The sequence below is a fragment of the Streptopelia decaocto genome (assembly GCF_964273445.1).
Source record: "Streptopelia decaocto genome assembly, chromosome: 12".
In the NCBI taxonomy this organism is placed as follows: Eukaryota; Metazoa; Chordata; class Aves; order Columbiformes; family Columbidae; genus Streptopelia; species Streptopelia decaocto.
Genome location: NC_138667.1, coordinates 11,839,528 through 11,983,706, shown reverse-complemented (window position 1 = coordinate 11,983,706; position 144,179 = coordinate 11,839,528). Strand labels below are relative to the sequence as shown.

General features: G+C 40.3%; 1 protein-coding gene and 1 long non-coding RNA gene across 2 annotated transcripts; one reads left to right on the top strand and one right to left on the bottom strand.

Moving 5' to 3' along the window:
* Nucleotides 1–36,874: 36,874 nt before the first annotated feature.
* ATP10B (ATPase phospholipid transporting 10B (putative)) lies at nucleotides 36,875–87,585 on the top strand (the record flags this gene model as incomplete). Its single annotated transcript, XM_082063925.1, has 20 exons — nucleotides 36,875–37,149; nucleotides 38,263–38,457; nucleotides 50,410–50,614; nucleotides 53,432–53,517; nucleotides 56,275–56,381; nucleotides 59,912–60,043; nucleotides 62,754–62,881; nucleotides 63,921–64,173; nucleotides 65,062–65,297; nucleotides 70,518–71,103; nucleotides 71,632–71,738; nucleotides 72,481–72,607; nucleotides 74,100–74,284; nucleotides 77,569–77,881; nucleotides 79,010–79,086; nucleotides 79,661–79,786; nucleotides 81,198–81,398; nucleotides 83,168–83,248; nucleotides 83,928–84,115; nucleotides 87,087–87,585. The coding sequence occupies 20 exons, from the start codon at nucleotides 36,875–36,877 to the stop codon at nucleotides 87,583–87,585; spliced, it is 4,107 nt and encodes a 1,368-aa protein (XP_081920051.1).
* Nucleotides 87,586–114,522: 26,937 nt separating this feature from the next.
* On the bottom strand, nucleotides 114,523–137,189 carry LOC309445010. Its single transcript, XR_014185203.1, has 3 exons — nucleotides 136,357–137,189; nucleotides 117,134–117,255; nucleotides 114,523–115,721 (listed from the first exon to the last, which is right to left on the bottom strand). It is a non-coding gene; the product is annotated as an uncharacterized lncRNA (long non-coding RNA).
* Between the last annotated feature and the right edge of the window lie 6,990 nt (nucleotides 137,190–144,179).

Below are 144,179 nucleotides of genomic sequence, written 5' to 3'. Positions count from 1 at the left end.
CTGGAGAAGGAATTCTTAAAGTTGTAAAAATGCACTCAAAATTATTTATTTTTTAAGGACAAGCCAAGTTAATTCTCTCACTTAGTGTTTGGCAGTGGGATTCAGCAGTGGAAAATCAGCTATGGATTTTGTTGTCTCTGGACTGATGACTATTGTGACTTCTTACAAAATATAGTTTGCATTTGGCATGTGTTTTCAGTAAATATAAACAGATATTTTAGATACCTCTGTTACTCTATGCTTGATTTTCACTTACCAGAACTTTGTTAATTTAAAAAAAAAATGTTACAAAAGAAACATTTCTGGATCAATGATCTAATCTTTTAAGTAAAAAAAAAAAAAAGATTGTTTCCAACAGGCTGCTTCTTATAGAGCTGAAATGTTGTGGGGTTTTTTCAGATTGACTTATTTGCTTGTCTTTTGTTGATAAAAAACCTGCACTTATTTTATCCAAATAATAAAACATTGATTGCAAGGGGGAAGAATACTTTGCAACAAAAGATACCAGCGATGCTCTTTTAGTTACTGATACCTTATGACAAAGACCAAGAAGTGGGAGAGAACCTGTACATCCCTTTAGATTATTCATTACTCTCCATAAAAAAAACCTTCATATTTGATGGCTTCTTTCAGCTGCAGCTGTGAGACTCTGCAGGTTTTAATCACTGTTTCATTCAAATTTAATTACTGATCATTCAAAACAAGACAGAGAGGCTTTTCTTTTGGAACTACAGTGTATGGTCACATGTCAAACGTGTGCATACATGCTTTCATTTTCCTGTTTCAAGACCTAGAAGAGAAAAATGATTGAAGCACAACTAATTAGTGTGAGAGATTGTATGTGTGTGTACCAACATGTATCAACACACTTACTGCTTTTTCCTTGTGGAACATCTGAGAAGCACCTGCATTTTAAGGGAGTTCAGTTTTGATTTGCAACATGCATTATTGTTATTATTTATTTATTTATAATGAGTATTTTCTGGCAAGAGTAAGCTACCTGTTGGTTAGCCACAGACTTCCATTTGTTGTTCCTTAATTTGGGGAAAGTTTTCAAATCCATCCATGGCAGGATGGAGTTAGCAGTTTCCCCATCATCTCCCATCACACACTGAGACTGATCACCCCTTTGGCATTACTTCAAGGCTAATGTTATAATCCTAATGATATTTATTCAAGGTCTGATGGTTACATTGAATATGGGATATCAGTCAACATAATGGGGCAACTGGACAAATTTTAAATGTTCCTCTTCTATTCCTATCCTGACATTTGGATGATCCTTCATCCAGCAGACCTGTTGTAGTCCTTTTATAATGCTCTCTACTATTTTTCCACATTTGCCATCTTGACCTGAGCATTTCCAGTTTTGCAGCTGGTTTCCCATTCCTAATTTCAAAATGTTCTGGAGTCTTTATGAATGTATAATGTATCTGTCAGTTCACAGTATCCGCTCTGCCAGGCTGCTTTATAACTTGGTACTTCGTAAATCACTTTAGAACACCTTGTCCATAAAACCACTATTCTGTTGTCTTTTCCAACTGTAAGCTGATGAAGGACAAAGAGAATAGGCAATTCTGTAAATTGTTGGGAAGCCCTGAGGCATACTAAACAATCTGTAGTTAACTTAGTCCCTCAAAAACCATTTCATAGTGCTCTTGTTATTCATTTTAATAAATAATTCTATTTACAGAAAGTAATGATGGATACAGGATTTTAGAAAAATTCAAAGTGTGTTTTAACCATCATTTGACAGTAAAGAGATGTTTAGCACAGCATGGAACAGAAGATCTCAAGTCTTCGTGAGAGGCACCCAGGGCATGTCCCTTGGGTATCAGGACAGGAATGAGGTTGTCATGTCAAGGTAAGGAAAGGAATTAAAAGGAAAAGAAACTATTGAAAAGCTGCAAGAAAAGCTTGACTTAACAAAAAGTTACACAGAAAAGGAAGTTCAAGACTGTTGTAGGCAGTATAAATGGTAGAACATGTCCTAAAACAGAAAAAAGTCAACGTTGCAAAGAGGTTCAGATAAGGCTACAGACTCTTTCTTACCATCATGCTATGTTTCCTGGAATGTTTTGCAGTTCTTCAGTCACGTACACAGTACTTCAGTAATGCTATGAACTAACGAGGACAGGCTAAAACAGGTGTAAAGTTCTCTGCACAGAGAAGGTGGAGCTTCTTTTTCAAGTAACGTCGAAGACAATATTACCTCAAACGTCATAGGTGGATTACATGACTGCAGAGCAATACAGAACAAAATCACTGCTAGTCAGCAAGGTTTTTCTTCCATTTTCCAAACTAAAATTAGGAAAATATGTAATCTAGTTTGTCCTTCATGGCTCATTGCCTTGGTTGACTAGTTGGGTAGCATTATGTTTAGCACAGAATGCTTAATGACCCATAGTTCTAATTTATAAGCAAGAAATCAGTTTGGTTTTTTTTAAAAAAAAAAAGGCTCTCTGCAGAACACTCTTTAGATTTGCCTGCCTAGACCTTCTGCCAGCCAGATCATGGTAGCATATTCTGATACCATTTGTCACTGTTTATTTGTTTATGCAGTAGAAATACAATGTCTAGGATAATGTCCCTTATAAACAGGAGTGCAGAAATGTTTGGTTTCATTTTTGGCTGATTTGAAATCTGTCCTTTAGTTGTATACGTGCATGTCTGTTTTCCAAGAGGAAAAAAGAAAACTTCTCAAATGCTCATTGACCCAACACTTGATTTGTAAATAGAGGATGGAAAGTTCCACTCCAGTGGAAAAAAAAAATAAATCTGTGCTATTATTATTTTGCTGAACTCCATTCTTGCTCATGGTGGCAAGTAGCCAGAATCTGTTCCATGCCACCATACTGCCTTTTGATTAATTACATTTAGTCTTACTATTGTAAAGAGTATTAATGCCTCTTGATACCACAAGTGTGTTTACAGCACAATGGAGCAGCTGCTATGCAAAACTTAACACCATAGCTGCATTTTGTACTCAATCTGTCATTGGTTTTTTGGTTTGGTTTGGTTTTTTGTTGCTGTTGTTTTGTGGGTTTTCTTGTTTTGGTTTTGTTTTTTTGCTTTGTTTTCATTTTTTGTTGGTGGTTGTTGTTGGTTTGTTTTCTCTTTCTCCTCTGGAGTCAAATTTTGAACAGACTCCTTGTAACAAAAATGAGTGGGTTTGGTACTTGTCATTTCCTTCACCTAAAGAACACATTTTGCACTTTTGTAATGATGATAATGATCTGCCATTGGTTGTGGGACTTGTTTGTTTATTTTTTGTTTGTTTTCCTGTAACTGGGTGGATTTGGGGAAAGTTCTCAAATTCTCAGTTCCTGTGCTTACACTTGAAGGCAAACTTCTAAGATGGTAACAATGTTTCTCATTGCCAGATAGAGCATACCAAACATTAAAAAAAAATATGTTGGTACAGATACAAAAGACACATTTATGCAAGCCATATCCTCCCCACTTTTAACACAAATGCACGAGTCTCAGACTATAATAGAAGTAAGCTCTGAAATAAAGGCAGTTAAATTGTTCTCACCATAAAATAATTGAAAAATTTCTCAGTCTTTGCTTTGCCTACTTGTTTTAACTAATCTCTATAGCTATTTAAAAATGAAAGAAGAAATAGAAATTCCTGATTTGAGACTTGCAAAAGAAGGCAGAAGAGTAGAATATCCAGCCTTGCCAGGCCCTATTGTTTTATGAAGCAGGTCCTCTTCAGCACCCGGGGTGCTTGAGGTAAATTCAGTAAGTCATGCGTGTGTCTTTGTCAGTTATTTATGTGGTAAAGACAGGATGTTAGATTTAGTGTTGTCTTTAATATGCACATTGACACTTGAGACTGTATTCCTCCCCAATATCTAGATGTAACTTTCATTAGCATGTACATATTATGAAAAAGAGTTTCGTTCTATAGAAGAGAACTTTTATTTTTCTAAGCTTTTTTATCAAGAAGAAATTGTGACTGAAATTTAGAATGTTGCCTGAGGGGGGAATATGACTAGATTTCCTGTATTAAGGGTGGAGAGGAGAACTCTTCTCCTGGGCTGCTATGTTCCTTGGGTTTGCCAGACTGCTTGTTCTTTACTTGTCTAGCAACAGCGATTGCCCTGTTCTGAGCTACCTGATGCCGTATTCAAGTAGCCTACTCTCCTCTCCACCCCAACATTTAATTTGGGGGTGTCACTATTTTAAACACTGGGATTTTCATAAATCTCCATTGGTAGGCAATTCTGTACGACCAGACCGTCATAAGTAGAAGATCCAGACGGACACATCTTCCTCTTGTCCCACTGTCCATGATAGTGGTCATCCTTTGAATTGTGTGCATGAACTAGGTAATAATTGGTCTTGCATTTTTCATAATGAAGGTGGATAGACAAAGAAACAACTTTTAGCACCTTTTGGTACTTGATAAAGTAGTGGCCATCTTTGGATCTAATGTAATGTTTTCATTATACTTCTGCATAGAATTTGGTTTATTAGTAATTGAATTGTGTATTTCACCAGTTTCTGTCAACATGTCTTTTTGTTCTGTACTGATAGTGAAGAGCAGCAATGTGCTGTACAGAAAATCACAGATCACAGACATCATCAAGAGCATACCCTTTAAAAATGTATTTTAATTAGACATTGACATCTGGTGTGGACTACCAATGCTTATTTGCACACCTGCAGGCTATTTGATATGAAGAAACTCAAAGCCTCTGGAGAATTTGTCTGCAGATGGAGTTTTGTGATTTAATTTAATATAGCAATTGTGCAGAATGTATCAAATTTATAAGTATTGTAAAGTTCGTATGCCACATAGGTTCTACATACTTAAAAGCTGTTCATTACATAAATAACACTTTCCCCTTCTGTTGATTTTCATAATTGATTGCAAGGTGAAGGGATAATCTTGACAATATTAAGATCTTTCAGAGTGAAAAGGATTTTGCTGAAACCCACCTTGATTTATAGTGCCATTTAAGACTTACAAAGGACTGAAATGGTTATCCATGAGAAAAAACATTGTACAGCAAGCTCATTCTGGCTAAGGTGTACGTGAGGAATCTCACATCAAACAGTCAGAGGAGAGCAAAGTTCACTCAACATTCATAATTACTATAATGACCTTGTTCATCCTGGAGTTTAGCTTTATTTACAGTATTTAAATTAAGAAGTGTTCCCATGCCTTTGTAAAATAACTGTTTTGTCCCACCTGTAAGTACTGAATGAGATGATTGCAGAATCTTAAAGTTAAGGATCACATTAACAATTTTCTGTAGCAACACTGAAATTTCACGTTTCATGGTCATTCTGTACCACTCTCCCTTATCAGAAAGGCTCTCGCTTGGGAAATGAGGACTGTGAGCAAGACCTGTGCTTTGTGTTAGTGGTTTCTCCTGTCTTAAGTAACTATGTGTTCTCATTGTCCTCATTGCTTTGTTGCTTTCAGGTGGAGGAAAGGGCTGAAACAAAAAATGTGAGAGAGAATTTTATTATGTATGGGGAAGAAGAATAAGAAATTATTTTATTCCCAGAAATGCTACGTGCTCTGCTTCTTAAGCTATATATCCCTTTTGAGGTACTGATTGTCCTTGCAAAGCACAGGTTCCTTTTTGCATGCACTAATCTCAAGGATGGAGCATGAAGTCACTAGTGCCTCTCCTTCAGCTGCTCCAGCAACATGTGAGGAAAGGATTCGTCTGTGTAAGCTGTGGCAAATGCTGGAGCTGTGTCACTTAAACTGCAAGACTCTCTTCTGCTATGAAAAATCTGACACATGGTTGCTGGGAGTGAGGGAGCTTGAAGCGCTTCTGCTTTAGAGTCTTATTTAGGTCTTGATATCTGGTCTTGACTGCAAATGTTTGCTTGTTCACCTGTAGGCTTCTGATAGAAGGACTTGCAGGGAACCAAAGCATGTGTCAGAAGATGAGATATTTAGCCTGTTTTATAGTTTTGTAACATCTGGAAGAAATTTTACCTCGTGATTTATACCTGGTTTCCAGTTCTCTTGATTTCAATGTCTTTATCAGGAAAAATCTGTTCCACTCAGAGACTGTTTGCTTGTACAAAACCCCATAAAGCACACACTACAGTAGCACGTGTTTTTGTCACTCCTGAAATGATTTGGCTAGTGAATCAAAAAATGAAGTTACCATCAACATATACAAATTTCTATGGGTTAGAGAAATAAAAGAGTGGGATTGGAATACAAGAAAGCGCTTTACCTGGACAATATCACTTCCGTGCAAACGACAGAGGGAAGGTTTGGAGGGACCAAAACACATCCCTTGCTGAAGAATTACCACCCCACCAGCTATGATCTGCTTTTACAGCTGGTCAAAAGCAATGACTCTAAACCCTGCTCCTTAATTGCTAATTTGGCAACACTATCGCTGTTAGATATTGTACAACCTTTCACTATAATAACAGTTAATCACACATAAATGCTACATCATTAGTGCCTGGTAATAAGGAAATCCTGTCATACTGTTTGACCATGAAACATGATTGAGTGACGTTGCACTCAGTTTGCTAATTTTTTTTGGCTACAGAAAAATCTAATGGCAGAAAAGCAGGGTTATACCTGTGGGGTTTTTTTGTTTTGGTTTGGTTTTTTGTTGGTTGTTTTTTTTTAGGTGGTGGGTTTGTCTGTCACCTGTGCAATCTCTGCCATTCTTTTCAATTTCTGAGTAGTAAATATTCCTTTTCAGTCAAGAGGGTGAGACACTGAAATTACTCTGAAAGCGTTAATTAATGGTCATTAACAGGCTTTTTCCCATGGTCTGGAGATCCTGAAGACCACAGAAGTGTTTGCAGTAACAGAGTAGATAGGCTTGCTTGGTTGATGCAATGAGAGATGCTTTGCTTTAATATGTTCTGTTAGTCCATTGTGTTCTGCTGCCTCTGTAGAGCTCCTGTCAAAGGAAATCAGCATAACCGAATGTGTTTCATCCTCTTGATCCAAAATGCATTGCTATTATTTCTGTATTTTCACTATTTTTTCCTCTGCTATCTTGAGGGGAGACCTGTATGTCCGCAAGGATAATAATGGGAAATAAAAGGTAAATTTATTTTTTTTCCTAGTAACGTAGAAGTTGCTACCATTTGGCAAATAAGCCCTGTAAGGATTTTGTTGAGATATTCAATATTTTGTTAGTGAAAAATATGAAAAAATAATTGATGAGCTCTGGTTTTGGTTTTGTTATTTTGTTTCCCAGTTAGTGTAGTTTATAATAGGATTAGAAGGTAGTGTTGGCCTTTCTTTGAGGGTGGGTACAAACTGGCTCATCCATAGGAAAATAATACATTCTACACTATAAGTCTTTTGACCTACCTTGTTACGTTTGTTAAATTTCCGAGAAGTAGGAGTAACAGGATTAGAAACCCAAGTCTGGTCTTCTCCTAAGCAGGGTGATCCTCCCCACTGCCAGTGGAGTCCCTGACAGCTCCCTCCCTGCAATATTGCTCTTTTTCACTTTTTTTGATACGCTGTCATTCATTCAGCTAATTGGGCAGTTCTAACTAGGTCAGTCAACTCGTTCTCCAGATTTGTCTGCCAAAAACAGAGGTAGATGTAACAGTGCAAACTGAAATATGTCTGATTCTGTTGGCTTTAGCCTTTGATTCATTGTCTGTTCATGCAGAATTGGGCTTTAGTTTCTGTCAAACCAAGTGCTGCAACCCAGAGCCACACACACACAAGAAGAGTAGTGTTTCAGAACCGATTGTGTAATTTTTGTCCCTCTTTCACTTGTAACTTCTTCTTGGCATATCACATACTTATTGATTAATGAAGCAAAACAGCTGTTCTTGGATCTAGAAGTACAGTATACTGTTTCCAAAGTAAGTGTTACTAAGAAAAAGGGAAGCACTCTGTGATCTCTGGATATTACAAAGTAATACTGTCTACAATGGCAGGTTAGTAATTAAAGATAAATGATAGTGGGATGCTGGACAGAAACTGTTTAGTGGAAAAATTGTCTTTTCATGTTCCAGTTAGCATTGAATTAGATTAGATTATTAGCATTAGATTCAGAGTGATTTGCTATTCCATGAATGAAAAAGCAAACCTGCATCTTGGACATTTGAGAAGGGCAGAAGCAAAAAGTTTTATCCCAGCAAAGCAAACACAGCTAGATTTTAATCTTGTTTATGGAGCTGCTTCTTGAACAAAGCAAGAAGGATCTTTGGTAATAAAAGACATAGTAACACATTTCTTTGCCTTGTCTTCGAGCTTCTAAGGATCTCAAGTTGATAATTTAACAGCTTAATGATGCAAGTACGTGTTAAACTAGCTTAAAAGTATCAGTTAGGGGGTTGATCTGGTTCATGGCATAAAGATTTTTCCAAAATATTTACTTAATTCAGCATGATATATTAGTGTAGGTGAGGTCTTCCAATGTACAGAACAGACAAATGTAAAGCATGACTAAACCAGGTTCAGAATCATCTTGAAAAACAACTCATGTAACTTCAGAACAACATGCTAGATAAATGTTCAACACAGTAGTGAATGAGAACTGTAATCCAGAAACAAATGTTTGTTTTAATAGGAGAGCTGTTATAAACAAAAAATCTCATACTCAATGGAAAGGGAAAGAAGAGCAAAAAAAAGGGTAATCTTGTCGTGATAAACTTAGAGCAGATGTAAGGGATTGTAATAAATATATTTATTAGTCTCTGGTGGCAGAAACTTTTTACAAGGGCATGTAGTGATAGGAAATGGGGTGATGGCTTTAAAGTGAAAGATGGTAGATTGCATATAGGGAAGAAATTCTTCACTGTGAGAGTTTTGAAGCACTGTGAGAGGCTTCCCAGAGAAGCTGTGGATGCCCCATCCTGAGAAGTGTTCAATGCCACGTTAGGCAGGGCTTTGAGCAACCTGGTCTGATGGAAGGTGTCCCTGTCTGTGGCAGGGCAGATTGGAACTGGATGATTTTTAAGGTCCCTTCCAACCTAAACCATTCTAGGATTCTATGATATATTCATCTCCAGATCTTACATACTTACTCCTCTTTACATATTATGTTAATACAAATCTTCTAATTAGAAATGCATTGTTTTTCCCTCTCATTGAACTGGAACTATTTCAGGAAAAGAAATGAGCTGGCAATGGGAACCCAGAGTTAAAAAATGAAATTAAAGTCAATGGCTGTGTGAAGAATAAGCAAGTCAGTTCTTGCTAATATTTCATTTCTTGATCTTCCAGATCCATCTGTTTTGTTGGTTTTGTTTTGTGGGGGTTTTGGGGTTTTTTTTGGTGGTTTCTTTTTTAAGCTTCCTATTCTCAACCATCAGTTCTGCTCAGCAACTTTATTAACATGTTTAGCATTTCATTTCAAAGACTGGACTTGTACCTTCTGTGTCACTCTGCCTTCCCTGGGGGAGTCTGCCTTTCCCAGACTAAATGCAGACTTGTAGCTCATGTCAGCTTCAGCATCACTAGCAGCTTTGATGGTCTCTGGTTTCCTTCAGCTCCTGTGAGGCTGCACTTCTTTCACCCTCAGGGTTAGTGGCAGCTCTGAAGGGTCATGGTTGCTGTAAAACAACTGACCAGCCAGCTGAGCACCTGGGGGCAGTGATTTCTCTGGCTACCAATAATGACAAGTTCATTTATATAATTGACCAGCATAACATATGTTGTGCAGCTGTAAACCTGGCTTGGACATGGAATTCGTGGTCATTCTGATATCAAAATTCAACTTGTCTAACTTATTTATGTGCTACATTTGCATATTGGTAAGGGTTTAGCTGCGTCAGTATCTGCAAGTTCATGCTTTGGAGATAAGACACTTAAGAATTAAAATGTTTAACTCTTTCTCCTCTGAAGGCTTGTTTTAAAATACTGGTTAGATGGCAAATGAAAACCACGTCAACTGACACCAGAATATTGCCATCTCATCTCGCGTGTCCCTCACCAAGCAGTTCAAGGTCTCCATCTGCTTGGACAGAGTTTGGCAGGTGTATGACCTGCACAATGAGTGCTTTTATAGGTCCTGTGCAAAGCTGGGTACAGCAGTGGGAGGCAGCAGAACCTCCCGTGTTGTTACTTGCAATGCTGTCTATCTCATGAGTAAATCTACTCCAGCTTTCTGTCTGGTTCACACTTTGCATCAGTTATTGCTCTGTGTCACTGAGTGATATTTCAGGAACCAAGTCAAACACGTTAAAAATATCTATCTTCTGTCATTTCTTTTTATGAATTTGTATTATTTTGGGCAGCAATTACTGTCTGACTCAGTCACTGGCAATGAAAAAGTGTCATTTTAAGTAACTCAGGTCAAGATTTGAACAAGAATGAGACTATTTGATACGATGTCAACAAGTGAAGGTGGTAGCCTTGTCAGTGATGACATTACAAGTTTTATCGTGTCCTGTGCAAACTGTCATAACCTTTAAAGAGGGGCTGCAATAAGACAAATTGCTTGTGTCAAATAGGGCGATGGGTCAGAGCTAGACTGGAATAAATGGCAAGTTCAGTAGGCTCTTATTTTCTGAAGTGCTAAATGGATTCAAGGATTTAGTAAATAAATAAAAGCTTTGCCCCCGTGCACCAGTTCTTGAATTAGAGCAAGTATCTTTACACTCTAAAATTTTCTGCTGTTGAAATTATTTCTCAGATGACTCCACCAATAATTTTTTTAAAGTTACGTTTTACATTTGAGTGAAATTCTACATTACTTTTAAAATTTAAAATAATATTCATTGTGTTTAAAGATCTTTTTTCTTCTTCTGAATGGGCAGAAATGCCTGCAGTACATGCAGAAGTCAAATGCACAAATAAATGCTTTGATTTGCATGTCTGATCTAAAAACAGAAAAACAGTAGACCAGATGGTGAAAGCCTTCTGCTTTGCAGAAAAGCAGCTGCAATTCACCCTTCATGTTCCTGCGGATACTAAGTTGAACAGCTAAAGCTATCTCAAAAGAGAGTGAAATTGGCCTTAGCGAAGGTGCAGCCAGGACACCAAAAGGTATATGAATCAGCTTCTCCTAGAAGTCGTCTTCCCTGAATCCTCTCTGAGTCATATTCACCCAGAGGTGTTCTGTGCAGGTACAGTCCATGGGATTAACATCAACTGAAAAAGCATTGAGAGGCTGATGGAAAAGAGGTGACAAACAAGAAAGTATGCAGTTTTTAGGCAGTGCACAGTGGTGAATACAGACATTGCTTTGTAACTGTTCATATCCACATAGATGATCACAGCTACTTATTATTTGTCTTTGTTAACAGCTGAGGGGCTTTCACCTTTTTCCAGCAGAGTGAACCATTCTGTTCTATCTCTACGTGTGTGGTTTCTACTTTATAATAGTTTATAATAGTTTCTACTTCAGCTGGACACTAGAATGACATCTGATATGTTTTCTAAAGCAATCTCTCTGCAAGATTTTCAAACCTATTTTTATATTTGTTCTTTCATGTAAGAGACTTTTTTTTCCACCTAGCTCATAATACATGAAAGGCAAAGAAAATATAGGTACAATAATAATTGCCAACTGAGAACATTTGACAGGAAATGACAGGTTCTTTCCACTGAAAGAATGTGAAGGTTTTCATATGGATTTATACTAATCTCTTCAAACAAATTGATCTTTAATGAAAGATTTTACAGCTAATACATGTGTTATATCAGAAAACACTGTCAGACACTTTGAAAGATCTTCATCAAGTTATCTTCAGTTTATGAAAAATAATAAAAAATAACTTTTTTTTCTTCTAAAGGTATTTCATAAAAATGTCCACCTTGATAAATCTCCTATAGAGAAAGTGTCTATAATCAAGATAATAGTAACCAACTTCTGTAACAGCCACTCCAGATGACAGGCAAAAAGTGAAGACACAGTTGGCAGTGCCCTGACTAACAGTTCCCATAACTATTATTCACTTTTGCTCTCTGATGTGACTATTCTTGTTTTTCTGCTTTATATGCATCGACTTATAGCCATTATTTCTCTTTAGCTGTCTTTTTTTTTTCTCCAAATAATAAAAATCCACATTTGTCCTTATTTTTGGGCCATCAAAAAATAGCATTGATGGCTCTTGATGTTGCTGTCTTTCAAACCTCATCTAAAGAACGACTTCATGTTTATCGATCTCATTGTGCCTTAACTGAAATGGTCTATCACCATCAAATTTAAAAAAAATCTCCTGTAATTATTCATATCCATTCTTTTCATAATGGTCTCCTTAAAGTTGTAGAAGTAGTCTTGAAAACAGCAGTTCATCACTGCCAGAACATGGTGCAATTGTGGAGGTTTTTTGTTTGTCTTTTCATTTGCTGAGATTTTCATGTGAGATTATGCAGCCAGTGCAGTAGCCTGGAAGTCCATATTTGCTTTTTCAGAATACTGTATTTTTACTAAAATTTGTCTGCAGCAGTTGAGTAGCATAAATAACATAGCTTTGTTTGTTTTTTTTTTTTTTTCCAACCCTGTCATTAGCAGAGAGAAAAAAAGGCTAAAACCAAGTTTTCTTGTTAAGTAGTCCTGGAATTCAAAAGGGAATTTAAAACAGCTGGTCATGGGGACCAAGTGCCTCCTATAGCCCATGGAAAGAGAGACAGGACCATCTTGCTTCTGAACAGTGTCCACTCTGGTGCCTGGTTAATCTCATCCAATTTAGGTGCTTGCCCTGAATCTTTTTCACAACTATACTGCAAATCCTTATGATTTTACCTCCGTTATCCTCTAGTGTTCAAAGGGATTATTTTTCAAATGTTACAAGCTTCAGTGCAACTGTTACACTTATTCATGTCCAAAGAATGATTTTTGCCTTGAGATTTTGGTCTGTTCCTGACTGATCCCAGGAGGTCCATTGCTCTCTCATCTACATATTGCAAAAAGTGAGAGAAAACCTCTTCTAACTGGTCTCCTTCTGAAGCATCTAAGCAGATCCTTGGAGGCTGAGGGAAAAAGTAGCAATGTTTGTAGTGCAGTTGAGGTGGGCGGGTGGGGATGTTGAAGGTGGGGCCTGAGCCCAGACCCCAAAGGTCCTGAGGGGAACCCGTGAGATGTCAGCGTGGTTCATTCCAGTGCTGTTTTGGCCCAGTTCAGATGATGCATAGTGGATCCTTCAGTATGACCCAGGGTGCTGTACTTGTCTTATCCAAAACAACTTTATAGAATAAAGGCAGTCTGTTTTTTTTGTCTGAAATTAGCAATGCTTTATCTTCCAGTAAATACGCTAATTGGTTAACAACTATTGAGAAACACTGTCTACTGGGTATTATACATAAGAGAAAACACTTATCAACTGTACTGTGCTGAAAAACTCTCACATCAACATGATGCTGTCTCTCCTGAGATCTGATTCCCACTCTTCTGTATTCTTTGCTTCCTTTAAAATGTTCTTTTAGATCTCCACCAACTCCATAGAGTGCTTGTAAAAGCAGCAGTGTGTTCTCCTGATTCTCCTTTGAAGTCTTTAAAGACATGATGTATTTTCACAGCTCTGGAGGGCTCCTTCCTTTCTCAGATCCTCAGTGAGGGAGGGACGGGGTGTGCTGTGTGACAGCCTCTCCAGGTGGCTGAGTGCTGTCCTGGGGCTGCAGAGCTGTACAAGTGATTCCCGACTTGCTGCGGGAGCATTAGGAAGCCGTGTTAAACATTCAGCCTTATTCTCCTTCACCTCAAGTTCCAGTCCTACTGGCAGGTGGCACAGCAGGAGCTGAGCTGTTTTAAACTCAGCCTGAGATCCTGGGTTTGGGATCCTGCATCGAAGGACAAGTTGTAGGGGAAAGCAAAGAGGGGAGGTTTCTGAGAGCAGCAAAACACATTTTCAGCTTCGTTGCCAGAGTCTGAAGGCCTAAGAAAGCCATGCTGACTGCTGCTGGGGTTGGGGGCAGGAGGTGAAGGTTCCTGGCCTGTACTTTGGGTCAGGGCACCTCTCAGCTGCAGCTGAAATTCATTCTCTCTTAGCAGAACCACTCCCTGCACAGCAGCACCAAGATGGGGAGGTCTTCCTAAAAGACAGACTATGGAACTTACTCTACCTTAAATGTCTCAGGGTCCAGAACAGCAAATATGTTTTCTGTCTGGAAACACATACTTTAGATACTTTTTTTTTTTCCCCGATACAGTTACCTGTGTGCCATACCTTTACATCCACTGACTGTCCCATTTTATGTTTGCAGACTCCTCCTCCTCAAAATACAGTTGTTGGATCACTTAACTAGTTGTTTAAGCTCTGAAGACATTTGATTCCACCTGTGGATGTGTTTACCCCTTCCCCATTGCAATACTGAAAATTTTCTGAGCCTTTGCTGAAGATTTACAGCAGTGTGTTTGCAGAAATGGAGCTCAAAGAGCCCCTTCCATAGTAACTCTCCCTGCCTACCTGCCCTCCCTGCCTAGTGCATGCTCCCAGCTATCTTGCTCTTTGTAAAAAGCCTCAGGCGAGTGAAATCCCAGAAGATCAGGCTGCCCAGGTCGAGGTAATACTGACTGCCTAGTTTGCCAAATTAGTCTGTAATAATTACATTCTTAAACTGGTCTATTTTCATGGTTAATTTGGCTGGCAGAAAATGAAGAAGCTATTTTTGCAGCATATACACACCATATGAATATAATTACTTGGAAGCACTGCAGACTTCAGGATCAAATGTTTTTAAAAAAAAAAAAAAAATCTAATGAGCATGAGCAGGCTGTGCTGTTGCAGTTGCCTTGGTAACTGAGATCAGACCTTTACCTGGCTCATTCTATTACAAGTGGAGGAATATACACTAATTCCGATATTCGGGCTCTACCCTGAAGTATTTTATGGAGATAAAAAAGGTCAAAAAACATCTTTAAGTCTGCCCCTACTGCATGCACCAGAGAAAATGATCAAGCAATTGGTCCCTTACACAGAAGAGATGTGTATGACTGGAATAGAAAAGAGCTGGTTCCCTTTGCTTCTGCATCTAATTGCAAATTCTGTCCTGTGATGACAGGCATGAGTACAGCATCGTGTGTGTCTACGCTGAGTCTGATTGGACTTTCTGAAGCAGCTCTGAACATCAAGTATGGGGATTGCAAAGTTTTTTCCATCTGCACAGTCGAGAGGTCTGCAGGACCCCGCTGCGGGAACCCGGGCGTTCGTGGCCCCCAGCCTGTGTTGTTGAACGGGGCTGACTCTGCAGAGCACTCAGAAATTTCTGTTAATGCAGACAACGTCTATCTGCTTTCACAATGTTGCTTCCTGCAGGGAACATATCTTCTCTGTGCAATTCAATGAGCTGCTTGAAATTTCTAAATTACTTGTGTCCCAGTAACCTTGGAGACTACATTCCTCCTACTGCTACAACAAAATTGTTGGAACCAAAGTTTAGTGGCCTTTGGAGCATGCTGCAAGGGTGATTTATCTGGGTGTTTGGAAAAGGGAGGAGATTTGAAGGTGAAAATGGCACAGTACTTTGGTACCTCCTAGGCATGGTAGATAGAAAAGGCAATCCAATCCCCAATGTAGACATGTATTATACTGCGTATGGCTTGCACAGCTACAAAAGATGTACTAGAGGTAGATCATGCAGAGGAAGGATTATTAAAAAAAAAACAAATCCCACTTTTACCAGGAGATAGAGAAGATGAAGAACCATTTTAAGATATATTAATTTAAATTTTACTTGTTCCTAACTTGTCAATTTTGACTGAAATAAGGGTTTTCTATCATTTTCTATAGTTGTGCTGGTTTTTCCTGTGGAATAGTCAAAGAAAATAATTATGCAGTAATTATGCCAGAACAGGTTATGGTGCTAGAGCTCTAATGGTGAATCTCTCTGTGTTCACGAGTTCACTGGCTGCCAAATAGACACAGAGACCCTGAAGTTATTGCTGCCTCTTTCTGCTGCAGAACATCTCACAGGGGGTTTTCATAGATGACGATTGATAATATTAAGTGGATTTTTAAATACTTAATTTTAAATGGTGGGAGGGTGAACAGAGCACGAGATTTTTTTCCGCAAGACTACTACTTAAGAATAAAATCCCTTTTCTCCAAACAAATCAAGAGAACTCCAACTCTGAAACATCCTTATCTGCAGCCTCTCCAAACTGCTTGATCTGTCATTTAATCTGGCATTTTTGTTAAGTGCCATTTTCCAGCTGTATCTGTAAAACTGTGATTGTGTTTTTCAAGTTATTTCAGTCAGAGAGCTTGAGGACAGCCATGCTGGATAATGTTAAAAAAAAGGGAATTTTTTTTCCCCCAGAAGAATGAACAAAGTGTCCATATATGACATAAATCCGCTGAGACACAAATCTTCATGTCAGAAAACCAAATGGGTATCATTGCTGTCATCTTCCTTTTTATCCAGGCGTGTGCAATGGAATTTTTGCTTAACGGGCCCCTTACTGAGCCTTGTGTTAACACGTTTCAAAGCAAAGAAAGTTCTGAGCAGCAGAGTAGCTACACTGGCAGATGCCCAGGAAAATGAAGTGGTGGCAGCTCAGAAGATGAGCCTGCTCGCAGGTTTGCTTTCATTGCCCAGAAGCACCTTCTCCCTCTGGTCTTCTGCATCTGGAGAGCTCCAGAACTAAAAGGGACTATTAGGGAGCACAGGTTTCATAGAGGAAACAGGAAAAGGTCAGGAAAGCCGCTCTTGCCATTCTTTATCTTAGTTTCTCATATCTATTCAGTTTTCTGAACTCTTTTCAGAAAAGAGAAAGGATTCTACTCTGAACAGGTTATCCAGTTTTCCGCAATGTGTTACCTAGAAACATTGCTGAAAACTCAACCTCTTTCCTTTAACTTTCTTCTAACCCTATTTGGGCTGCTGCCAGGTGAATGATGGTGAGTGACTAAGGTACGACAGGTTGCTTCAGAAAATCTTTTTCCTTGAGAAGGTGACAGATTGTCATGAACTTGCTTGAGACTCTGTCTGGGCCCTGTTGCAAATCTGCCACAGAGTTTCACAGCCAGAGCCTCACCCTGCCAAGAGCACTTGAAAATATGGCCTCAGTTAGTTTCCTGATCTCCTGAAATGCCTGGCAGTAAGCTCGGCTGAAACCTGGTTCACTATAACCTGTGCAGCAGCCAGAGGCAGGTTCACAGCTGCCCTGTCACACCTGGGGCTCATCCCCAGCACAGTCTGGCCAACCACGCCAAATGCTGCCATAGTTTTGTGTCAGAAACTCCTATTTCCTGGGTACCTAAACAAAAGCTCCTGTCTAGTCACGTTCCCTGAGTGACCTAGGCAGGGTTTGACCTCCAGGGCTCTAGATGGCAAGTGCTAATGTAGTGCTTTGTCTGGGAGATTTCTCTTGCAATGCCACTAGCAATCTGTTGTTCAAATGTGTTGCTTGGCTACAAGTCCTCCTTTCCACTTGAAAGCCCACATAAAAATCTGAAATGTTTAAACTGACTTCTCTGGCAGTGTTCATTGGTGAAAGAATATATTGCTTTGCAATCAGAAGCCTAAAAATGAAAATATCTGATAATGCTTTGCTTCCTTGCCACTTAGTCTGTTCAAACATTTGTGCCATCCTTTAAATAAAATCTAATAATAAATCGCAGCTGGAATAACTGATGTAGAAAATCACTCGACATAGCATTCTGTATTTATTGTTTGTCTTTAGTAACATGGACACTTATTTTTAGGTGACTTGATAACAGTTCTTCCAAGTAAATGATGTAAAATAACTGCATTGTGACTTCTTGCTCTCCTTAACCTAACTCTGCCATCACAGGTTTTAAACTTGTGTTCTCTTAAAAAAATGTCTCCTTTCCACCAGTGATCTGGTGGGTAGTGAGGAGGCAAAGTACAGAATACACTGAGGTGGCCGTATCTGGTTTCTGCTTGACTAGCTGGGTTTGTTCAAGGAGCAGGTGAAAAGATCTCTGCTGGGAGATGACAAGAGTTGTACTGCTGTAGTTTGAATAATTTATCCAGTATGCCTGAGTGTAGCTGCAGTTCTTGTTTGGCAGTGAAATAACAGCTTTAAAACCCTCAAACTATTTATTTGGCATGTATTGGGGTGTGGGAGGATTAGCTTCGCTTCTAATCCTTATTCTTACTACCAATCAGGCAGGAACAGCTCACCCCCCATAATGCAGCTTAGAAACCTTATGCTTTAAGTTCTCTTGGAACTTGCGCATCTCTATTGCGACACGTACTCTGCTCACTGCCAAAGGTGGACAGACTTGGTCTGACTGGATCTCTTGCAGTCTTCTGTCCTCAGGCCTAGGGGCACCAGTCCTTACTGCAGCACCACCGAAATGTGTTACAATAGAAGGTGATCCAACCTCAAAGCTTTCATACAGAGCTTTCATGTATCTGCTATGGTTTTAATGAAAAATGCATAGTCTTTATTTTGCTGACCATTTTTTGTCAGTTTGTCAGACCTGAAGTATACTCTGAGCTGATTCAGGTCATATCACGATGAGGGTATACAATTTCAGATTGGTTGTGTCCATTAACTGAGCTTTCAATTAAACTCATTGTTAAAAATTTAGCAATTTGCTTTATAAAATGCTGGGTTTATTTAAACATAATAAGAATGTTATTGTCAAAGGAGATGCATTAAACACATTGTTTCAGCTCATTTTTGAATGAGAACAGCTATCCTGTTTTCCTGAAGGTTAAATTTTGAGTAAATTCTTGAATCTAACAAAACTACACTGAATCATTTTACTATACCTTAACTACTTTGTGTCGGAAATAACATGCGTATCCCATTTCTGATGTGGGTAGTTAATTAAAGACATTCTGTCAAGGTTAACAGCCCTAAAACATGTATTGCACTGACAATTAAAAATAAGGACGCCCTACCCATAATAAAATAGAGTCATATCGCAACCTGGCTGCAGAAAACTTTGCCCTTTAATCTGTAGCTCTCTGGAGCATAAATGGATTCTACAATACAGAGAGAAGAGTAGCTGATTTCTTTTCCTATCCTTTTTCTACTACCTTGTCCAATTTCAAGTGGCTCTAAAGTTAAATTACTTGAGTAAAAGACCGTTGCTTTTAGGTCATACCCCACTCTCCCAAATCACCTGTATTTTGCAGTTTATATTGTATATGGCTGGCTTGGTTGTTTGAAGCGCCATATGAAATTGGGGAGATTACTAAATATGTTCATCAGTGTCATCTCTGGACAATCATAGCACTACAGTAATAGTGGATGGTGCTGGTTTTCCTAGGTTTTCCTGATGTTTAGGAAATCGATATTTATCCATTGCTGGATATTCACACCTCCTAAATGTAGATACTTAATTTAAAACATTGAGCTGGTAGGCTTATTTCCCTAGACAGTTTATATGATTAGAAGAGATGGGCTCCTTGTATTATCTCAGATTCTCTCAAATTAGCCTTTGCAGGACTCTCACCTTTCCTTTGAGCTAAAGGAAGATTAGAATCTAAATACAGGCATTTTTACTGTGAGTATCTCCCTGGAGCTATTACAGTCAAGGACAGGAATTGCTATCCTTGTCAGACCCCTGGTCTACCTGTCTCTGAATTTCTTCAAGAAGTGTCTGTGGTACTTCTGTCCTTGGAGATATACAGAACTTGAGTGGATGAGGCCCTGAGCAACCTGACGTTACTCCAAAATTGGCCCTGTTTTTGCATGGGGGGTTGGATCTTTAGGGGTCCTGTCTAATCTAAATTATTCTGTGATTCTAAGCTCAACAGCCCAGGGCACAACCTCAAATAATTTCTTTTTAATCTCTCACTTTGGGACAGATTCATCCCCTGAAGCACAAAAATGAAGGAGAATCCATAAATCTTAAATGTTTATGAATGATACAGCTATTATTCTAATCTTGACAGCAAGAATTGTTCTCCTGGTGTCTTTTTTACTACTACTCTTTGAGTTCAAACCATTCCATGAAAGATGAGGTGCTGAGAAACCAGCAACAATCACATTCTGTCTAGTAAGACAGTAGGGAAAAGAGTTCAGGAGCTAGGGAGGGTTTTACTTGTTCTACTGTCTACTATGTTGATCTCTTCGAAACGATGCTTGAACAAGCTGGATGAAAAGAGCATCACAGACTACAGCACTAACTAGCTGATGTGATCTGGATGGACTCTGAGGGTTTCTTTCCAGCTAACATGGCTAATACTCTTGTCTCCTCAAATGAATAGCACAGTGTGGAGAATCCGGTAGTAGCAGGAAAACAGAATGAGAGCGTGCACCCAGAGGAATGGAGATGGCCTGTTATGTGCGGAGAAATAGCCTCAAGTTTGTCTTCTTGAAAAGATCCGATTCAGTTGGCACTTGTTTCCAGCTTCAACAGCTTGTCTGGATACAGAAAGCCACTGTGAGCCAAAGCACAGATACAGGCAGGTAGGGACAGAGAGGGGAAAGTACCCGTTTGCTGGAGCTGTCAGAAATGTGTGAGGTTCCTCAGGGGCTACATAAATAAAGAAGCTGTCTGGGTGGGAGACTTGAAAGAAAGCCAGATGGCTGCAGTTGCTTGCAAGAAGATTGATATGCCAAATAACTTTTTACATCTCTAATGTGTGAAAAAGGCTCTGCCCTTGACTTCAAAGTAGCAGAGAGTGTGTCACGCTGCCTGATACCTTACTGACTTTCTTCTTCCCAGACAGCAGGGTTTGCTGTAACCATCCTGCAAATAGCTCATGAGGTACCTAGTGCTCAGTCTGTGATCTGCCTAGCAATCCTGCTGCTGCAAATTGTGAGGATGTGGTGTTATTTAGATTGGCAGCAAATGCAGAGTTTAGAGAGTTGTATCTGGCTGAATTCCAAATGGATAATTACATTCTGCCTACCTAAAATTCCCCTTATAGCTTTTTTAAATCCCTTGCTCAAAGCTGTTATTAAAATGTCGCTATCTACTCTAAATTGGTAACTACCTTCCACTCTACAGGCGATTGCATTTCAGTGACAGGTGAGGTGACCTGCTGTATATATTGTGGCGTCCCCATCAGAAATTGCAAATCCATGTAAAATATGTACGTTTCCATGCACCCCTCATCCCATCTGTTCTGTCCCCATTGATATATTTCTACAAAGAGTACTTGTAGTCACCTCTAGTTTACCTAGAAATATCATTTTTTCAGAGTTCTTCTATCATACAGTTACTTCCTGCTCTTTTGGGAATAAGTCTTTGTTACCTTTTTCTTGGTTTTTATCATCTTTTTTCACTATGTGCAAGGCATCACAGGCCTGTATCCCCCGTGGTTAAAGTGACCTGAAACTCAACAATGAGAAGACATTATTCCAGAGCTGGAGACCCCCTGCAGAAGCTTTCTTGCTTCCGGAATCTGTCCAAAATGTTGGGTCATAACATTGAATTAGACATATGGAAGTAGTACAGAAGTAGGTAGATCAGTATCAGCACCTTCAGTACTGTACGGGATTTTGTCGACCCAGTGGCTGGGCCACCCACATGATGTGTGAATCCCATTTCCAGAGCCATTTGAAAGCTGATGCTCAGAGTACTTATCACACAAAGCTCTGAAGTGGGTCGTGCCAGGTGCGAGTATTGAAGGCTGAAATTATACATGTTCTCCTATATTTAACTGTAATTAAGCAGACACTTGAGTATCCATTCATCTGTTTTGTGGTTTTTTTAGGCTTGCTACCAATCAATAAACAAATAATTTAAACTTTATTCCTCACATAAGGTATATGCATGGAAATGATGAAAAATGTTAAGCTGTGTAAGGTAGACTTCACATTATTCTTGTGGAAAATGTGTTTTGATGCCATGTCTATCCTGCCTTCTGCAGCCTTCTCTAAAAAAGAAAGAAGGAAAGAAAAAAACTCAATTGGTTTAGGAGAATATGTTGCTCACAGGCAAAGAAAAGAAATCAGAACAAAGCCTGTAGAGCACATTGGAGAGTTGCAAACTTGTTCTTAGCTTTTGAAAACAACACCATAATGAGCCTCCCACTTTAAGATCTGTAGTAAAAAATGAATCTGTAATATTCCTGCTAATGAGACCACGTTTCAGTAACCTGGATAATACCCTCATAGTGTTCATGCTCTGCAAGCTTTGTGAAAACAAACAAGGATTTGCTTGAGCAGTGCAACTTTTGAAGTCTAGTTTAGGGGAGGACCAAGTCTCATGGCTGTATCAGCCACTGCAGAATGTTATGACGGCACTTGCACCGCAGCCCTTTGATCGGGGGAGGCTACCTCTGGCATCTCTCCATAGTCTGGCTGCTTGTTTTCAGAAAAGTTGTGGAGTGCTAATGTCTTTGAATTTGAACTTAGTTGATTCAAGATTTCTTGTTGAAGAAGGACAGACTGGTACCATAACTGCACATGATTCCCTTTGCATCCAGGCTGAAAAGATACACGTTGCCTACAGCATGATCTTGCAAAGCTGAGCAGTAAGGGTGATTTTGTTCACTTCTATGCTTGTTATGGGGAGTCCCTCTGCCTCTGATGCCTTTACAATTCACTTTTGTTCAAAGGCACAACTGACTTTGCTTTAACTGTGACAAATACTGTAAGTCCAGGAAAATGCAGTGTCAGAAGAGATGTGAAATCACTGTGTCATCTACACTTATTTTTGAAAAGCTGCCTTCTTATATTTAATGTATTCTGAACTATTTTATAGGTGCTTAAGTCATGCTCGTGGCTCATTAATTGGTTCAGCTTTGGTTTGAATGTGGTATATTCTTCTTTTTTCTTTATACAAACTGCAATGGCAGTGCTCTCCCTGGCCCCTGACACAGCAGTTGGTGTCAGTCATTTTATACCTGCAAAATACATACTAATAACCACACAATATGCCACAGTGCCATAGGCCTGAGGCATAGCTCTTTCAGCTCTGTAGTTAGGACTGTGGTACGCTGCAAAGGGACTTATTAACATTTATATGTGGAGCGTTCACTCATTTCCCCTAGTGATGAAACTGTTGTGCTGAAGCCAATTCAGCTACAAGCAAGTAGACAGCAGTTTGGTTTTGCTGTGCTTCTTATAATACTTAGAGCAGCCAGTTGTTTTTCTGTTGCTAGCCTCAAAGCACATTTCTGGGGTTGTAAATATTGACACCATGCTACAGATAGGGAAAATTATCTGTCAAGAAAAGAACAGTGTACCTTATTCTGACCATTAAGTTAATGTGTATTATTGAAGTCTCTACCCTGGTCCAGTACTTCAACACTCTTGTCATTATTGTCACTCTGCTTTAGGTTTCATTCAGGTATTCAGGTTTCATATTCAGATTGGCTTTTGTTTGGGTTTTTGTTTGTTTTGTTGTGGTGGGATTATTCGTTTGTGTTTGTTTTGTTTGGTTTTACCACTTATTTAATCTACTGCCTTCCTCAGGGCCATTGGAGTTGTACTTGAGCATGGGGAGAAGTGTTGGTGCCCAACCTCCCAAGCTGCTTGTTCTCCAAGAGCATATTTCTGCCAGCAGGCAGTCCTGTGAACTAGATTACATGATTTAATATTTTTCAGGACCTGTAATAACGAGGCTAGTAAAATTGGCCAAAATGGTGCATCTTCCATTTTGACCAGTAGGTGAAGCTAGGAAGATTTATTAGATAGAAATAGTGCCTTCCTGCCATTAATAAAACTAAAGGGTTTGGGTAGTGGTGCATGGTTATTTCTCCATGTGAATTTATTATGGCATTCAGGGAGAGTCATTTTTCTTCACCTGATTCCCTTTTCCTCGGAATGAATGATGGTTGTGCTGCTGCTGGCTGCAAGGTGAGCAGAGAGCAAACAGTTCATAACTGTAACTGCCTCCAGGAGAGCTCCTCATGTGTGCAGCAAAGTGCTCTAATAGAGGAAGCAGGCAGGCAGGGCGGGCAGGTTGTAAAATAAATATATTGCTACTTAAAGAGTTGTCTTCGCTCTGTTTATACCTCACTGGCTGCCTGATACAGGCTGAGTGGAGATACTTTCAGTAGACATATCTGTGAGCTTTTCCTTAGGCAGTTCTGCTCATCTTCAGTGTGCCATGTCAGTCATTTACTGCCTTTGCATCTATTCTGTTAACCTCTGCAATACTGCATAATGAAAGAAAAAAAAATTAAATCTGGGCTGTGAGCAACTAGTAAACTTATAAAACACAGGTATCTAACTCTGCTTGCACTCTTACACAGTTTATGAAAGGAAAGATTCTTACCGGTTTTCCTTTGTTTCTTAACACCGTATAGTTCAGACAGGTAAGTAGTTTAGTTTCTTTAGTTCAGGAAGGGCACCTTCTAGTTCTGTTAAGAAAACAGGAAAGATTTTCATAAAATTGCATTCAAAACCTAAGTGAGCAGAGAAGTGTGTTTTTTCTACAAAAATCTGTAGGATTTTTTCCTAGGTGCAACAAGATGAATGGAAAAATCCACATTAAAACATTTTTTTCTTTCTAATAAATGGCACTGGTCTACTTGACTGCTGTTACAGGTGTAAGTGGGATCAAATAATACGTTAAACTTTCTTTAAAAATGGGAGTGGCCTGCAAAGCTAAAGCATGTAAACAATGAAAAATATATATATAAGAAATGGAGCCTTGAATCCACATTTTCTGTCTTCTGTTTGCCTTCCAAGTGTTGTGCCTGTCAGAGACACAACTGTGAATTTGCCAGCCTCTGTGCCTTATAAGCTAACCGACTGACATGGGTTAACACAGCGTATTGTGCACAATTCTCCACTTATACAAGCAGTTGCTTGGTATCTCTGTTTGTAGGGTGAAATCCTGTTGGTACAGAGTGCAAGCCTGAGACAGCTGTTCCTGACTTTTTGTGTTTGCTGTGACACTACCAGCGATTTTCCTGTTTGCAAAATGGGTGGTTTATTTACATAATCAAATCTTTACAATGGCTTCCTAGTCAATGTTTGCAAAACAGAGGGTTTTAAAAGGAGTGGTAAACTATTTCTTGTCCTGTTGATCAGAGCCAGAATCCATTGGATAGAGCATCATTTGATATTTGAACACTGCCTGTTTATTGGAGCTGTCACTAGTTACCAGTTCAATTGTGGACTTCTAGCTCTAGTCCAGGCTCCAGTAATGGGTTCTCAAGAAGCTTTATTTGAACAGCGACAGCCAAAAACACTTCCAAACTGTTAGGTCTGAGTGCAGAGCAGACTTGGCTGTACAGTGTGGTTTCTGTTAGAAGGAAAGCTAGTCAATGAAGCAGGGATGGACCCAAGATGTACTTAGCTATGTCCAAGGTCTGGGCAACCAAGGAACCTCATCTGCAAAACCCTCTCCCAGGTGTGATGAAGATCCTGTCTGATTAGCTAGGGTTGTACAACCCCCCGTCATGCCTCTTCGCTGAAAAAGGACTAAACACATTTCTTTTTGTAATCTTAGCATCTGTGCTGCTGTTCTTCAGGTAACCATCTCTATACAGCATAGTGTGGGACACTTCTTGAGGAAAACTGCCTCATGTTGCACCACTAATCCCAAATACCATCACCACCAGCTGGCAATGCGTGTCACTTCTAATCAGCAAAAGAGGGAATTTCATACAGGATAATCTTCACATTGGTTTTATTCCTTTCAAATTATTGTAGGATATTACTCTAAATTTGCCTATATATGTTTTATACCTATATTTTATGAAATTAAGGTAAATATGTTTTAGGAGAGATCCATACTTTATATATTGGTGTCATCAATTTTGAGTTCCATTAAGCACAGGCTTATACTTAATAAAGGAACAATTTGATAACACTATTGGCCAGTGTTAATAGGACATTATGCCATGAAGTCTCATGCTACAAAACTAGGAATCTTGACAGTTCTGTTTTAAAAACAGATCACTTTTATCTTACCAATGGAAATACAGTTCCTTGGTAAGACTGCACCGTTAGCTCTCATGAATAAGGCTGCAAGGATGTATATATTATCTTTCATAATAGTGTTCCCTGAAAAAAAGTGCTCAGATATTACAGATTTGTTAGACTTCTGTGTAATGGCAAGGTTATCCAACATGACCTATGTGCTGATGTAATGAGAAGGGACAGCAGGATCAACACCCAGGATACTCAAATTGGAGAAAATATTTAAGAAATAGAAAAAGAAGGAACACAATTTGAAGGTTTGAATCTGTCTGTGAATTTAGAGGAAAAGAAATTCCATTGTTTTCAGCATGTTGGCAGGGCTTACATAAAATAACTAATAAATGAGCAAAAATTCCAGGAAGCTGGACTGACTACTTCACTGGCTCATAGTGTTGCCTGTTCAAAGCAAAGCCGTTAAACAATTACCGTTTCCATCATCCACTTCAGGGTTATAGCTAAACCTAGCTCAGTTAGTGACTGGAGAAGATGAATACCGTGTGTAACAGCAGGTTGTAATCAACTTCAGTATGAAGACACAGATTACAATCAGGTGCTTTTAAAAGCAAAAAAAGTCATCTTGAAATCACTGCAGTAACACACAAGTAGACTGACCTGACAAAAACACAATCTTTGCATGTGGTTGTAGAGAAGATCTTTCACGTGTTCTTTGTGACCAGCTGTAACACTTCAGGTTTTGTTAGGAAAAGCTGGCTGCAGGTCTCTGTTGTGCCAACAGTATGACCAAGAAGAGGATGATAAGAACTTTTTGTCCTTTGACTCAAAACCAGATTCATTATCTAATGCAATTTCAGTGGAAACTATTATATGTAAAAAGTCAGCCTAGAACTGAAGTAATTTATACATTAGACTATGCTTACTAATGCTTTTTGTTGTGTTTGACTTTGAATGTTGGCTGCTTTGGGTCATAATGAAATGAATAGAGTACTTTGTATTACCAGTCTTTCAATTTGCATGAGAAATCAGCCACCGTCATAAAGGCAAGGAAAAAAATATTTACCATTTCTGTTGAAACAAGCCTTCGCTACAAATCATCGGAGTGACTGTGTACTCCATGTTCTGCTTTTTAACTACATAGTTTCATGAACCTAATTTTGTGCCAGTGTTTATGATAGTATAAAGCTGTCACGTACCACAACCAACCAAATATCACTCAGGATGGGTGACCAAAAACGATTTTCATGTGTTAGAATGTGGGTTCTAAAATAATTTCTTGGATATTTTAGAAATTAAAACAACAATAGCAGAGATTTATATTTTTTTTGTCACCTGTTTGCATTTTATCCTGAGGTTTCATATGAGGTTTCAGACCAATAATAAGAATTTGCCAAAGCTTACTGTTCATTCTGTTACAACAGATTTTGTGTTAAGCCTTGCTAGAAACATAGAGCTTGAAAATCAATTGGGAGAGAAACTCTGTGTCTGTGCTCCTGAGAGATTCTGTCAAGGATGTGTCTGTACCCCAGCATGACGAGACACTCAGTTAGGACAAGGGTCTCTGTTAGGCCCAAAATAGTCACGGCGTGGAACATTACAGCTTTATGCTTCCCATCAGCCCATTTTTCTTGGCAAGTCTTTGCCTAATTTTATAAAAGAACTGCACTACTGAATAACAAAGAGGTGCTTCATCAGGTCTGCCCCAGTTCTGCTTAATAGTGCTGATATTTAAATATAATCGCTGTTTTCTCTACATGGAGCCTGTGTAACTGGAGTAAAATTAGGTTTTTGAAATTTTTCTAGACCTCACTTTTTTAATGTACTTTTTGAGTGTCTGTTTGTGCTACCTTGCTGCAGTACATCTGATAATCTGTAAAAACAGTTTCTGAAGTGTTTGTTTCTCTTGTTTTGGGTATGTATTTTTCTGTGGGAGTAAGAAGTGAAGTTTTCCAAGATCTCTTAATAACCACTGTTCCCTTGCAAAAGATCTGGCTCGAGTCACTGTGCAGTACAAATGCAGTCTCCTTTTGTGTCTGTGGAACATTGCCTGTAGGCCACTGCTCCTTGATTTCTTGCTTTAGAAAGAGCCCGAATAGTTTAACTAGTTTTAGGCACCTGTAATAATTTGCAGTGTGAATGCAGCAGCATTTACCCCTGTTGTCTCACACCTTCCCCCATGACTGCTGCCCAGGCTGGCTGCCTGTCAAGTGATTCATTTTCTTTGGGACAGGTGACATTTCCTAAGTTTAATGTTATATTGATGTGACCTGACAGCAGTAGGAAAGAGAAAGATTGTGGAGGAAATGCGATATAGATAGAACAAGGTGATTAGATACCTTTTTAGGAAAATTAGCCTTGATTGTCATGTTGAAAATTTTGGTCTTTAAGATTTTGTTAGCAAGAAGCTGGGGGGAAATACCTTGTCAATAAGTGAAGTATTTTACTATACTTTTTTTGTGGTCTTATAAAACTGTTTCTATTTTATCTATCTAGTTTAATTAAATGCAAAAATGTGTGCCCTAGTTACCTTAGTTTGGGGGGATGATGAAAGAGTTTAGGAGTAAAAAAGAGGAGGGACTGAAGGGAATCTTACTGCTGTTTTTAAAAAGGAATTAACACTTCCCAGGGGCACTTCAGAAATGTGGTGTTATCATGCATTTTGAGCTGAGATTCTTATATGGAAATTTTTGGCCTTCTTTGAGGCCGTAAAACTTGTGGCTGAGCAGGGAGGGAAGATCAGTTTCCTGCATCTCAACCTGGGTCCATCCTCCAGTACCTGATGTGGTCCTCTTGTTTCTCCTGAAGCTCTCAGTGTTGATGCACTGCTGTCAGCAGCAGCTGTCTGGACTGAAAGCATTTTCATGTCATTCTTTCCGAAAGGCCTGTAAAGCATTGCTCTTAACAAACCAGAGGGCTTTATCCTGTGTACACACCTGGTTCACCAGCCCAGGTGTTCCTGGACATTCCTTCAACAATACTGGGTGATTAGATCCTGATTAAGCTTTCCCTTAATCTTTGATTGACATGGAGCTGTGCCCTACTGAATTGGCAGTTGTTTTAGCCTCTCTGTGTTTTCTTTCCGTTTCATACAAATAAGTAACTATTCTCTTTGAGGCACTCTAGCTTAATATTCAGATTTGGAGAACTGAAATTAGAGTCAGCACATTCTGACAAAAACATAGTTGCATAAAAGGTTTTTACATATAAAGGATCTTCTGGTCAGTTTCCAATATATTTTCAATTTTTCTGCTTCCTTTTGGACTTATTCAGTATTGCTGAGTTCCCACATGAACATCTGCAACATAATTTTGATCATAAGTGCTTATAATCATACACACTATAAATATTAGATTGTCTTCTAAAGACCACTTCACTTTGATTTTGAATATTAAGTGGAACAAACAAAAAAAATATTTTTTCAGACAATTGCTCTAATTTTTGTGTCCTCATTTCTGGACTAAAATGTAACTAAATTCTACCATTACCGGAGTTCGAAATAAGTGGTCTTCTAATTCTACTTCTAATAAGTGTGCAGGACAACTCAAAGAGCTAGAGATAGAGGCATACTATGGATTGAAACAGATATTAGTCTCTTTTGCAATAGCAAACTCAAAAGATTTCTGAATAGCCAGATGAGAGCACAGGGGAAAATTTCCCCAACCTGCAGCAATGAGAAAGCTTCTCATGTGATATATTTGGAAAAACAAGAGACAGCTGTGCAAAAATCTCCCCTCCCATCCCCTGACATAGATACTGGGCTGGATTTATATATTCGCATTTTACCAAGTAAACCTTTTGTGATTAAATGAGCTTCCAGTATAGCAGGTCTACATTTTGCCTTGGTTTGCCTTGTCCTAAGCTTGACTTGCCTGCCTGACCTGGCATACCTGTGTCTCTGTGCTTGTTTTTTCTCCAGGATCTGGGGGAGATGTCTTAGCAAACAGCTGTGCAGATTGTCCCCTGGGTTGTGGGTGCTCAGGCAGAGTTTCTCTAGTCATGCTTAATTTATGTGTTTGAGAGCTTATTGCAGTCCATTACTACACTCCTAGTTTTAGGCTGACTGCTTTGGGCCCAGGAAGAAAATGAATGCTGACCCCAAAATTCTTCGATACTTTAAAAATCTTTAAAGATGGGTTTTTCCCCACCAAGGAGAGGCGTCAGAATAGTAGAACCCTGGTGATACAGGTTGCTGCTGCTTTCTCTGATTGCTGATGTCCTAAGTGTTTTCATAGGTAAACAAGGCTGAGTCCTCAGATGCAGAACTCGCTGTCTGCCAAGAAGTAGGAGTTGGAGAAATATGAAATGTCAAATGAATGAGTGAAAGGCGGTGTAGCATATGCATCTTTTCATTTTCTACCTGAGTTTTCTTCTCTGATAACCAGGTTATGGAAAGAATGGAGATGTTGTTTTCTAGAGCCTAGGAAGAGGTGGAACATTTTAAATTTTAAATTTTGTTTTTTATCAACTTTATGAATTACCTTTTCTATGAACAAAGGGAGAATCAAATGTTTGCCTGTATTTAGGAACTCACATGGAGGCCATTTAAAAAGCCCAGGGGTATAGGTATATACCTTTGTATTGTGTATAGTTTTGTTTAGACCAATGTATTTTCATGTGGCATAGAAAAAAATTTAATATTAAACTGAACTGTGTGAATAAGAGAGTTCCTATATTATGTCTCTTTTCTTTCCTGGATAAGAGGAATACAAGCCTGATTTCAGAAAACATGTATTTAGGACAGTACCTTCAAATGCATCCTCAAAACTACATACATTCCGAGATGTGTAGTTCTATTTCTTGTAATGACCACTCTCATTTCTGCACTGGCCTGAAGCCTGCAGTCCTGTGTCTGGGACTATGTTTACTTATTTGAAAATATATATATATGCACGTAAAACATTTTTAGGATACATAGTGGAATTCACTGCTCGTGTCTGCGTACTAACTTGCAAGAGAAACCTCAAGAATATCTCTCTAAGTCATGAAAACCACAGACCTGTCTGCCCTTTCAATCTGATGTCTCCAAGCAACACCTTGCCGCTAGGGACTCTGTAAAAACTCTGTGCAAGTGTATGTTCCCAGTGTCTCCTCAGCTGAAGGTGGGAGCGTGGCAACTGTAATTACTGTGTTGAAGGTGATATGGATGCAGAAGCTACCTCTGCCTCCACTCGTGAAAAATGCAGTAGGCCCAATTGTAATAAGAACAGATCACTGTAGGACTGGGTATGCTGGCAGCACTGATACTCATTGTGGCTAGCCAGAGAGTTTTAGTCTCTCTAAATGAGCATGGAATATGGGAGACTGGGACAAACTCCTTTTTCACAAAATGGAGCTAACCACAGCATCCAGCATTACTGTTTGCAAGTTGGCAACTTCCTTCTTGAATAATATGTGATAATCATCCTTGTCTGTATGACCTGTATGTCAGCATATGCTGAGAGCACATCTATTTTGAAACCAGTCCTAATAACACAGCTGCAGCCCTGAAGAAGATTGTGCTGCCTGAACATGCCTCCGCACAGCTCGAGCTAAAGGAAAGTTCTGCATCAGCCAGTGAAATCTACTCTGTCCTTGGGAAAGAGCCTTATAATTAACCAATTATTGCAAGATTTTGGATTTATTCCCTAAGGAAAGAGAAGCTAGTTGAGACATGAAAACCTGTGTCAATCTAATATAATATTGGAATAGTGAAGCTCTGTGTTTTAATGATACATTAGATTTATGAAAAGCTCTTTTTTGTTTATCCCGCACAAACACAAACTTGCACTCAAGAACATGATATAATTGTTAATCTAAAATACTTTTGTTTTGCCAGTTGTATGAAAAGTCTGCAATTATGAGCGCTTTTCGAATGAGGGAGTTGTTTGGAGCTCCTTTTTAATTTCTAGCAACTTTATTTGATACTGCAAGTATTATTTCTGTAATATAAAATGTTACAACATAATTTTAGGCTGCTAATCAATGGAATTGCCTTCCTCCTTCTTCCCAATCTCCTTTCCCTTTTCTGTTAGTCTTAGCCACAAAATATTTTCTCTGAACTGATGTGACTGAGGAGGATTTTGTATACAGTATCACCAAAAAATGAAAGAGCTTCCTAGGAGATAATTGCAAAGCAGATAAAGAAGTTTGTGTCTGAAATTTCTCTAGTACTGAGCTCGCTTGGCAAAGTTTATCTCCCCAGCCAAATCTTCCCTGAGAATGGATCTTTTGAATGGATGTCACCATATCCATATAGGACATCAAGAAGAAAAATTGCTGCTGCTTTCAATTAGGAAATACAATAAAAGTTTTGGAAAGTATTAGAGGGCACTCTTAAGTATTAAGTATTAGAGGGCACTTTTGTTATTTAATGCCTTCTTGCTTTACAGGCAATGTAGAAAAGAAAATATCTGGTGAAAACTTAGAAGGGTATTTTCTTAGTTGTAGTTCTTGATAACACACACATCTGATTTAAGTGCTACCACTGCATTTGCTCACAGTACTGAATTTCAAAAGTAAGCTCCACCCTGTCTGAAATTTTTACCTGAAGTCAAATTTTCAGAAATACCCAACCAGCTTCTTAAAACCAGGAATATATCTTGTCTGTCTTAGTTAGATCTGACAGTTGCGGCTTTGTATTCCCAGCTTCTGAAGTTGTTTTTACATGTGCCTATGAGCAGGTTTGGGGATTTTTTAATGTGGATTTATCATCTCCTTAATAAACAGCACAAGGTAGGATTGTGTGCAAGTTTTTGTGCATATGCAGGAGAAGCAGGATTCTGAAGTCTGTGATGCAGAGATCTGCAGCTAAGCCTGTTTTTTGGCAGGAATGAGGCAACCTCAAAGAGAAAAAGTTGTTTTCTTATTGTTGGGTTTCTGATGAGCTTTCCCTTACAGTCAACAATACATTTTTTGAATACAAGAATCTTCAGAAAAGAGAGAGCATTTAAAAAGAATACTTGTAAAGTGTGTGTCACAACTAATTCTTCCTAGTTCAGAGTGCTGGCATGCCTCTCTAATGCAGTAAGTTTCTATCATATAAATGATAAATTTTCTTTAGTGTTGGATGAGATTAAGCAATCAGAGGTAGAATGCTAGTCATATAGGCTATTTATGAAAAATCAAGAGGGTCTTTTCCCATTGTCAACACAAGGATGCAAGAGGAAAACTAATCATTGTGCTGTTGTAGCACCCCTTTACAAATACTCTTGCTGACTTAAAATTGCAGTACTCACAAATAGAAGATAAGCTTGAAACCTTTGTGGGTAAAATTGCCAAATTCCACCAACTGCATGCTGGATTTGATAGTGCTAGCTTTCCTCCAGTTTGTTTCTTGTCTAAGAAATGTCTCTCTTATGTAAGAATGCTTACATATTCTCACTGTAGTATGACATATATATAAAATAATGAAAATGAAAAAAGCATAGGCCTGCCTTGCAGGGCTTGATACAGATGAGTATAGAGTAGTTCAACTCTGATATGCTGAACTGTTCAAACATGTTGAAATCCACACTTGGAAATGACTTGATATAATTTCTTCTGTCTCTGCCAACACAATAAGCCTCTCAGCTCTTCTCCCAACAAAAGGAATAAATCATTATCCTGTTTCTCTCTAGTTTCCAAATATGTTCACATCCCCTGGATACTGCATGTTATGGGTACAGGCAAGGGCTACCTGTGAAAGCTCACCACAGCATGGGCTATATCGTGAGCACAGTTTGACTTCTCAGAAGATGTTTAGGGCAGAAATGTGGCACTAATCTTAACAATGGTGATAGTTTCACTCGCCAATTAAATGCAACAAGAAGAAAATAAATGAGGCTTTCAAAACCTGAAGAATGGCCTTAGGTTATATGAGATATGATTAATGGCTGCTTATTGCAATAAATACGCTCCTGTTGTGTTTATTACATATGCAAAATCCTCTTTCTGAGTCAGGATAGTCCATAGCATTTCAGAAACAATATCTTTTTCAGAGTGTCATTGCAAAACTGTTAGGAAAAATGTGTTATCTTTTCCAAAAATAACATGATGTGTTGTTCTTAGTTAACAGAAGTTTGATATTTTAATCCCTGTGCAAATGGCAAAGAAAAAAATGCTAAATGACATTGTCCCTCTGAATTTCCTGATGATGAAAGTCATCAAATTGCACCCCAGACCCTACAGAAAGAATATGATGTCGATTCTCCTCTTGTTGCAAAAAAAACCCTGATTTTTCAAGAGCTCCCTGATGACAGTAGGAACCGATACCATTTTAATTTACAGTCTATTGTTCACATCACTTTTTCATCAGACGTCAGAAATCATGAAAACTTTCTTGGACATATTTTTTTCCATAATTTTATGGAAGAGGTGTAAAGGTTTTCACACTCTGGTTATTGCTTCACATTTCAGAAATGTTGATGCAGGCTCATGAAATAATGTGACTGCTGCTTATAACCTCCTGTGCTAACACCAGCTTACGTATTTCTTCTCATCTCATGTCTTTACATAACTGGATATCAAGCTGACACATTTCTGTATGGTTAAGTTGCCTTTGCTATAAATAGATCATAGTTTAATCACTTATACGTTTCTTGCCTAGTTTGTTTTGCTTTTTTTTTTTCCAAATGTAAAAGTTCAGTAGTCGAGGTATCTAGATTTGTTTTAGCTCTTTGCAGGTCACTTGAGACCACAGTATCTTCACTGGAAGGTCAGAGAAGAGTGGCAAAAGTTTGGACTACGGGAAGGAATGCCACTGCTAGAAGGAAGAATAAAATAGATTATGATTCATTATAATTTCATATAATGAATATATGTCTGTGATTGTGGGAACCTTGAGGGGGCATCTACACGAGGGGAGAGATGACTTGTTCTAGGTTAGATTGCCCAATTTTTTTCTCTCTGGAAAAAAAGCGTGGGAGTTACAGATGGGAAGAATGTGTCTGCCCTGTCGAGAGCTGCCCACAGGTACATCCATGAATAATGGACTAGAAAGAAAGAGGGAAAATAGTTTATTGAAACTGAGGCTTTTGCGGCTGTTGAGTAGGACTCCATGAGAATGATAGTAATAGTATTAATGACTGCAATGTCACAAAACATTGGATGATGGGACACAGAAAGTTTATGCCACCATGATTATATGATAATAAAGGGAAATTGTCATGGATATTCCCCTGTATGGCTTACCTGAGTAATTTCTTCAGGCTTCCTCCCACTTATTATGTTTTGTCATTTTAAGGAGGGGGAGATTCTTTTCATTCCCTTGTTTCCAAGCCTGGCAAGTGCTGAGCTGAAGTGCAACCACCTGCTTTCCCTGTGTTTCTCATGTTGTGCCTTGAGCAGTTGCAGGATGACTGAGCATAACGCAAATGTCCACAGCCGTGGCTGGCGTTTCTCTGGCATTTCTGATCTCCTCCAGTTAGAAATAAATCAGACTGCTGGAATTTGCTGATTCCTTTTACAGGCAAGCATTTCTGATGTGAGTAGCAAAACAGGAGCTTAGACAAAAAAAAAAGCAACAGCTCTAATGTGCCAGCACTGCAGTTAGGACTTGTTGTAATCTCTATGCTGAGGTGGCATAGATGGCAAAACCCAACCAAAATTGTGCTGGAAATGTCGGCATCACCTTGATATTTCCCTTTCCAGATATATATTGCAGCACTGAAGTGTCACTAGCCAGACAGAAGAAAACCAGTCACTTCAGTAAATATATGTTGGAAAAATTCATACTTCATGGGTTCTTTCAATTACATCTGTATAAAAATATAAATCAAATGGGTGTGCACATGTAAAATATTCTACCATTGCAGAAGAGGGATTTTATGAAGCTCTTTTAGAGTTGGGACAGACATGTCAGATATATTGCCAGAGGAATGCAACATTTTTTATGGATTTCCTAACACATAGAAGGCAACTGGCATAACACATCAAGGTGCCAGTAAGTTGGAAGATTCTTGTAAGTAGTTGGCTGGATGATATAATAGAAAATTGTCATTTTACAGAAGGACCCATGCTCAAGTTGTTTATTTTTTCTTGCTAGGTTATCTGCTAGTATTGATGGCAAGTTTAGGATCCTTTTTACTCTTACAGATCTGAAACAGTAAGTATTATATTTGGTCCTGCTATCTTTTCATTGCCAGCACTAAAATTCATGTGTCAAGAAAGTCTTTAGCTTGCTGCTTTGATTATGCATCCTGCTACATAATTATCTCCCATATAACAGTTGTTTAGTTTTGCATGGTTTATGTTATGAACTCTTTACATCTCCTGTGACACACTTAATTGCATGGTGGTGGTGCCAGCTGGCTTCTTTCTTCATGGATATGGCACTGTTTGTGACCACTGCCTTTTGAAATCTAAGTGAGGTGAGTTCAGGTCAGGTGTTTTGTTTAGTGGAACTTTGAAGTTGAACAAGTATGATGCCATTTTTTTTTGGTTTTTCACATTTAGTGCCATGTTGTATGGCAGCTTCCATTCCTCAAGCTTCTGCTGTTGGACTGAGATTTTACTATGTTTAGATTGAGCTTAATAATATCTACACCTGCGCTGCTGGAGCCTGAGCATCCTGCATGTTGGATCGCTATTGCAGTTGCAGCTGTGAGAATAAGTCAGAAGACAAGTGTTCAACAATAATAGGATTAGTATTGGGAGATTTAATTCCTTTATCTCTCCAACCAATAAAACATCCATTGTTTTAGTGCTGGCTGGTATTTTTCATTCAAATCAGATTTCTGTGGAGACTCTGAAAAACTGTTATGTGAGTGTAAATGAGATTAAGCTGATGCTGCAGTTCTTTATTATCTGAGTTATTAAGATTCAACACCTGAACCAGCCTCTTCGTAACTAAGTGTGAATAGAAAAAGTATTGTAAGAAAGTCGAAGACGTGTGAAGAAAAATGCCTGAACAGATCTGGTGGCAGCTTATGACTGAGGAAAATGATACAGAATTTGTGGTGGAAAAGCTACTGTTCACCTCTGTTAAATCGTCTTTATCTATGTTAGTTTGCTGTTATAACACACAGAAAATAGATTTGGGATTTTTTTTTTTTCCCCAGAGATAGAAATAGATTTTTTTCCATAGAGAAGATTTTGTTTTATCTTTTATTCTGTGCATTCTTTGTAGAAACTGCTGAGCTTGAAGACTGAATATGTAACACACTGAACAGCAGCATTGTTTGCTGCATTATAAACCTCTGCTAGCAAGACATGAAGTGAATTTTCTACCAGAATGGAATTGGTTTTCAGTCCTTGTCATGCATTTGTCTTTCAGCCTGACATCCCCGTTGTGAATGGCTTTGTCTGTGGACTCTGCTTTGTACCGTTGGCAGCGACGCGGAGATGAACGTCCCTCCCAGACTCTATCAGAATCAACTCCGCTGCTGTTTTCTGGCAGAAATAAACCAAAACTCAACTTAAACAAATGGAGGATTGTGTTTCCCAACAATGGGAGACAGCAGAAAGACTGGAAACAAGCTTCTACATTTTATTCTGGAAATAGGATGCAGACCACAAAATACACATGGTACACTTTTTTGCCCCAAAATCTTTTTGAGCAGTTTCACAGGTAAAAAGCAAAAACCAGTGGCACAAAAGATTTAAGAAATGTCTCTAAAACAGTGATATTGAGGGTCATGAAGAAGAGCCACTATTGTGGCCACAGTACTAAAATTTAGGTGATAATTATTTGTAACCAAATGTCACTTGATTCAGACTGAAATGAAAGTTTAAAGCAAGTAAACAGTAGCTGTGCTTAAAATTCTGTTGTTGCTAGCTTTCTTGTTTGAATGCTGGAACAGTTTTCTTTTCAAAAATGTCAAGGTTTTATTTGAAAATCCCTCTGTTTCTGTGTTGAATAAAATTCTAACAGGAAAATAAGTTCAATAGGTGTGTTAAGACACCTATGAAATTCTATACGTTTCAGAGGCTTATAGATTAATTTTAGTACATTTTTAATGTTATGCAAGTGAGTTTCCACTGACTTATAAACAGTACGTATGTATATGCATACAGTGTTTTACATCAAAGATAGCAAGCACTAGGTCAGGTTTCTTTCCAAGGGATAGTTTGAAATTATGTCCTCCTTCAGCATAATGAATCATGTCAATAATATGTCCAGGGAAATATCATTGTGATAAAGATAAATGAAAGTTGTATATCCATCTCTAGCTTTGAAATTTGCATTCTGTATATTAGATTTACACATTCATAATTTGACCTTCCATGTGTGCAATCCTCCATAGGTTCCCGAGTGGGTCATTTCCATAATTCTGAACATGTGGGTTTTTACACCCATTCTGGTTTTTAAGGTTTTGTGGCGCTTTTTTTTTTTTTAATTTTGGGGTTTTTTTTAATTTGTGGCTTTGGTTTGTTTGTTTGTTTGTTCCAAGACTGAGGCAGTGGGGGATCATTAAAGAAGTTTTAGCTCTTAGAGATAAAAGGTATTTGTAATATGTGGAAAAATGGAGGTAGCTATAATATTATGAAAATGTATCTCACAGGCCCTTCTAAAGAAAAAAATTAGCATCTCAGTTAAGTGATTAATTCATTTACAGAAAGGAAGAGGAGGGTAGAGGTGTGAAATGGTTAGTGTTCCTTTGACACAGAACAGGAGATGTTCATTAACAAAAGGACACATTCTAATTTTTGACTGCTTTTTATTTATTTTATAACTTTTCAGGTTGGGTAATCTTTATTTCTTCTTTTTGGTGGTTCTGAACTGGTTCCCTCAAGTGGAAGTCTTCCACAGAGAGATTACTATGCTGCCTCTGATTGTGGTGCTGCTTACCAGTATGATTAAGGATGCTATTGAAGACTATAGAAAACACCAATTTGATAAGACTATAAACTTCTCTAAAACCAGGGTATATGACAAGTAAGTAAACTAAACTAATTATTTTTCCTTGCATTTTATGTGAAAAATGCTCATCTGATTTTGCATTAAGTCCCTCACTGACCTTTTGGATTACAGTAAGTTTGACGATCTATTATAAAATAGTTTTATTCTGCCTTTAAATATGCCTCATTTATCTCGTTCAAGTTTTGTTTCATATCATGGCAATGTGTGCTGATATACAGGTTTTCATTCCAAGTTTCCAAACTGACTTGCCAAAATACACAACATCCTCCTCAGGTAGCAGGAGGATCTGAAGGAAAAATGAAATGTATCCAAGTCTGGAAAGGATTACTGATGCTGTTTAACTTATTGGAGCAATGTTTTAGAGATGTTTTATACTATAACCATTTATACAAACATTAATAATCAACCACATTCAAGGTGAGGAATAACCAGGAACCAGTAGGACTTGCAGTAAACACAGGTGATAAATACAGCATGGTTTCACTTTGGAGATGGCACAACACCCTCAATAAGCTGGGATGTTTGCTCAGTACTGACTCAGAAGGAAGAAATATTTTCATGTGCAATTCTTATTGCAACATTTCTATTTCATCAGAGTTTCTTGTCCAAGTACTAACTTGTCTTCAGACTATGTAGTTTGTCACTACAGAATGTAGTAGACAGGGGGTTTCATTTAAAAGAAGTTTAAATGTTGGGGTCTCTTCCTTTTTTCACCTCTTCTTAAGCCCAGGACATAGAGAAAAAATTACTATGGTTTGTACATATCTCATTAGCTCTCCTGGAAATTAGACCACATCTGTACTATGTACGTATGTGTCAGAGGCACAAGGACCAATGAGGAAGAAGAAATGAGAGGCTGGAAATGGGTTACTGAGTGAGTAAGGAATGCTTTGAGTGTCCAGAAACAGGAGGTCTATCAGAGGAGAAGGATCAGGCTGAGGGGTAATCTCAATAAACTGTCCTCATTGCCTGTGTCTACGTATCATTCTCACAGCTACCAAACCACAGGTTTGCTTGGTTTGAGGGGATAGGCATTGTTCATTTAATAATCCATGTTATGGTCACGAAAACAAAGAGTAGATAGAGGAAGTAAAAGAGAAATACTGTCTGCACTGAGGCTTACAGTAATTTGCTGTTGACTTCTGGGATGTGAGCTCTGCCTTTTACCTTTGAACTTCCTGGCAATTCCCAGGCTTATAAAGTGACTCTGAAACTCATGGAGTGAACTGTGAGAATTGTGTGTACGTTCTCAGCTTGGTCCCTGTTCTGTGTTGAAACTGAGACACTCTGTGTGAGCAGACAGTCGATGCCAGGGAAACGCTCTGCACAAGGCCTCCGGGCATACGCCAACAGGAATAACAACACATTCAGGATGCTTCTGTCACTTCTGAGGCGCAGGCGCTGGGATCGGTGTGGCTGAGTCAGGATCAGACCTGGCCCTGGGCAGGTGGAGCCTGGAGTCGAACGAGAGGCAGCCCAGGACTTTGGACATCTTCACTCTTCTCTCCACCACTTGGGTGCTTCTCGGATTTATTGAACTCTTCTAACTTTCTTGCTATTCAACTTGAGACTACTTCTTGAGAGGAAAGTAAGATGTCAAGGAAAAGTGTTGCAAACTGCTTCTCTAGGATGATATGGAAAAAGCATTTTTTCAAGGAAACCTGCTGCCGATGTGGTGCTCCAGACACTGAAATCCAAAATGAAGAGCTGGAGAAGAGAGGAAAAGTAAAGAAAAGAAAGAAGAAAAATGAAAATAAACGAGTGATCATCTCCAATTTGCCCTTTGGAAGTAAGAAGTGGAAGGAAAATCCAAACAGACACTATGACTCCAATAAAATTAAGACCACAAAATACACCATCTTGACTTTCCTCCCTAAAAATATCTATGAGCAGTTTCACCGTTTTGCCAATATTTATTTTGTGTTTATTGCATTGCTGAATTTTGTGCCAGTGGTGAATGCTTTCCAACCAGAAGTTTCTGTGATCCCAATTTGTGCCATAATGGCCATTACAGCCATTAAAGATGCTTGGGAGGACTTCTGCCGGTATAAATTAGACAAAGAAATCAATCATATGGGATGCTACATTTACAGCAGGTGAGTTTCGTACAGCTTTTTTTTTTAATCAAAACAAAAAAAAAAAAAAAGGTGGCTTGAGGTCTTTTATCAATGGTGAGACTTTGTTTAATAATAATAATAATAATAATAATAAATGTCTTATGGAAAATCACAGTGATAAAGTAAAAGTGAAAAAAGTCATAGTGTATGCATAATACCTGGTATTTGTTCTGATATGGGGAAAAAAATGCTGGTTAAAAAAATGCAGCTCTTTGAACTACTTTGAATTTCATACTCAGACTGCAGACTGGCTTTCATTTGTATTTCTTTTACTAGGTTGTATGTAAAATGAAACTGTGTAAAAATGCAATTTGAAAATGGGAGATAGTAATATATGCTTCTGTTCAGTCACCTTTACATGAATTCACTACATGTGCCTGTGCTCACTTCTTCAAAGTGTTTCTTGACTTCTTGCTTTTAGGACTTTCAGAAGTTTGAAAAATATGTTTTATTGTATCAAAACTGTTCTGTTTGAAAAGTAGAAAATGAATTCTCCGTGTTAAAATATCACCTCTGAGAGTCAGAAGAGGGAAACTTTCCATCTTCCTGAATGTTGCTTGTCATCCCTCAAATTAATCAACAGTGCTTTATATAATGTACACTTTCACAAACAAGATCTTGCAGAACTCTGGCTTTTATCACACAGTGCTGTCATTTCTTTTTGTTTGTCTTCCATGTGTTTGTCAGATTTTTATTTTTACATCCTGCTATTTAAACAGGAGAACAATGGATTTTCTTCTTTGGGGGCTAAACTTATCTCTGCATATAGATAATAACTTGTCAGGAAAAAAAACAAATGACACTGCTTTCTTTGCCAACTTGTCTGAAAAAGCAGACATTTTACAAGTTTCTAAATATTGTTCATTTAAGATTCCTTCTCTTTTCCACCATGAAGACTGTCAACAATTGTAGCTCTTTGGGTAGGTGGCAAAATTGCCTCTTCCTATCTTTGAGACTGCAATCTAGTTGGGTGTTTTAATCTTTTCAATGTTACATCAATCCATGAGGCAATGGATCATTTTTTTAACGCTTGTGAAAACCAGTACGAAAGAGAGTAGGTGGTACAGTAGGTACTAATGAATGGAACTGCATGGGAATCTTATTTGTTTCCTCTTTACATAAAGCAATCATGCTAATTTGTATCTATCCCTTTTACCATGGGAACATGAGAAGTGAGAAATACAATAAAACTTGTTTTGTGTAAAAGAAAGATGTCCCTCATGGAATTACAACACACAGATCCAGATCGAGATTCTAGACATGAGTACTTTCTTATGCGGAATCTTGACACAAGCCTGTCTTAAAATTGGTTATCCCATCCCATTAAAAATACTTTGATCTATGGATAAATCTTGTCTGGAATCTTGTCTTTCACCAAAGCTTTATGGCTCAAAAAGATGATGTAAGGGAAAGGAAAATAAGGAGAGCTTCAGACTATAGCATTCATCATACAGCTTATTATGTCATGAATAATTTTAATCAGGCTTCTATAGTGCTTCAGGAAGCTGATATTTCTTGTTCTTCTTGCTAGCTGCAAAGTCATGGAAGATAATGATGTCTTCTAATTTTCTTCCTTATGAATCATCTGCTGTAGGTAATTTTTTAACATAGGTGAAAGTCTTTTTCAAGACATTGCAAATTTTGTTATATCTTGTGGCAGCAAAGGTTTCTTTTCAATAGAGCAACTTATCTTCTATCCTAAGATAAAAAAATTACTTTGATTTTAAGAGTTCATCTTGGAGAATACATTGTCTTTATTTCAGATTTCAATAACAATCACTCTGGTTCCAGTTCCAAGAGAAACATGAAGACAGAACAGTCTTTTCCAAATGTTATTCAAAACTATCTTGAAGACTGGGGGAAATGCAGTAACTTGCCTTCTTTCAGGGCAGACCAAGGGAAATTGCATTTAAATAGGCTACCCTGTAATCACATTTCGTCTAATTTTCTTTTCACAGAGATCAGCTGGAATGGGTAATCTAGTCTGCTAGTCAAATGAAGGAAAAGACACGTGTATTTGAAGAATGTTTAACTGAGAAAATGAGAGACAATTAAGAGACATTTAAGTGTCTTGGGGAGATGCAATAACTTAGATCTGGTGTTTGTGGAGATTTTAAGTTCTGAATCAAACTTTTGGAACCACAATAATTGTGTGCAAGCTGTTGTACTGTCAGATCAAATTGCACAACACCAAGAGAGGAAAACAAAACATTCAGTTGTAGATGTTACAGACCCATATTTAGATGCCTCCTTTTTCCTGGTATTCTTTAAAATATACTTTGTCTGCTTTCCAGTTTTCTGAGAAAAGGGCCTTCCATTACTACAAAGGTGATTTTCAAAGCATTTTCTATGATATTATGCTTTATTATTCCTCTTTAATTTCATTCAAATTCCTTAAGTCACCTGGTTTCATGCAACCCTAATTAATTATTCTTCAACCACAACATTTAATTATAATCTTCAAATATGTGTGATTTTTATCATGTTCATTTTGTTATGCCCAGACATCTGTTAGTCATGATCTGTATATAGACCACTCTTTTCATCTTTCTTGTCAGTCACCCCTCCAAATCTACTGTGGTTACTTTTCTCTGAAGTCTCTCCAGTTTGTCATTAACTTATTAACAGCAGGGGCCGGTACTGAGTGTCACATACAACCTGTAAGTGAATGTCAACCCAGCAGTTGCTAAAAGCTATTATTTAATTTTCTTGAAGTTCTGTAATGTTCAAAGAGCTACTTGGTATGTAATTAATGTATGGCCTGGATCTAATATAGCCATAGGATTAAGCCATAACAGTGTTGTAAATACTCCATACCATCCAGACAGGTTTTTACATCAATTTTGAGTTTCTGGAAAATTTAACCTGAATTTTTCTCAGTGTCTCAATAGATACTCAAATAAAAATGCAAGGTCTGTGCAGAGTTCAAGATGACACAGCAACATGCTTGTTTGAATGCACATACATCAGGTAGTAGCAGCTATAAAAACATTAACATTAATTGAGCTACTCACATTGCTTAATTTTAAGCACTTAAACTTGGATATCTGAGACAGTGACTCAGAGAATCACAGTTTGTATGCTTTGACTCACCCTCTGGAGCTGTCAGAAAACTAGGTAAGTCAACAGGCATCCTAAATGAGATAGCCTGATTACTCTTTCCATAGAAAGATCCTCTCTGACGCTTTCAGGCCCTGTGGTATTCAAGTAGTTCCTAGAAGTATCAATCTTCTCTTCCTCTGTACATCCACTGATGTCTGTGGCACAGAAAAGTCAGGCTGGTCTTTGCTGTGACTCTTCATCTACTTAGTGTAAGGTTTTAGAACATTTAAAGCCTTCCGCATCAACACTAACTCTGGGTTATCCCTCGAGCAGCAATGTGGAAAAAAGAAAACAAAAAAATCTCTGTGTTGCACAAAGTCACAACTTGTCAACAGCTGAAAAACTGGAAATGGCTTAGGATATACTCACTGGTTTGAAAGAGAATTAAAATATGTCACTTGATTGAAGTCTTATAATTCCATGTGATAATTTATGAGGCATACGTTAGATTCATTGTTTATGAAATCTCTATGACAGCAATGGAGATCTGCTTACCTACAGCTTTCTGAATATATATAGTATACTTTATATTTTCTTAAAATTAAGGAAGTGGGGTAGGGAAGACAAAGGCTGCATTTCTGTTTCAACCTCCATCATATGCTCTGATCAGCTGGACCTTTGGAAGGGAGGAGAGATTGCGCCTCCCCTAGGCGCTCCTCATGTCTGGGAGAGTAACTGGAGTTGCCCAGAGACATCACGACCAACAGTGGTCTGTGGCATCTGGAAGATGACATAGAAGGGTGGGGAGCATTCTTGAAAACAGGAATTGACCTCCTGTCAAATCTCAGAGGGGAAAGAAAAAATACAACTTTTCTCTGGACCCAGGAAACATCATTTGCAGCTTGTTCAACCCAGGGTGACCCTAAAAGTTTGCAGAGTAGAAAGTAGGATGAGACGAAAATATCATCCTGCCAAGGGCACAGTAAGCAAAAAGAGATTTTTGTTGCCAGTACTTTCATTTAAAGTCTTGTTCAGCAACACTGAGTTTTCACTTGTTAAAGAGCTTTTTCTTTCTGCTCTGTTATTTTTGTTTTCTAACAAAACAGAACTTTAAAGACTAGGAGCCTGCTGGAAGCTTTGGTGGGTACATTTTATACACCAAAAAAAAGAGAGGGTCTCAATCCTGTGGCCTGCTTGAAGTCCCATCACATTCTCTCAGGCAAAATTACAGTCACTCTTCTTGAGTATAGCAATAGCAAGGCTTCTATACCCCTGTGGTACCCTCTCTTAACGATGCAATAATTTGTTCAGCTGGAGGCTGAAGATCCAAAGATCTCCAGTTGGCTGAAGGTGCCATAAAGCATGAACTTCGCTCAACTGAAATATGAACGATTTCTTACAAAAGTAGCAATATGAATAAGTTACAATGACTGCAGGATTATTATCTGCTACGATATCATTGCAGCTCGCTATCCCTCAGGAAAGACCCAATGCCTCTCCCTTGCTTAATGTCAAACATGGTTATACTGTTCTCTGTCTGGGACTGTCACTGGCAGTGAGCATCCTCTGCTCTTGACATCAGTGTAACTTTTGAATATATTTCACGTATTGTCAAATTTTTGTCCCTAGTTTAACTATGGATACCTGAATTAACAGTGGGTTTTACTGAAGGTGCAGACAGTGCCTTCTGCTTGTGCAACCTGAGGCACTCTTCAAACTTTCCCTGAGCTGAGAAAATGGCCTAAACCAATAGTACACTCAGGTTTCTTACGTCACCATGCAACCATGAGACCAAAATTGTGAAGAAATCATTAAAATGGAAGTTCATCTTATGATAAGCATGTTGATTGTTTGGCAAAGAAATATGTGACATGCTGAACTGACTAAATGCAAAAGAAAAATGTTTTTAACACTCAGCTGGTCCAGGCAGTAACACTTAAAAGTCAAAGAGCAGCAAGTTAGAAGGTCGCATCATTCAGTGTGTGTCACTACAGTGAGGACCCTTGGTCTCTGTGGAAGAAAACCTGTAAATACATTACTAATGCTACCAGCACTTTGTGTATTGCTTTATCAGAGCTTTCTTCAAGATCTATTACCTGCCAAGACATTTAAAGCTGCTTCACAGAAAAAGTGCAGTGCTTTACCAGATAGCAGCAGAACTTAATGGCTAAAGACAAAGGGCAAATAAATAAGAACCTATGGGTTTGGCTCAAAGACCTGCAGAATCAGGACCTCATGGTATTAAGTTCCATCCTAACTTTCTAGATTTTTAAGACACCATTAAAACCTGGAGAAAAGCAAGTTTCTACTGTATGACCTCAAGAGCTACATGGACATCTAAGGAGATGACTGTAGCAAAAAAGCTGATCTAGGTTGTGGCTTCCAGAAACTTTATAAGCTAATGAGAGTCCTTAGAAACTAATGCTAACGATTAGCAGTCAGTAAGTGGCTGATCTTGGAGTTACCTGTTTGTTCCAGCTGGTGCCAGGCAAAATCATAGCAATTGCATTTTGGTCAAGACAGTATTAAAAAAAAAAAAGAAAAAATATTACAGAAGTTGAATATAGGCTTCTTTATCATTGAGATAATAACTTCCTCGGTAGGATGCTATAGACAGTTTTAGCACATAAAAAGATAGGATCTGTTGCTAGCAGTAAGGAATTTGGAATACCAAAACGGTATAATTAAAGATGTACTTACTAGACTTTAGAAATATTTCACTGCTATTATCTCTGAAAGACGCTCATTGCTTTCATAAAGCCTGAGAGTTCGGGGCTACAGGTGAAGGCTACAGCTGCTTGTTAATGAGGGCCTGTTACAGGATGGACTGCTGCTAAATGACATCATTCACTGATGCTGCTGGGCTGATGTCCACGTCACAAAAACAACCTTCTCAGCTACTGTAATAGTGATGTGGCAGAAGTCAGTGTTGAGTTGGCACAGTTGATGCAGCAGCTTCTCGTGCTCAGATAATATCTGTAGCTCAGGAATACTGTCAGCCAAGTTGAACTGTACCCTGACCTATCGACAGGTTTCAGGATGAGTCCCTTTCCAGTCCAGTGCTTTCCTCACATCTGAAATCTGCTCCTTTGTTGTCAGTTTTTTGAAGTTTTATGGCAGTGGCTCCTAACACTGAGGTCATGGTCATTAAGTGGTCTTTGAAAACATTTTGTGAGGTTTTTCCATATAAAAGTTGGTGTGATCTTTAATAGGATAAAAATGTGTGGGATTTCTGTTTGCAAAAGTAGACCATAAAGGATAAGTGGCTGTGTGGTTCAGGCTGTTGTCTGTGTAGAACTGAGAATCTCAGAACATGAGCATTTTTAATAAAGTAGGTGATGCTTGAGGGGGGTCATTTTCAAATGTAACATTCTAGTTAATTTATGTAAAATAAAGTATGAATATTTGGGTTTATCTACTCATAACACTGATATTATTTTATTTGAAGTGTTATAACCTAATGGCATTTTAGGAGGTGAAAGGCAGAGCAAACAATGTCTTCAAGCTGCAAAGGATCCTGAGATGGAGAAAATGACTCACTGAACTAGTTGGTTGATACAATGTTTCTAGATTACAAAGGTTTCTGAAGATTTTTCTCTGGGACAATCTAGTACACATAAGCTCTGGAGTGTACATGAAAAATTACTTTTATTTAATTTCCTCTGGGGAGCAGAACAATAATTTTTATTTGCTGCCATTCACTATCCAGTTTGACCCAGTTTTTTGTTTGAAATCTATCTTTAATGAACCCAAGAATGTGAAATTAAATTGTTGACACAAAGTCAATAATTTATTCATGTTCCCCCCACGATCTCCAAACACAGCAGAATTTTTTTTACGATCATTTCTTCCCAAAAATGACTTCATAAAGTGTATTTACTTCAGGCTTTCCAGTCAGATATGATGAGTCTAATAACAAATCCTGGCAGACTTCACTTCAACTAGTAAAGACCAGCTGCCTCTTTTTGTCTGTGCACCCACTGATGGGCATTATCACACTACCTGATATCTCAGGACAGCAAGGGAACACTTTTTAAGTGTGCTTTTGATAAATTGACTGGTAAAGGAGAGAAGGTGCTGAAAAATTGTCATCTTAGCTCATGTGTATGACCTGCCACAGCCCTGCTGCTACATGCTCTAAGAATCAGATTTCCACCTATTGAAAACCACCCCATCTTGTTTATTTTGTTGAATAAACACCTCTGCCCTTTTTATATGTTTCTTGTCAGACCATCATAGATTTACGAAGCTCCTCTGTTTATTTAGCAACTGGAGCTTGATCTATGAACTTTAATCACTGAACAGAAAATGGGCAGTGTTCCCAGTTACAAGAATTGCTGAAAGGAAACTGCTTCATTTGAAAAATCTTGTTAGGCAACTGGGCCAGTGCTGCTGTGGGGTATACCAGGTTCCTTGTGAAGAGCTTTTCTTCCTTTCATCTGTTCGCAATTCTCTACGAAGTTGTAGAAAACCTTTGTACTGTAGGAAATTGTAAATCTTCTAGCTCCAGCTGAGTAATCCTTTCAGGGAAAGAAAATGCATTTCTTTACCAAATTCAGTGCTCCTTGGGAGAGAGGAACAGTCTGTTCAACTGAACACGTTTGGGATTCTAGTGATTCCTGAACTCGAGTCCCTGTGCTGAATAAGACTTTTCTTCTGATCTGAAAGATGTCATTTGGCTTTTCTGACTCACTGTCTTCTCTTTAATCAGTGAATGGGCAGAACTGAAGCTTTACGTGTAATGTATGTGTCACAGGGAATTAGTGAAAAATGTTACCTATCTATGATTTCTATGGATTATTTTTGCTAACCTGGTTTCTTAAGGCTGGTGTGGAAGACAACCAACTGGGCGAGGCCCTTCTACAGCATTTTGTGAGCAGTAAAAAAATCAGAGTGTGTTGCATAAACTTCAGAACTGTGCAAGAGCTGAAATACAGAGAGGTAGGATTGCCCTGCAGAAGTCATGGCAAATGTTATACGCAAACTACACACGACATCCAAATAGCAAGGCAAGCCATCTGCTTGTTCTAAACTGCTTCTGTACTGTCATTTTTATGTCTTAAACAAACAAATTAAGAAGTTCTACCTGGAAAGTGTTTGACATGGGAAGGATTCACAATTACATAGTTGTTTTGCTGTATTAACATTAGTATCTACTTTGCAGAGCAACAAATACTCAATACACCTGCTTAAATATTTTTCAAATAAGAATTGGTCTGGAATTTTTAAGTTTGCAGCAACATCAAATTAATTTACAACAAACCTCTGTTCTTTATTGTGTTCTTTTATGTCCATTGTTGAGCAAAACTAAAAAGGACATGAAGTAGAGTCAGACAAAATAAGAAGAATGAGAAGTTCAGGAATGAAAAAATGATGGAAGAAGGAAAAATCATTGATACAATACCATTATTTTTTAAGTGCTTCACATCTAGCATTAAAGGGATTTAAACAGTTAGGATTCGAGGGTTCTTGTTTTGAATAAAAAGTGGATAGCACTGGGAAATGTGCAGAATTTAACTGTGTGCATAACCTTTGTGAGAACTGCTATTTCATGTTGCTTTACAGATAAGGATATCTGCCAAGTGCAAGGGTTTGCCTGTCAGCATTGGGCTGGCTCTCCTTTACAGAAGGCTGGGAAAACAGGTTAGCAAGAAGTAGCCTTTGGCCTGACTGCAGCAGAGCTCGGATATGTGCTTTGAACTGGAGAAAAACGCTTTATCTACTGTAACACTGCTTCCCTTCCCGTGATACAAACTCTTAATTGAAAGACAGGATTCTTCAGGCAATAGATGAGGATGATTAAAAGCTTAAGCACAAATAAGACCCTGAGTTATCACAAAAAGCATTTTAATGTCTGTCTGCTAAACTATCATGAGCATTTTCCCTCTTAGAGAGCAAGACATTAGATGATTTGATCAATCATATTGAATAAATAATTTCCTCTCAGAGTTAGAGGAATTGGGCCACTGTTGCCCATGCATTTTTCCCATAAATTAATTTTAAAGCTTATTGTGCAGTTTTCAGTTTGCTTCGGTGACTGAGAGCAGCTTAAGGATCAGTTATTGAAAAGGTAATGTCAAAAAAAGTTTGCTGTTTCCTGAATCATTGAGCACCAATTTGTTGATGAAATAGTAATTTCTTTTCCTTGAACTCCAAGGTTCTTTTTATCTTTCTTTTTTTCTTTAGAAGATCTTCATTTCTTTTATCTTAACTCTTCCATTATACTTGGGCTCTAGTTGCATGTTACTGCTTTAATATTAAAGGGTCATTTGTCTGCTGTTCTACCTCTTGAAGTTGTTTCTGTGAGGTAAGCTCAAGATTTGTAATTACCTTCTGAGAGTTACAAACCAGAGAGACCTGAAACAAGTGTAGCTGAGAAAGCAGTTTGATTATTTCAAGATTTATATGTTGTTGGAAAATATCTGAGAAATAGTCACATAGTCAAAAACGATGATTTTGTGCGTGTGAAATGCCTACATTTCTTGAATAAGATAATTTAAAACAGCTCTGTTAGTCTGAACAACTTTCTGTCTTTTGCTATGAAGATTATAGGGCTAATGCTAGAATGAAAGAGAGCTTTTGTTGTAGTTTTCTTTTATTCCAGGTGAAGATTTTATTTGAATGTGATATATGGTGAAGTGATATTATGGAAGTGTCTAAATCATTAACTTCTAGCTGTTGTGCTGTGTCTTTCCAAAAAAATACAGCAACTTGCCACCATCCTTGTTTTATTTTTCTAAAGCCCCCCTAACCAGGAGGCCTGACCTCCTCTTGTCACTGCTCACCCATGATATTTTTGATGTAACAGGGAAGAACATGCTTATGTTGAGAAATGCTGGAAAGACGTCCGTGTCGGAGACTTTGTGCAGCTGCAGTGTAACGAGACCATCCCAGCCGATATCCTGCTGCTGTACTCCTCTGATCAGAATGGCATCTGCCACCTGGAGACAGCCAACCTGGATGGGGAGACCAACCTGAAACAACGACGAGTTGTGCTGGGGTTTTCTAGCCAGGTAATTCCACTGAAAAGGCAGCCCGTGCAGGGCTGGTCTGGGCCCATTTCTCCCCCAACTTTAGCCGTGAATGGCACCATTCCTGGGGGGCTGGCTGTGCTGATGCAGCTGTGAAAGCATTTTGCTGTTGGAGCCAACACCCTGTACAGAAAGCAGCAGTTTGTCCCAGAAGATTTCTGTTATTTTCTGTTATTCTGTTGTAGCTCAGACAGTAGTTGTTTGCAGCAAACTGCATCAACAGATGCTTAAGCAACAACACACAGTGTCACCATTTGGCACAGCAGCAAGTCTTTTCTGTGTATAAGCCACAGGCTGTCATGGCACACAGTGCATCCCATAGCAAAGCCACTGCTACCAAGTGAATGATTTGTGCTTGGCAATGGGAAGAGAGCTCATCATGGTCCTCTTCTAAAGTTGTCAACAGCTTCCTGATGGACTTTGCATCTCTGTCGCTCGTATATCAGTTCAACTGGAACTGCTCTAAGGCACACTGAGTTGTAGCAAAATAATGGAATCTTTTATAGGAGTATAATAAGCAATTGAATAGGAACTCAAGGTAAATTAAAATGTGAAAGGTTAAATAAAGCTGGTATGTTTGACATCGGTTTGATTATTAGGATATATTTTCTTGATTTGTGTTTGATCTCTTGTGGTGTTTGAACCCGCCTGGATGCATTCCTGTGCAACCTGATCTAGGTGTTCCTGCTCTGGCAGGGGGATTGGACTAGATGATCTTTTGAGATCCAATCCCTAACATTGTGTGATTCTGTGATAAACCTGAAGTAAACAAGAAAATACGACTTAGGAAGCATTGTACTTGTTACATTTTTACATATCTTTTCAAACAGGGCAGGGCAGTTTTTCAAATAACACACAACAAGTTTAAGGAGTTGTATGTGAAGAGGAATAATTTGTTACATTGGAATCACTCCAGGAGACAGGAAATCCAAAAACCTGGCAAATAATTCTAGGAATTACATCCCTTTATTTAGCCATTAGTAGCAGTGCCTTTGGGAAGATCTTTTGGGGTTATTGGTGGGTGGGACACAGCTGCTGGTGAGCAACCAGATTAATTAAATAAAAGTACACCATTTCCATGGCCAGGTAGGGTACTCCAGTGTTACTTGCTCTTTGTTCAAATGGGAATCACTTTGCAAGCACAATTAAGGGCTTTCTCAGGATGCCATAGTACAAAGCATAACTTTTTCAGTGATAATTAGTGAGAGATCTTTTTTCCTGAGACAAACTGAAGATTTTGAACATGTAGAGATTTAGCAAAAGAACAATAAATTGGGTGTTTAAATAGAAGAAATAAAAATGTTGCGTTTGTGTCACATAGTCACAGTTTACACATTGGGTTTTGTATTTTTGCTTTTAGAGGAACACAGAGTGCTCTGTCATACAAAATGCAAACTTTTGCCTCAATCATTTATAATACAAGGAAGTCTTTCTTTAAATCAGAAAATCCCTACATTCTGAATTATGCTTCAGACTGCCTATTCATGGTTATTTTCTTTAGGCTTTGAGTTGTTATTTAGATAAACTGTATCCCAGAAGTGTTTGTACTCACAGAGGAATGCAGTTCTTCAGAGTTTAAATAGTCAACTCTATTACCCTGTGATTTTACTGTTAGTATGAGTAGTACGTGGGCTAAAAAAAAACACCAGCGTACTAAGTATCATATGTACAGGTTTTAGTGTGCCAACTTCTTCCTTGTTCTTTGAACTCTGTTTGTTCCTGTGATTTACGTGCTGTATAAAACTTACTCAGATTTAACTGTGTCTATAAAGTGTGGCTCTTTAAGGAGGGAGGAAATACATATGACGTGGCATTAGCTCTTTCTGTTAGGCAACCCTTAGGAATATTGAGTTCATCCAGCTGTAAAAGACTGAGAGGAAGGACTGAAGGATTATTTTTTTCCTTTTCCTTTGTCCATTTTCTAACTTGGATTTTCAAATTTAAAATTCTTGTCTTAAACAAAAACAAAAACAAAAACAAAAAAAAAAAAACAACAAAAAAAGGGAGAAAAATCATCCTTCTCTACCCCTTTTTAGCTAGAAGGCTACTAGTTTTCTTCATTAGTAATGAGCCCTCCAGGTTCCTTTTGCATCTTCCTGTTCTCCTGTTGTACAAATATTTCTAGCACAGAAAATATGTGCTGGTTTTCCTGTTGAGTTTATTGAGTTGAACAAGAGGGAGGCCCAGAAGCAAACTTGATTTCAATTTTTACTAATGGAAGGAGTTTGGATTAAAATTACTTTCAGTTCTTTTAAAGATTTTTATGGTAGAACAATAATGATTCTCTTTCATATTTCTCAGATCCTATTTTTGTTATGTTTTCTTAATCTAAAATAAAAGTTTTGTATATTTTTTTCACTCAAGAAAAAAAAAACACACCACCAGTAATGTAACTCTTCTAACGTATTTCAAAATCCTCATAAATTATTTTCATTTGAGCTTGCTTTTGGCTGAAGGCTGGCTTTGTTTCATAAATAATTTGAACTATTTGTTGCATTTACTTAAAATGAAAACAGATGTTTCCACTAATTGGCATCTGTGATGTCTTGTCCAATAAACTACATTTTCTTTATTTCATTTAACCAGTTGTTAATCCAAGAGAGGAAAATCTCAGTTCCTTACTCAGCCCCTCTGAAGCTTTTCTGCAGGCTGAACGAGCTGAACTCCCTCTGCCTCTCCTCACAGCAAGTGCTCCGCTCCCCAGCTGTCCTGGTGGCTTACACTGAACTGCTCTTAGTGTTTAGCATTTCAAGTACTCATTGGATTTGACACTCATTCTCAGTGTGTTTCCTCTTACAGAATGCTTTATTTGAACCTGAATTTTTCCAAAACACCATCGTCTGTGAAATGCCTAACAATGATCTCAATAAATTCAAAGGGTACATGTAAGTATTTATGATCCATAAATGCTTTTTTTTTTTTTGTCTGACTTTAATATTTCTCTTGGAGGAACTGGATGGAAGGAACATACTTTGTGGAAATTGATGGATGCCACTACTATCTATTCCTGGATTCAGAAATCAATATAAAATGTAGACTGGAATCTGTGTTTTGAGGCAAGGCAGGACCAAGGCTTGACATTGACTTTGTGGTTGTTTAATACGAACTGTTCTCACAAGCTTCAGCTCTTTTCAGAATTCAAATATCAGCTCATTTACACTTGACCTGAGGGTTAGTCTAGACTATTTTTTAAATCTAAATCCTTTCTAATGTTTAAAGATATTCAGCTGTATGGCTCTAGTTTCTTCATATTTATGACCACAGGGAAAACATATCCAGGATCCAACAAACAAATCAGATTTTCTTCTTACAGCTAGAAAATGTTAGCAAGTAAGAAAAACCTTACTGAACTGATGTGTTAGACTGGAATAAAAAAGTGCTTTTTCTATTTTTTTTTTCTAGTGTAAACCTATGTGTGTGAGGAAAAAGCCATATCCTCTGTTCCCTGTGTTCTTTCTTCATTAAACAGTTCTGGCATAGGCATTACAGAGAAATCTGTACTAGCAAATTCAACAGATTTAAGGCCATTCCCTGGCTCTAAGTCCAATTTGTATGGCATGGCTCATGTCCTAAAATTCTCTTACCCTCCAACGCAGGGCATCTGTTTCCCAAGATCCTCTTCAGAGTGGTTGTTGGTCCATGCTGATTCCCACACCACACCAGAGAATTGTCCAAAATACCTGCTGCCCGAACCCAAATGCATCACTCACATTACGCAAATAATTGGACTGTATGAGTGTGCCAACATCCTAATCTATGCCACGGCTTTGTTAAGTTTGCTAGTAGCTAAAATATGAGTTAATATCTTTGCAAGAATGCAGCGAGAGTGTTACCTGGAGTAGTTGCAAATGATCTGTTTACTCTGACATGAGTAAACCAGAGGGTTCTCGCCTATTGACGCTGACTGTACTTAGTCTGGTCTTGAGAATTTATGCCCTGTAAGACTGATGCCTCTAATAGCAATGCTATTTCCCCACTGCTGTGATATCTTAAAAGAGAAAAAGAGGTCAAGTTTGTATTGATCCCTGGCTGTGGTTGCTGGCTTTGAGGACCATTGGGTATAATCTAAATTAAAGCAATATTTCCAATTATCCTGCTGTAATATGGCAGAAGAGCACTGAGACTGTAGAAATGTAGGTAACATGTCACAAGAAAACACACACACATGCCTACCCTTAGAACTCAGGATTTGCTTAAAAATCTTCAAATCTCTGTTGAAAGTCAGTAACAGAAATCTCTTTTCGAAATGCCTATTATCTCACCTGCTTAGTGGGATATGGAATTAGTTGTCTTTCTCTCACCACTTCAGGGATAGATAAAATAATTTGCAGTGAAAATTATTTCCTAACTTTTAGTGGAGTTTCTGTCTTTGATCTGCTGTTATTTGAGCTATTTCGTAAACACAAATTGCTTGGAACAGGTTACATTTTTCTCCAAGAACCCTTAATAAATTATTGAGGCTCTGTTGTGTTGCTATAAAACAGTAGCAGTACTCTCTCTGCTAAAAATGATAACAACTCAGTGACATCCATCTGACCTGCCTGACCACAGCAAATTTTGCTCAAGGGAAAGCAAGAAGGTTCCTATTAAATGAGTTCACCAAGGCTGAATCTGGATTCCTAGAAAAACAGGTTTCTGGCATTATGTTTTACAATTCTACCAGCTGTAGGTTGTTGGTACCTAAACCTTTTCACTTGTCTAGTTTGATGTCGTGTAGTCATGTGCAGCTGTACACAGACATAGGCCTGTACTTAGCCCTGAGACAGCACCTCACCTTGTCCTCCATTTAAGTGATGCTGCAGTTTACTGGTAAATGCCATGCTAAATATCAAACAGAAAGTAGCAAAAAACACATACTCTAGAAAAAAGATCTTTCTTATGCTGATATTTGCATGACAAAATTAGATGGAGTGACTGAAGTGAAAAATCTCAGCTTTGGTAAAAATCTCAGGAGGAGCTTACCAGATTATATAATAAAAACTGTGAGCAAAAGTAGTTTTACGTTTTTGTTTCCAGTGGCAAGTAACAAATTGCCTGCCTGGTGGAGCACCGACCTTATAACTTACTCTGAGTTTTCAGCCAGCTGTTCTGCTAGCAGAAGGATCTGGTGTGAGACAGGACATCTTCTGCCAGGATGGAAGGTCTTCCATCTAGTGTGAGAGTGAGGAAGAAGGAGCATCAGACCAGAGACCCTTCAACTGAGGCTTGAAGATGAGAAGCCCTTTGGTGGCTGACAGAGAGACAGAGGCTCTTGCAGGGTGCAGACATATTCACATGAACCTCTACCAGCAAACAAATGCAGTTCAGCTTTCTGGAAGAATTTAATCTGAATGAAGTTGCACAATGAGTCTTGACTTCATTTATGATATACTGAACCTGTCAGATAAGGTCCTAAGTGAAAGCCAAACGTTTCATATTGATATCATGATACATACATAATGAAACTGGTCTTCGGAAGAGATACTTGGACTTCTCTGTAACTTTTTACTGGAGTCTTTATTGCAGTTGAGTGAAATACAAGCAAAACAGGGCCTTCACAGTTCCTCAATTTCAACTTGAAGCAGACCTGCAGACAAAAATTGTGTTTAATATTTTATTAGAGCAGGAAATAAAAAATACTTATTTTATTTTCTTCCTTCTAGGGAGCAGCCAAATCATGAACGGATTGGTTTTAACATTGAAAGCCTCTTGCTTCGTGGATGTACAATCAGAAATACTGAGGCTGCAATAGGAATTGTTATATATGCAGGTAAGGTGTACTTTCTAGCTAGGTAAACGTAGAATTTCCCTGTAAATATCCTTAAGTAAATATGTGTAGTCTAATATTGCAACACAATTTGACATTTTGCTTTAAGAACTGACGGTGCGCTAGAAAATTACATAACTTTTTGACATAAAGGTATTACTCATCCATCTCCAAAGTCAGAGTCCTGCTCTGGGTCTCTGGCAACTGACAGTATCCTTGTCTATGTCAAATTTCTTGCTATCTTTGCAATATCTTGCAAAATATCTAGACAAGTAAAAATTGCTAAGGTGAATTTAACTCTCAGCTCTGCAGTTCTGATTATAATGCTAATTCCATCTGGCATAAAATCTACATGGCTGCCCAAGGGAGGTCTCACTGGGTCCTCCGGGCAGAAACTGATGCAGCTCAAGCTGTGCCAGCGCAAGCAACTGCAGACAGAGAGACCAGCAGCTGGGGGTGACAGAAGAGGCAGCAGCAACAGAGGGTTGTGCTGACATAGATGCAGTGTGTCCATACAGCCAAGCATTTCATGCAGTAGAGACATGAACCAAGCAAGACAATGTCAGTGCCCAGATCAGATGCAGCAGTGCAGGTTCAGCAGTGGGTCAGCTCAACTTTTTCTCAGCATCACTTACCTTTGGAGTGTTACCACTGCTTTTTCTCAGTGAGCATGACTTGTTATTGGCTTTGCCAGTTGTGCCCTCTTTTGCTTCAGATAGAACGTATCAGCTACCCTCTTTATTTTTAGATTAAATGAAAGTCAATTTAAGGACAACAATTAATCCCATTATTGTTTATTTTTATCTTTCCAGTACAGTTGTGTCACCTGTTTTATGTCTAGCTAGCAGCAAGGGGTTCAAGGCTGAGCCACCTGAGAGAAAACAGAAGAGTCATTTATCTTACATTAATGTCCACAATCCAGATTATTTTACCTGACAGCTGACCATTTTATTTCACTACTGGAGTGCACTCTAAATTACTATAGCTCCCATATGTTTCCAAAGTAACCTTTGCTTTGTGGTCCTTCATTACCTGTCTCTCTGAATGCCACATGTAAGGATGGCACCGGCACCTACCAGACAGAACAGCACAGCCAGAGCCAAACCAATCACTCATTTTTTGCAAGTAACTACTATGTAAAAATCTCTGCAGTGATAATTCCCTATAGATCTGCAGTAACGTGTCTTCCCTACTCCTGTTAGGATTCCTATTTTTCTTCTCTTTAGTTGAGATTTCCCAGTATGTTCCTTTGACCACCAGCACAGACCCTAATGAGGATCTCTGTTAATGTTGCTTAAACTGCTAGTAGCACAGATTGGAGTTTTAAAGTCTTTGATCTGAGTAAGTCTTCAATTCAATTTCCAACTGACATCTTTCTATTATTGTCAGTATAAAAGTTCACTCTTATTCTTCTAAAAATAGACTCACTTGAGACAGTACTGGTTTAATGTCTAGGGTTCTTTGGCATTGATTATGCTCTGGCTTTTAATCATAATCTGTGACCTTTTCTGAACAATCCAGATCAATCACATTATAAAATGGCACATTCTCCATTTGTATAGCTCTATTACTCCTCACATTTACTTTCTAATGGAAGCCTTTGTGAAGAGTAAAGCTATCACTTAATGTGATTGTTTAGCCTGTGCAGTTCTTGTCTGACCCAAATATGGTTACACTTTTCATGGCTACCCAGATGGTTTGACACATAGCAATAGAGCTAATGCACAACAAGCTCATTACAGAGCAACAGTCAATGTAGTTTTCTCATTCTGACAGGAGCAGCATCAAGAATTATAAGTTTTTTCAAATAATAAAGTGCCAGAATGACATTTTAGATAAGCCCATCAGTACCCATAAATGGAGAAACAAGGTACTAGTGGAATGGTAGGTGAGGTGCTGGGTTGCACAGCACATGAAACTGTGAGGACTAGAGAATAAAGTAGTTCATTCTTCCTATTTCTGATATTCTGTTTCTTGCAAGGTGGTATCTTTATTAGAGTTGTATACTTTTCCTGTTGGCCAGCTGAAGTGGAAGGAAATGATAGAACTGATATTTGGAAAGAAATCTCTTACCATTTTCTTCCTGAAATAAATCTATCAACATTTCCTTGCGGGTTTTCTGTAAGAGATTAGAGGTTTCTGGCTTGTTTTGTTTTCAACACAAAACATTCCATTAAACCTGCCATAAAAGAAAAGTGAGGAACAAGGTTCACACAGCTGCTGGAGGAACAGACGTGCAGGCAGCAGTACCCTCCCATTCTGCGCAGCTTGGTGCTTAGAGCATTTGTTCACCAAAGGGAAGACTTGGGTTTTGTTCTTAGTTCTGCCTGTATGGGAGTGAACACACATCTTCTGCTTCACAAGTTGTATCCTTAATACCTGACTGTGTGGAACAAGTGGGTATGTACATATACATGAGCTGGAAAGGAAGGAGCCTTGATAAAATAAGCTGGTCCCACAGACACAGCTCCAGGTTGTGTAAATAATTACATATTCGTTGGAACAAAAAGCTGAGAGTCCCAGCTCTTGGGTGAATGTCCTGAACATAAGGCTGGAGAGTAGTTTTCTCTCTTATTCTCTGCCTCAATTAATAACCTTTGATATAAACCTGGACTGGATCCAGCAGGCGTGATTGAATCACACTTAACTTTCAGCTTTTTGTTCAAATTGCTTCCCTAGAGAAAGCCAAAAGGTAGCTTGGAAAACAGTCCATCTCACACACACCATGCACCTACAAATAAAAACTAAATACAAGTCTGCTGGGTCTGGGTTTTCAGGGGAAAGGACTGTAGTAATAAACATAAAAGATAGCATTGAATATAGCAACAGACAGTATCCAGATATTTCAACTCTGGAGCCACAGTTTAGATACTATTAATAGTGTAGAAAAAGCAATTTCTGCTTGTTAGCTTCTTACAGCACTGCTCTTTTTTCATTACAAATATGCGAGCTCAATTCTAATTCAGAAAATTTTAAGGATTGGGATTTTCTTATTTCTAACCCTACTGTTTTCTAGCATTTTACAACCACATACTGAAAAGCTAAATAACACTGCTGGATCTGGTATGTTGGATTTAAGTTAATATATTAAATGTGTTTTGTGGCTTTTAAACAGCCGCTGAAAAATATTCAAATGTAGGTTTCGGGAATCTGTATAGCACCTATTCAAGTCGATTGTAAAACACAAAAATATTATTGTTCTTATTCCTCTTATTCTCAAGGAGATTTGGCTTTTGCAAATTTAGATAAACGTTGTAATCCTACCAAATCTGCTATCTGTGGGAAAGTAAAATGTATATAACAGCTGAAATCTGTAATGTAATGGAGGCCTTTTGCAAACCTCTAGATTTAGTCTTTGATATATTCTGCTATTCAGTCAAATGAGAAGATAGGCAATAAAATTACTGAATGAAACTAGAGTCAAACTGACATTAGTTATGAGCATTCTGCTCTCATCTTGTGAGAGAAATAGTTAAAAAAAAAAAAGTGTAAAATATTACATAAACATGGTGATATTCATTTGTGTTTTGAAGGTCATGAAACTAAGGCCATGCTAAATAACAATGGTCCTCGTTACAAGCGCAGCAAGATAGAGCGTCGGATGAATATGGATATTTTCTTATGTGTGGGACTCCTGTTTGTGATGTGCCTTGTTGGAGCTGTAGGTATGAAGCACTGACAAAAATCTTCTTCTATTTCATTGGGGTTTTTTTTCTAAACGGTTGTTAAAATTCAGCTTGTAGACATGCGTGAGATCAGATCTAGAGCTGAATGCTCTTGGGGTCTTTAGGCTCTGGTCTTGCCAAAAGGTAAGTTAAAATGGCAAATCTGAGCAATTCAGATAGAAGAAAACTCAGTCATGGCTATAAGTATTTCAGATAAGCCACATCCCCACTGTTGTAAAATATGTGTAAAGCAAGCAAGGGAAATCCATTGGGTTAATACACTAAAGGAATCAGTACTTGCCAACTGAGATCTACTTCCTACGTGGATGCTTGTTCCACGTAGCTTTACCTTCACTTCCATAACATTTTCCTCCAATACTTTCAGGAGCGATGTTATCCAGAGCTACTTAATTTACAATCCATGAGCTGCACATAAGTAATTAATCAACTTTACAGCCTCTACAGCTACCTTCCTTCTCAAAAGCCTCTTTAGAGCAGGCTGCAAGATGGCTTGTTTAGGTAGGAATAGTCTGCATTTTTCTGGGGTCCTTACAAGTGAGCACCCTTGAATATCGTAACTGTGGTTAGGGGACTAGACTTTGCAGGCTGCTATTCTCAAAGACATCATCTTTGCTGCCTGTAAGCACCTGCTCACCTTCCAGCTCTGATTGCAATCTGTGCCGGGCGGGTCAGGGTTAATAGACTCCCATAATCCTGAGGGAAGGGCCAAATTTTAAACCCACAGACTTTTGAATGGGTCAGAGCTTTGAAGAAATAACAGTGGCTCCCATAAGCACTTGTGTTCAAAGTCTCTTTTTAATCTGTTTTATCTCAGTGATAACTTGCTTAGTGCTACTGCTCTGAATTATTTTTGTATTAATAACAACAAAGTCAAATCATGTGTTTCTGTCAAGTTTTCCTGAACCTGCCCTGGAGGCATGTGGTTTGACGTACCAGCCAGTCATCAGTGTAATACCATTAGAAGCAAGGTCCATCCAAAAAGATGAACAATTGAACTGACTTAATCACTTATTAATTTTGCTGCTTCATGTTGCAGTGGGCTTTTTTGGCACAGAAATGGGATTTCAGTTTGACAGCTGAGCTCTGTGTGAGGGAGAGACTTTATTTTCATTGTTCCCTGGCTGCTGTCATGTAGATTCAGAGGCTTCTCTTTGTCTGGTGTGTAGGGGCCCTTGAGTAATAAAGTTCTTTATTTTAAGATTTAAAGTAGTCTCAGCTGAAAAAAAAAAAAAAAATCACTTAAAAAACAATTTATCTGCTCTGGTTAAAAAAAATATATCTATGAAGTGTTCATAATCGAAGCGAAACATGTAAAACAGTAATGAGTCCATTAGCTTTCAGCCATTCAAAATGTCCTGTAGCTCTACCATGAGTTCTTGCTTTTTGGCCTTGTCTGAATGTGGGGGTTCCAGGAAGAACTATTATATTACTGGTGGATCAGCTATCAGGTAATGGCTTCAAACTGGAACACAAGAGGTTCCACTTAAATTTGAGAAGAAACTTCTTCTCAGTGAGGGTGTCAGAGCCTGGACCAGGCTGCCCAGGGGGGTTGTGGAGTCTCCTTCTCTGGAGACATTCCAACCCGCCTGGACACCTTCCTGTGTAACCTCATCTGGGTGTTCCTGCTCCATGGGGGGTTTGGACTGGATGAGCTTTCGAGGTCCCTTCCAATCCCTGACATTCTGTGATTCTGTGATCAGGATTTTTCTTGCACACAGTGAAAAATTGTGTAAGAAGTGGCTTGTAGAGCACCACTGTCCGTGTTCAGATGTGCTTGTGGTCTCTAGAAGCCAAAAAGTACTACTGAAACAATTTTAATTCCTCTGGCAGCATTTTAGTGGGCAGATGCTGCAAAACAACTGCTTGCTTAATTAGTGCTCATAGATGTTTTATCAGAGCTGAATATGCAAAGTGGACTAATTGAGGTTTTTGGCAGCTGGAGCACTGACGTAATGAGGGAAACTCAGTTGTTGGTCCTAGCTCTGTGTGAAGTTTTTGATGCTGTAAATTTAGCAACATCCTTTTGCACAGTTTATTTCAGTAAAGGCGGTGTGAAAGGTGGTAAAGTTATTGTGATGGGCTGCTGGTAAGTCCTGAACTGTGGGCTTTGTTGTAGCAATTCAGTCTTATCTACTGATATTTAAGGCACAGGGGAAAAAGCAGTTTTGTGGTATGACTTAACTGAAGGGAATGTAAAAAAGAGCTGCCCAGACTGAATTGCAGGAGCTTATAAGACAGACGGAAATCAAGAATGGTCAGGAAGGATAAGAAATATTTTGGTTTGTCTACATAACAGTTAGGTTTCTTTCTGTTAGAAAGTGCAATGGCAGTCTTCAGCACTGAGGATTTTTAAGGACGGGTGGTAGAGATGGAATCCTCCAGCAGCAAAACATGGAGTGAGGAGAGATCCGTGCAGAGGTGAGAGCCCTGGGGGACATCTGCTGAGGGAGAGATGAATAAAAATACCTGTGCCTGCTCATTTCTTACTAGCATTCAGTGATACGCGTGTGCTACAGAGCTCTGTGTACATGTTTCATTCTCCAGTAGATTTACAGCATTGTTCGGGAACTGTTGCTTTGAAATGTTCTTTCTTTTTAATTATCATAGCAGTCCATATCTGCAAATTTCAGAAGCTTTGTCAATCACCTGACTGCTCAGCATATATCAGTATTGTATATCATTCCTGCAGGGCATGGCATTTGGACTGGAAACTTCTCAGAGCATCCACCTTATGACATCCCAGATGAGAATGGCAATTTTCTGTCTCCAGCTCTTGCCGGTTTCTACATGTTTTTGACAATGATAATCCTCTTGCAGGTAAAAGACAAAAACCTGTTACCTTCAAGGAAGAAGCTATTCAAAACTGAGTGTAATTACTAATGAACAATTAATATCAACTAATAGCTGTGCAGCTATTCTTAGCCCTATTTGAAAATATTGCTAGGAGTGCTTCAACTCATCCAATTGTGAAATGATGTGTCAGGTTTTTTTTTCTTTCTAACTGCATATTTTTTTCTTTCTTGCTGTTGAAACCTCACAAGGATTTACATCTAAGTGTCAGCTTTTTTTTTTTCCTGTCAAAGTCCAGAATTCCAAAATAAGAATGTCACTTGATATCTCAGGAAAACAGTGAAACCAAAATTGACATTTTTGCTAATGGGAAATAATAAATCGTTATGGTTTTGCTGGTTTGGGAAAGAAGCTAAATTAGAAGTAGAATGCTTGTATATCTGAGTCTGATTAAGCCTAATTGGGAGAGAACATTTTATGGGATGGGGGAAAAAATTACATTTACTTTTCAGATCTCTTGATGAAACTGCTGAGATTCTAGTGGACAGAATTTCTTTAATATGAACGAAATGTGAAGATAACTTTCAGAGATTCCTTGGGGAATCATTCTTCATTACTGAAACAGAATATTTGTACATCTTAAGCGTTCCTTATTATTTCAGGGCAGGGAATCTAGTGGGTGGGAAGTGTGTGCAAAGTAACTGCTTGTGAAAGTTTTTTACATAAAGAGTTAGTCTGTGCTAGTGAATCCTTTCCGAGTTTCAGGAGCGTAAGAGCAGCATCCACTTCTGTCCAGAAAATGTGCTTTGAAAGACCATCCTCTGAAAGACCCATCTTTGCACTTGGTGTTCTAGGAATCTTGTGTCAAATTTGTCACGTTTTTCCCCCTCTTTATCCATTGTTCTTGTGTGCAGGGTTTTTTTTCTCCACTAAACTACTATTATTCAGTCCTACAAGATCTCTCTAGGAAGAACCATTCCTCTGAAAATTGTCAGTATACCTGTGCCAGGACAGAAAGCAATAAGACTTGTCTTACCCCTCACTGAGAATTTCATCTCTCTTTCAGATTTTAATCCCCATTTCTCTTTATGTGTCCATTGAGTTAGTCAAGTTGGGCCAAGTCTTCTTAATTCACAATGACATTGACCTGTATGATGAAGAAGTAGACTTGCCCATACAATGTCGTGCCCTAAATATTACTGAAGATCTTGGACAAATCCAATATATCTTCTCAGACAAAACCGGGACACTAACAGAGAACAAAATGGTATTCCGACGCTGTACTGTCGATGGAATTGAGTTTTCACATCAGGAAAACGGTGAGAGATGCTTTTTTATATTTGCTTTTCTCTCTGAGCAAATAAATGTTATTAATTTAAATACTGATATTTAAAGCTGCTGAGCCCTCTGACTGAATGTGCAGCTTTGTGGATTTGTCTCCATTTTGTGAGGGACTCCTGTTATTGAGATTTGTAAAAGTGTTTTAAAAGATTCAGAAGTCAGATGGGAAAGGTTTTTGCTTCCCTCTGCAGACATCTCAGGCTTTGCCCTGCACTCAATACACAACTGAGAGTGTAAACAATATTTTCTCTTTCATTTCTATGTGAAAGCCAGCCAACCCTTTATAAACTCATAAACTGAGACAGTAATTAAACTCAGTGGGTCCAAAAGTACCGTTGTCTTCTGTGTGATATGAAAGGTACAGCTGCATGTTTTCTTGAGTCGACCCTACCTGCAGTCCGTATCTGCAGCCTCTTGGTGTTCAGTGCTCTGAACCTGGGGGTTTGACTCGGGCCCTTTCTTGGTCGCCACTTTCTCTCTTTCCACAGTGTGAAGGATTTTATTAAGCCGGCAGGCAGCTGCCAGAAAGATGTTTGTGCTCTGTGACTGAAAACATTAGCAAATTTGTGAATTACTGTATTTAATTCTCCTGTTTCAGGCAACTGCAAAATGCAGCTAAAGAGACCAAGCACTAGAAGTCCATAAAAATGACTGATTGCTTTGAAAGTGCATTTTTGTTTCCTTGCAATAATAAAGATTGGAGAGTGGGAGTTGCCAGGAACTGGAGAGCAAAGTTTTTCTGGTGCAGGCATTTGTGATATTTTGCCTTTGAATTGGTTTGTTTCAGTTTTTTTAACTAATGAATACTTACTGAGCAATGCAAGGAACAGAATAAGAAGTAAGGTTTCATTTTTCTCTTTCTACAGCCAGGCGCCTGGAAACACACAAAGAGTTGGATTTAGATGATGAGGAATTTTCAAAACTTCAACACTTCACTCTTCCTCCCATGAATACTGAGACATCAGCCACTTTAAAGCAGAGGACCATGAGACCTTTAAGGAGATGCCAGAGTGCCAGAGCTCATTTTCAGGGGCATACAAGGAACAGGTCACTCGGTCGTCGTGACAGCAACCAGTCTCAAGTGGCATTCAGCAGTACCCTTGTGAGTACGAGCAGACTGAACTAACACATTTTAAGGAGTTCTCCTTCCTGTTGAATTTTGTGATAGGAAGACAACACGTGGGCAGGAGAAATCCAAGCCCTGTTGGAGCTAAGGAAGGGGAGACAAAGCGTTGGGGTCCATGCAGGCTGCAGTAATAGAGGAGCTGAGTGAGGGCTTGGGAATCTGGGTCCTTTTATTAAAGACTGCAGTACATGGGTGAGTTTTTGTGATGATTGCTTGATAGGAGAAGGAGACATGAATTTGGAATTCAAGGATTGAGTCTGTGGTTCGTAACAGCAAGAGATATTTTGCACAAAGTGGAATGAGCTTTTTGTACTGTTCTGGCACACCAGGGGAAGTGAGGTGGGGATTCTGAGCTGGGGTTGTGCAAGAGGAGCTACGGCCATGAGTCTGGCACCCGGCTTAGCAGGAGGTACAGGTCCTCCTGGGAGGTGATGGCTGAGAAGAGGGTATGAGTTTGAAGTCTGAGTTTTGAATGGAGCTCAGAAAGCCACAAACTACTTCTGCTGCTAGTGCTGCAAATTATTACCTCTGTTAATCAAAATTCAGCCACCCCTGCGCTGCGCATGCCAAATGGCCAAGTGTCACTCTCCAGAGCAGTTCTGGGAGTTGGTTAGTGTGTCGAAAGAGAAATGTTGCATTTTTCAAGGTTTTTGTGGTTTGTTTTGTTTGTTTGTCTTTTAAAAAGGCACTTCTCACAAAGATAATAAAAGTTAAGCCAAGAGGTCTTATCAGAATAAAATCTTAAACCCTGCAAGATGTTGAACTCTGCAAGATGCTGAAGAGCCTTATCCCCCTTCAGTAGCTAGGTAGCCTCTGCCTATGTACTGACTTGGAAATACATGCTTTCTTTGCAATTCTAGGAAAATCTTAGACTCAGCTGAATTTTAGATCTGAAACTTCCTAAAATCTAACACAACCTAATTAAAGTCTGTCTATTCTTTTCTTCTTGAAACAGACATTTCAGAAAAGGCTCTTATGGACTCTAGGAGAAGGTTGAACACTTTCAAAATTAGAATTCCAATTACAATTAAATTCCTAGAAAACCCTTCCAAAATAGGTGTTTTTAAAAATATCTAACGAATACAGAACTCTCAGAACTTTATCTTCTGCACTTACTCTTCTTGGCAAAGTAGTTTAGGTGCATTATAAGATCCTACTTGCCTCATCCAGTTCCTCTGTCATGTAGTATGCATCAGCCAGTACTCCTCCTGCCCTTGGAACAAGGCGGGTTGTCAGTTGTTATCCTACCATTTTCCAGCCCAGTCCTCATGGGATGTTAAGAATCTCTCCATGAGTTTTTGAGAGCCCATGGATCACGCTTTCAAAGTGTGTTGAAGGAATCTCTTGCCAGTATATTTCCTCAATGTTGTTTGTTACTGCTAGGCAATATAAATAAATACAAATAAACTGCCATGTTATATTCTTTTTTCCTCTGTGAAACTAGTATCAAACATCTTTGTAGAGGAAGATTAAGCTGCTGTCATGGAAATAACCAGCCTTAGCTGCTAATAAGTGTCACTCTATCTGCATAAATCGTTTAACCTCTATGACAAATATGAACACGTAGTAAAAATGGAGACACTTAGGTGCTGCCCAGAGGCTGTCCTGTATGCAGATATCCTTCAAATGCATAGTGGTGGCTTTCCTTATCAGCCAAGCCCATTCCCTATTAATAAAATGGGGATATTAAAATTGTTTGTGTCTCTCTGGTTCCTGTCCTTTGGAATTCATATCACATTGTCTGATGCATTTATACTTTGCTACAGATCTGGAGCATCTTGAGTACTCCAGTTATACAGGTAGAATCATGGGCCTGAATGCATCTCAGTAGTTAAAGTCTTTTAAGAAAAATTTATCTTCTAACAAGGCATGATTGAAAACACAAAGATTGCTATTTGACTAAATTAGTTTAAGGCCTGCAGAGCACTTCTGGATAAATGGCTCTGTTAAAATAGAAGTTTTGAAGTATTCAGTGGCAGTCAGTGACTGTCAAACACAATGCTCCCTGTGAAATTGTGAGCCTTAGCTTCTTCAGATCAAGAAAATACATAATAATGTGAAGTCCAAAGGCCAGTAGTTGGCATTTACAATTTGCTGTTGTTTGCTTTTTTCTTAATAAATGTCAAGTTTCCAAGGGTTGATGTTCCAGCCCCATGAAACTATTCATGAAAGCTGGTAGTCTCAGGTAATAGTAAAATTGAAGAACTTTGCACTGCTGAGAAGACACAGTGGTTTTTGGGTAAGGGTTAGCACAACATCTGCTATGAGCACCTGCATGTCAGAACCGTTGCCAAGAAAAGCATTTTAAAGCAAGAGGGCTGTTAACATAATAGTATCCTACAAAATGTAAAGAGTTTAACTGCAAAATAACTGTGCCAAACAAAAGATAATCATTTACAAATGTCAAATTTATCTGTGATCAGTTTTTAAAGGAAAACTCTCTATGCAGCGATCGCAAAATGTGCTTACTCTCAATCAGCCTCACATGAACCGGTGATAAGCAGGCTGCACATGGTATTTTGAGTGTTTTGTACAGTACTAATTGATCGTGCCTGCGACTCAGCACGTTCGGACTTTGTCTCAGTGTTCTGCATTTAGGAAGCTCTGCAGCTACAGAATGTGCTTCAGCCTGCCTGTTTGTGTGAGTGTTCTCTGCTTGACAAGCTTCCATGTTTTGCTGAAATACAAGAAGCTCTCATAGATTAACATATTCTTTTCAGTGCCTTTCTGAGATAGAGATGAAGATGATGGGTTTTTCATGGTATTTGATAAAGTTAATTAAACTGGAGCCTGCAGATCCTAGAGGAATAACTAAATAGCATTGCTTGTCTTTTCTAGAGTAAAAGTAACATATGTGTAATGCAGAGCCTAACTCTACATTTTACTGAATGCAAAAAAAAAAAAAAAATAAAATAAAATACTTTCTGATAAAAATTGATTTATATATTCTTTCATTTTTAAAACCTGTCTCTGAGGCCAAAATTGACCTGACCATTTTCTCTTTTTCCAGAGGAAAATTTTGAACTCAGAAAATTTCTGCTGAAGTTGAATTCCTACTGGTACATTGTCATTCTTTACATGAACTAGAGCCAGATATTGAGGATATAGATGCAACAGAAATAGGGTAGGATGATGATGGATAGGAAAGGTTAAGATCCATGTGTAATAATTTGTGGTTTGTGAGGTTCAGTCTGATGGTGGCGGTGCATGAGGAAATTCTATTAATAGCTGGGCAAGCAGTCAATGAGCTTCTAATCATTCATGTTTTGAACTTAATATAGTTAATAGAGTTTCGTCTGCACGTTTGTTTTTCATTGGAATTGTGCAATTAAACTATTTGGGTTTGCTATACGTAACAAGCACAGTACAGGCTACAGATTCACAGTTGCCCACAGTAACTGCTGCAGTACAATGTTGTGAAAGAGTTTCTAGAGAATGACAACTTCAACTTTTCAGACTCTGATTTCTTTTAAGAGACACAAGAAGATAAGTAAAAAAAACCAGGCTTGTCCTCAGTCTGTACTAGTTTGCTAGAGAAAGGACTGCATCTATACAGAAAACCTTTCCCCATATGTGAAACAAAAAAGTGTGAAAACACTGAACCAGAGGAACCAGAGCCTCCTGCAGCACAGAAAGTGCAAAACCTTGCTCCATCTTTGGATTTCAACTGAGCTCTGTGCTGCAAAATGAGCAGTAGATTTATCTGCAGTTATGAGGATGATTTAAAAACCTCAATTCACTTTAGCAAGCAGGAGTTGCAATGCAACATCCTCACCCCAGCACAACACAGCCATGAAGGTGGTTGGTCAACTTCTGTTGGATATTTAGGCAACTCAGGAAAACTGTGCCAGAATGAAGGAGGAGGGGGTAGTAGCTGAGATGAACTAGGAAACAGCTAAATCACTTTGGCAGCTCCTTAAAGAAGGCATCCAAAAGTGTTGGCTCACAGGAAAGTACCTTTTAAATTTGGAAGCTGTTGTTAAATATGGCCCTGAATTAAATCCAAAGCAGGCTTTGCTAACATGTAATTTCTGTTAAAGGTAATACTCCCATAGGCCTACATCAGATTGGATTGTAGGTAAGGGACATTTTTTAAGTAATTTGGCTTGCAAATTTAGGTTTGATTAGAATGACTGTGGTAGTAAAATTACAGTAACATTCAGGAACAAATGAAGAATGTATGCAGTTATTTATTTATTGTAAAAATGGAGGAAGAATAGTTTGAGACAGTTTCTCTTTCTGGGTGCAAAGCAAACAGACTCTAGAAATAAGAAATTATAGCGCTGTAACCAAGCCATAACCACAATATATTCTCTGTTGAAATAACAATTGGCTCCCATGCTGAAATGGGAGATTCCAAATCCACTTGCATCTGGAATGTACTCTAATTCAGTAGTCAGCATTTTCAAAGTTTGGGGATACAGTATAAATTATTCTTGAATTCTCCAGATCTCAATAGAAATAAAATCAAGATTCATTTCTTTCTAATTATGTAGTTATGTAGCTTTTAGAAAAGTGTATTTTTTTCCCTAGATGTCAAGAAAAAAAAAAAAAAAGGTATTCACCTTACATAATTCTAGGTGTAAATTCAATAAGACGCAAGAGGAAACTATCAAGGTGATAGTTCTTCCTTGGGAACAAAGGCAAATGGGAATAATCCTCATTAAGTAATTTCTCTTCCAGGAAAAGGACGTGGCTCCCGATAGCAGGCTGCTGAGGCGAGTGAGAGAAGCTGCACTCCAGACTGAAAATCTTTCTCCTTTTATACATATGAAGACCTCCCCATCCCTTACTGACTTTTTTCTTGCTCTTGCCATCTGCAATACAGTCCTGGTTTCCACAGCTACTGAGCCAAGACAAAGGGTAATCTAACCTTAAGTGTACGAGGAAAATCGATTATGCTTTCATTTAAAAACATAGAGCAGTGTTCAGTGAAACCTGAAATGGTGAAAAATAGTTTCTTTGGGAGTTCTCCTCTAGCTTTTTTACCTTTTGTGTAATATCTACTGTTTCCCTGCCTGTGTATATCCCCTTCTAATATGGCTTTTTATGTCTGATGAATAGCTATGGCTACCACAATATCTGCAGTTTCTTTTTAGATTTTTTTTAGATACAGAAAAATATATTAAGATTTTGAAAAGTATCTTGTAGTTTGCATTTATTTATTTTTAACCATAGTTGTTCTTGTATTTCTAGGTCACAGTCCCACCACCAATAAAACCTTCAGGAATCACCCTGGATAAGATTCATCAGATATTTCAACGGCTAAAATTAGCAAGCCTGAGTCAGTCTTTTTCATCCTCTCAGTCTAGTTCAGACCTAGGCGCTAGCTTCAGTGCAAAGAACACTGAGGAGCATCTTGCTGCCTTGGATTGCTGTGACAATGACGACAACTGCTGCACCAGCAGTAGAAGCTATGAGCTCCAGGGCAAGGGCAGCACAGATATTGGTGGTGCTTCCCTTGATGAGGTTTTTAAATCCGTAACTAACAGTTCTTTGCCAACAGACTTTTGCTATGAGGCTGAGAGCCCAGATGAGGCAGCGCTTGTCTATGCTGCCCAGGCATATAGTTTTACTTTAGTGTCCCGAACTCCCGAACAGGTGACTGTACGGTTGCCACAAGGCACACTCCTGACTTTTGATATTCTCTACACTTTGGGATTTGACTCAGTAAGGAAAAGGATGTCTGTAGTAGTGAGACACCCTCTAAGTAAGGAGATTGTTGTCTACACAAAAGGAGCTGACTCTGTTATAATGGACTTGCTGGAAGATTCTGCCAAAGGTAATTTCCCAGTGAGCTATTTCTGTTGTGTCTCCTATAAAGAAGCACGAGAAGTTTGAAGTACTCTTCTCTGCATGAAATAGAAGGCATTAGAAGTATATTAAAAAAATAAGCTTTCTCTAGTGTTATCCTTGCAGATCAGAAGTGAGATATTTACTTAACCTGAGTAGTGCTTAGAATATAGAATGGGCTAATTAAAATTCACTGACAGCACTAACCCATGTGCGCGGTGTACTCTGCAATAATGCTGTCGTGAGGGCCTGACCATTGTATTTCAGCTTGTCAGCAAGTGTGCTATAACATTAATAAACAAACAAACCAAAAAAACACAAGTAATGTTCTCTTAAAGGAAACAAGGATCTTTAGCAAGCTTTCAGCTTATGCACAGCCAAAAATTTGAGCTTTTAAAGGAATTCCTATTATACTGAAACCCAGTTTTCTCTAATGCCCACTCTTTTTTAATCTTAGTCCATTAGGTCTGAAATGATCTGTGCTTAAAATATGGAATCTTTATCTTGTATTCCACAGATGACATTGGTGCAGAGAAGAGAATGAAGAGAATAAAAGAAAAAACACAGAAGCATCTGGACTATTATGCCCGTGATGGCCTACGAACTCTGTGCATAGCTAAGAAGGTAGGAGGGCATTAGCCTAATATTGTTTACAGCTTTGCTCTGTACATGTCAATAGATTTATTGGAGAAATGTAATGGTTATAATTCTTTCTGCTTCAGAGAGCAAGCCAGATACAGCCCATCCTTTTGTCCTTCTGTTTGAGTGCTCTGGTATCTTTTTTTCCCCATTTACTTCAGTGTGAGCAGATGATGAATTTTCAGTCGTCTTCAAAACATTCGTTTCTGTTTCTCTTATGGTAACTCTAGCTGACCTTCTCTACTGTGATTCCAAGCAAGAAATAAAAAGTCCTCAGAGGAGCCAACCTTTTTCTGTTTTGCTTGGCTTTCACTTTTCAAAAATCTTGCCCTCAGCCTGGGTTAGTACAACTTAGCCTGATACTTTAATACAGAAGTTGTCTATGTGCAACAAATCGGTCATATTTAAGGTCTGGAGAAATGAAGAGCAACCTTCAGAAAACCATGTGTTCCAATTCAGAGTCCCAACTACGGGCTGTGTGATCAAGAGTTTCTCTCGGTCATGTTTTTAAGTCTCAGCTGTAGGCCACTTACACAAATAGGAAGGCAGGTCTATTTTTCTCATTACTACTAGTTCTTGTAGTCGTCTCTTGGAAAAGTTTCTGTTATTTTAAAGGTGACACAGTACTTTACTAGCCTGGATAGGAGTTAAATCTTTGTGATCCAGAAGGTTGGCATGCTTCTCTTATTAATTTTAAAATGAGCTCTGTTTAAATTGTGTTATGCAGGTCCTGAATGAAGATGACTTTCAAAAATGGGCCAATTTTCGTCGGGAGGCAGAAGCTGCAATTGACAACAGAGAGGAGCTGTTAATGGAGACAGCGCAGCATCTGGAGACCAAACTCACCTTGCTGGGTAGCTAAAAATAAGAATTGTCATTGTGTGAAGTATCATTTGCTCTCCTGTGATATTCTTGGCAATCAGACAACAACTTTATTCATTTATACAAAAAAGTCTTCCCCTGTGGTTTGGAAATCTCAGGACTAGGGTATAGAGTCCAATGATAGTGTCTAAACAAGTTTTCATGTATTTTGAGCAGCAGTAACTTTGAAAAAGTGTACTGAAACTATCGTGTGCCAGGAGCAAAGAACACGTACATCAACTGCTACTGTGGCTCAGCTGGCACAGTAGATAATGAAGTTCCCATAATTCAATCATGTGTCTGTGTCCTTAGCTAAACCTATAAAATACTATAAATTAACTTCAGTTTTGAGCACAAAGTCCAAGGGAATTTTGGTAATTAAACTGTATTATAAAAAACGGTGACTTAAACTGCTGGCCACACATAGGCATTTTTGCTGGTGAATTCTTGATGTTGTTGCATTGTCATGTTTGCTTTCTGTCCTCTATAAAAGCATATTTCATGCTAAAACTTAGATTCCTTGGTACTTGTACATCATCCATCACTATCATATCTAACACTACTATTCTGTTAAATTACAGAACACTTCAGTACTTTATTTTCTAAGTTGTTTCCAAACATGTTGTTCTTTAAGTCTTTGATTTTCAGAGTTGTCTCAGCCTCATCTATCTGTGAATACAACCTGTGCCCATAATTTGTTAGCCTGAATTTCTGTAATTGCAAGCTATTAGCATTATGGCTTCTCATAATCTCTGCAGTGATTTAAAAAATTAGAGTAATAACAGTAAATGCCATAAGCAGAAACACATAAGAGGTATTGTAGATCTTGCCAGAATCTGTTACCTTTGCCAAGTCCTAAGGCTCTGTGTGCTTTCATACTTTATTTCAGAAAAAGTATTATTTCAGCTCAAATCAATATCTATCTTTAATGTATCGCAATTACTGCATCTTCAAAGTGACCCCTAGTGGAAGAGATAAGGAGTGTTGTAACATTCAGATGGTGAATTATCATCAGGATGAGTGTTGGCATCTGCTTCGAAGTTTGCATATTTTTAAAAAGAAAATTTACTGTACCATTTCTTCTCCCTTTGGTGGGTGAAGCATCTAACTTGACAATAAGGACAGCATTCATTTAAATAGTCAAAGTTGGTATTTTCTGTTTGCTTTGATGGGCTCAATGCAATACTTTAAAAATGCATATGGAGTAATTCCTCTGCCAGTACATTGTCATTTTGGATTATTAAGAAGAAATGAAATGCATTGTTCTGGCAACAAGTAAAATGAAGAGCCAGAACTTGATTGCTGACACATGCAATGCAGATCCTGTGCCTGTGTGTTTATTTGCTGGACACTACATCAGCTCAGCTTTTGATAAGTTCAGGATCATGTCTGGAAGTCAAAGACCTTCTCTTAAAAATAGAAAATGGCAACGTGATTTCCAAATGAAAGAAAACTAGTTCACTACTTCTTTTTCTGTTTGCCCAGGAGCAACAGGGATTGAAGATCGGCTCCAAGATGGAGTACCTGACACTATTACGGCCCTTCGAGAAGCTGGGATACAAATCTGGGTGTTGACAGGAGACAAACAGGAAACAGCAGTAAACATTGCATATTCCTGTAGACTCCTGAAGCAAGGAGACACTGTCTTCACGATTAACACTGAAAGCAAGGTAAGCATAGAGAGACGCACAGAATTTGATACCTTCCCCTTTCTCCATGTCTTGCAGCTTGGCACCGTGCTGCTTTAGGCTGCATTTAGCACAATAGCCAACCAAAAACCCACAGAGCAGCATTAGACCAGAAACTCTTTGGACCACATGTAACAGTATGAATTAGAATGCAAGACAGTTATGTAGAGTTTTATTCAATTAAATGGCAATGATTTTTCCAAATGATTTTTTTTAAATTACCTGAATAGTGAGCTTTAATAAGAAGGTAATACACAGTTTAGTGCCTGATTCCTTAATAATATTGATATCTGGTTTTTCACCTTGCAATGGAAATTTCAGCTACAATGATATCTTAACCTCAGCTGATATCTGTAGGAAGACACTTAGAAAGTACTGTATGAGTCAGTGTAGAAAAAGTATGCAGGTGTAGTTTTAATTAAATTCAGAACTTTCTAGCCACATGTTTCCTGACAGGATTAGACTTAATCAGAATTATTTAATCCAGTATCTTTTTCTGTAAGCAGCATTTCACATTTTTGGAAATCTGATTATAGTTCTTGTGGGCTGGGTAAAAACACAATCACTTTCCTGACATTCTGTGGTGGTGCACGTAGCTGTTGATGTACACAGAATGAATTTCCATGGGCAATAAGGAGGTCAGGGAGTAGGCAAAGCAAACATATTCCAAAACGAGGATAATCTCTTCAAGGGCGCATCTGTCAGATCCTGTGACTCACTGAAATACAGTGAACAATCTGTGCTGCAATCTATGGCTATTCCTGAAACTGTCTGAATAGAAGGGAGAAAATAGAGTCCTAACTTTTGAAGAGGATAAATGCTATTAAAGGGTGGTGAAAGTAAAAGGCTTTGGAAGAGCAACCTTGTCTTCTGCAGATTGTGAAGCAACATCAGTAGGGTACCGGCAAAAAAGGAGGATGACCGTTGCCATGCAGAGCCAAGCATCTCATCCCTCCAGGCATTCTGGTGGGACAGACGGCTCTGTGAGATGGATTTAGGGTTTGAGTTCAAGCACTATGTGGCTAAAACAGACACGTTTGCTAAGGAGGGGTCAGCTGTGACCATTTCTACAACCCAAAACTGAGTCCAAAACGCCATCTGTGTTGCCCTCTTTATTTTCCATGAGCTCTTACTTCCCACATAGCCTTGGATGCCCCTGAGGTGTCCAGGCCACAGCCGCTGCCACTTGCCCAGGATGCTGCTCTGTCCTTCCTGCGCAGCGTGTGCCCATGGCCCGTACTTGCAATAACAGGAGTTATGGTGAGACGAGCCTTTCCGTGGGTTGACAGGAGGCAGGGGAGTGAAGGCAGGGCTGCTTTCTGCCGTTAGGCAAGTTCTTTGTCTCGGCTGCTTCAGTTTTTCTCCCCACAGAATGGGGGTTACCAATACAAACTTGTCTTTATCTATAAAGACGTTGTGAGGAAATAAAGATAAAATGTTTTTCTTATGATAGGCAACTCTACAGAGCAGTTAGTTGGCCTACTTTCTAACTGGTTTTGTCTGCAGTTAGTAGCTCTCCAAACAAGAATAAAATCCCGTGCAAATGTCTCTCTCTTTTAATGCCATGGAAATAGGAAAACACGCAATGATATGGAATTTGGCACAGAATACATTCCTTGCTTCAATGTGTAATTTCATTTGATACGCATATCTGCCTTAACGGAAGGCAGAATGAATATATTTAAGATGGAAATTAGAAGATGGTTTCTGTCAGAGAAGTGATGCTGCAGGCAAGACCACCCTGGCTTCAGGAAACACAGATGTGTGCACTCACCCATAGCACCCCCTATGGTCCTCGATCCAGACTCAGATGCAAACTGCAACCATGTGCGTGCTTGTGTGAATACGTGTGGTTCAGTGGACTCTGGAGTTGCTTCCCAACAAGATTCAGCTCCCTCCCTTTCAAAATTAAGCTGGGAACACTGGTTCTGAAAGTGTCTCCCAATGGCAGCAGCGGGGGGAAACAAATAATACATACAAAGTGCTTCTGCTTTCACAGTAACCCATTAATTTTGCCAAAGTTAACCCTCGAACTGGCTTCAGTGGGAGGGGACTCTCTCACCCCTCCTGAACCCAGTAGCTTATTTAAATATGGGAAATTAAATATCTTCCAGGAAGAAGCAACATAACTAGGTAGTTTGGGGGATTTATTTAAAGAGGCAAGCTGAGACAAACCAGGAATTTCCACTTCAATTTTTGGCTTGTTCACAGGAAGATGTTGCTTCTCCAATATTTTTTAGAAGTCTGCAGTGTACAGGCTATATGCAGCTCTTTATTAGATGTCAGAGGTACATTTGACTGCAGAACCTCCCACTTAAGTGTAATTTAAATCTTGCAAGCATCCTACACATGTACCTTATGCAACATAAAGTGAAAATAACATTTTAGAACTGAATCATCACTCAATAAAGCTGACAGAAAAGGTAGAAAAAGGGAGTGATTAGCTCCTCAGGTATTCAGTGCCATGCAACAGAAGGAGGACTTTAAGTACTATCACGCAGCAAAATAGCTTTTAGATCATTCTGGGTTTCCTCTGACAGTGGTGTGCCAATTTAAGAGATATAGGAGAGGTAAAAATGTTCCCCTCAAATCTGTTTGTGTTTGATACTAAGTTAATTCCAGTTGTTTGCATCTGAAAGGGGAGTTTGGTCCAACATGAGGCAAATTTGCTAAGAGGGAAAGACTAAATTTGTGTTTGAGGCACAGTGCTGAGACTTATGAAGTTTATTTCTGTCTTTAATTGTGACAAACACCTGATTTTGTGATCTAGAAAAGGCCAAGCTGTCAAAATTACTGGGTAATTTTGAGAATTTGAACCTCTTGTTTTGTTTCTCTACTGCAGTTTACCACTAAGGGAAGCAAATGCTACAATATCTCACATCATTCGTATCAGAACTCGATTTTTAAAATCTCCTTTAGAAAAAAAAGGATTTTTAAAGGATTTTTTTTAAATGTCTGTACTCTCAGAACTGCAACTACAAATATGTCCTCCTGATGTGAATATTATTTTATTTTCTTTTAAAATCATTTCTTACTTCAGTTAACTAATGATAAGATACGCAGTGTTTCCTCTGAAGGATTTGATCACGTCATTGAAGTAATCTCCAATCTGTTGAATCAGTGCGTTTCTCAGTCAGTTTTCCACAATGTTAATCTGATAGGTTTAAGCCCACTGGCATGACTATACAAACATACGCTTTGTCAGTGCTGTGCTGTAAAGGGAGATGGAGATAACTATTTCTAGAACCACTTCTGTTTTCTCATAGGAAACGTGTGAATCTCTCCTGAATTTAACCTTGGAAGAGGTGAGGAAGAATTATGAGGTTGAAAAATCACGGAAGAAATTTTTTGGCATTATCCCCACATCCTTCTCAGTCTCTGAGGCCCCCAGTCCTGAGTTTGGACTGGTGATTGATGGACGGACGCTGAACATCATCTTCCAGGGGGGCCTGGAGGAGAAGTTCCTGGCGCTGACGAAGCACTGCCGCTCGGTGCTGTGCTGCCGGTCCACCCCTCTGCAGAAGAGCATGGTGGTCAAACTTGTCCGGAGTCAGCTTAAAGTGATGACCCTGTCGATAGGTACCTCCGTTTTGGATCTTACGGGAGAAAGAGGGAAGCAGGTTCTTCCTTTATGAGTTACAGAAATGTATGGAATATAGTCTATGAGCTATTTCTTGTGCCTTGGGATACAGTGGGAAAAAATAGCAGCGAATAGTATTTCCTGATCAAAAGCCATACGAAAGTCCTTCTTCAGCTTTCACTGAGCAAATCTGGCCACCATTTAAACAAGACAAATGCACTCCAAATTCAAACTCTCCCAGCAGTCGCTTCCATGTGCACCAGTAGAAACGTATGTACACAGTCGATAGCAGTTACCGTTTGTCTTTCCATAAAGCCCTTTTCCTGTCAGAGTTTCCAAACTTCTGAAAACGGAGTTATCCCCAGAGTGGTATTAAGCACTGATGCATTTAGTTTTACCTCCAAATAATGTGAAGTACTTTGAGTTTCCTGCTCCACTTTTGGTAAGTGATCCCACTAAGATCCTTGCAGAATCGATTTTTTAAAAAATACATCTCTATGGACCAAACAGAAAAGGAAGTCTGATGTATTTTTAAAAATCCCTGCTTTGCCTCAGAGTTCAAAATAAAAGCTTTCAGCCTTCGTTTATTTTTCTTTACCAGCTAACCTCATTCACAATCTCCACGTTGCAGGCAGCAACCATGGCTGTTCTTTCCATGGAAATTTGGTTATGTATTTGACATATTGCTGCAAGTTGAAATGAGTAGAATAACTCCTGAAATTGGCTTGTTACATTGTCAGCTGCAATCAAATATATCATCTAGTTTGGAGAATTGCTGCAAAGTGTGTTGTTGAGCAAATGGAGTTTGCCAAGCAGAAAAATAGAAAACAATATATACATAGACGGTGTCAGGGTGTCCAGGCCACCACCCAGCCAGTCCCAATGTCAGGCTTAGCCCTGGTGGGTCCAAGCCTCCTGGAAAGAAGGATGTTCTGACCAACATCACATCCTAGATGTTATGATTGCTTGATGCTGAGTATCAGTTACCCTCATTGAGATGCACGATAGTACAGAATAGCGTTTGTTTATCAGCATAGCTGGGGTTTTTTTTCTTGTTCTGATATAGGCATTATGTTCTGAGCACCCCTCTTGCACATTTATTGTTCCCTCCTGTCTTCCCATTCTAGGTGATGGTGCAAATGATGTAAGTATGATTCAAGCAGCTGATGTTGGAGTTGGGATATCTGGCCAAGAAGGCATGCAGGTATTGCCTCCATTTATTTCCTGTCCTCTTTTCTCAGGTGGTCTCTTGCTGCTTAATAAGTTTCATAGCAGCCCTGTACTCCTGAGTGTCACATTAAAGATGCAAGTTACTGTTGTAAATTAAAATGCAGTTCACAATTATGAGTTCAGCCAAAAAAAGTGTGTTTTGAGCCAACAATTAACATGCATGGACAAACGTGTTTGCTCATAATCCTGGAAAATTAGCAGATGCCTGTCCAGTGTTAGGTTAACATCTGGTTTCTGAATTATCTCTAATATAGCGTTACCAGGTTTGTTGATTCTCTTTCAGCATTTTCTGCACCAAATTCTTTCCCATACATCCCCTTTCCTCATTCTCCTAAGATGGAGAGTTCTGCAGAGATAGGAAGTTCCAAATATTTTCCCAAAGTTTGGAGGGGTTTTTGTTTTGTTTTGGGTTTGGTGTGTGTTTGTTTGTTTGTTTTCCTACAATATTCAGTAGCAGGAAACCATTTCAATGTCCATGTTCAAATTTCATTGTATTGGGTGGGGAAAAAGGATTTATTGTAAATTAACTTCTATTCTTTTTCCCTAAGGCTGTGATGGCTAGTGACTTTGCAATAACCCGATTTAAGCATCTCAAAAAGCTACTTCTTGTCCATGGCCATTGGTGTTATGCCCGCTTGGCAAAGATGGTGATTTACTTTTTCTACAAAAACGTGGTAAGATTATTAAAATTTTCATCGTTGCAAGGGTTAAGTTCAGGGCTAAGGGTTTTATTTTTCTTCTTTCCTCTTCTCTGCTCTTCCTTCTCCACTCCACTCCTGTTTTCTTGGGTGGATTTGTTTGTTTGTTTGTTTTTGCAGGCTATACTCTCTTTTTATGAAGCTACAGTTCCTGTTCATTCACTTTGCAAGTTTATAGTATGCTACTGCCTTCTCAGTAATGTGCTGCATAAAGCATGTGGAAAAATATGGATTCTAAATATAATTTGAAAAAGCATTATTCCAGGAGGAAAAAGGATTCAAGTCTTAGTAACTTTATATGGTAGTTCGAGAAACTATTAATAATACCCATGAGCTTCAAAATAAAATTTGCATAAGGAAGAGCAGATTATTAGTGCTCGAATACAGAAGATGGCTCTGCACTAAGAATTGACTGCCTGTGAAACCTCTGCATTTTTGCATTTAATTTGATAGGAACAACTTGCAAGTAACGATGCAGTCATATCTGGCATTTTTATTAAAAATTTAATGTATATGCAAATGAGCTGCGCATTGAAGAATAATGTAAAGTGGAAAAAACTGATAGTAATACAGTTTCTACAAGACAGTGCAAACAAGTCCATTTGAGGGGAAATACACTCTGAACATGAAAGAATATTTGCTTAGAATTCAAAGTATCTGTACTTTTTAAATAATTTTGAATAAGGATTGCTTCTTATCAGTGTTAGAATTCGTAGAGGAAATAGAAACTTCTTTTTTATTTCTTTTTCTGGATTGGGTACCCTTTTAGAGTTCAAAGGTTATTTATTTGCAATGCGAAATAGCTCTTCAAACTGGGATGCTGCTGTTCTATTATCTCTCCAGTACCATTAAGGTGCAGGAGGCCTTTGATTCCACATAGACAACCAGTTTGTAAAAGGATTTTAAAATCTGATGCTCAGAGCTGTGAACAGTTTACTGAATTATTCTCTGCTATTTTATTAAAGAAACCTAATGGCTTTTAAAAAGCTGTATCACAGTGGATCAGAGTGAAGCAGTCCCTTAAAATACACTGCTTTATGGAATAAAGTGCAGAGCTGTCTACTGATGGTACTTTTAACCAAAATAACATAATCTTGGGAGCCTCTGTTAATAACCAATGTACTACATTAGCCTCATAGGTGGAACTATGAGGTATAGACCATCTATGCATTGCAAACTGAAGGGTCCAGATCAGCTGTAATAGTAGGGAACAGCACAGGGGAAGGAAGAGGACAACAAGGAGAGGCCACACAAAAGGTGCAGCTTCACGACTCCCACAGCCCAAAGAGAAATGAAATCATGCCAGTGTGAAGGATATTCTTCTGCACACCTGGGAACCACAGCTAGCTTGTAACAGGACTTTGTGTTTGTATTTACTTCTCCACAGGCCTATGTCAACCTGCTCTTCTGGTACCAGTTCTTCTGTGGGTTCTCAGGCAGCACAATGATAGATTACTGGCAGATGATTTTTTTCAATCTCTTCTTCACCTCCATGCCTCCTCTTCTCTTTGGAGCCCTGGATAGAGATGTTTCTGCAGAAACACTTCTAGGCTTGCCCGAGTTGTACAAGAATGGACAAAATTCAGAGGTATGTCTTGATTGCTGAAATAACTGCTTGATAAGCCGAAGCACCACAGGATTTTTGGTTTTGTGAGGAGAGAGAGAAGAGTTTAGACTTACTTGGAACAAAATGATCCATTTATGGTTTCTAGTTTACCAATGTCCAATAAAAGAAGGTACAGTTGTAGCTGTCAGAAGAACTGGTAAGGAACACATGATTGAAGTGGCTTCCTGGAAGTGAAGCTGGGTCCTTGGTCACAGTTGGAAGATGGAAATAGGGAGGTTTATTCTGCCACTAAATATACAGACTAGTCCAATTTGGTATAAGCATGCTGCATTATAATAAATAGAGTGATGTGTCAATGTTGTGTTTGACATTTCTGATCTAAAGAAGAGACCATGGAGCAAATTAGTGTGTGTATGTATATCTGTACACACTATATATATATAAAATTTCTCAGTGAGGGCACTGAAGGCATGTAATGAATGAGGGTAAAGTAGATTAGTTGGTCCCCAATTAAACTCTGTTTAGATTTGATGCTTCAAACCATCTCTCAGCCTACTGAAGAAGAAAATGTTGTTGAAAAGATTACAGCAAAAAGTGGCAAGGAAACACAACCCCTTAAATCAATAAACAATCCAACATTTTTTATTATTCTCAGGTTCAGAAATATATCTGTTAATACATAAAGGATTTTGTCACAGTTTGATGTCTGGGTTATTCCAGGCATGAACTGTTTCATTGATTTACTTGTTTCACTTTGAATAGTCAGTATTGGTAACCCACAGAAAATATCCATGATATATGTTATTTTTTTACATCAGTTTGTCTGTCAGGTTTAGAGAACTATTCTGATCCCTGTATGTTTTTGAAGAACACACATATGCAGACATACACACCTGGTTTTGCACATACGTAAAGCACAGTAGTACTTATTCTCTAATTGCCTCAACATTTTAAATGGGAAATTATGAAAACGTTAATGAGCAAAATTTGATGTGGCCTTGGTTTTAAATCACAAAATCGCATGGTACTTAGGAAAACTTCTCTCTCTTTTTTCTCCCAGTACCTACTTTATTTATCATGGACTGTGATTTTTAACACTGGTGATCCACATTATGTTTAATGATGTTTTAAAACACTTAGGTAAGGGAGTGCAGAATTTGAAGATTCTCGGTAAAACTTCCCATTCCTTTTCTCAGGAGCTCTTGGCTCTCACATATATGCAAAATATATGTTCTTTATCATTTTGAAGAGATCATTGCTGTTGCTTTGACATTTTGTCTGCCCTGGAAGAGTAGGAGCCCAGCCTTCTGTCACCACACTAGTGTGTGCCACTGCACAGGAGCTGTGGCCTCACAGGTTCCTGGAGAAGCTTAAATATAACAAGTAGTCAAATTGAAATGGCACAGAATAGAAGTTTCAGTAGAAGGAGCATTAACAGAAGGGATTTTGACCAATTCTATAACTGCAGGAAGAGATTTGTTTGAAAAATAATTTGAGGCACGGTGTCCTTTGAGGATGGATGGGGCATTCCTGACATTCAGCTTTTAAGACCCCTAGTTGACTGACTAATCTTCCTGAAGTCTGTGTTTAGTTAACACAGAGAAAATGTCTGTTCACACATAAGCCTTTGGTCTAAATCAGCTGCTCAGGAGGTGTTTACTCCTGAAGGTAGACCCGTTATCTATAATCAATAGTCTGAATGGAAGAAAAACAGACAGCAAATTATGCCTGCAGGACAGACTAGAGATGTGTGTTCCATCATAATGACTGTTATCTATAAACTCCTGCAGATATACAAGCTGTCAACTTTTATTATTACAATGTTGGATGCCTTCTATCAGAGCCTCATTTGCTTCTTTGTCCCCTATTTGGTAAGTACCACACAGGTCATTAATGTTCTCACACTCCTCTCCGCCTTAAAAAATACAAAAAATTACCTTTGAACAGTCAAGGTTCATCACAGTCTACCTGTCTGTTTCCTAGACATACAAGGACTCTGACATAGGTGTGTTTTCCTTTGGAAACTCCATCAATAGCATCTCTCTCCTGACCATTCTCTTGCATCAGGCTCTAGAAATGAAAACGTGGGTATGTATTTGGTATGTCCTGTTCACACGACTATTTTTCTTTTCTGAACACAGCTTGCTGTTTAGACATGACCTTGCCTTTCAGAGCCATTTACCTGAATTCTGGGTCACAACAAGTAAGCAACAGATGCACTGAGATTTAACAATGTGTCAGAATTTATTATAATATTGGCCTCAGGATAATACCTCCATGTGCACAGTAGCAGAATTTCCTTCTACTGTGCTTTTGGACAAGAAGTACACAATTTTTACGTACTTCAGTATATGAGGACTTGTTTTTTAAAGAACTCTATTAACTGTCACTGGTTTGTAAGTTATTTTCCAGTTATTTCTACTACTGCACTTTTCAGTAGCAGGGTCTATTGGATGCATTCTTTCCGATCTTTCTTTGTATCCTCCTGTTTTACACCCAGAGTCAGGGTCTCACAAGCATCACTGTCATTTTGTGCAATTCTGCTTACAGACCTTGCTCCACGTGGTAACGATGATGGGCAGTGTGGCGTTTTACTTCATCTTCTCTCTGATCTACAATGCCACCTGCGTGCTCTGTAACCCTCCCACCAACCCCTACTGGATTATGGAGAGGCAGCTGTCAGACCCCATCTTCTACTTACTGTGCCTTATTACCCCAGTCATTGCACTCCTGCCAAGGTTTGAATGATGCACTGTTTTCCTCTCGGTTTTCTTTGTTTGGATTTGTAGGCATTTGAGCGAAAAAACTGTAATGATATTAATCTGTATAGATATGTGATATGTCGGGCACATGTGTTGCACAGGAAAAAGTGATCAGTGTGGAAGTCAAGTTTCCAGTACATGAACCATTAATTTATTCAGTTATATAATCCTAGATAAGTCACTCTATATCTACTGCTTTTGTTTTCCCGTCAGGGAAAACTTTCTATCTGGGCTGCTTCAGAGTTTACCGGTACGAATCTGTTACATAAATGTTTGCTATCATAAACACAGTGTTCTCGAGCTGATCAAGACTAGAAAGCAAGTCTTTGAAATATTCCTATGTGCTTTGAGAGGTACAAAATGTATTCTGCTTCTTAAGCATATTACAGTGCATTACTAAGCCAAATTTAAAACCATGTTTGTATATGAAATAATTTTCTGCATCCAGAATTTTTTTTTACTTTGTGCAATAAATCAGGTATGTTAAAGATAGAGTTAACTGAGGCTGAATAATATTTGAAGAGGGATAAACAGTATTATAGGTTGCTGAAAAAACTTGTTTGAAAACATAATGGTTCTGTTCCAATATATGTATATGGTAACCTTGCTACTTTTGGTGCTTAATCATTCTTTCAGCATATATGCTTTGAGTTGCACCACTTATTTAAAATCTTTGTTTGTGCTTGGACAATGAAAGAAATGGGTTTGGTTTACTATTTTATTAGTGTCCTTCTCATCCTAGTTGTCATAAAGTAGTGCAGCACAATTGTATTGCAAGAATCAGGAAAATGTTTTTAGTATCTGATTTTGTAAGTGCTTTAAGGTTTTAGAATCTGAGTCTTAATTTTGGCTAAAAAGGAACCTTTCAAGACTAGATAATATTTTTCTTCAAATTATTATTATCATTATTATTATTATTTCCCATTTATGTTGAGACGGTCTTGTGATTTTACGTCACATTATATAACTTCAAGTCAGGATAAACAACACAGAGTTCAGAAAGGTCTCACGTCTCCTAGGCAGGGCATGCTTTTCCAGCCTGTTTTTCCTCCGGTGTGCCTGTTGTTTTCCTGTCAGCCCTCATTCACAGTGTCGTTTTTGACCCTGAGCTTTCTACTGAGAGCCACATCAAACATGTGATTAGAGAACAGGTATCTTCATCTTGGGAATTCAGCAAAGTTAAGATTGTTGCTGTCTCAGTGGGATGCTGAGTTTAAAGATTTGTATCTTAATATCTTCAAAGTTGGAGAACATGAAGAACTACTTTCTTCATGTAGGTACCCCAGATTATTTTCTGCAGAGTCGTCAGTTCACAGAACATCCAGCCCCCAGTTTCTGCTGCAACTTAGTGGTGTCAGCATGTCACAGCAGTGGGGAAACCACCCTTTGTTAAAACATACTTAATTTTAAGTTTCAGTTGGTTCGTCGCACCACACTGCCTGCTCCCTATCTCCCTCAGAAACCAGTTGGAGCCTTGGGATTTTGGTTTCTGTCTAAGAGCTTTTGTTAAAATCCTTGCTCTCCTCAGTTGTTGCTGCTGCTGTCTGTGCTGCAGGCACTCTCTGGGGCTGCCTGTGTGCAGGGTTTTCCTCGAGCACTGTCTGGCAGCACTTCGCAGAGCATCCTCTGTGTATCAGCATCTCAAAACTGTCTCTGAACTTGGTTTTGGGACATGAACCGCACAGTGTTAGGTACTAAATCCCTTGAGACTGAGAAGAAAAGGATCTAAATTACATTTCCATTTATTGGCAAGGGAGGGCACTTTGTCTCTTGGGGGATTTCAACATATGAACCAGATATATTTCTCCAGCTGTGGAAGGCAGACTGCAGTCTGCCAGGAAGCCCTGCAGAGGCCCAAAAGGTAACTGACTCTTGCACCTTGCAGGATTGAGGGAAGGGTAGGAGCAAATGAAAAAGCAGTTCACGGGATGGAAGACATGGTTTTCCTTCCCTTCTCTGTCCTCCTGTCTGGTTCACCTGCAACTTGCACAGAAGATACAAAGGACAACTTGAGAGCAAAGACAGAGGACAAGATCCACACCAGCTCCATGCAGATGGACCTTGGCTCCCTGTAGCTGTGCTCTTAGCTGCCTGGCCATGACCAGCAACTGCACAGTTCCCAGACATGAGCCGTTATGGGAACAACCAGCCTGAGCAGAGGCACACCAAATGTGTGTTCACCCACTCCTACTTGTGCAGAGAGGCCTGAGGAATCCATCACCTTAAAAGCCCTTTCCATACTTAGTCTAGCTTGTTAGGCTTTTTAATCTTGCTATCCTTATTTATGCATAGATTCAGCAGGAGGATTTGAAGATGGCAACTTTATTAATGTAATTTCAAAGAGTCCCCATGTTTGTTTTAAAATGTGTATTCAGGCCATGTACATAAAGGTCAAATCCTATGAGAACAATGCTTTGAAAGAGAATTTGGTTTTCTGGCAAAATTAACATGACATGGAGGATGTGTCTTCTCTCCCTGCACGTAATATAAAGTTATATAAGGGCAAAGGGCAGGTAGGACACAAGGGTATTTTACTGTTTCCTGAGGAAATCCACAAGCTGAGGTTTTTAAATTTCTGGTTTTATGAGATCTACCAAATTAAGATCCCTTCTTTAGCCTGTGTTTGAAGTATAAATATAATTTCAATCTCCTCAAATACTGCATCTCTTGGTCAGCTTCTGTTTATCTTTCTTGCACTGTTCAGCAACCAAGTGGTTCTACTATCATTTATTTAGTATTTATATACATGTATTTGGCTCTATACAGGTCAAGATAAGCGTATAGTTACATGTTACACTAAGATTCAACAGTCAACTTTCATCTAACAGGTATAAGGTATCTACCAGATGCCTGCAAAGTAACAGAAAATTAGCAACTGGATTTGTGTAATGTGATACAAATTATGGAAGGAACCCATTGGTGAGACTGTTTCTTCCTCTTTTATCAGGTTCTTTATTTTTGCTCTACAAGGAACCTTTGGAGCATCTCTGATTCTGAAAGCACAGCAACTAGATAAACTTCCTAAAGAGGAACAGGATCTTGAAATCCAGAAATTAAGATCAGGAAAGCAAACTACTTCTGGTGCACCTGTGGCATCACCTGCATCTAATGATGACCTTGAGCAAAACATCAGCCACTTAAGTGTGTCACCATTTTTACATCCAGCAGCAGCAGCTCTGTCTCATGGGCACACAGGAGGTCAGGGACTTTCTGCCTCTGAAGTGAATCCTCTCAGGAAACGAACGCTTGAAGAAGGCTACTATTTCTTTAATAGGTGGGCAGAGGAGGAATCTACTGCTATGGACCCTTCGACAGGACCTTTCTCTGGCCAATACTCCCTTGTACCCAGCATGACAACACCTCCTGGGCAGGACAGTGGCAAACTTACTAAAGGCAATGTTAACCGTGGAAGCCACCGGCGATCTGTGAGCGCGGTGACACTCTGAAGAAAAAATCAGAAATGGGATCCACAGCCCATGTGGAGAAGGATACAATAAGGAAAATTAAAAGTCTGATTATACTTAACCATGATGCTCACTACAAAAGGAGAGAAAGGCGTGTGGAGTTACAAACCTGCTGAAGTAGTGCAATGACATCTCTAATATGTAACTTATCCTAAGTTCATATGTAGTTTGGATTTGTTATTACATGACTTCTTGATCTTCCTGGGTTTGTCGCATTAGAGAAATGTTATTTGAGCATCACACAGTTGCTGAGAAATGTACAATTCCTTTCTTTCATCAAGGGATATTTTTCTTTCACAGTAATAGGGAATTATTGTGCTAGTGATGTTTCAATGTTATTATGCTATTGAGGTAACAGAAAAAGAATCCATTCTATATTGTCGAGCCCTAAAGCAACACATCCCACTTTAGCTTTTACTATCAAAGTCTTAAAAAGACTTCGCTAACTTAAAAATTACAGTTCTGCCTTGAAAAAGGTTACCTCCTGGTACTAAAGGTATTCACAGAACAGCATCATCAGAAAGAGACTAGAGAATGTTCAGGTTTTTAATATACAGATTGATACATATAACAATAGCAGATCTATAGTCTGTTTTCCCTGAACAATAAGTTCTGTATTTTTATGCAGGCAGTGTTTTGACCTCATACTGTTAAGAAGGGGACAAATGAGTTTATGAAGTAGAAAAATGCAAATACTGAACTATAAGAAGTGGCAGGATAACTCAGAGAAAGTGGAGTCTACTTCTTCATACCTACAAAAGCAGACATATAAGACAAGTCAAATTCAAGGATTTAGGGTTTAGAATTCTAAAGTTGTCCCTGCTTTTTCATCAAAAAACTCAGTTTCTTCTTTCCATTCTCCATATGATTATGTAGTGTTGCTGCATTCAATCAAGTATAAATTATGCTCCTCACAGCTGGTTACATTCAGCAGTTGATGGAGATCTCAATAATTGACAAGCAATATATGAAGGTCACTAATCACATTGCAGTAAAGTACATGGCATGGAATGACCAAAATATGCATAATACGTTTATCCTTTTCAGTATCTCAGTGCAACAAGATGCAGGGAAAAAAAAAAACATAAAATTTCACCATCATCACTACCTATTGCAATGCAATGAAAGGCCACTTTGGTATTTCTTATAGAAATGTTGACTAGTAAGACCATTTCTGAAGTTTTCCTTCACAACACAATGTGGGGTGAAAGCTTAACTATGTTTTAAATTCAAGCTATCTGTACTTTTGTGAATCTACCACTGGTTCTGATTTAAGTAGGTTTTTAGCCTTTTTAATACATGCCGTATTAACTTTGCTATTTACTACTTGTCAAAATGTGTGATCTGTTTAATAACATACTTAGCAAACACCAATTTAACTTCTGCGTGTTATAATAATTACTGTAACTAGAGTCTTGAAGATGCTATTTTAAAGCAACTCGAGTGAAACTGAATAGCATATCTGCCCTGGGATTGCTCACAATCAGAACAAGAGCACACATAGAACTGTAACTCTTAAAGTATTAATTGTCAGCTGTAAAACAATTCAGATTTTTTTTTGTATGATGTACAAAATGAAGGGAATTAGGCATAGCTGAGGTTATGGTTAACGGAGTATGAGATCGCTCAAATGTTTGCTCACTAGCTGGGAATGGACCTTTGGTAACAAAGACTTAAGATCAAGCCTTTGCAATTCACAGCCATGTTTTTACATTAAATAACCCATTTCCTTTGAACTTAAAGATGATGCCAACTTCTTAAACATTTTATTACAAAATGTAAAGTGGTTTTATAGTAATAAATGTAATATGGTCTTGACTTGGTGTGTTGTTGAGAGGACAAAAAGAGAGGCAGAGTAGTTTTCCTATTGTCATTCATGAGTGGTGAACTTGTGTTTTCAGAAGCCTCTCCTCTACCTAGTAGGCCACACTATAGGAAGGCTTATCATGAAAACCAGATAACAAATATAAGTAAACTTTCAAGGAGACTGAGTATATCTGGAAAAGGGCCAGACAGGTTATTTTTAAGCAAATCTGGAAGACCTGTAGACATTCCTGAATTCAAAGCCAAGAACCTATTTCATGTTTTCTCACAACAACTTCCACAAAACTATTCTATCATGAGTTTTGCCCTAACAGCTGGGCTTAGGTTCAGAAATGGCATATAGTTAACAGAAGGTCCTTTTATGAAGGTGAATGGAGGAAGGATTTATTGTGATCTCCAGCAAAATAGCCTTTAAAAGCTTTATAGTGATGGAGTCCCTCCTGTGTCAGGGGATGAAAGGAAATGGAAGAGAGTCCCTCTGTAAGTAGCTTCTAGGCTGTAAGCAAAAATAGTTACTTCAGTTAGAAGAAAAAATCCAAATTTTCATGGCTGCCTTAAATAATTCTACAGCTAGACCTACAATCTGTTAATTCTCTTGTGTGGTAGATAATAACAAAATGGTTCAACAGATTTGTTTACCTGAAGAATTTGGAACATAGAGGAAAAGCATCCCTGGTCCTTGAGGAAAAAAGCTGAAACAAATGGCAGCAGCAGGTAAGACCTGATCTCTGCATCCCAGCTGGCTCCACAGCTTTGCAGAACTCTCCCCTGTACGCTCCTCCTGGGTGACAGCGCTACCCCCCCTCCTCCAATGCAGATGCTGCCGTGGTTCTGGACCTATATTAGCTGCTAAACAGTGTGAACTTTTCTGTGCTCCAGGGTCAGCAGTGATCATGAACTATCTCATGTTAAAAAGATGGTGAACATGAACTTCCCTTTGATCATGGAGTAAATTATCTCAGACCATCAATTCCTTTTGGAAGTAGGATTTATTTTTTTTTTTTTTATTCCAATGAAAGCAAGCCTATAGTAAGAAAGCAGGCCCCCCAATGAATCTCTCTCCAAGAAGGGAAGTGTGTTTACTAAATGGGTTAATTAGACCTAACTGGATTTCCAAGATAGCTTATTTTTATTTCAAGACATATTTAATAATACTGTCAAGACATATGTTCCATTACTCTTAACGTGAATGTTTCACAACAGAGCAAGTGTCTCACTTTTTAATGTATCCTCTGGTGATATTCAACATTTCATAGACTACAAAACACTAAAATTAATGTGTTTTTTGTGAAATTACTGCATACTTTTTATTTTGGTTTATGATGTTATTATAATAAAGATACTGCATATGCAACAGTTCTTTGAGCTATACAGAGCCATACTTACATGACAAACTGAAGGTGGCCTCTCATATAGAGGTGAGCAGGAGCTGACTCACCAGGTCTGTTGGCTGAGTAGCAGGTGCCATCCCAGGCTGCTTGCAGGGGCCACTGAAGAGCCATCCCTCATGTTCTCAACAGAGGTAAGTTGTTTGTTGTTTTAGGGGGTTTTCTTGTGTTTTTTGGTTTTGTTTTGTTTTAATACAAGGTGTGACAAGTGCATACACACTTTCTTTGTGTCTGTCTTAACCCAGCAAGTTTGAGATGTGTTCTTTGACAGTTGCAGCTGATTATCTGCTTGATATCAGCAATAGCTGTTCAGTCTAAAATCCAGCATTAATCAAGTGGGATAGAGAGGGGAATCCAGTGTGGTTTTTTATGTGTCTCAGAAAAATAAAAACAGTTTTTACGCTACGTAGAGATATATGTGCATCATGCTCCAGCACAGAAACCGCTTTTCCCAAGGATGACTTGTGTGTATTTTGCCACTTTGTTGGTTGATGCTGCGATGTTTAATTCATTTGTCTGATTGCAGTTTGACGCGGTGTGCAAGTACAGAGCTATTTGCTTTAGGGGTAAGGTGACTGCAGGCAGGATGTGGCATGATTAGGTACTTGTGAGTAGCAGTGATGAGTAAAAATATAAACGTGGAGACAAGAGGCTCTTGAAGATAATGATCACAGAGGGTGGGATTTAGAGAGCTGACCAAATAACACTAAGATCTATAAAGTACTTTTGACATTGCCAGTGATTGGAACTTGCTGCAATTATCAGTATGTGAGACAACAGTGAACAGAACTTGCTGCCAGGCTTTTTAATATAACACCTGATTATTCTCAGCTACACAAATAAGAATGAGCCTGAATAGAGTCTGAATCATTATTTTTCAAAAAAATATCAGAGGAGTAACCCTCTGTTATCTGAAGGCATCGAAGGGTGATAGTTGTTTGTCCGCTATCCCTAGAGTAGCTCCTGAAGTACAGTCTCACCTCCAGGTACGCTTTGCAGGTTTCCACATTAGTGCCCAAAGAACTTGTGGTTATTGTGTTCTTCAACAGACGAGCAGAGCTCTACAAATGATCATCACTATAACTAAAAGGTCAAATCTTGATTCCATGGAAACTTAAGTTTTGACCTTGACTTCACTGAAAGCAAGTTATTAGCTGCTGCTTTGTTATTGCCATGGGTTCAAACCCACAAATCTGAGTCAAGGTCTTCATGGGATTACAGGGAAGTAGTTTAACACACCATTGCTGCCAGCCCTGGGGGTATTTCTCTGCCACAGTTTATTGCCTTCTTCATGAGGGTGGCACAACAGCCACAGATAACCTCTTCAGCTGTCAGTTGTCTAGATTTTGTTGCCCATTTTGCCTGCAGTCCCTGTAAGAGGTTGAAGCCAGACAGGGGGCAAAGCTGGGCTCTGAAGTTGAATGCATTGGTTTAATAGCTGCTGTGCTTACAGCACCATCAGCTGTTCCAGTGAGTCAGCAGATACTTTAGTCTTCCTGAGTATTTCACTTTGCATCAGATAGTGGACATCCAAAAAAACCTCAACAGAAAGAATGTATTATTCCCAAACACTGAAAAAAATATTTAAAATAAGTAGTCAATACATTGGAAGATGAGTCCAAACACAGCCAGGGCCTTCCTTTTTTTTTATACTGGTATTCCTCCCCGCTTTACTAATATTGTTCTATTTAACCACAAACAGATCAGGTAGGGAAATCCTGTACATTTATTGGTTTTCTTCAAAACAGGACACATGTAAATCAGTAGGATGCAGGCAAGTCAATAGAGCTTATTTAAAATCAGCTGGATTCAACTGAAATTTTTATTAGAGCCTATCTTGTTTTGGTGATACCTTATTTCTAAAGACTTTTGCCAGGAAGATCAAACATCTATACATACTTGATCTGAATGGTTCCTGTTTCGCAGTGTTTAGGCAGCTTATGGTCAGTAATGGTCATGGTCTAAATCAAAGTTTGAAGAGGAGAGCAGGTTCTTAATTCTGTTACTATGTGCCTGGGATAGTGCAGGAAATAGACTAATAAGTACCAAGACCAAGAGTGCCCCGTAGTGATAAAGGATGAACATGAATATGTCCAAGGCCTTCTGGAGATTTCCAAACAAAATTCCTAAACTACTTTCAAGCATTGTTCAGAGGTCACTCAGAGCTTGAGGTGTCTATTTAACATGTTTTATTAGTAAAATGAGTAAAGTATGTATCCATGTATGTTCTCAGTTAAGTGCACAGGATGGTGAAGAATGGCCCCACAATTGCAGTAGGCTAAAAAGATTTTGCTTTTAATCTTGCTTTGAAAGGAGGTAATGCTGTAAAGATTCAAATACAATTTCTCAAAAATTTTGAACATATATAAATTATGGTAATCTGTTCTTAAGATTCTTTGTTCCTGTTCATAATCTTCAGTTTCACAGTACAGAGGGAATATAGTCCAGAGGCATCAAAGAGTCAGAATTGTGCTTGCAGCTATTAGTTCTCAGATGAAAAGAACCCAAAGCTAGAATTTTTGGCCCGAAGGAATCCAGCTCTCCAGCACCTTTCAATAAAGGAGTCCAAGCACATGCCAAATACTGATTCGGAAGGTAGCTTATTTAAAAGGCATATTCTGGTACTATGTGTGCATTTGACTTGCATTCCTTTCAAATTTAGACTGGTTTGCAGTTTCTTGAGATTACTCCACAAAACTGATGATTTATGTTATATTGTAGTTTCACAGAAATCTAAGACAGTAGAGCATCTAAAGAGAGAATCTGATCTCTTTGCAGTAAGGAGTTACCTCAGCTATTTGCCTATCAAAGTCTTTATTAACAAAAAACCCAAAACAAACCAAAAACACCGTGAGAAATTAGATTAGTATTAGCATGATAGCGGGGCTTGCTGGAAGAGAACCTGCTGGACTTCTGAAGATTCATCCACATTACCCACATGGATAATGTCTTTAAACTGAAAGAGGGTAGATCTAGCTAGGGAGGAAATCTGTCAGCATGGGGATGATGAGACACTGGGACTGGCTGCTCAGAGAAGCTGCAGATGCCGCATCCCTGGAAGCGTTCAAGACCGGGTTGGATGAGACTTGAGCAACCTGGTCTGGTGGAAGTGTCCCTGTCCATGGCAAGGGGGTGGAACTAAATGATCTTTAAAGTCCCTTCCAGCCCAAACCATTCTATCATTCTATGATCCATCATTGAAATAAAGCTTTACTTCTACTGTATAGAAATATATCACAATAATGGTAGGGATCCAGAGCAAGCTCGTATGCTGTGATAAATGACAAGACTTCCATGGTGCTCAAAGTGTTATCAGAATCCATTTCATACCTCATCTGTTATTATAAGCATAAAATCATAAAATGTGCAGATGTTCTCCACTGCTGTAAATGTCAGCATGCTGGGGGCAAATGCTTTGATTTTCTATCAGCAAATAATGTTAAATTATATAGTGTTTAATCACGCTTAGTGAGAGTGATGAACTTTAAAGAACCAGTTTCTTTCAAATCACTCCATCTTTAGTTCTCCTGGAAATGAACATCATCATTTATGAAATCCCGAAGACAACTTCCTCAGCCTGGAGGCTTCACAATGGTTTGAGGCTGATGACAGAGCACTAAAATACAAAACCATTTAGACATCAAAATTATTTTGATTGAGGCAATCAGGTATTTGAACATAGAATTTGAAAGTTAACTTTGAAAATCAGAACCATCATATAAAATAATTCTGGCATCTATTAGGACAGTGAAGTTATTTGTATTTATAGAAGAGTAGACATTACCAGGTGTGACACAACCTTGAAACTGGTAATTTCTAAATAAAGCAATTGCATTTACCAGGCCAGATTGTAAGTGTTTGGAAGGTAGGAGTGCTCCACTGGAGTAACTGGATGTCTGTGGCTTTATATGTGTGGAGAACATCACCTACACTCTCCACCTGCTCTTTCTGAAAGGAAAGGTGTGGGTAAACATATGGGTGCAATACATGGAGGAGACTTTTATGGGGAGTAAGGGAATATAAACCTTCAAATTCCAAAGACATAGTGAAAGGTAATACTGCTAGTATCTTAGCAACCAGAGAAATTAAAAGACAAGCTGTACAGAGAAATCAGCTATAGCCCAGCTTTAAGAGCTCTCTCTGGTATATATTTATTATGACTTTCTGAAACCAGACTTTTAATTACAGCATTTGAAAATACAGAATTTTTTTGTTGGAGGGCTTCATCATTTTTGGTTTCTGCTGAGGGGAGCTACACTTTTGTATTTGTTTCAGTAATCACTAATTTATTGGAGCAACTTCATTAGCATACACTGGACTTGAAGGGCAGGTTGGAAGGCACAGCAGAGTTCTCTTGCGAGAGGAAGGCTGGGTGCTGTGCTGGAGGGAGCACCCACCGCCCCATCCTCCCTGCTCTGGGTGAGTGGTGAAGCCCCTACCGCACTCAGTGACACCGAGGTGGATCCTGCAAATACTAAGAACTGGGAAACTTTTTGATATTTTCACATTTTTTCAAATTAAATTGGCTTCATCACTTTCATGACAGTCTAGATTTTTGAGATATCTGTGTCAGCCCCAGTATGTAGAAATTGATTTTTTTTTTTTCTTTCAAAATAGAAACATACATTTCATAGCAGATATGTGGCTTCTGGCAAAACCTTCATCATGATGCAGAACTAATGAGAGACCAGTCCCTCTTCAAAACATCAGCTTTCTATACAACTTTTTTTGTATAAAAATGCAGAAATCTTGATGCAAGACAGAACTTGCCGAGTTAGTCAAATACCAGGATAATAGATGCATATAAATGTCTAGTAAATTAAAGCTTCATATCCACTTTGCTGCTCTTTTATTGTAAAAGTTTCAGTGTCTATTGCTTGCTATTATTCCTATCATCATTAACCTTCATGATAATGACCACAAACATCAAAAGTTTGAAAACTATTTCATTGAAAGTATGTCCTTAGACATGCTCAATTTGTTATATATAATAATGTTTTGTTCTCGTACTGCAAAGTTACAGTCTAAAAACAGGAAATAGGTTAAAGTGCAAATTAGTTGTATTTGATAAAAAGTAGATAGGCAAAGTCAATGTTTTATGAGCACACCTGTTTTGCAATTGTTTTAGCTATGCTGTGCAGTATTAATGAAAACCCTTTTAAAGGTTGATAAGGGATAGAAATTATTCAGAATCCCTTAAATGCTCACATTCAATAAATATTTTGTCTGCTTAATACTGTTTACCTAGCTCTAATCAATTGTCTGTCAGCACCAAATACATTCTTTCAGCTCACAAAAGACAAAACAGAGAATTTATTTTTAAAATACTGTTATTAACTTGTGTACAGTTCTTTCTATGTTAAGCCAGAAATAGATCAACTCTGCTAAATAATCAGATATTTGGGAAGAGGGAAGTGAACAATTCATCTATATTTCTGAAAAATAAACTGTTCATAAGTAGTTTTAAGTGAGTTTAGGTAAGACTTAAGCTCTACATATTGAAACTGTGTGCCTGTCACTGACAGTTATGTCTTATGGGTCTTGTTATTTACAGAACATCCACCACTCTCCAGGCCTTTTGACAACTTTTGTTTTGTTACCTGATTTGGAGCTGACTCAAGGGCATTTTTAATTAGTATCTTGAGGTTAAGAATTCACTTGCTGGCTCCCCGGGCTTTCCTGAGCCGGCCCCCAGTGATGCTCTTCCCTCAACACAGAGGTCCCAGGGTCAGAAAGATGCAGGTGCCAGTGGTAAAATGGATCACATGCTGCTAAAACGGAAAGAAACCAGACTTTGGGAAGGGCATATTTTTCTAGATCTAACTTTATGACAGATGGTTTCTGCAACAGCATTCTTAAAACAAACCAAAATACATAAATACCCTAAAACAACCTGGGTAAGGATGCCTTGCCACCTGATGTCCTCCAAGGGGGTCTGGTCCTGGGCAGCTCTCATGAAGGAAAACAAACATTCTGCTCTGGGGTTCATCATTTCAGGTGTCACTCAGTGCTGCTGACGGAGCTCAGTACCTCTCAGGAGGTGGGGGGCCGTCTTTGAGGTTGCCCTCCCCATCTGTAAGTGGAAATCACAATCCTTTGCCCTACCTGGCACAAGTGATAGGAGAATAATCATGCTTTAAGTCATCAGTGACTGGGATTCTGGTAGGAGTGGGGGAGTCAGAAGAGGGCAGGAAATGCTGGTGCTAATTGTAGAAAGAACCCAAACCAGATGAATCAGGAGAAGAAATCCCTGCTATTGTACAGTGACTTCTTGCAACCTGATGAGAACTGACAGCTAATATTTCAAAGGGGAATCTGAACAGATTCACAAAGTGCTGGTTTTAAACATTATTAATTTCAGTAGTTAACACCTCAGAAAATAAACTGCAATTAGACTCTTGTGCAAGTATAAATACTTATCATCACTGTTTCTTGTCCTGACAGTCTAGCAGCTGACATCCCTGCTATTCAAATTCTTTTAAGTCTTGCCAGTCAATATTAACAAGACACTAAATACTCAGATTGCACCTGTCCATTAGAGTAAATTGACTAGTTTATTGTCTTAACAGGCTTTCGAAGAGTGATAGGCACCAGCTTTGAACAACTTCTTGGAGAGGATTTTTTTATTATAGCCTTTGAATCCGTTCTGGGAGGTGGCTGATAGCTGTCCTTTCTGGTTTGGAAACAATCAGTTTAGACTGCTAACGGATGATGCTACTCAGAGAAAAAGCTTATGTGATGTGATAGCAGATGATGCCTCGATTGCTTTATTCAAACTGTAAGGCAAAGACTGGCAGGAGAAATTAGTAGGAGAGATAAGTTCTGTGTTAATACCTGGAGACCTGTTAATAGCAGAGAATGAGCTGCTCAGTATTACCAGAGATGTTTTTAATATAGAAGACAAAATTTTGCGTTTTAAGTAATTCTGAGTTTCCACTCAGGGTAACGGGCAAGTAAGCAGTAGGTGTAATTCAAAGCAGTGTGCTGATCTGGCACTCCTGCAGATGCTCCTCTCACTCCCAAGAAACTGTCAAGAGTCCTGTTCTTCAGGTATTAAGTAGTGAGTGTTTGAGATAAGAATCTCAGCCCTGTCATGCAAAGTACTAAAAGTCTTTTTATTCTGGGATCAGCTCTGAAAGGAGATGCCCATTAATTGAGGGTTTGAATTGTAAAATAATAAGAAATATTCCCCATCCTTTTTTATTACTATCCAGGAGCCATCTTATATATATATTTTTTTTTATTATTATTTTTTTATTATTTTTTTTCAGCAAGGATGGATGACTTTCCGCAGACTTCTGCACCCACAAACAGAGTTTTTTACCTGTTCGTCTATACTTGGAACAATCCCAAGCTTTCCAGAAAGAGAATTCTCATCAGTCAGCCAGATGGACATCAGCAGTGTTACCAAGGGGTTTCTCTTGGCCAGATTAATCTGTTTATATATATATATATATATATATGATGAATGGATATGAAAAAAATAGTTGTATAAGGAGATTTAATATCCCCAAATTAACATGAGCCTTCAGCCCGATTCCTCTGGACTCACGCTCAGCTGTGACCTTCTCCATTAGCATCCAGTGAGCCAGGGCCTGCCTGAGGGGAGGGAAAATGAGGTAGAAACTTTAAGGTTGAGCTCCCCATGGCCATAAACGAGGGATCCCTGTTTGTGAATACAGGTGTGCCTCAGAGAGAGAGGCTACCAACTTTTGCACCTTGCTCTAAATTTTTACAGATTTCTCTTTCTGGGTCACTGTTCCTTGCACAGATGCAGCCTGGCTTTACATAAGCTTTGTGAAATGAGGTCTCTCCTCATTAATTTTTCACTTAGGATCCCCATCTATTTCTTTTCTTTTGCCTTCTGATTCTTCTGCTTGGATGTTTTCCTTCTGCTTCTTATTTCTGAAGGAGGTATCTAGACATGAAAAGCAAGAGCAGAGCAAGAGCCGAGCTAATTAGCAGCTGCTTTAAGCTATTGTTTACCCTGCACAGGAACACATCTTGAATCAATGCCAATTTGGATCACAAAAATGTAGCTAGAGAGAGACAGGCCAAAGCCTTGAAAGCCCATCGACAGCCCCTTTTCAAACTCACATTTTTGCTGCATATGAGCCCCACTGTGAGACATTTCCCAGCTCCATAGGTTCCTGCCGGCAGGGGAATTGTTAGAAACACATTTCTCACCAATTCCTTGTAAGTGGAAAAAACTTGTGAACAGTGTGAGTCAACGTAGCACTGTTAGTATTTCAAAACAGGCAGGAAAGAAATCAGGAAATGTTTGTTTTAAGAAAAAAAAAAAAAAAAAAGTGAAGAAATAAAAGTGTTTGCTATTTTCATCCTTTTCCCTGCCATAAAGCTCTACTTCTGGCTACCATGGTTCCAGCTACCGGCAAGGAGCCAGAAAAAAATATGCTGCTTTTGACTAAGGATCCGTGTTGTCAGAATAGACTCCTCTGTCCTGGATTCACAAGCGCATATATACATGTGTTTCCGTTTTGGATGTAGAACCTCAGCTCCCCTCAGATCAGCTGTGCTCCATCGCAGTGCAGGCGGGAAAACAAGGAATTAGCTACATCTTTGATCAATGTAATTCATGTTAGAGGTTGTGAAAATGTTATTTTCTGGATCAGTCTATGAATATTGTTGCTTATGCAAATATATGACTTTGCTCTGATTTCTATGAAAACAGCACAGAAAGATTTGCATTGACTTTATGAACTAAATCATAACTGGTGAAAAGTATAATTTGTGCTTCCTTGCACTTGGTAACAAACCTACAAAGAAAGAAAGCCTCTGTCGAAATTAAGACATTGGTTGAAGTAACTGCATCAATATTATGAGCTCTCATTTGTTCAGCAGACTGAGGTATGACAGTGTCACCTAGCAACTTTTGAAGGGCATTCAGATCTGACAGTGCTGAACTCTATAGAAAAGCCTATAAATAAATTCATTTACAAATTAATACTTTTTATTAGTGTCAAGAGCATCACATTTGACATGAAAAAGTTAACACTGTACAGGAGAAAAGGAACAAAAACATATTTTTCATCCTAGCAGTTATGTAGTGAGAGCATTTAAACTGAGTAATCATGAAATACTGTAACCCTGGGAAGCAAAGATGTGTATTTACAGTGTGGCTGCTTTGAAATATGTACATGCATAGCCATAAGATTTATATACATTCCCTTTTTCCCTGAAAATAAGACAGGGTCTTACATTATTTTTTTCTCAAAAAGATGCTTACTTTTTTACATGTGTTTCTTCCTGGGCACTGTTTAAATTAACTTCTTTAATGAAATATAATTAGGACTTATTTTTGAAGCAGGGCTTATATCTTGAGCATCCTGAAAAATCATGCTAGGGCTTATTTTAGAGGTAGGTCTTATTTTCAGGGAAACAGGGTATACATACACATGTATCTATGTAAATTGTTTTAGATAACTTCCATGATTTTCCAGGTATTTATGTTAACAATGAAGAAAGATTAGTGTTTCAAGTATTGCCCATACTATTGAATACCTTCTAGTATCTACAATTCCTTATGCTTCAGTAAGTTCATAACCTCTGCTGCCCTGCCAGGTCACCTGAAGATCAAGGCACAGAGTGCTATAGTGGTCTGTAGTGCTGAAATTCAGTAACTTTCCATTGAATTACTGCTGCCAGAGCTGCCTGGATGGAGCACATAATTATCTGTATATGGAAGAGCTTAGCCAAAGCTAACAGGGATAGTGGTCAGCAAAACTTAGGCTGGTTTTGGCTGGTGAATTGACTGTGGTGATGTTCATTGCAGCCAGCCAGTGTCTTTGGTCCATGAATTACAATTAGGAAAAAACAGAATTAATAAAAGCTAAATCAGGCCTAATAATTTTTAAGGAGGAGTCTTGAGTAGTCCCACATCAGAGAGGCAGGGTCTAGGCCCTCTGCTGCACAGCTGAGAAGACAAAGTGTCCCTTGCAGTAATTTTCTAGGTTGAATTTGAATTATTAAAAGCTTTCACAGAAGAAAAAAAAATAATTAAACAGGGAATTTTCCTAAGAATTATCATACATGTAATGCATCAGTGCACTTGCTAAAACTAAGGGAAATAGAAGTTGCAAATATTCTAGAAAAAGAGACAAGTGGGTACATATTTGCCTGGCTATTTGTGATATTTGCTACATATTTGCTAGGCCATACATGCCTGGCTATTTGCGATATTTTCTCTTTACCTACGCGGCCCCTGCAGGTGAATTAGTTGGTCCCTGCATGTGTGATCACTGCTGCAGAGCTGCTGGTTGTTGAGTTTACACTTCCAGTCGTTCATCACCCTTCAGGTCATGCAAAGGGACTTTACCAGGGTGGGGAAAACAGTAGGTGCTAATGGGATCTGCTTGCAGGCTTGTCTGAACAGGCTGATCCAAAATAAACCTAAGAAGCCTAACAGCACTTTAAATCAAACCTGAGCCTGAAAACAAGGAATCAGTTTGAGTGTTTTAAGAACAAACAAACAAAAAAAGAGACTTTAGTAACAGCAAGAGTGGAAAAAATATTTTACAGGGATTCAGTAATGGCTCTACCCCAAAACTTTTTGTTTCTGTTTTCCTCTTGTGACCCTTGGGCTTAACCTCCTTTAAAACTGAGAATGACTGGTGTGATATGTGTCAGCTCGAAAACAGCACATCTCCTTTGGGCTCAGCAGAACCCCCCACTTCTACCCTGTGTAGGCACAAGTGACACCTTTGCTACCTTATTATTATTTTTTTTCTCCACAAGTGTATCTCCAGTTTGATAGAGGAGCAAACAGCTGCCACATGCTCCCTTTCCTGCCGTGGTGCTGGTGGCTCCATGGAGAAGGGAAGGTTAGCCAGCCAGTGCAGCCCCTTGCCTACCTACACACCAAAACCCAGACAGGCATCAGAGCTTTGTTTCTGATAGATTTAGTTTCTTGATCCTTATTTGTACACCTAAGGGCCAGGGCAGGTGTCTGTTGACTAGCTTGGCACAAACCTGCTTCTTTTCTATACATTGATAAACACAAGTCCCAGTCAGACCCGTTTTTCTTGTCCCACCTGAGAGTAAGAAGGCTCCCAGTTACCTGGGCAAAGCTGCCAGTGGCTGCAGACAGAGAGAGCATAGCTGTGAAGGACATGGAAGAAATCACAGAAAAGTAATGTGGTGAGGCATTCTTCTGCCTCTGGGAGGACTCTGCCTTCTTGAGTCTCCAAGAAAACCAGTGGCAACTGGATGAACTTAAAGCCTGCCTGACAGTCAGGTCCAGGCTGCTCAGCTGGGCATGGGCAGGATGGGTAGTTGCCTTTCTGCCCACTGACCCAGGACAGACCAGACTTTGTTAAACATCATTGGCACAGCCAGTATTCTTTCAGCAACCTGAAATAAATTTCAGATTTTGTGATTTCTGCTCCAGCATTCAAATGCTCATGGCATTGGGCTCATCCTAATTGTGCAGTGGTGAGAGCATCTCACTCTACACAGCCCCAGGGACCTCAAGACCAGAAGAAAAAGAAGCAAGAAAAATCTGATTCCTCAGCATGTCATGTTTTGCAGCATAGTCAGTGGGACACATTGCCCTGATGTGCCCCAGCAGGTGAGTATGGGCTGTATTGGAATGGCTGTCACAGCACATATGCAAGGCCAACCTCCAGCCCATGGCACAGCCCATGGCAAAGGCAGCTGCAAAGCTTCGCCACAATGTGAAACACTGGGGTGAGGAAGAAGGGTCACCTGAGAAAAGGGGGAGAGGATCAGTAAGGAATCCCCAGGGGGGAAAACTGTGGGAAGGGGCAGGAGGGCAAAGCTGCAGCATGAATACAGCTGGAAGCACGAGCCCACGCTCACAGCAGGAGGTTTTCAGAGCAAGCTGCCTTGAAAAAGCTGTTACAGAAAAAGCCGCTGCCTCCTCATGCCCAGCCCTGCTGTGCAGGGACAAGGTGGCTTTATGCACATTCGTAAACCCACCAGTGGTTCCTGCCCACTGCAGGCAGGGGTAAGCTTATAGGGTGGTTATTTCACTCTCAAATTCACTGAATAAACGTAACCATGATACTGATTATTTTTTGAGTGTTATATCATTTCCATTTCTGTCTTAGTCAATCTTTCTGCAGTTGAGCTCTGGGCAGTTGAGATGCCACGTTCAGCACAGAGCTGCAGGTCCACAGGGCACCCAGCACGCGGACACTCCTGCATGCCAGGCTGGGAGGTGGGGTGAGGGTGGCAGTGCCGAGGGGGGTCTAGGACAAGATCAAAGGACTATTGCTACCACAGTAGTTAAATATCTTCTTTTTTTCCCCTTAAGAACACATATGCCACAAGGTCTGATGTATCCACATTTATTTGTACTTCAAAGCTCCCATAGCTTCACAAAACAATTTTATTGAGAAATTTTTCTCTTACACTGGGTATATAACAAACATATATAACAACTGACAGGAATTAAAAACTATCCAATTCCAGAATTGCTGCAGCCAGTCAGAACATTTCCAACTCTACAGGCTAGGATGAAACCGAACCAGTTCAGAGAGGCAATTTGTGCTCATCATGATGCTTCCTCTCTTTGTCTTCTGTGCTCAGCTGCCTTCCAGATATGGGATTTTTTTAATGAGGGAGAATGAGCAACTCGTTTTGTCCTAAAGTCACTGAATGCAGATTGCAGTGCAAAGAACTGAACAGTAAAAGCCTTGCTGCCTGAAGACAGAGTATAATAAAAGGTAACGTGATAATCCCCCCCAACGATAACCATTCCCCATCGGCGTCCAGGTTTTTCTGTCATCTTTTCATGCTCTCTGTAGGCCGGAGCAGCCTGGGACCAAGCAGGGGGCACCAGCACAAAGCGGTTTGTGACAGCAGTAGAGGGCTCCCCTTGGGATTGCCAAGAGCATAGCACGGGACCCAGCAAAAGAAACAGCGAAAAATAGTTTATTTGATTTCTTTTTCTGACAAACTAATTAATCGCTGAGGGAATCTATCTGTATGAAATTTGATCTGGCTTTACAGAGCTTTTGGTTCCACATTCTATATGTACTAGAAACTACCCCTGCTTTTTGGTTTTTAAAAGTAAGATTTCCATTTCTTACTTCAACCTTCCTTTCACTAACACAATAAAATATATTTATCTACTTTTTTTATCGTTACATATCTCCACAGCTACTGGAGAAAAACAGTGTTGAAACAAAGCTGTAACCCTACTGGAAGTCTGGAATTCTTCATCAGAAGGAGGATCCCATTTAGGAGACAAATGGCTTTATTTCGGAGGAGGTGAGTTTGATTTATTGCATAAATACTTCACAACCCACAGGCTGATGAAGTGATGAGTTTCGGTGTAGTATGTTCTCTTATGGCTACGAGCCTTGGTATTTGTATTTAATCTCATTGATAGAAGAAAAGTGGCAAGCGTGCTGAGGAAATGCAGTGTTGTTAAAATGATTGCTGCTGGGTGGGAATGAGCAGGAGCAGCCTACAACATGCCGAGCTGACCCAACGAGGTACCTCTGTGAGCTGACATGCGCCAGGCGCGTGGTGGTAACAGAGAAGTCGGGAAGGCGAAGTAAACCTGGTGAACCTTCATCTCCAGGCGTTGCGTGCACAATGGCAGTTTCCCGATTAAATGCATAAAAACTCTTTGTATTAATCAAATCAATGCAAATTACCTAATTTAGATGACTGGCAGCTGTAATGGGCTGTATGAAGATACTCTGCCAGCTTAAGTAGAATTGGGATGCAATCAACTCTCAGAGCTGAAGAAACAGCTCACAGCTGAGATTAAAAGCACAGAGATGAGACAAATCCCCATCAGGTGTCTCTGGACTAACAGTGAGGAGGGAGTTAATGGGTCTTTCCTAAAGAGACCTACTACTGATATGTCCCTACTTGTGCTCACTAAACGCAGGCCCGCTCTTGTAGGCATCCAGTGGCTCAGATCAGTTCACAGTCCCTGATAAACTTGGCTGCAGCAGTGGAAAAGGCTACTCCCTCGTACTCCAGCTAAATCCATCACCTAAGATTAAACATTCATGGTCTGAAGGGTCCTGCCTGCAAGCTGATTCACAGCATATCTGCTGACGCTGCGTTTCTGTCCAGAGTTCGAGATGTTGGGATGGAGCTGCAGCCAGGTGACACAGCGACAACAGAGGCGACAGTGGTTTCCCTGGAGACGGAGTTTCTCCTCACAGCTCTACCAGCTCTTACATGTGCTCCTGGTTGATCTGCCTCTGGGCAAAGGCACGCATCCTGATTTAAGCTGCTAACAGTGACAACCAAGGTCATCCTTTGACTTTGCCTTGAAATGGGCTGTGCACTCCTTAGGCTATTTACAACCCACACAGAGGTATTTCTCTGCATAACCAGTCTCATGAGGGAGTGAATCACTCTGCAGATGGGTCCAGCTCCCTACCACACAAGAGCCAGAGGATCCACAGGTCCTCTGGCTCTTGTGTCTCTCCACCTTGCTGTCCATGCACCTGGAGGCACAGGACTAAAAGTCTTCTGCAAGTGCTGTACCTCCCAGGAAGGTGTAGCCATCACCAGGGTTTAACAACAGGATGGATGGAAGCGGAGGGGGCTTTTTAAGGAATTGGCTGAGGTGGGAGACAGGTGTAGTGAGAGACAGGGACTGAATGGAACAAAAACACAAAAGAAAGCTGAATACAGCTGGACACTTTGTGGCAGTGAGCAATTCTTATTGTCCCTGTAGAGAGAAATGTGTTCTGCCAGGTAACCTCTGGGGATGAAAAGTTGTTCTCCCCATTTACCAGTAGGTGCAGAGCTGAAGTCTGTTCCCTGCACCACTCAGCGCAGTGACTGTGACCCCTTGTGCTGGTTTGACTGATAATGGGTTAACTTTCTTTGTGCAGTTAGAAACCTTTCTTTTTCACAGAATCATGGAATGTCAGGGATTGGAAGGAACCTCAAAAGCTCATCCAGTCCAATCCCCCCGCCGGAGCAGGAGCACCCAGATGAGGTTACACAGGAAGGCATCCAGGCGGGTTTTGAATGTCTCCAGAGGAGACTCCACAACCTCCCTGGGCAGCCTGGGCCAGTGTTCTGTCACCATAACTAGCATGCTCATTATTTGGACTAAGTTTGAGAACAAGCAGATAGGACCCCAGCACAGAGCTAATGTTTTTAATTGCTCTGGTCTGAGAGCCAAGGACATTGAGTGCTCTGCCAACAGGTGTCAGGCATCAAGATACTGGGGCAGAGCTTGACCGACCTCCAGATCGATCAATAAAAGTATTCCATCCCATTGGCATCATGCACCATATTTAAGGAGTCGGTCTCTTCTGCTTTCACTCTCTGGCTTCTTGGGTGCTTTCTCTTGTGTGCATTGTTTTTCTCTTCACTCTTTTGGTCGGAGCCGGGGGAGTCTTTGGTGCAGGACGTTCAGTCTGGCTTTTGCCATTTTGCAGGGGCCTCTCAGCCTTTCTGCCTTTTCCCCGTTTTTCACTGTTAGGGACCAAGTGCTGCTTGCTGGGACCGGCTGCTCAGTTGTGGACAGAGTTTGTGAGGAATTGCCTTAAGTATCTTTTATTTCTATTTTATATATATATATATATTTACTAGTAGTGTATTAGTATTTTGTTATTTTATTAAACTGTGTTTATCTCAATCCAAGTTTCTCCTTTCCCCTTTGATTCTCTACCCTGTTGGGGGAGGGCAGTGCAGGGGGAAGGAGGTGAGTGAGTGGCTATCGTGGTTGCATTGCTAGCTTGGCTTAAACCACAACACCTCTCAAGTCTTGTTTGACTTAAATCTTGTTGATTCAAGGACGGTCCATGGGATATTTCTCCAGTTCTAACATCCCAATATTGAGTTCAACTGGAGCGTCAGTCTGTATTTAGCACTCTTTATGTATGGTGAAAGGACACCCCCAGCTCACCCCAGAGCAGTTTCCCTAGGGTTCTGTAATGAAATAATAAAAGCACAAGAAACTATATTGAGTTCTCTTACTTCAAATTAGATTAGCATTTTAATGTTTCCTAATTAGTTGAAGTTTTTTTATACACCAGTTTGTAATGTTGGGAAAGCGTATTTTACAACATTCCATATACAAATAATAAATTGTGCAACACAGATGTTGCCTCTAATTGTAATATTTTAAGTAAAGACGAAAACACTCTGCTTAGCTTTTAATTAGGTTTATTCCAAGCAGACACAAAAATAAAAATTTACTTGTCTTTTAAGTAGATACCATCTGCAATACATTTCTATACCACAATCTAGTGCAAAGTATATCTTCAGCCTGCTGTGCTCCTGCATTATCTTCCTTATGGTGGAAAGCCTATTGGTGCAGCGAAGGTGAGTCTACAGCAATGGTCACATTATGGCGTGGCTCTTATGTGAAGCTGCCCCCAGCTTCTTTTGGTTGACCTTTCGGACTTGTTTTGGGCTAGAGGTGCCCTTGGCTGTATCATTATTTGAGCGATGTGAAAGCAGTAAGCACTGCAGGGAACCAGCCAAAAGCACCTAGTACTTCTATACAGCCAACATCTTCAACTTGCTGCACAACCAGGGAGTTTCTTCCTTTTGTAAAAAATCATAAGTCCTAGCGAAATAAGCTGGCTAATTTATTTTTCCATTCCTGTTTTGTGTTTCCAGCACACAAAAGATACCAACGTTAATGCCTAATGCTCAAGGAATCAGGCCACATTTGTCACTGTTTACTGATGTACAATTTGCATACACAAACCCACTTCCAGCAACACAGTTACAACATGTTTAAAGTAAGAGGTTTAGTTCCATGTCAGACTGTTAGGAGAGTTATTTTTGCCTGGGGACCAGTGGCTGGCAGAGGGGCATCACCATCGGGAGGAGAGTGAGCCAGCTCCCAGCCACTCCTGGCATCAGGCCTGCTCATTACCAGAAGCCTTTAAACTCAGCCCAAGGGTACAAAAGCAGGACAGGCTGTGTGTGGCAGCTGAACAGGCCCCTCAGTTGAAGACGATGGGACTTGCCCCTTTTTGCTGTGGCAGCTTAAGCCTCCCAGAAACATCAAGTCTAAAAGATGTTGCTGCAGCACAACCTGTGGTGGCTTTGCAGGCTGAATTTCTGCACTAATGCAATTCCCCCTCACCTCACCAGCTAATCAGACTCACTGACATGCTCCTCTTTGGATTAATGTTAGTTTTACTCATCAAAAGTAAAACTACTGCAAAGCCTCTTCACAGGTAGGGAGTTTTTGTCTTTTCTATATGTACAACATCCCCCCCTTTGCAATGCAACAGGAGACAAAAAAAATAATAAAATTAGAATTATACAATCAATTTGGTTGGAAAAGACCTCGAAGGTCAAGTCCAGCCATTAATCTAGCACTGTCAAATCCAAATTACCTATTACTGCTTTTTTTTAATGAGGAATTTTACATCTAAACACTCATATCCACTATTCCTTCCAGGCTGATTTTAAAACATCCTCAAAAGCAAAAAGGCTGAAGCCACGTTCAGCTGGTGACAGACTAATGGCCTCAGTGTTCCTGCATGTGAACAACAGACACTACTGGGAAGGGAGGTGAGTAGTTGTCATCACTACCTCTTGTTGCAGTTATGTTGTTGGTTCATCTCTAATTCAAGCGGAATTGAAATCTGGAAATATATCAGGTTTTTTTGTACTTCTGTGCTTTCACGTGTAGTCGGAGAACTGCATCATTCTCCTGCAGAGGTCACCAGTGGCTCCGGGGTGCAGTGGGACAGGGACAGCGGGACAGGGAGGGCAGGACTCTCAGCACACAGCCCCAGGGGAGGGCACTGAGGGACCTCTTGGCCATACCCCGAATCCTACTCCCTGCTGGTCATAGAATGGTACCTGTTTCACCTTTCTGGATGCTTTTCCAGCCCTGCAGGAGCACTGGGCTTTGCCCACAAATGCCAGCCAATTCACCTTTTGATTTCTTTTCTACTTAGTTTTTGTTCTTGGGGAACAAGAAGGTGGAATGGGAAGAAATTATTAACTACAGGGCGCTTGTGCTCTCACGGAGAGTAAACTGCTTAAATATGTTTTAATCAGCTGCCCCTGAAATCTTGGGCGCAGTTGCAATGTTTGGGAGCATTGACCTCGTACTCATCATGGCTGAGGTACACATGGAAGTTTCTCCTTCCCTGGTTGCCCCACTTCCCACACACGGGCATGTCCATGTCCAAGGACCCCGACCAGCCCAGCAGTGGTTCCAGGACCCGCACGTGGAGCCGCTCGCTCTGCCAGCGAGCTCCAGCCTGGGGACCCGGGGACAAGGGGACCCAGCCCTCAGTGCCACACACCCAATGTCAGCTTCTCCGGGAGGTCAGCCCTCCTGAATTGCCATGCAGTGACTTGCTCACAAATACAGACACTTTCTTTTTAAGAAATCTCATAGTATTCCAGGTAGCTCTACTTTTCTCACCTTAATAATTTTGCTTCTGTTAAATGAAAGCTGATAAAATAGAAGCTGTTGTAAGACCCAGAGAAAATTAGGTTATGTAACCTCTTTTTTCTTTATTTAGCATGATATCAAAGTTGTTTCTTATCATTCTTCAGGTACATTGTGCTCAGGAATAAATTAAACTGTCTATTCAACAAAGAGGAGCTGCTTTTTCTTCTGCTAATTTTCTCTCTTTCTCAATTCTCACTCTATTATTAGGGAAAAAAATAACAAGCTTAGCTGAACCCAGAGGAGACCTTCCAGCTTTGCGCATTCGCACCATGCAATTACTTCACCAATCCAAGTGGTCCATCTATCGGTCTCTGGCTGGTACAACAAGCATCAAAGTCAAAAGTACAATGATGTTTTTCTTTACATAATTACTTGCTGAGTTGACAAATGGAGTGACAGCTGTGCCCTTTTTAGGGCAAGAATTGTGCAGAAATCAAAGTCATGTAAATAATTTCCCTGGGTGTTTTTTCCTGTTCCTCCCCGCTCTGTGCTCACAGCCCCGACCCTGAGCCCAGCTCCAGGGAGCAGCCGCGCTGGCAGGAGCCACAGATGGGTCCCGCTCCCCCGAGTGCCAAATCTCGCTCCTGATGGCTTCTGCCATGCCTTGAATTGCCTCCACTGCAAAGCAGATTTCTTTTTTTATAAATTGTGATGGGAAGAGCCAGCAGAGACCTCTACACCTGTGCCTGAGGGGGCAGGGAAGGAGGAGAAGGTGGGCAAAAGCTGCAGACAGAGAAACACGGCTGGGAAATACAGTGCGGCAGGGGGGTTCATGGGGTACAGCCCCTTCCCGAATTGCCACTTGCAGTGTTGAGCCTGGCCGGGTGAGCAGTATCCAGCCACCTCTGGCTGGCATTGGCAAGGGAAACTCGGTGCTCCTGCGGGGCTGGGTCTCTGCTGGAAGCATCCAGCAAGGTGAAACAGGTACCATTCTATGACCAGGGGGAGTGGATTCGGGGTACAGCCAAGAGGTCCCTCAGTGCCCTCCCCTGGGGCCGCGTGCTGTGTTCTGCCCTCTCTGCCCCACTGTCCCTGTCCCACTGCACCCCAGAGCCAGTGGTGACCAGTGCATGAGAATGCTGCTATTCTCCAACCACACGTGAAAGCACAAAAGTACCAGAAAAAACTGAGAAAATCCACCTTTGCTACTTAAGAAGTTCACAGTTGGTGGAGCAGGTCTTCCAGAAATCCTGTTGTGTTTCTAATAAGTGCTGTCAGAGTTTAAAAGGAAAACTATTGAAGTGCTGAGCTTGAACTAGTTTGATTCTCCTTTCTATTTTATCATTGAAAAGTCAAGTGTAGCATCATTTAAGAAAGGCATGTGCACTGCCAATACTCACATTTTGTAATGTCAAAGCTAGAGGGAACATTAAAATAACCTGGTCTGACTTAATTCCTGACACAAGCCATCCTTTTCCCCTCCAGTAATTCCTGTATTGAGCCAGCAACTTGTCTTTGAAGTAGACATTATAAGTGGTGGCTGATAAATCCCAACAAGTTTGGAGGCTACTTCAGAGTAAGCAGGAAGATGTAGGTAAAAAAGCAAACCCATAGTTGGTGGATTTAAGGTATCCAGACAGGGGTCCACATTTCCCTAGGAAAAATAAATAAATAAATAATAGGGGTCTGCAGACTGTAAAGGACTGAAAATTATAGGATTAGAGCATATTTGCAGGGAAGACACCCAAACTTGGCATAAAGTCTGCAAGTGTGGAAGCAGCAGGACTAGGGAAGAGATTGTGCCACTGTACTCAGCACTGGTGAGGGTGCACCTTGAATCCTGTCATCAGTTTTGAGGCCATCATCATAAGAAGGACACTGAGGTGCTGGAGAGAGTGCAGAGGAGGCGATGAAGCTGGTGAGGGGCCTGGAGCACCAGTCTTGTGAGGAGCAGCTGAGGGACATGGGGGTTCAGCCTGGAGAACAGGAGCTGAGGGGAGACCTTATCACTGTCTGCAACTACCTGAAAGGAAGTTGTAGCATGGAGGGGGTTGGTCTCTTCTCCCAAGAAGCAAGTGATAGGACAAGAGGAAACAGCCTCAAGTTGCACCAGGGGAGGTTCAGATTGGATATTAGGAAAAAATTCTTCCCAGAAAGGGTTGTCAGGCATTGGAACAGGCTGCCCAGAGAAGTGGTGGAGTCACCATCCCTGGAGGTATTTAAAAGCCAACATAGACGAGGTTCTTAGGGACATGGTTTAGTGCTAGAATTAGGTTATGGTTGGACTCATTGGTCCTGAGAGTCTCTTCCAAGCAAAATTATTCCATGGTTCTATAATTTTATGACTGGATTTCAGTGATCACCCCTTTCCCTCTCTCCATCCCTCAACACTGTGTCCTTTATTTTAAACTGCCCTGATCAGGTTCAGTGAAGAGACCTCCTTTTCCCATCCAACTGCGGATAAGCCTACTAAAGAGTATCTGCCATGCTTATCTATAAATAAAGCAGCATGACAGAAAAACAAATTTTTCTATAATAGCCTGAGTTTGTTTTCTTTTAATCAAAATCAAAACAAAACCCCTGAAATGCATCAGTATCCCAGAGGAAGTGGAAATGTTCTGACAACATACAGTATTGCCTTTGCATTTCACTGTTCTGCTGGCATTTCAGAAGTTTAAAAATGAAAAAATAGCTTTCAAAAGTAGGGTCTTCCTGAGTAGAAAAACTTATTGAAACTGTAATGGAAAGATCAGAACAACTTCATTACTCTTCATTAAATAAAATAAATGTTATTTCTATTCCCGTCACATACAATCATATATTATAACTATTAATATTGTAGAGATGTTTCTTTTGTCCCAGAATTTAATGTATAAAGCTGCAAACATCCTTGCATGAAAAACAACTTACGATCACTGGAATGACATGCAGTTCATCTTTTTTACGTCCATTAATTTTCTGTAAATAGAGCACAGTTCCTTTGCATTGTTTGTGCTAATGGAGAGCTCAGAGCAGTTTACCCTGTTACTACTTATCATTTATTTGGGTGATAATTTTAAAAAGCTTTTAAATTAAAATGATAAAGATGGTTAGGGGGAAAGATACAGCCTTTCAGAACATTTCAAGTATGATGGATTATCTCAGCAAAAATGATGGTTCTTATTTAAGAGATGTGCCAGGGCTTGACGCACATCTCAAGCAATTTTTCAAGCCCACCCCTCCACCTCATGTGAGGCATCCTGCCCAAAGCCATTTTGGAGCACCATCGCACCCACGTCCCGCTCATCAGCCCCATCCAGCTGGTCCCCGGAGCACCTGCCGACACGCGGGGCTTTACCCTGGCGCTGGGCTGAGACGAGTGACCCACCAGAGCTCGGCTCTGTGGCTTGGGGTGTCAGGCAGCTGCCGCCAGTGAGGGGCTGGTGACACCTCTGGCTGAACGCAGCTCAGCCTTCAGCCTCGGCAGGTCCCCAGCCACCACTGCAAGGAGGAGCCAGGGCAGGAGGAGTCAGCATAACGTATGGCTCCTGGGATACTTGGTCACATATGTGCTCACTGACCAATACACACGCTCACGTTGTGAAAAATATCTGTGTTTGTGACAGGGACATCGTGATCAAAGAGCTCGAGGAAAGGAGTGACTGCCAGTCCCTCGGCTGCCACCCTTCTGCAGTGATCAACCATATGGACACCTTCCCACCCTGGATTTAATCAGTTCTTTCACTAGATTTAACAACTACAGAACAACAAATGATACTTTTGCATTGAAGCTCTAGTCCCGTTCCCATTGCCACCAGAGGCACCCCTGCACCAGGCAGGACCACAGGCAGGCTGGGACGCTGCATGGCCCAAGCAGGGCAGGGGATGCTGCCGGTGGGGGCTGGAGCCATGGGTGACACCCAGAAATCTTGGGGTTTGCTCCAAGCCAGTAAAAGGACACAAATAACTTCACAACAAGCAATGCTCTTGGGTGAAGTCAGCCTGGAGAAAATAAGCGGCTGCCTCTGGTAGCTGAATCAGGCTGCTCCGTGTAGGGCACGAGGGCTCAGCCCCCCCATACCCGGCAGCATTCCAGGTACTCTATGGTGTTGCTGTGGGGCTAACACACCGCTCCTCGATTATACCCAAAATACAGCTATTCCTTTCAGCTATTCCAAGTCCCCTTGGTGTGTGCATTATTTGTATAAGGTGTCCCCACACCCATGAGAGATTTTTGGTCACACAGTGTTGTTGGTGTGAGAGTATCTGTGACACTGGCAGTTCCTCTGGGGAACTGCTCCTCAGCTGAAGGTTTATAGAAACTAAAAAAAAAAATACAGTTCTATATTTCTGGTATTAGTGGCTAATTTGTGACCCTATCTTGATGAGCCCACCATAACAGCCCAGCCAGTTTTTTAGGCACTTTTTGAAGAGGGAAGCTTGCTTAAATCAATAAAAGTAGAGATGACATGAGCCTTTTCAGGATACAGCAAGGAAGGTGTCTTTAGCTACGGGCAGGAGCAAAGCTGTTGATGTAACCTAATTTAGAAATACTTTTTTGTTTGTTTGGAGTTGTGTGTGACAGACGGTACCAGGTCTGATGTGTTAACTCCCCAACTAACATCTCCCACTGTTCCTACGAGGGCTTCAGTTGCCTGCCAAAGAGATCTGGGGTGGGTAGGAAAACCTGGCCAGCTCCGGGGAATGATTTAATTTCCTCTTGCTAATCTGGTTAGGGGCTCTGAGACAAGGAGGATGAGGAAAGGCAGGAGCAGCTGGAACAGTTGTCCATAGAGGCAGCTTATCTGTCTGTTTCTGCTGACTATAGAGGGAGCCTAAAAACCTGGCTGTCTAACTCAGACACAGAATTTGTGGGCCTAAAAATAAAATAAAATAAAATGCAGCCAATACTCCTGTTCTCCCCACAGACCAGTTCCTCTGAGCCCTCCCATGTGTATGCATCAGAAAACAAGCTCTGTGTGTTAGCACTTTTTGCTACTGAAATCAAACCAGGTTCCTCCAGTCAAGCTGCAGAAGTGAAGAGCTCAAACCCACCCGTCATCTTCAGCCTTGCAGCCTCCTCCCCCGAGGTTGACAGCACAGGACTGCAGCTTCTTGATGGACACCGTGTAGAGCAAAGTAGGTCCAAAAGTAACTTAGCTTCTATGCCTCACTCAATACACTTTACATATTCCTTTTTCTAAGCCTTTCCTGCCCATTAACTAGGACATTTTACTCTTATAAGACCAGCTGGATCATGCGGCTAAATTTATGTCAGCTGTCCATCAGCATTCATTATCTTATTACCATACTTATATTATTGTTGCAGCTTAGCCTGGCATTTACTTTGTAATGAAAAGAACAATTCCACCAGACAACCCAAAGAAGTCTCATTTAACAAAATGAATTTTATTTTTCTTTTTTTCCCCACTAATACATGCTAGATTGCTGTAATTTCCTCTGGGTAATAGGCTTGCTTTGACTAAGCTTCTCAGGCCTATATTTCACTGCCTGCATTTTTGCAAAATTTAATAATAAACATTAAAAAAAAAAAAAAACAAAAACCTTAATCCAGTCAGTAGCATGTTCCCTTGTCATCTCTAGATGCTGAGAGAAGAGGCAGACTCTCACTAATCTGAAACAAATAACACCAAACACCATGCTGAGGAAAATCCTCTATACTTACACTAGCTTCCAAAATCATGGGCCATTCCTGAATTCGGATGCTGAGAATGTCTCCGTGCATTACGTAGCCAGTGAGGCACTGCTATGAACTGTAAACCTAATGTGGATTTAATATACAGCCATTTTGCAAACCATGAGTCTGTGAGATGGGCAGACAGAGGGGTTGGTCGCCATTCCACATTTTTCCAGAAAACACCCAGACTGCTCCCAGAGTAAGAGCAGGTCAGAGTTTATTATTCAGCATTTCTAAATCCAATCCCTTTCACTCCTCATTTCAGAAGATTTCATAACATACTACCATGGAAAAAATGCAGAAGATACTTCCCAGCAGTAAGACAGTAAGAAATAATTTAATATTATTTGGTATCAGTTGTAAATTGAGTTCATCACATAGCACTTAGGTGTAAGTTTTGCCCATAGTATTAGATTTGGGGAATGGCATATGGCACATCAAGTGATTAAGGCTCTAAACTGCACATTTAAGGTCTGCTCATAACAAAGTTCTTGAGAGTTTTGCAATTAATGGGAGAATTGGGTCTTTCATAATCTATTTAAGCAGAATATACCATGCACCACGCTAAACTCCACAGCAAACAAGCCGCCCAGGCGTGTGTGTCCCCTTGGAGCCCAGAAGCCCCGTGAGAGGCGAAGGGCGATGGGGCGCAGGCAGGAGGGCACCCGCATGCATGGCCAGACTGCATTGGGCAGCATGACCTCCCCAGTGCCCACCTTCTGCGGCCCCACTGCCCCCCAGCACCATCATTTGCTTCATACAAACAGCATTTCTCATTCTGGGTTTGTGTGCTTTTTAAAAATCTAGCGTGAGCGACTTCATCCCAGGAGCTCTGCTCTTGCACAGTCGTGTCCTGCTCTCTTTCTTTTCGGAGGCAGCTTATAAATTCCTGAAAATAAGGATTTTTAATGGGAGTGCTGATTCAGCTTGAACTTTGCTGTACCAGCACAGAGAGCATTGAAAGGATAAAATAAAAAGACTTTACAAACTCCAGCTCTGTGTTCCCAGTGATTTTCTCTAGGGAACAACCTGGCAAGTTATCTGACAATACCCATCCAGAGAAGCTTTCGGTTTGCCTGTGCACTGTGCATGCCAATGAGGTCTGGAATAAACAACCCATGCAGCAAAGTGGTGTATTATTTATGCATTGTCACATTCATCTATAGAGAAAATTGGTCCTAAATTAAAAAAGCAGGTATCAATATTGTCTATGTGCTGGCCCCTGGGGAGAAGCTTGAGGGAAGAAGGCAAAATTTCAGTAATAAAGGCTCTCTTCCTCCTATCGATGTAAACAAACAGCCTGTACCACTGGAGCAGCGTTTGTGTTAGCAAATACCCTGAGATGTTTCACAGAAATCAACCTGCAGAGTAAAATTGCCTAAGATAATAAAAATTCAGCAACTAGCCAGCTCAAGCCATGCCTTGCTGCGTGTTTGGGGTTGGAGGTGAAGGGTGAGGAGAGCAATGGGGCAACTCTTTTAATTTTTCAGAGCACAGCTCATGCAACCATATTCTCCGAGCCCTGAGTACCACACTGGTTACAGCTTGGTTCAATCAAATCCAAGGGCAGGAGAAATTGTAGGAGAGAAAGCAAGTGGAATTGGCTGCAAGCTGCAGGAATACGTGTTTAGAGAAAACTTCTGCAGCTGAGTGAACTGGGAGGGAACCACTTGTATGGAAAACAAATGACTTGGCAGGAAATTTTCCATCCTTCTCCTGTGGTTGCTTATTCCCATTGCAGCACAGCCAGGCCAGGGCATGGCAGTCTGGGATGACATGTCACCCCCGGCTCTGTCACCTTGAGGAGCATTGTGCCCTGCAGCGGCTGGGATATAGAGGACAGAACTACAGTTTCACTGTACAACCAAGCAGGGTAAAACCTTTCTTCACTGTAAGACCAGGCAGTGAGTAGAGCAAGGGGTTGTCTGGGATGATGGCAATTTGTGTGGCTATTCTGCACATTGGCCAGCAGGCCTAGTGAAAACAATAAAGGAGTCAGCTAGCCTTAATTTTAACATGCAGAAAAATCTAAGGTTTGCTCCAATTTTCACCTAAAGCTCCTGGCATTACAGCCACATACAGTCCTTACTCATGTCACCTCCTTTTCTGTCCCTTCCCCATTCTAAGCAGCCAGGTCCACAGACACGCTGGCTCCTGGGGTACAGGACTGGGCTCCGATCACTCAAACCCATGCTTGCTGATGCTCAGGGTGCCAGAAGGAGCCATGAAAATCCCGAGAGTCCATCCCTCAAGTCCAAACCCCCTTGAAATTCCACAGACCCTTTTAAACATTGGTCTTACCAGTAGTGAGGTCCATGAAACTTCCCGGGCAGGTGGTCTATACATGCAATAAAGCTCAGGTTAGGTATTCCCTGGGGTCTGGTGTAATGAAGCCTTGAGCAACTCTGTACAACTGGAAAGAGCTGGAAGAGAACAGGGAAGCATGAAAGAGACCAAGCTGAAGAGACCGCCTTCTCTGACCAAGAGCTGATGGTGCCTCTGGAGACCAGCTCAGGTGACTACTCCAGGTTTTCCTTCGTCATTCAACACATGCAACTCTGTAAACCTCAAATGGTTTCTGATCATGCACATCCTTATGAGGTTGTTGTTTATGACATGATGAAAGGCAAGGCTAGTGCTGTCTCCAGCAGTGTCAGAAACCCCATGAGGACTCATGTTCACCTGGACCCTCTTATTACCAAACCTGGTCAAAAAGCAGATATGTTGAGGTGGGGTGGGATGGAAGGTGTTGGGTTAAGAAGAAATGATCAAAAGGTTTCTTTTTCAAACCTCAAACTTGTTTTTTTATACCAATTATGAATGATAATTGAAGTTGGCTTTTGTTCTATTGATTGAAAAAGGGAATGATGGGTGAAACTCAGTGGAAAGGACGTGAGACTTTTACAGAGGTGCTCACATATGATTGATTCATATCACTGAGATTTAGAAGGCTAAAGAAAATCCATATAAAGGCTAGGGAGGGTTTTTCAGATCTCAGATGCTATCAAGGCCATAAATGCACTACTGCTTTTTGAACATTAAAAACCTACACATTGTTAGAAGCCTTTGGACTCCAGCATTTTTATCTGAACTACTCTTACTATAGATTTTAGACTTCCTCTCACAGTAATTGTTCCTCATTTCATCATCCTTTTCATTATAACTTAAGAAAAGCAAGAAGCAGGAGATTCAGAACTTACAGTGCTGCCGCTCACTTTAACATCTTCTGAGTATATTTATTTAGAAAGAAAGAAAGAGACTTTTGATAGTCAGGAAAACCTAGGAAACACAGTCCATGCAATTACATGGTCCTGGTCCTTAGGCCAGGTTGTGCCAAGGACTGAGCGGTTCCTAGCAGTCTATCAGCCATCAGACACAAATCCCAACCACATCCAGTTTTAAATTCAAATGTCCCACAGGCATACAAATTTACTTTTTCTTATGAGTGCCTTTCACTTTTGACCTAATATAGATATCAAGAAACTAGAGTTTTCTATGGGTTGTTGTTTCCCCAACACTCTGTTAGACCCTCGTACCCATGTACACCAGGAACTGGCCCAGCAGTTCTGCAGAACCCAGCAGAACTGCCCACACTGCAGCACTGCAACTGAGTGCAGACAAAAGCAGAAATAAACCCCTCACTGCCTGTGGATTTGCTATAGCAGGGCTGTGCAACAGCTGCTTTTTCTTTTTTGCAGCCTGTCAAATTTTAGGACCAATTTGATTTTCTATAAGTCTGCTGTTTGGCCAGTCTTCCTGCCCTTCCCCGTGCCCCCTGAAGGTATGTGCTAAAACCAGTCAACTTGGAGAGCAAAAAAGCAGAAGTATTCCAAATGCTTTTCTCTAAGATGCACAAACTAGTTACACAGTTCTTCAGCAGTTCAAAAGCTATTTGTACTTTAAATGCAGTAATGGCAGAACAGCAATGGCAGAACCTGTTGGCCACCAGGCAATACCACAGGCATTTGCTCGCTACTTTTGATCCTCTCCAAAACAGATCCCCTCAGATGATATCTAACTTTCCCACTGTTCGCTTTCTTTGAACTACGTCCCTCAACATCAATTAAAAAGTTCTGACAAATGAGTGTGATAAAGATCACTAGTCCAGCAAATGCCTAAGAGTATGTTGATTTCTTTAGTCTCTAATAATAAAATTAAAACCTAAGAGGGTTTCATTCTTTCCAGGAGATTCAGAGTATAATAGATACAAAGTGAATGATACTAAATTTAGGTGATTAGGAACCAAAAAGGGTTTTTTTTTTTGCTTACTGGCAACCACTGCAGTCTCAGTGGGAGAGATTTCCCAACCCCACAGCAATGCTGGAGCCTTTGTGGGGAACAGCCCCTTTGCAGGTGGACAGCACACATCCGAGAAGAAATCACAGCAATCTACAAAATCTTGCAGAGGCTCTGGGGAGGGGCAGCACCCACTCAGGTCCCGGGGGGCTGTACCTCTGTCCGTGTCCCCAGGACACCCACCAGCCTGCCCTGCCCTTGCAGCAGTTGTCAGCTTCCCCCAGCAGCTCAGGATCTTTCACTGCAATACTTATTTGCAGTGTCTACCAGCTCTGACTATTTAAAGCCATCAGAGATTTACATCAGGAGTCTTTAAATATAGAAGTAATTTTGTGTAAACTCTTGCCTTTATTGCAGCAAGAAGGGAGGGAAAAGCCTTTCTTTTTTTAGACTTGGCAGGAAACAAGCAGTTAAAGAAGTGAATACTATAAAATGAAAATCTTAAAGTGATTACAAATATGAAAGGAGTGAATACCAAATTGAAACAGCCATTTAATCAAGATAAAGTACAGAAATCCAGCAATTGGCCTCTTTCCATGATCCTGTAGAGCTGTGCAAAGGAGGAAGCTTACTGTAGCACTGCCAGGCTCAGTTGATCAGCTGCTGACTGTCACACCCCAAAGTCTTCCACCCCTCGTGGCTTTTCACATGCAGAATGCCTTCCTTTATGGATCACTCTTGATGTAAAGAGGCTTTAATTATTCAAGGACTGAAATAAAGATGAAAAAGTAATTGCATTTTAATTGCTCTAAGAATGGCAGGAAGCTGCACTGTGACTTAAATACTGAAAGGTGAAGATTAAGACTGTTAAAATGCCTTTCCTTCAAACACAGCTTCTTTGTATGTTGTGCCAGTCTTCCCTCACCCCATAAACAGTCACGCAAGTGTATGCCAGGTTTATTCCCAAGCTCCTGATATGGTTTGGTCTGTTAGACAGGGCCATCTACAAACTGGAGCTTTTTACCATAAGCAATTTTAAGGTTGAAGGATTTTATTATAATGTACCAATACCAGACTTCTCAGCTTGAGATATTTGCTTACCTCAAGCACCTATAGACTGGGCAATAATGGCCCTTTGGAGACAGGTGACAGCAGTGGGAGGGTGCAGCAATGATTTTATACGGTAGGGAAATTACATTGTTCAATGGGCAGCTCGCACTGCCTCACAGATCATACAACTCTGGTGGCCCTACCATGGAGAACCTTGAGTTGGTTTTCCTTGTTATGTGCAATTGGCATACAAAATCCCAAGGATTTTGGAATGGGGTGGGAGGGCATTAAAAGAGATTTGTCTTCTTCTCACTGTAACTTGTGTGTCCATTATGCTAAAGTATAGATGGGAACAAATCCCGTCAGCCAGCCGCAGCGGTGGGACGCAACCCGGCCAGGCAGCCTTTGGCAAAAAAAACTTCAAGACCTGACCTAGGCTGACATTAGCAGCACTTTGGAAATTAGTGTGAAAGTCACTGCTCGATATGCACGTATCAGCTCTGAACGTCTCAGTTGTCACAAAGACTTTCTTCCTTCTGCACAAGGGAGTTTTCTGCTTTTGTTGCCATCTCTGTCACAACAGGAGTTTTAATTCCTCACATGAGCTTCCCACTCCAAACCAGAGCGTTCTCTGCTGCACGCAGCTCCTCCTGTGACAACCCCACCCAGCAGCATCAAGTCAGACAGAATAAGCTCAGGAAAGGAAAATATGCGGGTGGAATATAGAGTGAGGCTATTGACTTGGCTTGCCAGACACGGGCTGCGGTTGATGCCACATGGGAGCTGAACAGTAATGAAAACCTTATACTTTAGCACCTTTTAAAATACATAGAGGGATGTCCAAACAATTACTTTCAGTGAATGATTTCAGGCAGTCATTAGCTTCATAAAGAGAGAATAACACACATAAATACACAGGCAAGTCTATTGTGAGCAGAAGAAAGCTATCAAAACAGTATTTAAGAAACGGTATAATGTATAGGGGGAAGCAGACTTCATTCTCTCCCCCTCTTCGTCTCCCTCTTGCTATTCCTCCTGTTTCTTTCAATGGTTATGATGCTCATATGAGTCTGAGTTCAGTACTGAATGAGGTTATGCAGCATTTTCATAAGCAGCCCAAAGAAAAGCCTTGAGAATATAAAGATGTTATTATTTGGGTAGTTTATTTTTGCTGAAGAATCATTAATCCAAGTTGCAAACTAGAATGAAACTAAAATTCCTCTATTTATTAACTAATTGCTCATTTAAATCAAAGTGAAAACAAGCCAGATATTGGCTATGCCTCAGCAGATTCCTGCTCTGTGTTAGACTGCTGCAGGTTGGACAGACCCAGTTCCCACCAGGAATGAGACAAGAAGGGAACTGTAAGTCACCATGTGGTCCCTCCAGGTGTCCAGGACACCCATGGCCTGGTGGTGCTGTTACTTGGAGAGGCTGAGCCAACCCCTCAGTGCAAAACTGCAATGTGAGGAACAGCACAATAGACTGCTCTGGGTGGAGATGAAGCTTATTGAGAAAAGATTTTGCTAAAAGTTAAAAGCAAGAGCAAAGTAAATATGACATTCTGCAGCCCTGTGTAATGGGAATACCACCATAGTTAAGGCTGAATTGCAATTTGCATTCAAAAGTAGGAAGAAATTACTCTAGTTCGCATTTCAATGAATGAAATTCATCTAATGAATTAGCATATGTTGCTGTGAGACAATTTCCAGTTTCAGAGGAATCCAAATTTTGTGCACAAGGCTTTAAAATTAAAATATTTCTGTTTTTCTTGCAAAAATACTCTCAAATAGTCCTTCCTTATAATGTTGCCTCTCTTCCCCACACGCCACTGGGGAGTCCTGCCCAGGGGAACCCCCACATTCCTGTTGCAGAATGGAAATTTTGTGCAGCCTCTTAACTTTTTTTTCCAAGCAGGGGAAAGACCAGTTAAGCCCTTTGTGGACACATCAACAGGAATGTGCAGTTGCCCTGGGGAAAAGGGCTGATGTGGGGCTGGGACAGAAGGAGAAAGGGCAGCAGCCATGCAGGGCAAGCTGAAGCCCACCCTGAGCACAGATGCCACCGTGCTTCTCCCACAATGCATACAGCAACCCGTAATTATATTTATCACTGACTCTGCCTCCAGACTCCTCAGTAAGGAGCCACTCAGCACAGACCCTTGGCAGCAAGGGATGCTGTGAGCTGCTCCACGCTGTGAGGACCCAGAGATGGTCCCTTCCCTGCTGCCCTGCTGCAGTTCATGCTCTGCTCCTTGCAGGATGATTTCAGGACACTTGGTGGGGTTTCAGTCTCACTGAGAATTAGACACATCAGACCTGAACATAGCACTCAAAGACCAGAAGGAAATATGGGAGATGGTGCCAATGGCCACATGTTCTTGAAATTCCAACCCATGCCTGTGCTCCTATGATGTCAAATTTAGCACCCACACAAGATATATCTCTGCCACAGATTTAAGGGTGCTTTGAGCACAGGAGAGATTTTCTCCCTCTTCATGCAGCTTAGACCCTACAGCTGGCCAGACCCTCTCTGCTGGACTGTGAGGATAAAGGTAAAACTCATTCACGAGCTGCAAGAGCCCCTAAAGTATTTTTTATAACACCTGTAAATGACAAATCACCTGTAGTCATTGCAACAGCTTCAGGGTCACCTCAGAAAATGGTGCTGGCATGATTCGGCATGGCTGCAAAACTGGACGTAGTCACACAATAAACAAGCTTTCTTACAAGGCACTCGTGCTTCCTGCTCCTTCTTCAAATACAAATAAAATAAATACCTTATTGTTACCATTAAAAATTCAGCACCTACATTGTTTAACACATCAAACCCATTATGAACAAAGTGCTAACATATTTTAAAGTAATGAACCAAGCATAGTATCTAACAGCAAGGCCACTGCGTTGTTCTTGGCAAGTGTGGTAGAAGGATGAAATTATATTTGTGACAAGAGACATCACTCGGTTTGAATATCAGCTCTATTAAACAGAAAATAGCAAATGCATCAGCTCTACGGCACCTCTAATAGCATGCTGAGGAAAGTATTTGGTAGGGTCAGTAGGTAAAAACTGAGCAGAATCATTCTCCTCACTGCTGCCTTCATAGGAAGCTGCAGAAGTAATATACATTTATGGGGAAATTTAACTGAGTCTATGGAGATTCATTCTGTGAGAATTTTCCTTTCTTCCACGGTAGTTGTTTGGGTTTTCTTTTCAGTTTCAGATTATGAAACTGATTATTCAGAGAGGGAAAATAGCATTGTACACACGCCACTGTGCAAACAGCAACTTTCGGAGGAGTAAAACATTATAATGAGAGAACATGGCAAGTTGATTTACAAGTGAGTAGAAAATGTGACAGCAAGAGAATAAAGACTCGTTCTCACGGGGTAGTGCCACCTGTAGCGCTGACGTGGGCTGGTTGTGCAGCCGCTGCAGAGCCCCGTGCTGTGCTCAACGCCTCGTGCGCAGCCTCTGCTGTTTGCAGAGGATGCAGTGGTCTGTGGCAGGTTAACCACAGCAGATGTGAAGTTAGCCTCAGTCTCCCCCTGGCTAAAGCCTCCTTGAGGGTATGCAAAGCCTACTCTGCTAAAGGATAGTTCAAAGGTCTGTACGTTACACCAATACTCTCTCAATCCAGTTCAACCATCTTAAGAGAAGTTTATTTCTCTTTCTAGAGGGGTCTTCACCTCATCAGGTTTCCAATTCTAAGGCAGAGACCCCACAAAACCCTGTTCCCATCTCAGCCTCTGCTCTACAGCTCACACACTGGCCTAAGGCCATATGAAAACCAGTCCACAGACAATTTGAGTACAGACACAGGGGAGAAGACCTTTACAGCAAGCATCGCCAAACTGTCAGTGGCCTCATTAAGCAGAGGGCACCTCGGTCCCCAGACATACAGGGACAGCACGTGGGTCATTAACAAACCTGGGGCTGCCTGGGACACAGCACAGGCAGCTGCAGGACTTACGGCAGGATGAGCCTTGCTGCCCTGCCAAAAGAAGAGACAGAGAGCAGGGAGGTTAATTAGTTCACACTTTTAATTAATTTGCCATTCCTAATAGATTCTACAGATATAGTCCTGCTTATCCGACAGGGTATATTACTTGTCAAATGGGCAGCATATGCTTTCGCAAACAGCCATGCCCACACATGCACAGAGTTCCTGTGAGCCTAGTGTGACCAGGAGAAGGTATTTTGGTCTTCAAGACTCATCCTCTCCTTTTCAGACTGACTGTTAATCTGGTCTCATGAGACTGACCATTAATCCAGTCTCAGACAGGCTCCTCTGCACTGAACCACACTCTGTGTGTGTGGTTCTTTGCCTTTGTGCGCATACTGCTGGGGTTTCTTGTTGTTGCTGGAAACAGTCATGTTTGAGTCTGCCACATTTTCTTCCTTTCTGCTCCATCTTAGGCAATGGAGAGAAGGAGTTGATCACCGCCTGCAGTGAGACCTGACCTCGGGCAGAGCTGTTTGGGGGGACAGGAGCCCGGGTCCCCCCAGCATCGGGCTGCCAACATCAGTGCTGCCCCTGACATGGCCAGACCGCAACTCCACTGCTTCTGCCCTGATTGCCATCCTCCCAAAGCACAGGCACGCACTTAGCTCAAAGCATGAGAGGCATCTCACTGAACATAAAGAGATGCACGTGAATTTGAAATTAATCCCTTGGACGGATGTCTGTAGGAGCAGGCTTCTGCTCCACAGTCAGCACAGCCCGAGGACACAGGCTCTCATACCCCTTAAGCTGTCACACCCCTCATCAGAGTTGTATCACAAAAAAGCAGAGGTTAGCCCCAGAAATTAGTAGCTCAACACACTGAAATGTCTGCCATGCTTCCCAGTGGCTGAGGGATTGTGTTTTCTTACAGGCAAGCTAGTGGTGCCCTGGATCTGTATTTTAGCACTAGTCAGCTGCCCCCCTCCACAACACTGAGAGAGGTTAGAAATCCGGTGTCAAGCAAATAATAGTATTTCTATTTCTTGCTGCATGAGAGGAAAGGGGAAAGAAAGAGGTGAGAGAATCAGACCTGAATGTTTTGAACAATAATTAATAGCAAATCCGGGTGGCACACAGAGAGCGCCCTATGGCATCCATGCAGAGGAGCTTGTTTGAGCCAGAAAGCTGCCCTCTGAGACTGTAGAATTGGCTGGGAATATTGATGCGATCAACAATTATTTGATTTGGAAATCAATGCAAAGGAGATTGTTTGCTTGCTTTGTCCAATTTAGTCCATGAAATACTGGCTTCAATACAAGGAGGAATTCAGCAGAAGCAGGAAGGGGATTTTGAGGAGGGGTGGAGTCGGGTGTGTTTGTTACTTTATCAGACATCCGTCTGGATGCTAGCTGGTGAAAACTTCAGCATTCAATCAAATGTTTTATGTGTGTCTATAATAATCCAAACAAAGGACCAGCTGACAGCTCATGATCATTTAAAGATAGAGCGATTTCTATTTAGCAGTCTTGTGACTGCATTTTCTGTATCTACGTGCAAGGCTTCCTAATCGTTATGTGGGTTTTGTTGCAGCTTGGCTGTAAATGAAACACTATGAATTTACAGGAAACCCAACACAAACACTAAGTCTTTAAGAGGAATATTAGTAAACTGTTCTCCTGGGTCACAAAGCAAAGAGACTACATATGCACAGCTATTAAAGGTTGCCAGGTCTAAGTTGTTGAGCTTGTATTCTAATGCTAGCAGTAGTGATAATTCTTCACAAATAATTTGTATTAGAAAGAAGAGAAGCATTCTTTAAACTTCGGTCACATTAAATTGCATATTCTGCTTTAGATCCAGGGAGATGCTTCTGCCAATAACTCTTGAGAGCACTGCAAGAATCCCTGGGTGAAAATTTTGTGGTGTGGGCTGGGAAGCAAACTAGTAGGTATGTGATAAATGTGCTCTCCTAACATTAATATGCGTTTTGAAATATATGAAAAGCTCTGTGATGAAATCCCAGACCCCATCTGAGGGTCTCATTCTGCCTCATGAATTTTGCTGAGAAGCCAATTTCTCCACAGAAACCACTATAAAACCACTATAAAAAATCAGCACAAGGAAAAGCAGTAAATGACACAGCAGAGCTGAAAGCTTGTCATCTTAGTATAGCCCTTGGGAAATTTATCCTCCTTCAAATCGGCGGCTTTGTCAGTTATGATGTAATTATTTCATCACTCACTGTGGGAAATCGAGGTTTTGTCATCCCCCCCCTCGCCATCCAACAAGTTACTCAGATTCCCATGAAATGCTTGATCTCTCCACATGGTTACTTTGGAGCTGCAAGGCTCCCCCTGGTTTGAATCAACACTCGGTCAATGATGAGCAAGGAAAGCTGATGAGCTAGAGCAGTGAGACAGCCCTGTCTCGGCAGCGGTGGGCAGGGGGCTGCAGGCCATGGCTGTGCCAGGCAGCTCTGCCTACAAATTGAGTCACAGATATCTTAGATACCCTCTGCTGAGACTGCTCACAGACATCCTTGGTTGGACCTTAGCCCCTTGCCATCCTTAGGAGCAGATTCTCCATAGTCGGTTCTCCTTAAAGACTAAAACTTCAACCTCCTCAGAAAGTCCTCACCTTTCTGATACAGTCCTTGACCTGTGAGGAACAAAGTACCTCCCTTGACACAGGAAATCGCGTCTACAAGGTTACCACCACAATTCCAGCATGTCTGTGTAGGCCTGGACTTCTTTGATGGAAGGATCCCACCAGCTGAAGATACCTCAGTGCCTTTTAGCAGTGGGGCTGCTGCAGTTCTGCTTTCTGTGCCAGGACATGTTTCCCCTTCAAACGTCTCAGGGAAATCGAAATAACTACTGACCGGAGGAGGTGCCAAAATATCAGCTTATAGAAGATGCTCTGCTGCTTCGAACAGATTAACACATTTTACACACAAAAGCACTGAATGGAAACATTGAGTTACCCTATATATGGACATTGGGCAATACCAACGTAATCCAAAGAAAAGTAGAACAATCTGGCAATGGAAAATGCCATCGGCAGTGAGGCTGAGCCAAGTGCACCACTTAGCAAGTCAAAAGGATTACAGCAGTTTGGTCTGTGATCACCTTAGACCTTAGAGGTTTTTCACTAACCTTTTTTCTACAACTAAATTCTTCACACAGCAGATAATTTGAGTAGTGATTCAATTCACTGCAGTCTCCTCCATGAGTCATTACTGAAGCAACTCTTAAAAAAAAGGTTAAGCATTTTAAACAAATAGCTCTGTCTTTTGAGATGGGATGCAAACCCCAGCTGGTCACAACTAGATATTCAGACAAAAGGGACTTCGATTCTCACAGGTGAGATCCATCTGCATCCACTGATGTATTTTTATTTTAGCAATTCAAAACTATCCTTCAGCCTCTTTCTACAGCTATTCAGTGAGGCTTTTTATCTCTCTGTTGTATATTTGTAATATGTATTCACATTAAAAAGACCTAGACAATTTGGACAGTGGCCACAGCTCTTCAGATCCAAAATAATACCCCTACCATTAAAATTATTAACTAATCGGAGCAGCTCTGCTGTACTGGCAGCAGAGAAGACTATTCCGTCTCCTGTGAGTGGATAAGGAACATTTTTTGTGCTGCTGTGCATTGTGGAAAGGCGGCTTTACCCACGGGAGGGCAGTGCCGGGTGAATTGTTTCTATTTCTGTAATATGCTCTCCTAGCAAAGCACCTGAAGAGCTGCTTCTTTCTCTTTTATTTCATCAGTGTGGATGGAGAGTGGCAGATGCACAGTAGCAGCCCTCACAGCACTCCATACCTCCAGGGTGACAGGTCACAGCCTCTGTGTCCAGTCTGAGCCAGCTGAAAGCTTCCTTCTGCTGCAACACTGCCCCAGAGATCTGCATCCGTAAGGATGGGGCTGGGTTCAGACTGCAGCCCTGGAGGCAACCGGCTCTGCAGCTCAGTGCTAAGCTCAACAGCTATCTAGGCTTCTACCTGGGCACAGTTGTACTTAATTCCAACACCATTCAAAACTAATACCACCATTGCCTGTAATGCAATAGCTGAGCCACATTCAAACTTTGCATGTGTGTGAGATAAACACTACAGAGGCTCTCGGCTTACCTATTAAGGTGTTTGCCCTGTTGTTCTTACCGACATCAACACTGATGACAGAAAGCAAGCAATGCATTTTAATAAATCTGGAGAGATGTGTTTGGCTTCCCAAGTAGTTCTGCAGTCTTGTTTGTGGTGGGAGCTACATGCTGCTGCAAACCAGGCATCTTTGGCGAAGGAGGAAGGAGATGAAGCAAATGTTTCTGAGATTCAGATGAGCAATCTTCTGTGCAAACAGACAATCCCTGAAGCAAAGGCAATTGCAGAGATATGTTGATTAAACAAGCCAGGGATCACTGGATTTCTCCTGCAGAGGCCAGGAAAGGAATGAGACCAATTCCCAGTGCCAGTCAGTGTAAGTAATGGGTTTGGGAGCATCCCCATACTGACTTCACCCCTTGTTCCAATACCACCTATAAAATCTTTGATAAAACTAATATTTTGAGAAGAAGCACCTTCTCTTTCACAATTTCTATCAAGTCAACTGGCAAAGGTTTATTCTCTGATTTTCCCTGCTAAAAATGCTCAACAGACACTTGTTTCATTATATAACCCCATTCCAGTTTGCACCCTTTTCCCTTCTCTTGCCTTCCCCAGGGGCGCATTACCACAGATCCCCATCCAGACTGCGCAGGGTTCGCTGCGGGGCCCCGCTTCGCTGTGCGACTCTTTGCACGCTCTTTGCTGTTACATTTCTGCCCTCTAATGGGTAAAACGAGCTTCGCAATTTCTCTTGCTATTCTGAGGAAGAGGAAAAGCCCAAAAATATTAAATGTGTTTAAATGCGTTAATTCTCCCCCGTCTCTGCCCCGCTCCCACCCGCACAGGCAAGGGCCAGCCCTCCTGGAAGGCTCCAGCTGGCAGGAGCCAGAGCTGCCAAGGCTCCTATAAATATTTGTTCTGCTCAAATAAATATACACGTTTTCAGTTTCTCAGCCAATTTGGAGGAGTTCACATTAGAGAACTAGGCTTTATCACAAGATTTCTTGGACCTCAGAACAAGATGGTTTTATTTAACCAGAACTTCAGAGCACTTTTTTTTTTCCCCTGTGAATGCAAGCTGCAAGACAGAAATCCCTGAAGGAAAGTAAAATGAAACAGTAGAAATATAAGGCCAGAGCTTGCTGTGTGTCTAGCCAGGATGGAATAATTAAACTTTAAATGCTAACTAAGACAACTATAGAGACAAATTTCAAAGTTACCAACCCCCTAGATTTCACTGGAGAGCTCCTGTGAAATGATGGAGCATAAGTCCTAAAACTCTGTCAAATAAGATAAGAATTAGATATGGTGGAAGCATCACATTACATCTGAAACAAGGAAGTCAGATGGATGAAAGGTGGATTTTTAAAGGCTCCTGTAAATATTTGTACATTAGTTTCAGTCTGAGTAGCCTGCAGGAGCAGGTCAGAGCAATGCAGGCAGCTGTGAGCGGCTCCAGCAGCAGCACAGCATGGTGAGGAATGAGGCGGTGCAGTGATTCAGTGGATCCTTCAAACAGCTTTTGAAAACAGCTTTCACAAGTTGTAGCTCATGTTTTCACTTGGTTAATTCCTTCCAGTTGTGAGCTGTTGTTAGAATTTCTTTCTGTGTTTTGAATAGTGGGGGGAAAAGCCACATCATTTTTTTCAATGGGAAACTACAGAATAGAACAAATATTGTTGGTTCCTTTCCAAATTGCATTTTTCATTCCATTATAGCTTTGCAGCTAAAAGCACTGAATTGCTGAAAAGAGTTAGATCTGTCTACATCTTTTCATCATAAAGACTGAGAAAATCCCCATTAAAATGAAATCTGAGCAAGGCTGGATAGCCGGCTGCAAGTTAACTTACAAAGGGCACAGGACCTACTGAAGCAAAATATCCCAACATCATTCCCTGTCTTTGGCCTTCTTATTGTGTTCACTTTTGCCAGCTGCTGAAAGCAACCAATTTGACTTTAAAACCAACAAACCAGAAAAACAAAACAAGGTATGCTATAGCTTCTGACATAGCTTCTTGACTGCCTCTATGCAAACTGAAGGTAATGTTTTTTCTTTTGTCAGAAAGATTTGGCTCACGGTACAACTGCTTCAGTGCAATGTCCCGAACTAGATGGTGTTAATGCTATTTTAATCCACAGTTTGGCATTGCTTCTGCTGTATCCTCAGCATACGGATGGCAATGCATGAGGCCCTGTGTGTCTGCATACTGCATCTTGTGCTTCCCAAAAAAGGCAGAAGAGCCTTAATCCTCAGGGCTGACCAAGTTATTCCCTGCGTAAGGTCCCATGGAAGAGAGGACAGACGTGACTGGATCATGTTCTCTGCAGCCCTGTGCCCCAGCCTCTTTCATGTTGCACTGGTTTACAGAGGATCTCACTGGTACTCAGCGAAGGACAGGCAGCTCTGCTCACTCCTGTGCCTGCACCTCTGCGCCAAAGTACACAGGGCTGTGCAAACCCTTTGATATGAGGTTGTATTGTGACAGGGAAATTTTACAACGCAAAACTGCTAAAGCCTAGATCTAGCCCTAAACCTAAGCCTTGCATCTCCCTGGTACGTATTAATGCCTCTCAGCACATTGCATGATCTACACTAGAGGATTTCTAAAGATCCCACCCAGCCGAATTTTCTTTGATCCTTCTGATTTCTTATTGAACCAGAAACTTCCGATTCCAATACAGATGTAATTCCAGCCCCTTTGGCAGTGTTTCCAATCTCCATTACAGATTCACCACTCCGAATAAAATGTAGTTGGTTTAGCACAGTCAGTGGACTGCAAAGTTTCATCATTTAATTCAATCTCTTTTGCAGTAGTGCAATTCCCCTTCTAGAGCCCTGCCTATCAAATAGGTGTATATTCTTCTGTGTCCTGGGCCTGTCTTGTCTGATCACACTAATAGACATGGCACACGGATGATGTCCATTGTGCTGAGAAGAAGGTGGAGACAAAGTCAGTCATCTGCAGTGCAGAATGGGAGGGCCAGAGGGTCCTCAATGTTTCATATCCCTCTCATATTTTCTCTTAGATGTATTGTGAGGAATGTGATCAATTTATTTTTTTTCTACATATTAGAATAAAGAAATACAAAAATCCTCTTTGCATACACTGATAACACCTCATCAGCTGGCTCATTATAACCTCTTGTGAGGCATTTCCAAAAAAGAACATTTTGCTGTGTGGGTCAGGAATAATTCTGTTGGTAGGGATAAAAGGTGCCAATACTCTGTTACAACAACTTGTGCTGAGGAATGTGCCTGTTCACATCTCAGGCATGTTCCAGTGCAAACCAGTAGCTTCAAACCTGCCCAAGCAAACAAAAAAACCAAGATCGATGGGGCAGTCACACAGCTGCAGCATCTGGAGGCCAAAACCCTGTCACTAGGAGCAAACTTCCCCACCACAGCACTGGGAGCTTCCTCACAAAAAGCCCTTGCTGTTTCAGCTGTAATTACATAAATCCCTTCGATGCATTTGTGTCAAAACCATTGATTAAGGAACAGCATTAATTAGACTTAATCCACACTTCGGAGGCACCAGAACATATCATCACAGCTTGAGGGGGTTTAGGGCAGCAGAGCGTAGGTCTCAGCAAGGCTTCCTTAATTTTATCCTCATGATTTTGAAGGTGTGAATACCCAGAGAAAGAGGGAGGAAAATAAAATAAAAAGAGCAGCTTTGTAAATTTAACCCTTCTGAGGTGCAGCTAGCACGCTGTGTTGTCTGTGAGGTCAAAACCTACTGTGGCTGTACCTAGATAAACTGTGTGCACCATGAAAGATTCTGCCCTCGGAAAGAAACACGGAAATATCATTGAGGCACTAAATAACACAACTGCAAGCACATTTATTTGCTTGTCTTGGAGCAGACAGACACCTGGCAACTGTGTGGGCAAGGGGCTAAATAAATCACCCTGGCAATGCTCCAGCCCCACCAGCCTGGTCCCAACACAACTGGTCGCCCTGTCGCTCTACCATGGCGCTACAAAACCAGTCGTCTGCTAGAGAGAGCAGGAGGCCAGGCACAGGCAGCAGGAGCAGCTATTTGGAAAGTGCTCCGGGTCTCAGGCTTTCAAGAGTTAAAGCAAACAGAGGAATCTTAAATAAAACAGCACACACACACCAAATTTAAAAAACAACAAAAAACTACACACACCCCACACCTAAGCAGCAGCACTTAAAACAAAAATGCAGTTCCAAAATTACTGAGATTTTGATAACTACCCTTTAAAAATGGAATATTTTCTCATTTTAAAATGTACAAAGGCTAAAATCTTCATAAATAACCTATTAAGAAACTTCTGCTGCTGTTTTAGAGTTTCAATTGAAATACAGTGCATGAAGGTTGCCATAGCTACAAGCAAATTTTTAAATAACTGTTTTTCATCAGAGCAGCTGCAGTATCACGCAGAAACGAGGGTGAAGTGGGGAAGCTGGAAGGAGTCCGACCAACTTCAAGCTCCTAATCAACTGACTCCGAGATTTTCACAAACACAGCATATAAACTTTCAATACGCTTTCTGCTTTTTGAAGAAAATATTGCTCTTCATTTATTTGGCAGCACCCCAGCAAATGCTGCCAGCGCTGTGTGAGATCTCAGTACTTGGGCAGCGATGCAGGAAGGCTTGTGCTGCTCTGCCATCGCCCGCACAGCAGCGGAGGTTGCAGGCAAGCAACAGATATTGATCCATACAGACGAATCTTCTGGGCAACGTATTTTTATTTCAAATCTGATTTTAAAATTTCCTTCACATCTTGAAATGATACAGCTTCCTTCCCCCGTGGCTGTGTTTATTTGTTCCAAAATCAATAGTTTTTTTGAGAGGTGGTAGACAAAAAAATTTTTGCAGGGCAAAAGAGAAAGGAAAAAAAAGTGAAGGAAAGTCAGGGAAAACCTTATAAAAAATAGAAAATGAAAGTAAAAAAACCCTTATTCCACGTATTCAAGGAAGCATTCAAGGACAGGTTGGATCAGACTTTGAGCAACCTGGTCTAGTGGAAGTTCTCTGCCCACAGCAGGGGGGTCGGAACTAGCTGATCTTCAGGGTCTCTTCCAACCCAACCCAAACCGTTCTATGATTCCATGATACATAAGAGCTGAGGCAATGTAAGTCCTATCTTTAACACAGAAAAAAACAGTGGGAGTTCCCTTATTTTAGATACTTAATGGAGACAGAAACATCTCAGTGCCTCAGTGAGAGAATGGCACAGCCTGCTTCAGCAATGAATGGTCAGAAAATGGGAAATAAGGATGACTACCAGAAAGACAACCTAGCAAATATCTTTCAAAATAACTAAGGTAAATTTTAAATGTCTCTTTCCTAGTACAAAAATTGGCTGGTACAGCAGCATGAGGGAGCGATGCCAGTGAACAGAGTGTATGTATCTTGTCAAAGGGACAGACCTTCCAGGATATCTTTAGGTATTAACCTTTCTGATGTATAGCTTTTTTAAAGGAAAGAAACAGAAGATTAAAAAAAGCACAACCTGCTGTATGGTTTGGCTGCCAGAAAAACAGATTGTGAGTCACTGAAAACTAGTGACCTTAGTCAGCATATTGTGACTCCACAGCTTTTAAGCCCTGCTGTTTCTTTTCCAAGGCAGATGAGAAGCTTGTCCAAGCGGTAGTTTCCATATATACACATGCACACTCATGCTCACATTAAAGTGCTATTTCTCTCAGCGGTGCAGACATCAGGATTACTGAACCTGACATAAACTCATCATTTTCCTGGAAGCAAAAAGGGATACTAGCCAAAAAGATGAGGCATAGTTGGCAATAGCTGTCTTGTCTTGGGGTACCAAAGGGCAGCACGCATAGAGCCGGCTCTGCAGGAGTGTGCAATGCGCAGCCACTCGTTTGAAAAGGCCTAAGAACATTTGCTGAGAATAAATGTCTGTCTGCAGTTTGCACTACCACCTCATTGGCATTCACTGGACAAGGCACACATAGTATAAAGAAATGCAGGGGCTTAAGGAGAAGATGATGGGTGGGAAGCAGCAAAAGGGAGCAGTGCTTCATGCCACAGGGCACCTTCCTCAGCTTACCTGCAATGCAAAACATCAGACACCTGCAGACCTGGTGCTGTGGCAGCTCCTCTCTCTCTGCCTCTGTCCACTCCACTCTCTGCATTGCTTTGCCATTTATTTCCATTGTGTTTCTGAAGTAGAGCACAAGCCCCTCCAGCACTCATGAGGTTTGGTTTTTTTCACCAGATTCAAACACTACCCTGAAGCAGGGAGCAAAAAGTCCTGGGGGATTAGCTAAAAAAAAATAAAAAAATCCCAGAATATACAGGGGAGAAAAGCCAAAAAAAAAACCCAGAAGAGAGATGCTCAAGAGAGGCATAAAGGAGCAAGAAGTGGGGACAAAATGTCAGCAAAGGGAGGGGGAGGCAGCAGAGCGCACAAACAGTGGCAGTGGGTGACACTGGGGCACATTCACATCAGAAGATGAAGGGTGTAGGTGTTTGTCCTCATTTGTTTGTTGTGAATAGTAAGCAGAAAGCCACAAGTGAAGAGCAACAAGCATGCAACAGAATTCAGGGCTGCTTCTCCATTTTAAGTGTTTTGACTCTCAGTTTATTCATCTGCAAAATGAAGGTAGCCCTGCAGCTCTGCCAGACCTGTGCCACGGGAACTCAGCCCATTGGTTTATTCAGAACAAGATAAACAGTAAGTCCTGTGAATAAGCACCAGAAGGTGGCACAGATCACCTTGAAAAACATATAGAGAGGGTATATCTTTTTAGCATATGCTTTATTTGCCCCAAAATTGAGTTTCAAATCTACAGCAGCACTAACAAATATAGCCAAATTCACTGGAACGATTCTGCCAAGAGGAAAAAATGAAAAATCAGAATTTCACTCTGAAATGAAATATTTAGAGGATCAGATTAAAGGGTTCAGTTTTGTAAGTCAGGGAACAAGAGATGAGAAAATCCTTCAGAAGAGACACAGCTATCGGAGTTGTGTGCTTTCACTCTGGTGCTTGTGCACAAAGCTGGTTAACTCAGCAAGGACTTGTATCAGTCGATACACCTAACGGGCTGTACGTCTGACAGAGTGTTGGGAAATGAGTCACCGAGTCGCTTTACCTTCGGCAGTGTGAGACTGCATTACCCGGTGTGCTGAGAGGCACATATCCCCGTGCAGGCTGGCTGGGCTGAGAGCTGCGCGGGGGCAGCCTGAGCACTGCCTTGGTTACACAGAAGCAAAATACACGTGTATACTGCAGGGCAGCAGCATCAGGCAGAAAGAAGGTACATTGGTTTGAAACCGCATGCTAAAAATACATCCTATTCAGCCGGAAAGACACAGCACTATCAGTAGGACAGTCTGGGACTTGAAAACTTATCTGGCTTAAAGATCCCAAGAATATCCAAAACGAAGATGCCTTGTCACCCCGGGCAAGCAAGGTTCGAAAGTGACTGTGCAGCCTGTAGCAGAGAAAGAGCACTCTGAGTGGTCGGTCACTGCGGGGCTGAGAGGCAGGCCCGCTTCTGCTTTCAAAATAGCTCTGTGCTTAATCGTTTTAATCTGCTCTCTCTCACCCAGCAGCAATTGTAGAGCACAGAAAGCACCTAGGCAGTTTTGAGAGAAAAAAGGCTTGAGAATAACGAGTTCTGGGAACAGCTCTTTCCTTCACCTTTTTTCACATGAACAGCTATGACCAGAATATATACTTGCTCAAGGCACAAGTACCAACTGCTTTTTCATTACACATGAGCTGTGTGACTGTTTTCCCACATGCAAGCTCGACATTCATGGAGATCTGGAGCTCAAGAGCTCGGCAGAAGTTTCATGACTTCCACCTAGACACTGGCAGCCCACGGTACTTGGGGAGGTTCAGGGTCATGCAGATGTAGCCACCAACTATTTGGCAGTATGTCCCATTTGCAGTTCACCAAAGGTGTGGTAAGCTGGTGTACGAATGTGTAGGGAGTGAGGAACCTGGGGGTACACATGCACAGCTCTATCCCACCACGGGAACCCCCCCCAGCTCTCCTGCGATTGCAGGCATGAGCCATTATTAGAATAGCCCTGTTATCTGTCCTCTCACACGATGATGACTTGTTAACACTTCCATGTTTTACCTACTTAAGTTTAATTTGCGATAACATCAATAGTGCTATTATTATTTAATGACTTACCGTAGACTTCTGAGAAAAAAAGCATTACTTACGCTGCATTTTGAGAACTGCCCTTAAAGTGATGGGACTGCAAAGACTCCTGTACCAAAGACCATCTTGATTTCATCCGTGGTCTCGTGTGGTTACCCCTGTACACACATCATCTTCTCTGCCACATCACTACCTGGAGGCTGGGCTTCATAGTGAAGGGAGTGGGTTGAGTTCTGCACCTTCAGCCATCTAACATCCACTGTGCTGTCTGCATCAAACATCCTGTAAAACTGTTCCCTCACCCTCTCTTCTTTTGCAGATTTTGCTAACTCTGACCTGAAATTTCATTTCCTCTTTCTGGCAGGGATGATAGAGGAAATGAAAAAAATTAAACTTCAATATCTTCCTTTGCTTTGTGCATTTCTCACTCTTGGATATTCCTGCAGCAGGAGCCGGTGGAACTGGTGAGCTCTTCCAAGAACTATAATCTCTAGACTGATGAGCTTGATACATTTCAGACAACCACAAAGAAACTCTTCAACCCCTAGCATAATTTATATTAAAAGCACATCAATATGAAGGTACATCTGTATCCACAGGCAACAGTGATTATATCTGATTATTTTTAGTGTAAATACATTTTCAGAATAAAAGGCACATGACAGTTTTAAGCTACTTAGCTGAACACGCTGCTCCTGCACCTGTGGGATTTTAATATTTCTGTGTTTTTAAGTGCATTGCACCATGGGGATAAGATCAGTGCATGATCCACTTTACTGATTTGGAAAAATGTAATTTAGGAAGGTATTATCATTGCAGGAAAGAGGTGGAAAGCTCATTGGTAATTATAACTCTTCCTAAAGACCACAAATATTATTTTCCTGATGCCTGCATGAAAAATAAACATCAGGCTGTGACTTAAATGAATCTCCCTATAAGGGGAAGCTTGTGCTGCTGAGCACATACATTGCCATCGCTGATTGCACTAGAATCTCCCTAATCCAAACACTTCGGGAGCACATTATCATCTTCAGGAAAGCAAATCTGTGTTTATGCAAGGGTGCCAGTGGCTGGTACAAATACATATTCTTTACAGTCACAACAGAGATTTTTGGGGTTTTTTTCTTTTTTCTTTTTTTTTTTTCTGAAAATGGGTATTTGGCATAAGACAAAGGCAAAAGAAACAATAACTGTGCAGCAGTGTTAGCGGACAGAGGAGGTTACAGCAGATTGTCAGTTGGCAAACTTGGTATTCAGCCTGGGGAGGATGAGGGTGTCACTGTTCTAGTGTAGCTCACCACAGCTCTCGTTAGGAGCACTGCAGCACTTTGCAATATTTGGAAACCATCATTCAACCAACAGTATCTCAGGGATTTATATGTAACCTTGATAAAACTGAAAGAATAGAGTGAATTAAACAGCAAGCAGCAACACAGAACCTATCAGCTGAGAAAAGATTCAATCACTGTATAGCTATTTAACATGAGAGAGCCAGGCTTCTGCAATGAAACCTCCCTGTTAAAATGATTCACATCAGTTATTCTTTCTCTCCTACTTGCTGCTATCACCATCCAGAAGAGTAAGCAAATGATCAAGTGCTTCTTTGATCTCCTGTGTATGTGAAGACAGAAATATCCAAGCTGAAGAACTGAGCCCCACGGGTCTGACAGCGAATTCAATTACAACCCATGGAATTCAGTTCTCAAAGCTGAGAATACACGACATTCATTTTAAGGCTGTCCTGACGCACAGTAGTGTCTCATACTCCTGCTCGCTCTCTCCAGTGCCTGGCCGCCGTCCAGGTGCTGTAAAACACAAGAGTGAAACCTTCACTGCAGCCAAAACAATTCTACCCAGACTGTAGGTCAGACACAGAATAATAGCCCAAGGTCATATATACTGAAAAATAGGCTATTTTTTGTTTTCTTTTGGCACCAGAAGTGCCCACACACATAGACAGAATGTGCCCTAACACACAGCAGAATTCTTAGTCATAAAAAAATGACATTTATATCCAAAGAGTATAACAGTATAACATTTTGCACTTTTCTGGAAGCTTTTGAGAATTTCAAAGAGGTAAGGTATAAATTTCCTTCCTTTCTTTTTTTTTTTTAGTACAATGACACAGACATGGAGGTAAAATCTTCCAGAGCTGCACAGCAATCTTTGTTAACAGAATAATCCATCCAGAAGCTCAAAAGAAGGAAAAGTGACACTGGTACAGCCTTTCAGAGTTGCCAGAATCTGAGTGGTGAAAAGGCAAACAGTATTACAGCTGTATGGTTGTGTCCTGACACGACTTGGTCTGATGTGACAACCTCATCCCAGGGTGACAATCTCACCCAAAGGCAGGAGCACTGGACTACAGATCAACACTGTTCAAACACATTGAAGATCAAAGTTGACATTTGAGACAGGAAACACCTCGTCGCTTCTTACAAGCCTGAGAGAAGTCACAAGTCTCATTAAACTGCATACCCCAAACTTGGAATTTTTGAGAAAAAACAGAAAGGATAAAATGCTGGATGATGCATGCATCTGTAAATTAGATATTATGTCTGTACAACACCATGTATAAACAGTGCTGGTTTAGTTATAAAAAAATATCAGATTTATTTGGACCATTTAAAACATATTTCTTTATGTTCCAGTGAGATGAGGTATCACAAAAAATTCCCTTTTGGGTTCGATGAAAAGAAATATTTGATCTGTAATAAAATATTTGGAGGTCAAGGAGATTCCAGCTTAAATCTTTTAGCCTTAATAACTAAATTTAAGTAAATGTACTTAACAGAATGGTTCAAAGATAATTAATTACTTTGGTTTAGTACTACTTTTCTTAAATTATAAATAACTATCAATTGTTTTGAAATAAAAATGTTGAGTGAAAATTAGAAAGCATCGAGGAGTTTCTAGCTTTTGCCTGGGAAAGTAATTTGATTTATAACTGCAGAATATTTCCATTTATTTTGACTAGAAAAAGCCCAGCTTATTATAATCAAAATTTTGCTTGTCCCTAGCAGAAAGTCAAAGCTCACTGTCCAGCTGAGGACAGGGGTACCAGTGACTGTGCAGCCAGCACTGCATGGCTGGGAAATCCTGGTTCTTTGTACAGCCTGTCCCCGGGCAATTACTATCTGTTTTTCTAAATCATTTAATTTAACTAGGAACAGCTCTTAAATTTATCTCTAAAACCTTTGTCTCAAATGAACAACGAATATCTGAGAAAACTGCAATGAATTATGCTTGATAACATCCAGGGCCACTTTTTCAGCTAAATTAGTGACACACGCAGCCAGCCCAGCGGAGGCTCCAGGCCGAGCGTGTTGCTTGGCAGGATTTCCAGCAGCTCTGCTGCTGTGGCATCCAACAGCGTGCCCATGTCTTCACGGCTCTAATTGTTTTCTTAGGCTGCAGAACCAGTCAGCCAATCAACAGAAATTAAAAATATGCTTCTTTAACTATTTCTCTTGCTGGGAGGCAAACCCCTGAACAAACGTTTTTGCAAATTAACTCTCTCATGGTGCCCACAGTCCCGTTCAGTCCCACGGATCTGTCGGTTGACTCTGTAAGTCTTCTGTTACAGGAAAGAAAAATTAACAAAGTTAACAAAAGTAACTTCATGTTAAGGTCCTCAAATAATATGCAACTTTATCTGTAATTATGGCATAGGATACCATAACAATAAATTTTGCTTGTCTGATTTTTCTGCCTGGTCACTGGAGTACTGCTTGCTAAGAAGATCATTGGTGACATTTAGCAAGACATTCGCCAGCAGCCCTGCCCTTCTGTGGTAATCACTCTTCCAGTCTCAGGCAGGAAAAAAAAAATAGAAAATCAAACAATCATCAATGAAAACAAGACACGGTAAAGCAGAGAAAGGGTCAGGAAGAATAAAGGATGGATGTGCCAAGCCCCGGGGACAGTTCCCTGTGTTAAGTGCTCCGTGTTTCTACAGGGTACCCAGGAGGAGTTGGCACCACTGGGGCACCAGTGTGTTCAGCACGCACAGCTGGGGACACGTCACTTGGCCACTCGTTTGCATTGCACAACCAGGCACTCTAATGTCAAGGAAAAAAATTAAATCCCCCTCCACAAAACACAGTAAAGGGGCCGGCGGCAGCGCTGGGCCAGCTCAGGCCCTGCTGGTGGCCCCACGGCAGCAGCCCGCAGCCAGGCCAGGAGGGCAGTGAGCGCTGTGCGCAGGGGTGCTCCCCTGCCCTGGGCTCACGGGAAGATAAACCCACCTCTTCCACTGCCCAGGCAACCACCTGCAGAGCTGCCACCCCCTAGGGAGATGAGCATGGGCAGCAGATGTCCCCAGGACAGGGCCACAGGTGATTGTGCTTTAAGGTGGCTCTGTCACACTCAGGAACCTGCACCCCCACTGCCTCCCAAAGCTCTGGGATGGACCCAAAGGTCTCCCTGGGGAGGACAGCCTGGCCAAGCTCTCTAACAGTGTTTTAGTGAAATCCCTACAGGGCAGGTGTGGACTGGTCCATCATAATTCCATAGTCATTTTCAAGGCAAGCTGGCTTTAGAAGATTTTTAACTAGGTAGGAGAAACAGTCAAACTCTCTCCATTTGCCTGCTGAGTTTAGTATTGTTGCAGTACATTAGTTCTCTCTGATCTTACAAAAAGACATGGTACCAGTGTCAGCCATGCTCTGCTTTAACCCTTTATCACCTTCACATGTGCCATCCTCTCTCCTTTCAGTGTCACCCCTGGAGTTCCCACCTCCCCCTGAGAACTCATTTACTCAAGGATTAAATTCATGCATTTGCGAAGAAGAAGACAGCCCATAAAATTATATTGTTCTGCCTTTGCAAGAGCACTGAGGAGGTGAATCTTTTCAACAGGCCATAAATCTGCTTCTTAAAAAAATATTATTTTTTCCTATTCCAGCAAGGTCACTAAGTACCTCATAGCTTGGAGATCTTATAACACCAGAATTAATTATTCCTACAGGACAGATACTTAATAGGTAATCATCGTATAAAGTTTTACTGCAACACCAAAAGGCAAACCTTTTTAGAGTGATTAAGTAATGTTAAGTGCCTGAAGACTATTCTTCCATAACTTTCCTTTTGAATTAAATATGTTTTAACAGGAAAAGAATATAAAAATCCTCAAGCCATCAAGTTAATGGAATGTATAAATTCTCTGCATTTTCCTCATCATCCCATACTTTTATTCTCTATGTTGCCATTACTACCTTTCTTTTTAATACATCAACGTTCGTCTGAACATACAACCAGAGTGAGATTTTAATGCTTCTTTACCAGTCAATGATCTACTGCAGCTTCACATGAAATCCAGATACTATTCAAATGAGCTCATCATGGTTGGTAATTAATTAGCACCAATGGGGAACTTGAAGTAAAATATGAATATGGTCACATTTCATTAGGAGCATAATGTATCTTCTTCACTCTTATTTAGTTAAATACATTTTCCCCACAGCTAGTGGAAAAATACATATCTCACAGCTACACAGGCATCTGGTTAGTCGGAACAAGGGGGCAAAATGGAAGGTGAAGTCATTCTGGAGACCTTGAGATTAAAAAAAGAGGGAAAACAGAAAGGACTGTGGTGACACCAGAGGCAGCCACACACTGGCTAAGCAGAAGCCCTCAGGTTGAAACCGTCCGTCTGTGTTTCAGGGAGCGGAGGGTGTCGAGGCAGGGCTGTGTGCTCTGAGAGCCACACTGGGGCAAAAGTCCCACTTTTCTTGAACCTTTCCATGAGGCAGCATCCCCTGGCCAGGCTGTCCCCACTCTGCCTGGGGCAAGCAGCCTCCCTTGCTCTCCACAGTACTTCAAATTTCTTCCCCAATGCACCGCTCCATAGGAGCTACATGGTGTGCTGGATGGACACGGGCAACCTGCCTTGTCCCCACTCAGGGTTACACCGCATCACATCAAAAACAGTAAAGACCTTTCTACACTGACCAGGTCTCCTTCCATCCCTCCTACTGACAGCAGAGCGGGTCTGCTCAGGAATTCTTGATCAACAAGGAAGTCTTGACACCATTGCTTGGGTACAATGCAAACACTGCCGGTATCTTAACACACCTCAAATATCATTAATCCCTTTCAGGAAAGCTAATATGCACATTTACAGGCAAAGAGTGCTCACATGCAGAGAAGATATTAATCTTTCTGGGGTGTGCAAAAATCGTGTTTGCTACTGAAAAGTCCAAGACCAAAGTTTAAAGATAAAGCACCCCCAAGCTTTGCTCTTGAGCTAAGCTCTGCCAGTACCCAGCAGTTCGTATCAGATGTAGATACGTTGGTGTTAAGCACACTCTACTCCAAGGAAACGTCCCGGGCTCTCACCTCACCAGTAAGAACATCAGCAATGTCAGGTGAGGAACTGCCTGTTCCTTCTCCTGAAACCTTCAAGATGTCAAATGCATCAGGCCCATAGTGACTTCATTCTTGAAACTACACAGACACTTTCATTGTCCTCTCACCATAAATTAAAAACAACAGAAAAAAAAATAAAGTTTTTAAAAAAATCCGGAACGGTTAATTTGTATTTGAAAAAAAAAAAACCAAAATCACAACTCATGGTGAATTGGTATTAGCCCAAGCATATGTTTTGAGGTTGGCAGAAGCAAGTGCATTTGTTCCCAATATGCTTTCTGAAACTCCCAGTTATTTCCTGGATGCATTTTTAATTTCAAGTGGTAGTTATATTTCTACTGCCAATGCCTATGTCACAAATAACAAACATTCAATTTCCTCTCCCTTAGAATTATTCCGCTCTGCTTATCTGAAGGTTCAATTCTGTTGTCTCCATTTTAATCACATTTTCCAACAACACAGTACTTTGTGCAACAGACCATTTTCCTTCATGGAATATAAAAATGATTGCATATTCCATTTCATTTTTTACTGATGGTTTTTGTATTTTTTCACTAATTTAAAGAAAAAATACATGGCAAAATACATACCAGGCATAAATAACTAGGAAAAATATATTTTTACACCTAGTTGGCCATATATATATATACATTGCAGCTAGCTAAAACAATAATATGGAAAACTGCACAATGAAAATGTTATTTCATATATTTTTAAAGTTCTGGCCATCAGCAATAATAACAAAGACTCATAATACTGAGTATTATTTTTAGTAGTCTCTATAGCATATACTCACAGTATAGTTACAATACAGTATAGTTTCATTTGTACTCTCAGTAAGCCAGAATAGGTCACAGCCCTGGGGGCAATTTCAGCAAGTCTTTTGTAGTGAAAAGAAATAAAAACATTTATGGGCTCCATAATTTTTTTTTATATACATATTCTTAGATGACAGGATGAAACACAGTGTAGAAGAATGTAAACAGTCTAAAACACGTATTTTGCGTGTTGAGATGACTGCAGTAACAGCTGTATTAACAGTGCCCAGATGTTTTGAGAAACAAGAGGGACAGCTAGAAAGCCAGTTTTCAGCATGCTAATCAGGGTAGTGAGAACGGAGAAGTTACAAGCCCTTACAGCTCTGTGAAAATCCATCTCTATCTGTTCTTTATCATTCCAGTGACAAATTTTCCCTCTGAACAAACACGAAGGTTCACAGGAGCTGGCTAACAAGGAGGCAGCAGGAAAAGGCCTGCCTCTTGGACCACGGAGCTGACTCCACACCCAGCAATGTCTCCTCTCTTGGTTGGGACATCTGGTCACCAAACCCATGGCAGATGCTGGAGGTGACACCCTGTGAACTGGCAGGCGGGGGGTGAGATGAGATGTACAGCTGAACCAGCTCCTGGTAAATGTAGTGGAAGGCAATGAGCTCAAAATGACTCATCCATACATACATTCCAGATGTGATCTAAACAACCAAAAATATAGCAAGAGAGGGAAAATATAAAAAGGA